Below are 144,179 nucleotides of genomic sequence, written 5' to 3'. Positions count from 1 at the left end.
TTGTTCTTCTCTTCCTTTCTTCTCCTCTCCTCTTTTTTCTTCTCTGCTCATCCCCCCTCTTCTCTCCACTCATCTTCTCGCCTCCCTTCCATCTCTCCCCTCCTCTCCTACATCTACACTCCTCCTCACGCCTCTCTTCGTTCTCTTCACTTCTCTTGTCCTCTCCTCTCCTCTCCTCTCCTCTCCCTCTCTTGTCTCCTCTCTTCCTTGCCAATCCTTTTAACTGCTGCAATGCTCCCTGAGGGTTCAAAACAGCTGCTGACTGCGGGCCAATCACAATGCTTCACACAGACTGGCTGTCCAATAAAAGGCACACACCAGCACATCACAGCCTTTCAGTGAACCAACCGCCTGTGGACAAAGCTGTCCTCTGCCACAACCAAATAAAACAAAATAACAAAGGTCAACGGCTGGCTGATGGGCCAGTCAGGTCAAATCACTTTTTGATCACTCCAAATTCTATTGGCTTGAATGTACTGAATGACCGTGAAACATTGATGAGTAACTTTTACTATAAAGTCCCAGCACATACACTCACACACATCACACCCTTTTTGCAGGTTTCACTTCCAGCCCAAGTTGGAAACATTAGCTGGATCAGGTGTGATGGATCAGGTGTTGGAGCTAAAGCCTGCAGGAGCAGGACTGGTGACCACTGACCTACGGTATTGACATCGACAGTTTTCATTAAAGTCCACTGAAAGTGATAGTTATGCATCAGATTTACTTAATTCACTTCCAAATTAATAATATACATTACATTAACACAATTATTGCCAAAGGTAAGTAAACTTAAAGACAATATTATGTTCTGTTAATATATTTTATTCATGTGGAAATTATGTACACATTTGAATATTAATAAATTCAATCTATTACTTAGGCATACACAATTGAAATCAGCCAAGAACAGAAGGGACACATTTTTGGTTCAAAAATACATGCAATTGGCAATCCAACAATATATTATTTTTATTTTAGCCAGTATGCGTTGCATTTTTATGGCCTAACTAATGTGAGCCAAGCAAGCACACTTGTGCTGTTTTTAAATGCTGCCGCTACACTTACACTGAAATGGCATTACTCATAATGTTGTAAATAATGTGCTAAATAATCAGGGGCCTCTCACTCTCGTTGTCTTACTTTATTTGATTCATGGTTTATTACTTTAAAATGGCAGTTTTCCTGACAGAGCAAATAATGTTTTTAATTTATGTTGTGACTTCGGCAAATAAAAAATACTGAAAATGTAGTAGTCTGTTTAATGTGTTCTTCAGGTCAAGATAAACAAGCTAATAAAATCGTCCAATTTGGCTGTCGAGAAATCAGGATCAGTCATAAAAATGCATGATGGGTGCATCCGCAGTATTCCTTTTTTTCAGACTGTAAGTGTTGATTCAACACAGAAAAGTTTGCTGCGTAATGTCCTGTGCGCTTTCTCAAAGTAGTTAGAACTACTGAACACTCCTGCGTTCCATTAACAACACTTATCCAGGTGAGCACTACAGCCATGCCTGAACACACGCAGAGGTGAGTATGTCCACAGTGTAGCGAGGACAGAGGGAGTGTGTGACTACTCCAAAACTGTTAATGGAAACCTTGTAATATTACCAGTGTTTTGACGATAGGCTGGTCACACTAAAAGCCCTCAGAAACACACATGAAAACGCACGCCCACGCACAAACACACGAAAACACTTTGTCTGCCCTCTGTCTCAGACTCGGCTTCTCTCTGGGTCCGAGACTCTAAGTGCTGCTGTGTATGTGTTTGAGTGTGTGTACTTACACAAGCGTATGTGTTGGTGTTTGCGCGTGTTTACACAAGTGTGAGAGAGCTTGGGTCTTTGTGTGTGTGCACGAATGTGTGTGTGTGTGTGTGTGTTTACACAAGTGCGTGTATTTCAGTGGGTGTGTTAGGGAAAAGCACTCACTCAGTTCAAATGAGAGTGCAGTTGTTGCTAAGATACAGGCAGCAGCCCTGACAGTGTGTGAGGGCGAGTGACGGTGTGGGGGGGTGTTCAAGGGAAAGAGAGAGAGAGAGAGAGAGAAAGTGAGTGTGAGATGAGGGGGAGAGAGGGGAGGAGGGGGAGGTAGACATACAGAAAGAGAGTGAGAGAGTGGTTACAATGTTGCAGAGTGGAGAGAGAGAGGTGGTAGAGAGAAAGGGAGGAGGGGGAGGAAGGGGAAGAAGGGGAAACAGAGGAAAAGGCAGTGTGGGGGGGAGAGAGAGGTAGAAGTGGGTCATAGGGTCCACAGAGACACTCAGTGACACTCTGCAGAAACACAGCTGTCATCATGCACACACACACACACACACACACACACACACACACACACACACACACACACAGACTTTGTCTGCCCTGTGTCTCCTCTCCAGTTTTCTCTTCTTCCACTCAGCATTCCCCCATCGTTCTCGAGCTCCACTTCTCCATTCCTCTGTCTCACTGCTTCTCTCCCTCTCTCTCTCTCACTTACACCCCCTGACTCTCGCTCTCACTTCCCACCTCTCCATGGCCCCCACTGCCCACTCTCTCTCTCTTTCTCTCTCTTTCAGTCTCTCCTTCTCTCGTCCCCAGCTGCAGGAAATTCCTAATAATCTTCATCATCAGAGTCTGTCTTCAACACCGGCTCCTGCCAAGACGCACACACACACACACACACACGCACGCACACACACACACACACACACACACACATCCGTCTTTTACCTCCCATACCCTCTCTCTGCCTGTCACGTTCTGTTCTCCCTTTTCTTACATCTCTCCCCTCCCTCTCTCTCTCTCTTTCTCTCTCTCACTCTCTATGTCTCTATGTCTCTCTCTCCTCACTGCAATGTTATTTCTGCGAGAGTGTACATGGAGCAGTTATTTTAAGACTTGCAGAGACCCTCCAACCCCCCCCCCACATCACCCCCCCACCTTCACCACCCCTATGGGTCATGTGACTATAGTACCAGCTGGGAACAAACATCCAACAGAAAGAGAGATCCTTGCTTTATCTCTCTCACTATACCTCCCTCTCTTAATCCAACCTTCATTCAGCCTACGTTCCTTTCTCCCTTTTCCCCATCCTCCCCTAATCTGTCCTCTCCTCCCTCTTCTCCTGTAAACATCTCATCAACTCACACTGCACCTTCGGTTCCAGTTGTTTTTACCCTTTGAACTCTGAAGCCTTCATGATTTTGTCTCTCCATCCTCTCATCTTTCACTTTAACCCCCAAAGGCCAGAGCACACAGACCCATCATTCTCCAACACACATTTACATTACAATGTTGACAGGTGTCTTTAGAATGTTTACAAAAAGAACTAAACCAGAATTGTGAAGTGTTAATGAGGGAGAACATTTTAGAACAGTGTAAATGAGGGACAACTTCCTAGAATAGTGTGAATGAGGGAGAACATTCTAGAACAGTTTAAATGAGTACATACACTCTAGAACAGTTTGAATGAGGGAGAACATTCTAGAACAGTTTGAATGGGTACATGCATTCTAGAACATTTTGAATAAGGGAGAACATTGCAGAACAGTATGATTGAGGGAGAACATTCTAGAACAATGTGAATAAGGGAGAACTTCCCAGAACAGTGTGAATGAGGGAGAACATTCTAGAACAGTATGAATGATAGAGGACATTCTAGAACAATATGAAAGAGGGAGAACGTTCTAGAACGGTGTGAATGAGGAATATATTTTAGATCTGAGTGAATGGAATAGTACATACTAGAATACTGTAAATGGGGAGAACATTATAAATCATCAATAGGGGAGTACATTCTAGAACAGAGGGACTTGGGGAAAACATTTTAGAACACTGTAAATGAGAAAGTACATTATACAACAATGTAAATGGCTAAAAATATGTATATATTGTTCAAATGAAAACGGTGTGTGCAGGCAAAACAATGTATTTTTGCCCAAATGATTTGTTCAGTGTGGTGTGCACTGTTTAATACTCAGAACTCCTAATCACTGCACTGTTTGTTCTGACACCTCCCCCTGACTGTGATTGGCGCTAAAGAAAGCAGCATTCGTTCTGACACCTCCCTTTAACCCCTTAAAATTCCAAGCTTATTAAATACTAATACGTATTATTCAGTAATTATGTGGGCTACAAAGCAAACTGGCTGAGCTATTCTTAAGTTATAGAAGTGTGTAATAAAAGCTTGGGCCTGCCAGTGGACCCTGGCCATTTAAGGGGTTAATTGTGATTGGTCCACCACACGAAGCAGGCTTCCAGTCTGACACCTGCACCAAGTTCTTTTTAAGTACATTTACCACAGCTTGTTCGGCAGTAGTTCGGTTTAGTTTGACATATATTGCTGACTTTACTGAATACGTCCTAGTATTTAAAGGATAATTCATAGTAGTCACTGAATAATTCATAGTAGTTATTGAATAATTCACAATAGTTACTGAATAATTCACAGTAGTTACTGAATAATTCATAGTAGTTACTGAATAATTCACATAAAGTGCAAAAAAATACATAGTAGTTAATAAGTATAACTGAATAATAAGCCTAGAATTTAAAGGGGTTACTGCTGTCTCTACCTGGCTTTGGGTCTTGTTTGAAGCTTCCTGTTGGCTCACTCCTCAACCACACATACACACACAAGAGCCGGAATACACACACAGTGTGCGGAACACACACACACACACCCTGACATGCACACACACATATTGAGTGAGACCTTGAGGCCAGTGTTTTGGAGTGGGGCCTCTCCACTGCGGCCCTGACTTCCTGACACCAGCACCACACACACACACCCCCACCCCAACCCTGAGCACCCCTGTTCCACTGTTGCCGTGGGAGACGCTGCTGCAGAGCCCGTTGCCAAGGAGAAGGGCTGCTGGCTGCCTGTTTAAACAACAATGGCCGCCTTGTGCACATTCCAGCTCCAGAGCGCAGAGCCGCTCTCACATACGCCAGCACTCTCACACGCGAACATATGGATGGACACACACTTGCACGACCATGAGCCATCTCACTCAGCCGGCGTCACACTCACTGTGTGTCTGTGTGTGTGTGTGTGTGTGTGGGGCTTCTTTTTCTTTTAAACAAAAACTCTGCATCTCTGTACTATGCTCATTATCTTTTCTCTATATATATATTGCACTCTCTCTCTCTTGCACTCCCTTCCTCTCTCTCTCTCTCTCTCTCTCTCTCTTGCACTCCCTCCCTCCTCTTCCTCAGTCTGAATCTCAGGACAGGAGTTTGTAGTGCACTCATCCATCTTTCCGCTGCACACTTTTCTATCATCACGACCAGACACTTCCACTGTCTCTCTCTCTTTCTTCTCTCTCTCATGCTGTCTCTCTCTCTTTTCATTCTCTCTCTCCATCTCCTTCTCTCTCTTCGCTCTCTCTCCCCCTTTCTCTTTGCTCTCTCCCTCACTCTGTCGTCTCTCTCTTTTTTTGCTCTCTCTCTCTCTGTCTCACTCTCTTTTCTCTCTCCCTCTCTCTCCCTTTCTCCCTCTCTCTCATTTTGGTGTCTTTCTCTCTCCCTCTCCCCTCTCTCTCTCTCTCTCTCTCTCTTTCTCTCTCTTATCTCCCCTCACCGCCCCTCCCCTTCTCCCCACTATCTCCTTCTGCAATGTCTCTCTCTTTTTCTCTCTCACACATACACACACAGACAAAAAACTCACACATACACACACACTCACTCACACATACACTCTCTCTCTATCTCTCTCTCTCTCCCTCTCTCAGCCCAGAGTAAGCTCTCTTTCCTTGTCTCTCTCTCACTCCATTTCTGGCAAAGGAAGTGTGTGTTCCCCAGGGGGAGCTGGGCTCATTAACTTCCAGCAGACAGAGAGAGCGCGCGGAAGAGAGAGAGAGAGGATAGAGAAACAGAGAAAGTGAGAGAGAGAGAGAGAGAGAGAGAGAGAGAGAGAGAGAGCAAGAGACCAAGGGAGAGAGAGAGAAAGATAGAGGAACTGGGGGAAGGTGGGGGGAGGGTGAGAGAGTCTGCAAGAGAGACTAAAGGTGGGGTAAAGACAGGAGATGGAGAGAGAGAGAGAGAGAGAGAGAGTGAGAGAGTGAGATGGATGGACAGAGAGAAAAACAACAGCAAAAAAAGGCACTAAGTGAGAGAGAAGAATGAAATTCAGAACATTCGCCTCATCCCTCGCCAGTCACTTACAGATTTCACTCAAATGACAATAATTTAGAGGATGAGCCCTAAGCTACACACACACACACACACACACACATAAAGTTACACTGAATAACAAGATGCTTTCAATAAGCTTGATTTGAATGTGTACATCATGCCCCTAAAAATGCCATATTTAAGTTCCTCAGAGAGGATGTGCAGCAAAACATGTAATTTGACCAGGAATGTTCAAAGTTTTGAATATGACAGTATCTAAAAAAATAGTGACTTTACAAGAGGTCAAAAAAGCTCTTAACTTTGAATGTAAATTAATTACATATATTTTATTAATAATAGAGTTTAAGCATTTCTATTGATACATTCATATAATGTAAAACACAGCTGTGTTCAAACCTAGAAAACATAGAAAAATAAAAATAGACAGTGAAATCTGTATGTATGTAATATAATAACATTGTATCATCAAAAGCTCATATCTAGTAAAGTGAGGAAGTAAAAATGGGTTAATGTATGTTAATGTAAAACCTCACCATTTGGTCCATTTATCATGAAATGTTCACACACCATGAAGAGCAACTAACACTTTTAAATGGTGACATTTAATATAACAACAAATTGAAAATTGAAAAAAAAAGCTGAAAGATTTTGATGTGACAATGATGGTATGTTATTCATATGGAAATGATGTGCACATTCTGGATTAAATTCACTTTTTTCAGAGTATGGTCACTGACATGGGTTTGCCTTATATTATTATTTCATTTTGATAATGCTATACTGCTAAAGTGCCAGGTAGCTAGAACCGTGTGAATAGAAGTGTAAAGAATCTGCTGGAACAGGTCTCTTTTCTACTTTGTGTGAGTGTATGTGTCTGTGGGGGGGTTATTAGACCAGCACAGTGAAGAGACACAGACTCATAAGGCTACTGACCAGAATTTAGCCACCTGATCAGACCACAACAACAACAAACCTCAGCAAAAATCCACTGCTAACCATTTCACCCATAGCCATTGCACAAATCAAAACCATGTCATCACAACACCAACGCTTCGGTTTAAGGGTTATAAACAGAGTTATAAATACTGCATGCCATATTTATAAATCCTTTATGACTCATTAATAACGTATGAGTGATACTCAAACCATGTACAACAACTGTGAAACATATGTGACCAAGTGTGACCGATAAATTATCCATTGTCTCCAACATGCAAACAAAACAATCCCTATGTATACAAACAAGAGTGTATCATAAAATCTTTATGAGAGTGATGATTCACTTTCGCTCGATCCCTTGATCTATGTTCATGGGACAACAGCCAGGCACGCTCGTCCAGGAGCTGACGACACACTTGGCTTCATGTGACTCTCTTCTAGTGTCTATGTTGTGCCCAAAAATCTAACTCTCTGTGCCTGATGATGTTTCAGCTCTGAGTGAATGTGACTTAATGGACAACCAGAGAGGATAAGCAGCACGGAGAAGAGAGAGAGAGAAAAAAAAGCCAGAGCTCTTAGTCTGAAACCACTAACCAAGCAATGAACCCATCCATTCACCCGGTCATGGATTAGATCAAATGTAAGCAGCGTCCTCCTACTGGAGATGTCGCCGTCTCTTCTAACAGCACCTTCCTTTCACTTCATCATACATTCTCTCCTCGCCTCTCCTCTCTCCTCTCTGCAACTGCTTTAAAGACAAACCTTTACATCGCTGTCATACAGAAACGTTTTAACTTACACAGCGTAATACAAAAACCTTGTAATTTGTTTTTACATTTTTACTTTATTTGAAAACACCAGCTGTCCTTTATATTGCCTGAACATTTTGAGAAAAATGTCACAACAGAAATTGTCCAAAGTTACTTATGCTGTTATATTAACATACAATACAATTAAGACTGTTTTTTGGAAATTTCTCACTGACCTCGTAGAATTAAGATGCACTTATTAAATTAGCATGTGCTAAAATGATAATAAGAAAATATATAATATATAATCATCTATAAACAGATCTGGTACTGTGCAAATGTCAGAGACCACTCTTTACGTATTTAATTCCTAGTCAAAATGGCTAGTCAAAAGTTATTCATATTTCATAAGAGTGCTTGATATAGCTGAGAAGATTAGGATAATCCACTTGCATATGGAAGAAGGATGTCAAAAGGAAAATAAATGAAAAAACAGGACTTTCCAAAACTGGAGTACATAAAATTATAAAAAGATGTAGAGAAAATGGGACCCCTAACAACCATGCAAGGCCTGGTAGACCACCAAAACTGCCACCATCAGATAAACAGTACTTAAAGCTTTCATCTTTTAGAGCCCACGTGTCAAACATGAGGGCTCAAGTCAGGCCTGTGACACAATCCTATTCGGCCCGCAAATTTGTTTTAAATCTCTATTATTAGTAGTACATTTCATCATGAGCTGCACTACAGTTCTCAGCATGCACTGCAATGTAATGTGTGCTCCCACCCCCTCCCCAGAAACAATCTATGGGACTGCACCACAAAAAAAAAACAACAAAAAAAGATGCCAGGGGTTTAGTTCAAGCGAATGGCCAGTTTTAAAAAACCTATTGTACACTGGGGATATTTAAAGAGGTTCAACAGTTATCTGCAGCTAAGGTAGCCTATTGTGTTACATAAACAATTTGTTTTTATTTAAAATTGAATGATTCAAAAATAAGTATTCAGTACCTGTTTTTTTGTTGTAGTTTTGGCATATTTTGAACAAACCATGGCCAGTTGGGGTCATGGCAAAATGTTAAGTAATGTTTGTTGAGATTTTTAATATAGCACTTTTATGGTTGAGTTTGACACCCCCCTCTGTTTTTTAGAGAGAGGAGAAAATGAAGCTCTACTCTTGCTTCAGATCTGAAAAAATCCACACGTGTTTCTGTCCATCCTTCCACTGTGAGAAGACAACTCAGTGCTATGAGTCTGAAAGGATGTGTAGCTCTCAAGAAGCCTTTACTAAGAAAAGGAAACAGATAGCAGAACATTACCAAAACCAAACAAAGAAACTGCTGGTGTTCTCAGAACCATGGACTGACCACCCCAGAGTCCAGACCTCAACATCACTGAATGTGTTTGGGATTACTTGGATTTCAAATTACTTGGATTACTGAAAAATACAAATTATATTTTGCTGTTGAGGCTTCTGTGTAACTTTCTGTTAAATATATATTTTCTGCTTTTTTGTGATGCTGAAAAATAAATACATTTTACTTGATGGCTGTTTTAAGGCTAATAAAATAAATGAAGGGTGGTCTCTGACTTTTGCACAGTATTGAAAACACAGCCTTTGTTGGCGATACCACGATCACTCATTCAGTTCAGCTCAATGAATCTCATTGTACTTGTACCGTGACAAAAAATCTATTCTATTCCATGGTGATACAAATCCAGACAGCAGTCAATAAATATCTGAATGAACGTCGAATGAATAAATGAATGAATGAACGGATGAATGAGTCAGAAGGAATGAGTCACCCTGAAGTAAAGGGAGAATTTTATTAGCAAATCTTGCTGAATAAAGTTAGACGGCCTGTTAGCCTGGTTGAGCCGTTGTGTTGCAGAGGAGCGTGAGGAAGGTGTGTGTGTGGGGGAGGAGGATCTGTGGGCTGAAGGCTGCGTTTCGTCTAATTCAGAGCACAGAGCTAATATTTGAAAATGAAGCACACAGGTATCTGCACAGACTGCTTAGCGTGCCATGCACTGACATATTTCATTACATCCGGAGGGGGGAGTATATTTCTCACAAAATACACACACACTTCCCACTCAAAATGTGTGCTAACATATGCACCATAACAAAAAAAAAAACTTACCTTTCTCTAGATTCTCTCAACTATTTCTCACAAACTGCACGTTTCCATGGCAATCTAGTCTGCCAGTATGTTACCTGAGAGAGAGAAAGAATGAGAGAGAGAGAGAGAGAGAGAGAGAGAGAGAGAGAGAGAGAGAGAGAGAGACTAAGCAGTCAAGGTTGACATCAACAGCACAAAAACCTATAGCACAATGCTGTAGAACTCCTCAATATCTGCTGATTTTTGCACTTCAGTCTTTATTCTGTGCATTATTCTCTTAACAGACTAACACAAGTGCTTCCTTCATTGAAATCTTTTCTGTAAGGCTCTGTTCAGTGGTCAGAAACGTACCTCAAGAAACCTCTGGACGAAAAACACTGCTGCCTGAGTCAAACGTTGGTGTTTTCACTATCCCAAATCTCAAGTCTACAGAGAGCACATTACTGCTACACAAATCAGAGACTTATATGTTTAATACAAGAAAAAATTGATATTGTCGCTGCCAAAACAAAACCTCATCTCTGAAAGCGTAACTTTACCAGAGAAAAAGAAAAAGGTTCTCAACTTTTAAAGGAATGGTTCACCAAAAAATCTAATTTGCACAGTTTTCCATTATCCCAAATGTAGTTAATCTGCCAAGTCTCGTTTTGGTGTGTGAGCTTTGCTTCGTCTGTTTCGCACTTGAGCTAATGTACTATAATTTATTAACAATTTTAATAAAGATTATTAAAGAATTAAAGATTTTGGTTGACAGACCTTTATTACTTGCTACGCAAGCCTCTGTAGCTTCAGTGCAAATCTGATGAAGGAAACTTTAGATACCAGATCTTGCTGACTGACACACTCAGATGTTCGGGGTAAGAGGAAAACTGTAAATTTGATTTTTCAGTGAACCACACCTTCATTGCAGGTTAAGATAACAATTTTCCCCAAGTCATTCCCAAGTAATTGTGGACTATTGCTATTGTCATGATTTTTTTACACAGTGCAAAGGGTGGCTGGCACTATTGAATGATTAAAAATAATAATAATTTGACAGTGATCATATGCTACATAGGACAAAAAGCAGCACAATAAAAGTTTTGCTTTTACAAATGTTCAGTTTGTCTCTCCAATGTTAAAATGCAGTCCAATGTTCTTGATGTGCCAATATCACCAATAACACTTGATATACCAATAGCTGCACATGACTCATCTCAACCTGTCACCATATACCTCAGATGATAAACACAGAAAGACTGCAGTGCACACTGAAAAAATGATGCATTGCATTTATCTGATAAATATGTAGTCTGACAAAAACCTAATATCTCCAAAATGCTAAAAATATTCTTAACCTTTAATGTAGATTAAAGCAAAAAGATTTTATTCCAAGCATTTTTGGACCATTCATTATGAAATTTCCACACACTGTAAAGAGCAGCTGGCATTTTTAAGTTCTGTCAATAATGAAGATACAAGGCTTTCTTCAGACAGCAACGATTTGTCTCATTTTACTTGCTTTTGTCAATAATGGTGTTGAAATGAAATGTATTTCTTTCATGTAGAAATGATGTACACATTTGAATCAAGTAAATTGAGATGTCTGTCTTTTTATCTATTGATGTCCCCCCACAGGACCACCAGGTAAGATCACTGCAGAGCACACTGAGCTTTGACGTTTACAAGCATCTAATCTCTGATGCAGGGCATATGAAGTGATATGTACATAGCACATGCCTGAATGAGGTAATCTGTTGCAGTTGTAATGTGTATACACTCCTGTCTCCTTCCCCACCTCTGTGTCTTCCAACTCCCAAGCTCTTTTTCACCCTCTCTCTCTCAGCCTCTCTCTCTCTCTTTAATAATTGAGTTGGTTCAGTCTCTCGTTAGAGTCGGCTCGTTAGTGAAAGACACCAAAAGCGGCCAGGTATACAGAACCTCTCCACACACGCACACACACACACACACACACACACACACACACACACACAGTCTCTCTCTCTCTTCCCTTCTTCCCTCCCTCAAACGCTGACACACACACACCAATGTAGATTAAGTCAGCTTTGCTGCATGCCCCCAGTCCCTCTACCCCCCCCCCAACACACACACACACACACACACACACACACACATACTCTCTCTCCCAGAGCCAGGGTCAAAGGTGAAAGCCTCTCCTAAAACCAGCTACAGCCAGTCAGAGAGAGAGAGAGAGAGAGAGAGAGAGAGAGAGAGAGAGAGATGTGCGAGAGACAGAGAAAGACTGGTGAGAGTCATAAAGAGAGAGAGAGTGATGAGGGAGAGAGGGGAGAGAGAGAGATACAGTGAGACAGGGAGAGAGCGAGGGGGGAGACATGCAGAGAAAGAGAGAGAGAGCAATGCAGAGAGGGAGAGAGAGAGAACAGGGAGAGCAGACATACAGAGATCAGAGTGTACACCTTCAGAAAAGATGATTCTTCAAGGGTTCTTTAGCAAAGACAGTGATTCTATTTAGAACCATGAGTTCTATATAGTACCATTCTATGCTTAAATGGTTCTTTGCATAGTGAAATTGTTCTTCAGAGTGATGGAGAATGTGTTGAATATGGTTCTATGTAGAACCTTTTTGAAAAATTTTCTGTATAGAGCTAAAAATGGTTCTTCTATTGTTACGATGTCAAGCTTGTAACAATAGCAGAACCCTTTTGGTGCTATACAGAACCATATACAACATATTCTCCATCAATCTGAAGAAACTTTTCACCATGCAAAGGAGCCATTTAAGCATGGAATGATATAGAACGTATGGTAGAACCAAAGCCATTACTAAAGAACCCCTGAAAAGCCATCTTTTTAAAGAGTGTAGTCTTGTAGAATTATGGGTTACGTATGCAGAGACACTGAGCCTTTAGGTGTGCTGTATTATATCAGGCTCTGGTGAATGGAATGGTACACCTTGCTGGCATTAGAGCGTCGGCCAAGGTCAGTGTCAGGGAATGCTGCCTTTCTCCTCTCTGCCAATCACAAGTCTCCAGCTGTAGTGGCCTGCCAAGCTTCTTCTAATAAAGGTCGCCATGGAGACCGGAGCTGCCTGACGGACACGCGCGCGCGCGCGCACCATCAACTTGATGTAATGCACACAATACAATTCCACTTAGACACAACGTACAGACTGAAAGAGACTCGGTCACTCAATGTCTGCAATTAGCTGCAATGGAGCCACTTGAGGCGACACAGGAAGAAACGCAGCAAGAAAGAAATGAATTGCTATAAACATGCAAACCAAAAAACATTCCCTTTGACAGGTGTGCGCACAGCTTTAATCTAATGCCTGTAACAGTTATTACCTGACCATTGTTCTGGATAATTAAAGACCCTTTTGGAGAGCGCGCGATCAGGCATATTCACCTGGAGCGCGTGAGCATCAACACAGCTCTTATCTCACTGATAGAGGTGAGAACAGAAATGTGAAGGTGGACACTGAGTGCATGACAACTGATAATAAGCAGTAATTTGCGTTATATCTGTGCAAGAAAACATACTCATTTCCGCTGTTTTTTTTTCTTTCTTTTCCCTGTTTGGTTTGCAACACTTTGCATATGAGCGCCATGTGCGCCAAGCAGGAGGAAAACGGGCGCGCGCGCTTTTGACGCTCGTGCCGTGTGCCATGCGTGCATAAACGCGCCTGTCAAAACACTAAACAAGCTCCCACTGCAAAGAGCAGCCATGCCCCCTGCTCTCAGCCCGCTGTGGCGAATCACAAAGAGGGAACGAGGCAGTCCCTAACTTTAATGGGCATGTGTTGATGCACTGCATAGCAGAGGGGGGGGGGCAGTGGGGGGGGGCGTAATTAGCCAGACTAATCAGGAGAGGAGTCATAGGCGGGTTTAAGCCCGGGAGGGAGCGCGAGCGTGAGGCTACTAACGTCGATCCGTAATCAGACTGGAAAGCAGCTGCCTAGCCTGCTGTCATCCGTCAGCACCTTATGTAGATGTAACAATAGTAAAGAATTACTGCTCACTGATCATCCCTGTCACTGTGGGCTCTGCACTCCGTGTCCTCCACATCTCTGCCTCCGTCGGCCAGATAAGAGCCGTGTTGATGCTCACGCGCTCCGAGTGAACGTGCCTGGTCGCGTGCTCTCTGAAACGGTTCATAATCATCACCGAGTTACAGACATTAAGCGACATGCATGTACGGTGGTGTGAATGAGATGCGGGGCGGAGTGTCTGAGTGAAGCAGTGCTATGTGTTTGTGTGAGCGCGCGCGCGCGCGTGTGACCTAGCCGAAGCTCTATGAATGGCAGCGATGAGGTTAATAAAAAATGCCTCCAACAGAAAAACACACAAACCCTCGTGAAATGCGGCGCGCCTCTGATATGCAAATCTTGGCCCCGTGCAGCCAGACGCCGCCGCCGCCGCCGCCGCGCGCTCACCGGGAGGCGCCGCGCTCGCGCTGCAGCAACGGTGGGCGCGAGCTCCTCACGCGCGCATCAGCGCTGCCTCGGCTGGATCAAATGTGGGAGCAAACGGCGGAGACGCCACAGTCCCCCGGTCTAGGAGCGCAGGGGTCCGCGGGCAGAGCGCACTCCACAGCCTCGTCCGGCGCGCGCATGCTGGTCCACTGCTGGCTCGCGACGCCAAACCGAGCTGCTCACTGTCAGCATCTGGTAAAGAAAAAAGAAAAAACTCCAAACCGAGAAAAAAGCTTACAAAAAGCACATGCACGGGGAACAGGAGGGGAAAACTCGCGCGCTGTCGTTCACTTTCTCGGATAAAATAAAACGTCGATTTTGGAAACTGTGTGCCGCCGGTTGCACGCCGAGGCGCCCCGGGGACTGAGAGCGCGCGCGAGAGAGACGGAGGAGTGAGCGCGTTTCTGCGCCGTTTCTCGCCCCACTGCAAACCCACTACGAGCTGTGTAGAAAACGCGAACTGCAGACGTAACGGAGCCGTCTGAGAGTCCGTAGATTCTTGGAGCTGGATTTTTTTTCTTCTTCCGAGGATTCTGGGTAATGAAGTTTTTACTCTCTGTTTGTGCGTCGCACTTACGCAACTGTGTGCGTATATGTATTTGGCTGTATTTGGAGACACTGGAGGATGGAAAACATGGGAAAATAATTATTTTACAGAACAAAAATGTAGATTTCATCCGAAAAAAGTAAAAGTGTCAAAAGTTTTAGAGTTGGCTTTGGTGGCGGCTCGGCGGCATTTAGCCTCGTCACAGTAATAGCCTACAGAAGTGAATGGAAATCTCCCGCAAAGACGGCACTGAAAAGATAAAAACTCGTGAGTGAATGTGTTAGAGTGTTGGCATGTTTGAGTAATGGGTCACTGCAACTAGCAAGGTTGGCTAAATGAGAAATACAGTGGAAAATATAATATAATACAAGCGATATATAGAGTTACAGTGCTGAACTAGAAGAATGACTGATGCTGTGCGGAGGTTTGGCTACATGAGAAAGCATGAACTGTAGATGGATGGAAAATGGCAGTGTAAGCGGCTCAGATCACTGTGGTCAGCTTGATACAGGAATCTGAAACATACCCAGACACGCATGGGACGCCTGGTTCTCACAGCTGAAATGACCATACCTTTACACAAAAACAGATGACTGAACGCCAGACACAGAACCACAGACACGCAGCACTTCAGCTCTGACTCTACTGCCATCTCGTGGATTGTTGTAGTTAAACACGCGAAAATCTAAAATGAGTGAATTGCGCATAATCATGCTTGGTGACTGAACTATTCATGACTTCATGGCAACTTACATTAAATGTACAGTACTGTGCAAAATCAAAGACGATCATTTATTTAATTTCCTGTCAAAACAACAATTAAGTATTATTTTTATGCGTTTTTAGCATCAGGGGATTTTTTTTTTCAGATCTGGAACAAGAGTGGAGCTTGATTATCTCTCGAAGATGAAACAGTGACAGTTGTTAGGAGTCCCACTTTCTCTTATAATAATTGTTTTTAATTTTTTTAAGAAGCTCCTGTTTTTTCACTCATTTCTCTTTGACTTTACCTTCCTTATGCAAGTGGATTATATTATATTAAACATCCTCTATCCTAAAAAAAGTCTCTACTGTGGCTTTTGCACAGTACTATATAAATACCTGTTGTGCATGAAAGGCATTCTTCTTCTAATGCCAGTAAGTGAAAAGGAAGTTATTTTTTGTCAACTGACCACAGAACCCAACACAGAAACAAAGTATTAGTGCTGTTTTGTGGACACCAAACTTTCAGACTAGTTTGTTGGCTGAGAAATGGCAGTTCAGCAAAGTTTTGGAGTGGCATGACCAGCATCTGTAGTTTTTGTTTTTCTTCAGAATAAAATGAAATCAAAAATTGCTAATTTGCTCAGTGTTTGTGTGTGTGTGTAAGAGTAATGGAGATTTTGGAGACATGAGACTCATACAGTCATACAGACTCATACATTGAGTAGGCTGCTATAATGAAAAAAAAAGCATACAAAATACACAACATACTTGAATAATTATCTAAGATTTAGGGCTTCAGTCAGCCCCAAACACAAATCACTAACGCTAAATGAAGGCACTAGTTTGAAAGGCACTCATTAAATTATGAAAAAAATCACAAATATAGTGGTGAGTTGAAAAATACAGTGTAAAAGGGTAAATGTAATAAATCCCATCTCAGGCAGATAGATCATCTGTCTCTGATGAATCTCTAAACTTTAACAACATGTCAATTCGGGTTCATCAGGCTTTCAAGGCACAAAGTTCCATCATTGTACAGCAGTGCTGGTTCAGGGTCATCCTTACTTTTAAAGCTTTTAAAGCCAGACAGATTCAGATAAAAAGATACAGATAAAGCAATACAATGACTGGCAAAAGTGACACAGTATACAGAAAATGAATACAGAACACAGTGTGCTCACAGTGGATTGGCTATTTGGACTGACCTGACAGAAGCTTTGTGGACACAGAGTATACCTAAAAGTGTACATAGTCCTATACAAAGTCCTGTATGAAATATTTTGGTAATATCATGGCTTCACTATATTACAATAACACTGTGCACTGCCAGGTACACAGCATTCGCAGGCATTACATTGTGCCATGTTCAATGTGAGAAAAGCCACAATGTTAATAAAAAATAACATAATACTTGAGGGGAGACTGCTCCTACCCGCCCTAGTAAGTGACTTTGATATGAGGCACTTCTTTGAAGGTGATGAATATAAGTTGCACATCATCTCATACATTCATTAGGAGACTTAATTTGAGGGCCTCACATTGAAATCACTCTTAAAACCCGTTTAACCCACTGGAGGAGCAATCATTTTACATGCGCCTTCTCATTCACAGGTCCTCCCCTGGCTGGTACTGTGGTTCAGTGGCAGTGAAGTAATCCTCCAGAAAGCCCTGCAGGTACTCAAAGGTGTGCCTCTCATCTGGATCCTTCCTCCAGCACTGCAGCATCAGCTCATGCAGAGAGGCTGGACAGCCCTGTGGACATGGCATACGATAGCCACGCTCCACTTGCTCCAAAACCTCCCTGTTATTCATTCCTACAAAGCACACACACACACACACACACACACACATACAAACCCTGTCACGATACCAAGATTTAAAACTATAATTTTATTAAGATTATAACCTCAAGGTTTTGGGCTATATCAGGGGTCGGCAACATGTAGCTCCAGAGATGGAGATAATGTAGCCTATAACTGCTGATTCATTGACCTGACCTTTAACTTCAAGGTTGGTGTGCATACTGCTGGTCACATAGCAACGCAGAAAACAATCTCACCTAGCTAGTAGCTAACAAAAAAAACAAAGATTTCAGATAAATGCATAATTTGGAGACGATTCGATTTATTTACATTTATAAGCACTCCCGCTGGTTTCCTGATACATTTAATCTTCAACGAGAAACTGTCAAACACTAAAAAGACGCAAAGCAGAAGTTTCTCATTCGCTAGCTTCTTGTTCCCGTTCCACCTTGAATGGCACAGCAGTTACATTCTGGCACCATTTAAGGTGGAACTAGAAAAATCGAACAAGAAGCTGGTGAATAAGAAACTGACTCGTAAAAAGTCAAATATTAAAAGAGATATGAGAAAAGCGGCTGTATCTCAGCTAAAACTTAAAGCAGAGCAAAGTAAGTCTGCGCTTTCATTTATATTATATTTTTTAGCCTGTACTAGCACAATAGCACATACTGAGACATATTTAAAGCCAAGATGGTAAAATGCACATAAAATGTTGTGGATCCCAAGGTGGTTTGATTTTTGTTAAAGGGACAAAATGGCTCTTCTTTTTTGTTGCTGAACCCTGGGCTACATCTTCTATGCTCCTTTATGAATTTTTTCAGTTATAAGTATTTTTTAGGGATGCACCAATATGGGAATTCTGGGCCACAGTCCATGTACATATCTGACAATGGAGAAACGTTAAGTAAACTACATATACCTAGATTATCATTTAAGAGAAATATAAACAACTGCCTAATGCCGATACCGATATAATTCCAATATCGTTGTGCACACCTATAACTTTTAAGTAAATTATACAATGTTGACTGTAGCATAACATACTAACTAAGTTGAGTCGGAGTTAAGTAAATTATACAGTGTATTTGAAGAGACAGTAGCGTTAAATATGAACCTCACTTCACTCTGATTGATTTTATACCTTAATTGCTCTTAAAGAATTCCAAACTCTAATTGTTCTTACTGCTCATTAATAGCTTTAACAGCTCTGAAGATTTTGACATATTTAAGAAGAAGGTTAAGACCCACTTGTTTAAATTAGCTTTTAATTAACATTTTATATATTTTACCGGGTGTATCCTGCCTTCCACCCAATGTCAGCTGGGATAGGCTCCAGCACCCCACCGCGACCCAGAAGGAGAAGCGGTTTAGATGATGTGTGTGTGTGTGTGTGCTTTTACTGTTTGTATTTACATTTGTAATGTTTTATTTTCTTATTTGTTTTTGTCTTTTGATTGCTTATATTTGCAATTTTAACTTATTTCTGTCTTTTGTAAAGCATTTTGTGAAACTTTGAAAAAGTGCTATATAAATAAAGCTTATTATTATTATTATTATTATTATTATTATTAGTTGTGCTCTCTGGATCAGGCCCTAAACCTTTGGTGTCAATTCCAGTGTGGGTCAGTTACTGTACAACTGATAGAACAACAACATTTGAAAAACTTGTTTTTATCAGCTTGTAAGGCTTTGTGTGAAACAGTTATAATTAGGTCCCAAAGACTTAAGTTCCAGGAATATTATTTTTGGTGAATAGGCATATATATTTTAAACCGCAGTTGTTGTAGGTGTCAGTGTAAAACATGAAGAGTAACGTTTATTGTAAATGACACCTGAAAATAACATGAACATCACCATACATAAACACAAAAACCAACAAGGTGAATGTACCTGGGTAGGGCACTCTGCCTTTTGTGATGAGTTCAGTCAAGAGGATACCGAATGACCACACATCTGATTTGATGGTAAATTTGCCATAGAGAGCTGCCTCAGGAGCGGTCCACTTTATAGGAAACTTTGCGCCTGTAATGCAGCATTCAGTTAGTCACTATTGAAAAAGCAAGAGTAAATAAATAAATACAAGCAGCATTAAAGGATGTAAATCTCATCTGAATTAGAAAACAAGGAGAGTGGAATTTGAGTGGAACAGAATAGAGGAAAAAACAAGAGAAAGAAAACAATGCACTGAAAACAGTAGCGTGTTGGGTCGGTAATGACCTTGTCTGGCAGTGTATTCATTGTCCTCAATGAGTCTGGCCAGTCCAAAGTCAGCAATCTTGCAGACCAAGTTATCTCCCACCAGGATGTTAGCTGCTCTCAAGTCTCTGTGGATGTAGTTCATCCGCTCGATGTACGCCATGCCACCTGCGATCTGTTGGAAAGGCAACCATCATGTGTCCCTGCTATGAATTATCTTAAAATAAATCTAACCTAATAATGTAAGATGCTCAGTGATTTTACTAATATTTCAGTGACAGAATTTAAAATTGTATATCCTTTATGTTGTGCAGTCTTTTCAATCAACATTTTTTTTTAATTCAACTGAATTAAATTAAGAAATGAAAAATGGTTCTTCTATGCAATCCCTCCAGAGAACCCTTTTTGGCACTTTGATTTCTAAAACTGTAGTCCAACACATGCTAAAACAGACTGCTGGAGAACACTTGCTGCTCAGTGTGCAAAGCAGCACAGGTGGAACTTAAGTCTAAATCTAATACACCATATACAACATAAAACAACCGCAATTCTTTGCACATCCTGCATTGTGAGTGTGATACAATGTGTTATTGTTACATGCTTTGTGACCAATCTCTAGTGAATAACAGTATCAGTTTAACCTGTGCAGCCATGTCCACTAGTTGAGGCAGTTTCAGACTTCTGCCTTCTCCATCTTTGAGGAAGTCCAACAAGCTTCCTGAAACATAAACAGTATATATGAATATGATCAGCCTCGGTTTTCATCTAATAGTAACGTTTTGAAACTGTGTGTCTTCGTTTGTGTACCTTGACTCATGAACTCTGTGATGATGTAGATGGGCTCCTCCGACACCACTGCGTAAAGCTGCACAAGTTTATCGTGGCGGAGTCTCTTCATGATCTGGGCCTCATCCAGGAAGGCCTCTGGAGACATTGTGCCTGGTTTCAGGGTCTTCACTGCTACTTTAGTGGTGCCGTTCCACATTCCTACACGCAGACAGAGCAAAGATGACGCAGTCTGACAAATACAAGGAATGTTCATTAGTAGATGCAAATTAATTAAAAAGCAAGTCCAATGTTTTTCCTCAAAAAACAATTCAGTAACACTTTGTAATAACAGGCCCCAATAAACAGCAACTTAATAGTCATTTATAGTTTGTTAATGACTATTAATAATTATGTAATAGTTAAATATGTAAGTAATCATTTAACCTGAAATATTAAGCAGTTATTTAGTTTCACTTTTACTAAAACATTTCACATATGTATGAATTATTTGTCTAGATTCTGTTTTAAATGATTAAGTAATTATTTATTATCTTGCTACTTTGTGATGCATAAACATTTCCTTAAATGATTAGTTAATCATTATTAAGTGGTTAATATATACTTTTGTTTAAACATTTATAAGGTTGTGACTAATAAATGTTTAATGCATTTATAAAGATATGTTGTATTACTTATTACCCTTAAATATACTATAGTTATGAAAAACACTTGCAATGCTTAAATTATTTATATGTCACTAATAATTCAAATGGTAGCATTTATGAAATTGCCTTAATAAGTATTAATTATCATTGATAAGCTAATACATAATGATTTAGTTAATATAAAGGCCTGTTAATATAAAGTGTTTCACATTGCAAAAATATAACTACTTTAGGCTTTCATGGGGAATAGAATGAGACATCAGTGTTGCTTTAAGAGACTCTAACATACCAATAATGAAGCAATGCAACATTTTCCAATAGTTATGCTATTTTTCCATCTCAAAGTAAGCAAATTGTAATGTTATAAAGTGTTGGGACCATGTTAACTTGTTGTGTGTGGTAATATGTTTCTGCTGTTCACTCATTATTTGCTGGACATGCATTGCACATATAATTCATTGAATGATGGACATGCATAGAACACCTTTAACTCTGATCATCATGATTAACATCAACCTCTTTCCTCTCAAGCATAGGAAAACTAAATTAAAGTTAACTAAATTAGGACAGTTTTTATGCTTGCAGTATCTAAACCAGATGTGGTTCTATACTCCCATGGAAGCCTGCGGGAAGTCATTTTTGTGCCGTATCTTACTTCACAAGCATGCATTTGAAATATATTTCCTTGAAAGTGTAGCTTTTTGAGAAAAACATTTGGATTTTACATGAACAATGAACAAGTGGTGAGAAGAAGAGGATGACTAGAGCAGTATGAGGGAAAGAGAATGTGATTTAGCAGCATCACACTGAGGCAAAAGGATTTTTTTGCTAAGACAAAATATACAGAATAGACAGCCTTGAAACTGACAAGAGCTAGGGGTCTTCACACAAGCACTAAGAACAGCTTTTTTTTTATCAGTCAGTTAAAAGGTGGCTCTCTGACCAGTGCTTGTTGAACAGCAGTAAAACACAAACAGCTCTGGACACAACAAAAGCATGTGTAGCAAAGCTAATCTCAGGTTAAATGACTCCTTTTCATTGTCATATTATGCTTTTAAAACATTCAATTCTGAAAGTTTCAACTGTGTTTCACTAAGTAAGCTGTGTAAACGTGCAATGAAGACTTTTTTTTCTTTTTTTTAAAGCAGAAAGCTCATTTAGTACTATAAGGTCCACCATTATCTGATCTGTGTTCAAAACAGATGTGAAACATAGAAAGAGACGATTCAAGCGTACTAAGACCAGGCAAGTGGCTCAGACAGAGCCTCCTCCACAAACAGGCAATAGCACTGACGGTAGCGTGGACAGACACTGGCTCCAGACATTGAGGCTACTGGATAACTGCGGGTAACCGCCTCACCCATCCAGACGTCCCCAAAGCAACCCTGACCCAACTTCCTCTTGAGTTGCAGTGTTTCCCGAGAGATCTCCCAGGCATCCCGCCCCAAACCGAGCGTCTGGGGTGTGGAATTGGGACACGGCTTGGTTAAGAAGTAACATAAACCATCATGACTACCTGAAGGAGGCAAAAAGAGAGAAAGAGGGGGAGAGGGAGAGGGAGAGAGGGAAGAGGGTGGAGATGGAAGAAGAATGAAATGGAGTGGCATGCAATGATATGGGCATTGGAGGTAGAGAACAGTAGCTGCACAGCTTATTGCTGACCGTCTAAATCTTGTGTCATCCTCAGGTCCTGCCGGCCACAGCACTGAAGAGTCTGACACACCTGCTTAAAACCTAGCAATGTGTCTACACTCCTAAAAATAAAGATGCCAAAAAGGATTTTTATTTGCTATAGTAGGATCACTTTCAGTTCCCCTAAGCTTTGTTTCTTAATCCTGCTCCTAGCGACCCACAGCACTGCAGAGTTTCAGTTGTTCTCCAGGACAACGGAGCTGAACCAGCTTGACAATCAGTTGATGAGCTGGATCAGATCTGTTGAGTCAAGGAATACTTGCAACCATGCTGTGCTATGGGTTGCCAGGAGCAGGATTACAGAGGAATTCCATCATTTTTCTAAAGTTCCGCATAATCAGTAAGATGTAAACAAAGTCATTCAGAGTGGTTTGATGTGAAATACTCTGTCCTAGAGAAACTTACTGAGTCGGAATTGTTCACAAGTGGTGGTGATAGGAACCAGACATCTAAAGAGTTTAACAACTCTAAAAGTAACCTCAAAGAAAGTTATTACATGAAATGAGACACTGTTTTAAGGCAGTTTTTAAGACAGTTTTAAAACAGTTTAAGATAAGCCTCCTTAAACATATTTTTCGAGGGACCCATATTATGGAAAACCGAAAGTTTGAAAACACTAACTAGTCCATAGAGTCCATATGCAGAAACTAATCTTCAAAAACAGCTCATTTTGAATTCAACATTTTTATGATGTCATGAAAACCAATACATCTATCGGCCTATTCAGCTTATAGCACTTTAGCTCCACCCACTCACGCTATGCTGAAATGATAAAAAACCTTTCTGGGTGAGGCAGCCAATCAGAACAAAGCTAATTTACATATATCAGTCACGTAAAATGGTCATGTAATAATTAATTATGACAATTGAACCCCAAGAAAAAAAATACAATGCGAGAATAATGTAGGATATGGACCCTTTAAAATCCATTCATGAGAGATATGTGCAGGGTTTGTAAAGCAAAACAGTATGCAAAAAAACTCAAATTTACCACTATTTCACAACTACCAACACTGCAATTAAAACTCATGAAGGTTCACTGGACATCTTGGACAGTATATAAAATGGTTTTATTTGCGTTGTAGACATCTTGAACCCTGGTTCCTATCACCACCACTGAAATGATTTTGGGTAAGTGTGTTTACATCTCAACTATTGAAACTGAAATTTTGAAACGCCGGTGGAATTCCCCTTTAAGAAACACTGCCCTAATGAACGTTTCAGTGAAGGTTCTTCAGAAGAGTAAGTGTAAAGCATCATTTTATCCTCCACATAATGTAAAGGTTCTATATCCATTGACAGTCATACTTAGAACTGTATATCCAAGACAAGACCCAATTAGAAACCTTCATTTTTAAGAGTGTATACTGAGCCGAAGAATGAGAACACATCTCATTTCTTTCTGAGTCTCGCGTTGGATGCTAAAGCTGTGCATTGTCTATTCTCTTCCTCCTCATCATGCCCCAGTTCAGTGTGGCTCCTACCCATCCACACTTCACCAAACTGCCCGTTGCCCAGTTTCTTAATGAGCTGCAGTGACTCCCTCGGTATCTCCCAAACATCCTTAGTCTTCACTGATAGGTCAGCTAACTTAGGCATACCGCGCCTGCAGCTGCCAATCAAACGGCAGCATAGCCCTGCTGCACGATCTGAGTCAGATAAAGAGAAACAGGAGGAGAAACAGATACGCACACACAGACAAACACAGAGTAAGAGAGTGGCAGAACAACACAAAACTAAGAGGGATACAAGATTCAAGCATATTACAAACAGCAGACATTTTCTAAAACAAAAATATAGAGTCACATTAAAATGCACATAAGAAGCAAATACACACAAGCAGACTGAAAGACTGGCTCTGTAGCCTCAGCAGGGGGCGACAGACTTTTACTGGAACTGTGGCTTCACACTTGTGTCGAAATGGCCGCCTGTCACAGGGGTGTGGGTGGTGTGAATGTCTATGTGCGTTTGTATGTGTGTAAATAAGATGAGGTATAACGATGAAGTCTTGACTAACATTAAAAAGAACAACAATCAAATTAGACAGAGACAGAAAGGCAAACATTGAAAAGTGGACATATAAAATTGCACACAGGATGAGCTCCGCTCATGAAGAACGAGAAATGAGGAAGGAAGAAAGAAGATCGGAAAACAGGCAAACTTAACCAAATAACTTGGGGTCAAAACTGTTACCAAAAAGAGCACTTCAGGACAATAAGTGATCATCTACCATAAGGGAAAGAGAAGTTCACTCACAAATCTCTAATAAGCCCGTTTAAACATAACTCCTTAAATCACAGAAATTACCCCTCAAACTCTAAGCTCATTCACCTGTTAATTTTAAAGGGTCTACATCAAGGCAAAAAACACTTTTCCTTGCTTTTTGTTCAAATAAAAGACTTTGTACCAGTTTGTTTCAGCAACTAATGTTCAGGAATTATTTGGGAATAACTCAGAAATATCAGGGATGATTATCAGCTCCCCTTCTCTGGCATTTGGAAAATGTGGTTAAAACAATAATGAGTTTAAGAACATGAACAACATGATGTCTGCAGGCACTCCTGACTGCTTTACGTAGTCATGTAAAAGTTCTATCATTTTGAATAACAGAATGCGGAGTGTGCTTAACTGTGTGTCTTTGTAAGCAGCCTTGTGTTGGTTTACCTGAGTAATGCTCCACCAGTTGTGGAATGGTTTCAAACTGACTCCGTGTGGTGATGTAATATCCACCATTATCAAGCTTCCTGATCTTATAATGCTTGACATGGTCACCCTTTGCATCGTCCCAGTCTCTGATGGACAGAGAGTATGCACCTGAGGGAGAGGCAGCAAGAGAGAGAGAGAGAGAGAGAGAACATGATGGAGGACATGGTGTAAAGATATGCTTTAGCAATAGTTATCAGTTTGGCATGACCTTTGACACAACGAAGTAGATGATGCAAGAGAGGAATTTACCTTGAGTTGTCTCACTCTCTCTTATTAAGAAAGTTCCTCTGGGGTTGCTTGGGCCCAGGAGCTGCCTCTCTGCATCCTTACGACCCATCTTACCAAAATACCACCTGCAGGAAAACAGAAAAGATTGTATAGCAGGTTTTCGCCTTATATACACAGTATTTACATAGTATTCAACTACGTCATTAAGAACGCCCTGCTGCCAATTTGGTAGGCAAGTTGTAACTCTTATAGAGCTTCGACAGAGCTCAATTCATCACTGTTTCTGCAGCTACATCCCTGCAGGTGGATGAAGTCCAAGCAGAATGACCGCAAAACTGACAAAACTATATGTAGACATTTTGAATGCAGCCTCCAGAAAACACTACAGGGAGAAGATTAACTGGATTGGTGGACTGGATCCGTATAACCTGCACACCTCTCAAGTTCAGAACATTCCAATGTGTGAGATTTTACACAAACTAATAAAAGTAGCTACCAAAAGTGCCGAAGCTCTTAAATAATGAACACACATAGTGAGAGCTCACACTTTGTGAGCTCTTATTTGAATTTTCCGTTCCACCGTAAATAGTGCTGCAGTTTCACTGAGGTGCCTTAAACGCAAAACGCAAATTTCAAAAAAGAAGTTGGTACATAACATAAACCTTTGCTTGGAGATGAATGAGCAGCTTTCAAGCAGCACAGCAGAGTTATAGTCAGCCACTGGAGCTGCTGGACTGTTGAACGCGTCTCACTTGCTGATCTAATGCTTCTCTTTACCTACTGCATTAATTAATGCACTGCTAATGGTACTGCGCTATTTTTTGCATGCTATTTAGAGTGCTACTATGTGATTTGGGTAGCAGCAGAAGTAACGTAAGCTGGAAACTTTAGTCATTTAGATTTGAACTTTGTCATCATTACAAAAACAATTTCAACTGTTTTTGCGTGCTGGGTGCCTCACGTTTATGCGCACTGTTTATCTGTATTTTGTGTGGTCCAGACACCCTGAACGGAAAAAGTGCAACTGGTCAAGCGGCCTACTTTTTTTCCTGTGGTTACCAATCAGGGTAAAGGTAATCAGGTCAAATAACAGCTGTTGAGGATGAGTAATTGAGGAGGCATTTAGAGTTGCACTTGATGAGGACTGTGTACAGATCAAAATGATCCTGACATAAGTAAAGCGCAGTTTTTTTTGTGCTAACAGAACTATGCTTGCTAATTCATAGTAGATCACATTTCAGAAGGGCAAGTGCCAGAGATTTCTACCTACACATATTGAAACAATCGCTATTGTTATTTCAGAAACATATGTGCTCCTGATTCTTCAGCAGCCATTTGTGGATAGGATTGGACATGCCTGCAGTAGATGTAGTACCTATTTTTATAAATGTTCAGGTATCTGCATCGGCAGATATGTACATCAAAGACATCGGATATCGGTATCAGCCCACATCTCTCATATTGGTGTGTGGCATGCGCCCACCCCCGGGCCACGAGATGACGGCCACGAGAGCCGGCAGAAAGGCAGGGCCCGAACTCAGAGCGAGGACGAAGCCCCACAAGGACAGTGGGGGGGAGAAGACGTCGCCGAGGCCCCGCCTGCTGGCGAAGACGTTGCCCTGCCTTCGGCCAGCACAGCCGCCCTTTTGCAGCCGCTGCTGCTCGTCCCTCTCGAAGCAAAAGACTAAGGGAAGAGCTGAAAAGCTAAACTGAGAAAAGGACTGAAAAGTCTGGTTTAAGCCACTGAAAAGTGGCCAGCATAGCTTTGGTTGTTTGGTTTTGTTTTTGTTTATTTGGTGTGTAGATAAAACCTAATGGCTGCTGCAACCCTGAATCCTGCCTCCAGCATCCTCCTTGAGCCTGGGGTAGCGCATGACATGCTACATGGTGCATCCCTAGTATTAATGTGTCCGTACTATATATGTGTGTGTGTGTGTGTGTGTGTGTGTGTGTGAGAGAGAGAGAGAGAGACTCACTCCTCTGCCTGTATGGAATCCACAGGGGCCACATAATTACTGGGAATGTACCCAGACTTTCCTGTGTCCAGAGAGCGCACGTCCCACCAGTCACCCTCACTGTGAAAACAGAAGAGCAGGTGCCATGTCAGTAGTCTACACTGCAGCTTTATAAACTCAACCAAGTAAACTCATAATGCTGCACTGCCTAGAATAACATGTGAATCTCTGTACTTTGTGAATCTATGTTCTCTTTGGTTAACTCACGTGTTATTGATAATGTGGAATTTTTCTCCCTTCTGAAAGCTCAGATCATCCTCCGTCCGGGCTTCATACTCATACAGTGCTATAAAGAGTGTAACACCTCCTCCTGTGCTCGCACACACAAACACAGACACACATACAGGCATACGTATTGGATTACCTGCAGCAGCACAGGAAATTAGAGTTTGTCAATTTGTACTTTTACATTTCTTGCTATATAAGGGTGGCTTAACTCTGGTCCTGGAGAACTTTCGTCCTGCATAGTTCCAGCCCTGGGAAGTAAGCTGTGGAATTCCCTACTCGAAAAACTGATAGTGATAAAATTTCTTAGCACTTTTTTAAAAAAGGATGAAACACATTTATTTAATCCTGTTTTTAAACAGAATTATGTTTTATTTTCTTCTATTTTATAGTCATTTTTACTGTCTTGTTCTTTTTAAAAATCTGTCTTGTCTTTCAGTCTTTTTAATCTTTCTGTAAAGCACCTAATAAGGTGCTGTATAAACAAAATGTATTATTATTATATAGACCCTGTTAATAATGGCCTTCCAGAGCATCTGAGTATTAGAGTCAGGTGTCAGTTAAAATCAGGTGAAATAAAATCTCCATGCTCGCAGATCTCCAGAACCAAGAGGTTTGCCTCCCTGTGCTACTCCTCATTACACATACATACCCGTGATGGCTGTAGAGCGGGACTGACTGGTGTTGGAGGGGAAGCTGGATGAAGAAAAACCACTGGGGCCAGAGATTGTGTTAGGGAAATCATTGTAATTGGGGATAAGCCCCACCCCTGAGCTGGGGGTGGGGTTCGCAATGTAACGTTCCACCTGAGCTCCACCCTCTGTGCCACATGAGTCAGCATTTGACACTGGGGACGATTTGGAGGCCTTCCTCAGCTTACAGCAAACACAGCCCATAATAATGCTGATTCTCAAAAAGCAGAGCTCATCACCCTGGAAACAAGAGCTTCTGCCCGTAAAAAAAGAAGGAGACAGAAGTGAGTTAGAAATGAACATGAATGCAACACAAATTACAGCATAAAAGCTTTTAGCAACATGGTGGAGGCTGTGTCGACTGAAGTACTTTCCTATGTTGAGTTATTGGTAGTGTTGCAATTTATGAGTTAACAGAGTGGAGAGAGAAGCGTGTTTTTAAAGTGGCAGCAGAGATGCAACTCAGAAAAAAACTGCACAGTGTTGACTGTGATAATTATCAACACACTGATGTTTCTATATGGTCAACACACTGATGATTCTATATGACAAGAGTGCCTGGGAGTGGCTTACTCAAGTATAACGTGCCTTTTCACATCTCTAATATAATCACTCGAGTTTGTTAAAAATATTGCAAAACAATACATTTCTCAAATGTTGTTCTGACTGGATAAAACTTTATGAATATATTAACACACTGGAATTTGCTCTGTACACATCTTGTACCATTATCTTTGACTGGATGCAGGGGATTTTGACATGTGCCAGATGCTGCCTGATCATCTTCTGTAAGTGTAATAAATGAGTGAATAACAAAAACTAGAAGAACCTCCGTATTTCTTACAGTCATAAACACAATATTGCATCGTTTGGATCTTTTGAACATTCATGGTGAAATTTTCATTCATGCAACGAAACACATTATTTTATGTGTGTTCTTGTCCACTCTGTTCTAATGGGATTAACACATGTTACAACATGTGATCTTTGATAACGGTGACATCAAAACCACCATAGCATTTGTAAGTCTACTTCCTAATTTGCATCATATTGTAGATGTGGTCAAGTTTAACATATCAACCCTGTTATAGTAAAATACGGAGTTACTTAATACAATTTCAGAACATTAAAATATGTTTGATACAGTATGAGGTCATATTTAACAATTCAACATTTTGCTAAGTGAAAATCAATGTGTTCACAAGATGCCGAATTTAGGTAAAAATGTACACCTTGTCATCTCCACAAATACTGTATTTTTTCAGTAAATATTCACAATAATATACTGTTTTCTTAAATGTTGGTGTTACTGCATTTTGCTATGAATTATGGTACACAAATTCCATTTTTAACAGCTTATTGCATAATTTGCAGTAAGTTCCAGCAAAAAACTAATTATAAAAAAAGAAATGTTACTTTAGGACAGTAATCATTTTCACATTTGTAGTAAATGCAGTAATCATTTTCACATTTGTTTTCAAATTTGATTTTAATTTAACTGAATAAAAAGTTCTCATTAAATGCCATTTCAATCAAGAATTTTTTTTCTTAAAAAAATGCTGTCTTTTAGTCCCTGTCCACCTTGTCATCTTCACATTTTAGCAAAATAAACTAATTATTCCAATACTTAGCTTATTAATTAGTTATTAAATAATCCAAATATTTAAAGTGAATTATTACAGACACCAAGGAAGCAAATTGTATTATTAGAATTTTTTGATCAAATATTTTTGCTCACAGATTTTGTTTAGAAAAGAAAGTGTAGCTTAAAAAAAGGTAAAAGGTGTAGGTAAAAAAAACTTTAAAACTTTCAAAAACATTTTACAGCAGATTTCATAACCAAAAAAACAAACTAAAAATACTAAAGGGTCACAACATCTGTTTTGCACTGGTCCATGACAGGGTGGACATGTGTTGTGGTCGATTCACAAATGCTTTGCCTGCAGTTATAAAATGAAACATATCTTAGATTGGTATAAATGTTAATATAATGAACATTCAAACAATTGGAAAATCTAATTAGGCCCCAATGGCACCCTGTACTAAAAATGACCCTTGACTTTTTGATCCATAGGCCTTTTATACAGTTATTAATCTTAAGACTTATGAATGTTCGTTAGTTAAGAAAGTGTGTAACTGAAGAGAAGACATACATACAAGCCCTTAAGACCACAGAACATCAACTCAACAAACACGACAAACCAAATTGTGTGTGACTGCTGAGACTCTAGAATGTTCATGACTCTAGAAGAACAAAAAGGGACTAAACCATTACAAACAACCTATGGTTTTAGTTCTAGTTCATTTTCCACCTGCTTGAGATACAACTGGAACTGTCAATAAACAAACAAACAAATGTGATTATTTGTTCATTTTATGCCACTGTAGTCCAAGTTCAAAGCATCTAAACTGGCTATTTAGGTACCTGCTTGCTAGTTTAACTTTGTTACACTACGATGAAACAACTGAACATTCTGAGCACAAACAATCACAAAAATCAAGAAAATCATACTGTAAAAAGTCTGTGAAAAGTGAATCAACACATTATCTATCTTGCATCCTAGATATCGTAGCTTAACACTAGTTGTGCTAATATTAAATATTATAATGCATCTTTCTACATTCACTCACTCACTCACTCACTCACTCACTCAAATGTTTACAATTACACAAATCATGTGCAGAATTAAAAAGGTGTGTACTTTTCTCTGGAGTGTGAACATATGACCGAAAAAATGCTTGTTCTGTAGAAGCTAACAAAAATGCTATTAACATTAAAGTTAACCATCTACAACACATTCTCCATCAAAGGGTTCTTTGCATGTTCGTAGTTCTATATAGAACTATTTCTTTACTAATGAACCCTTGAGTGTAGGTTACCTTCTGGTGCACTTACTGGTCATGAGTAAGTAATATAAATTCACTAAATTATTGTTGACTTTAGCTGCTAATGTCACCGAAGACAGTGGAGAACACCCTCAAGTACCATTAGGTCCTGTTGATAACAATCTAGAGCAGGTACCAAAAACCATAAAACTACCATCAGTACTGGACCAGTGGCCAGTGGAAACTTTCCTGTTGAAAATTTCCAATTCCTGTTTTCAAAGGTTCTGGCACTTTGTGCAGAGGAAAAACTCCCCTGGTTTTTCAGTATTTCTACTTTTAAACATTCTAAAACAACTGCAGCATTAGAACCATAGTGTTTGTTGGGTTGGTGTGCTCTGGCCTTTAAGGTTTAATGAGTTATGGTTTAAGGGTGATATATGATGATATCTAATGAGACTCTTACCAAATACTCAAATCATCTATTCATCCACACCATCTCCCTGTAGAGAGAGAAAGAGAGAGAGAGAGAGAGAGAGAGAGAGAGAAAGAGAAAGAGAGAGAGAGAGAGAGAGAGAGAGAGAAAGAGAGAGAAAGTGAAAGAGATGTATGGAGTTAGTGACTTTACACTTTGTGACTTTGTGGCTTCCTCTTTTGCTCTCCCCTCAGAGAAAAGGGAAGTTCTTTCTGTCTAGCATGACATTCCCCTTTCGCATGTACGTAGATCTCTCTCTCTCTTGAGCTCAGTCCAGCCTCTCTATCTGACTGACCATCAGTGGAGCAACAGGATGTCAGTGCTGCCCATGTTTCCTGTCCGACCCTCTAAAACCTGCCCCGTTTCCTGCAGAGAGAGGACATAGTTCGGCTGCAAAAAGATCCCACACCTCCCGTACTGTACAGACATACATGTACATACACACACAAACACGCAGACAAACACACGACTGGATGTTTTAGAAACGCGCAGACAAGAATTGAAAGAGAAGTGGCTGCTTCTGATGTTTAAATATATCAACCCAAGACAAGACGCACCAACACCACACTATCTGACCACAAAGTGTGAGAGACACAGATGAACAGCTGTGAGAGCTCTTGCAGTATAAAACATTTACTGTAATGCAAGTCTTCTCTGTATGTCTCATTTTTCAGATTCATGTGAAGAAATGCATGGGTTTTTATTTTTGCGTTTATAATACACCACTGTAATGATGAAAAACCAAAAACTGTAGAAAATTGTGACATACAACATTACACAGAAATACAGTTGATAACACTGCAAGATAACACCTTTTGGGGAGGTTCTTTGGCAGCTATGGCTACGGCTACAGAGTTGGTGAGAAAAAAATATTAATTTATCGAACAATGTTTGATCGCCCTCGATCTCTCTCTCTCTCTCTCTCTCTCTCTCTCTCTCTCTCTCTGTCTGGCGTAAACATGACACAGCTGCTTACGCTTTGTGTTCTGTTTATAATTTTGTGTCTCTTGTGGCCCTCTTTGCCGATTTTGAGTGTAAATAAAAGCCCCAGATTGGGTCTAAGCCTCCTCGCTCCAGTCTGTGCCAGCTGCCATCTAAACCTCTCCTCCACACTTAAATAAGTCTGCCATTTTACACCTTTAATAAAGTCATACCACCAGCAATAACAAAAGCATGTCTTAGTTTCATATGAATTATTTTTTCATTCATGGTTCTGCAAAAATTCTGTCCAAAATACAAATTCTAAAATTTTTAAACAAAACCACATTTACATTTAAATTTGAAGAAACATGGTCATTAAAAAATGTATATCGATGTGAATGTAATTCATTGCAAAACTAAACAATAATTTATGTAATTACATTTAAATAATTATGTAATGTACATCAAATGTGTAGTAATAAACATGATAAAACGTGGTCAAGAATATAAAAACAACAAAGTAACAATGATAATTTATTTCAAAATCTTATAAAAAGCTGATGAAGATATGTTTCCATACTTTTTTGCCTGGAGTTTGATTTTGAATATTTTTGCATTCCTTGTGCTATGCATTGTGTTCATGCTCTAAAGAACAAGTAAACTGCAAGGTTTTCAATAAACATCCAGTAATAGCGTGGGAAATCTTTGAGTAAGGAGCAGTTTTTATTTATTTATATTTTAATTTAAAGCAGTTCTATATAATATTTTTTGTTAAAACTGAAAGAAGCAGCATTTCTGAGTATGGAGGAAAAAAACACAGTAAAATATAGTGAACGTGTGCCGCGGCGAGTCGCCTTGTGAAGCCTGAAATAATCATTTAAAAGTAAGAGGTACCGGGACGGATTTGGCAAGAGTTTTTCAGACCACATCATATGTCTTCATGTATTAATGTCACATGCACCGACTCAAAAAGAAGGTCTGACTCGATGTTTAGGTCTCAAATGCAAAATCAACATTACACTGATGAAGATATGATGTGCATAGCAGATAATAGTAGACAATTCACTCACATCCAGAATTCTCTCTGAATACTCTTTCAACGCACTTGCAAAAGTCAGATTTATCCACTTGTGTGGGTCAGAAGCATGTTCCAAAATATTCTTCCACACGTTGTGTGCAATTACATATTTCCACTAGAGAGCTTTCCAAATCCCCAAATCCTACATAGTGCTGCTTTAAGCTGGCAATTAAGAACATCTGTACTTGCAATGGCAGGCTTGCAAGCGGGCAGAAGCTACTTGACAGAGAGGGACGCATAAATCATAAAATAACATTTGAAAATGTTATTGAAACAAAAAACCTCCATGATATTCAATTACAACAAAGAAATAAATAAACAAACAACAGGTATATGTATCAATAAAAACGGCCTTTGTGTTTCAATCATTGGCTGCAGCAGACTGAATAATGAGGAGCCAAAAGAGATTTTCATTTGAATATGAAGGGAGGATCTGGTGTTACACTTAGCAGACAATGGTTATACATATGATGGTTTGTAAGTAGGGTAGTGATTGGCCCAGGAAAGTCTTATAAACTAGTATATTGTATATTGTATAATTAGTATGTTGTGTATTGCAACTATTGTATATTGTATATCGCAACTAGTGTGTAAAGTGGGCCTATTAATCAGAGAGTAAAGAGTTTCACTGAGAAACTGCACCAAAACTGAGATAAGCAAAACCACACTGGGTGTTTTAGCGTAAGGACCAAAAACTGATCAACAGCAGGAAAACCAGCTGTTATTTTTATTTTCATTTATAAAGTTAAACTTATTTTTAAAAAGAGGAACTTACAGGATATGAATAGAAACAGTCATCAGAATTTAAAGAAGAACGTGCTGACAATTCAGCGGTGACCAGGAAGTATTATCTTATTTGCATAATGCTAACAGACCTTTATAAACTATAATTCATTTTTTTTCTTCTTCTTCTTCTTCTTATTATTATTATTATCCATTAAGCTTACGTGCTGGCTACTCAATGATACCACAATATGGACTTAAATGCACTTGATGTGTGTGGTGAGCTGTGGGATGAATAAAAAAATGATGAAATATTGAGCGTCTCCTAAAGAGGTTACTATGTAAAATGTTCAAGTTTCCGTTTTCATCTTCATGACAGCCAACCTTTAGTGGGTCTCTCAGAGGAAGTTACAGTTGGGGGTAAGCCACAAATAACTACAGTATAATTAGCAGTATTAGAGTAGAATGCCTGCACTCATTAGTAGAGCATTATGAGCACTCTGCTTTACACTGTGGAAGCTGGCAGATTAAAGCTGTGTCAAGTTCTGCTTTATGACGATCTCCAATGATCCAATGATCTCCAAAGCTCACAAAAAATTGTGCTTTAACATGAAAACACAATTTTCAGGTTGTTCAAATCTCCTGATACACATGTTGCATATAGTCTAAAGTCTTTCTGCATAATTATAAGCAAGTTTCTTCACAAAGCACAGTTAACCTTACATTGTCATGCAATAAAGCACAGCCATTCAATACTCAACACTCAAGGTAATGAAGTGAAACACAAATGACACAAGGTTGTTGTGGTGTAAGCCCTAAAAAGCTTAATTGTTTAAGCATAGTTTTAAAGGTGCAATCAAAAAAGGGAAAACTGAAATACAGTTCATGAACATAAAAAGTGATTTTTTTATATTTAGTAAAATGAAAGCCAAAAATCAAGAGACAAAGAGTGCAGATGAGAGCAGGTGGTCATGGAAGAGGAAGAAGACGAAATGGAAGAAGAAGAAGAAGAAGAAGAAGAAGAAGAAGAGAATGTATTATAGATGAGATATGTGCAACAGCCCTTGACTATTTTGGTATGCCAATGAGAAAAACTAGACAAAGGGTTCAGCCCAATCTGATCCACTTTGATAATCAGGGTGTTCAGAGATGAAAATAAGTAATTTACAATACTGTACTCATGTTTTTTTTGCTTTCGAGCATTTCAGAATGTCTTTGTATTGACGCAGTAGGGAATATTCTGTTTTTCTAGAACTGAAAGACAGCTGATCAGGAATTGTTAACAGTTGTGTGTGTTTCATGTGCTCACTTAGCCCAGACAGTTTATGCTTCAAGTTAAAAAAAGGACAAATAGAAAAATCTTCCTTAAATCAGCCATCATGCAATTAATCCCTAATTTATATTGCCTCTTTTTGTCTTTTACCCTTTGTGAAGTACTTTGACCTGCATTATTTGTAAGAATGATGCTACATGAGAAAAGCTTATTCATTTATTCATTCACTCATTTATTTATTTATTTATTTGCTATTTTTAAAAAGGTTCATTCACTGGTGCTCGCTCCTCAAGGGCCGCAGTCAGGCACAGTTTGGTGATCACGCCCTCCAGCATGAAATGAAGGATGAAATGTATGTATAAAGTGAAAGTATTCTTCAGACTGATCGGCCAATCAGAAGCTTTACAGCTTTATTGTCTGTTCTGAAGTGAATGAACTTAAAACACTATGCATGTGTCTGAAAATCTTAATTGTCTTTGTTGCAGTGAGTGAATGGTACAACTGTCCTGTTATAAAACACATTATTATGCAGTTATTTGTTTGTGCTACAACTATCCTGTTGTAAAACAATTTTTATGCAATTATATGAATGCCTTTATTCATCCTAACACAGAATACTCATTAGGAACATTCTGAGATCAATGAGGATACTCACAGCACACAATATACAATTTTGTAAAACTTCTACAAACTGAAACACATACTGTAAGAACAAACACTGCAGTAACAATATATCCTGCATTAAGTTAATTGGTACATTATGTGTCAGTAAAAGTCAAATAAATATTACAACATCCATAAGTTTCCTCTCAAAAATCTATTTTTGGTCATTTATAAAAAATAGTCATCATTTATGGATTTAGCCAAAACTCGAAAAAGTAGAAAAAAAAATTAAAAAGTAGAAAAAAATTAATATTTCACAAAAACAAGTAAACACAAAATAAAGTTTTTAAATGATCTTTTCATTTATTGAAGGAAAGCAGTTATCTAACACCAACTGAAACAAGTAATTGCCCATTTTTATACTCAATCATCCAATTAACCAAACTGAGTTGCTAATTGGGATCAATTAAACTAGACACATTTTATTACTGGCTTGCTGACTGCAATCTCTGCTGAATTTAAACATCCCTTAAACAGAACGCTTCCAGCAATGTGAGGTAGACTAAAAGGTCTCAACAAGCAGCACGCTACCGCGATCAAGCAAAATTCAAGAAGATGTGAGAAGACAGTTACTGAAATATAACAGTCTAGAAAGAGTTGTAAAAGCTGGGATTCCAGCACAGTGGAGAAGGAAGTCTTCCCAGAATTGCCCGGAGTACAAAAATGTCTCCAAGAGCACAGCAACAACTCATCCAGGAAGTCACAAAAAACCGAGATCAACATTTAAGGAACTCCAGGCCTAGCTCGTCTCAGATAAGGTCAGCGTTTATGGTTCCACTATTAGACAGAGACTGGGCAAATTTGGAATCCATGGGAGAACTGCACTGCAAAAACCACTGCTGACCAAGAGGAACAAAAAGGCTCATCTCAAATTTACCAAAAAACACCTTGATGAACCCCAAGCCTTTAGGAATAATGTTCTGTGGACTGATGAGTTGAAAGTGGAACTTTTTGGAAGACAGGGCTCCTGTTTCTTATGGGATAAAGCTTAAGCTTAAGACCATCATATCAACAGTCAAACATGGTAGGGGTAGTGTGATAGTGTGGGGATGCTTTGCTGCTACTGGGCCTGGTCGACTTGCCGCGATTGACAGAACCATGAATTCCACCCTCCAACAGAAAATCATGCAGGACAATGTGTGGTCATCAGTCTGTGATCAGTAGCTCAAGAACAATTGGGTCATGCAGCAAGACATCTATCCGAAGCACAAAGTGAGTCCACTTATGAATAGCTCAAAGGAAACAAAATTAAGGTTCTAGAATGGCCTAGTCAAAGTCCTGCCGTGAACCCATGAGACGTTGTAACAGAATCTTACAAGGCCATTTCATCCACAAAAACCCTCAAAGTGGCTGAATTAAAGCAATTCTGCAAAGAAGAGTCGGCTAAAATTTCCTTCATAGTGATGTAAAAGACTGATCTCCAGTTACAGGCAAGTTGGTTGCAGGTGATAAAGGTGGCACAAACAGATATGAAATTGTACTTTTCTACACAGGGGATACTTTTTTTTCTTCAACAAAGGAAAAAATATCTGCAACACCTATTACACGTGTTTAAAAAAAGTAAAAATTAAATAACTGGATAACTGGCCAAAAGAACGACTGCATAAAAATTGTTCCTCATGTTCTTCTTGTCTTATAGCATATTTTGTATGAGGATCTGAAACCATTTAGTGTGATAAATGTGCAAAAATAGAGGGAATCAGGAGAGGGCAACACACACATACAGAGCAACAAAATTCTCACAGTCACACCCCTTCCCCTTCAAACTTCAGTAGATAAGAAATCTCCCTGGTGGAACCAAGAAACACACACTTATGCAAACACACACACCTCTGTGCAATGTATGACCCGTTATAAGAGCAGATGTTTACATCTTAGCCCACATTCTTGCATGTTTGGAACAATCTCTTTAGCGTCCAGCATCCTCACACCAGTCCTCACTCTCTTGCTATTTTCTTCCTCTTGTCCCTTCCTGTGACAAAACACCGGACATACATATGCGCAAACACTGCAGTAATACAGCAGCCTATCAGTGAAGGGCAGCAGTATCTTTTTTAATTGAATTCTTTCTTTTTTAATTGAATTCTTTCTTTTTTTTTTGCAAGCAACACGATAACGAAAACTCTCTCTTCTTTACCTGCTTATCTACAAACTCTTTCAGTCTTTCTGCTTCTTTTCTCACACTTTGCCTGCCTGCTCTGGACCTCTTGCCTCTCCCCTTCCATTCTCTCTCGCTCCCTTTGAGACAGGAAGTTCCCTCCTCCTAACAGGAAGTCTTGTGTGAGTGGAGCTGGAATGATAGGATACTGGGAAGTGAGCAGTCGTTCTGCAATGTGCACACATAAACATGCACGCACGCACACACTACAGCAGCACAATTAATCATGTACCAATCAGTATTGCGATTTCCGTTAGTGTCGGTGTAAAAGTCTGTGCATCTTTAAAATCGTTCACAGGAGAATTTGATGTGTAAAGTGCTAAAGTACTGCACAAACAAGAAACCATAACAACTTCATACAGCACTGTGGAGAAATATGCCAATACGTATTCAGGCCGGAGGGCACAAGAGAGAGAGAGAAAGAACTACATTTGGAGAGAGATACAGAGTGAGAGAAAGCCTAAAGATATAGAGAGACTGAAAGAGACAGAGGGAGACAAAGAGAGAGAGAGAGAGAGAGAGAGAGAGAGAGAGAGAGAGAGAGAGAGAGAGAGAAACAAACAGAAAGAACTCTAGAGGCAGAAGAGAGAGAGTCAGACAGAAAGAGAGGGTATGAGAAAGCTAAAGTTAGAGATGAAGGGGGAGAAAGCTTGAGACAGAGAAAGCCAGAGAGAGAGAGAGAGAGAGAGAGAGAGAACAAGAGAGAGGGGTAAAGGAATAAAGAGAGAGTTAGAAGTAGAGAGTGAGAGAGAGACAGAAAGAGAGAGAAAGAAAGAAACACACAGAAAGAACATTAGAGATAGAAGAGAGAAAATCAAAAAGACAAAAAGAGAGGGTAAGAGAATACTAAAGTTAGAAATGGAGAGGGAGAAAGCTCAAGACAGAGAAAGCTAGAGTGGGGGCAAAGGAATAGAGAGAGTTAGAAGTAGAGAGTGAAAAAGAGAAAGAAAAAGAGAGAAAGAAAGAAACAAACAGAAAGAACATTAGAGATAGAAGAGAGAAAATCAAAAAGACAAAAAGAGAGGGTAAGAGAATACTAAAGTTAGAAATGGAGAGGGAGAAAGCTCGAGACAGAGAAAGCTAGAGAGAGAGAGAGAGAGAGAGAGAGAGAGAGAGAGAGAGAGAAGACAATGGAAAAGTCTGTCTTAGGAATAGGAAGTCAGGTGTCACAAACACAGCCACTTCCTTTTTCCAAATGATGTCAGTTTCCTCCAGGGAGAGATTTCACACTGAAATCTACACAGACTGAGATTTCATTAGCAGACCTGTATTCAGAAAAACACCTAAAACATTAATTTGTGCTCATTTTATGCTGCTCAAATCCACTTTTACTGTTCTTACTGTTACCAAGCTAAATGTCTCCACTCCATGCTCTATGCTAACCCCAAATCCTGTCTCAGCTCAGAGGGCTCCTACTCAGCCTAGAAGGAGCGCGATGCAGATTAACACATAAAAGGTAGAGTCAAGTTTAATGGGATAACATCATCCTGAAGTTCTAACTAATCAAAATTTAAAAAAAAATGTCTGTTAATTCCATCTTTTACAGAGACAACCCTCCCAAAACAACCTGGCCCTCAAACGCAGTGTCGCCGTCACGATCGGGCACAATCTGGTTCACTTGCATGTTGTGCTGCTGGTCAACCCAGCCATGTTCGGTTTCGGACAATTTCTCGGTAACAGGGAATAGACACAGGGCCGCGCCCACTTCCTCCCTCAGCGCCATGGGGGCTTTAGGCAGGAAGTGACCTCGTAAAAGAACAGGAAGTGATGAACCCCATGGCCTAATCTGGTCCCGGTGACATTCCATTCTGTTTTTCACCAAAGGGTGTCAACCTGCTCCACCGTTGGACTATTATTACACCATCTAGAGTCTCAACGTAAGTTAGTCAACAGCTTATGAGGCAAGTGTCACCACATGTGGTAAGTGTCAGACAACCCATGAACAGTGCAGGTCGGTTCCTCAATGTTAGATTTGTTTCAAAGTCCTGACAGAAACGTAGTCAGTGATAAATGTCACTGACCAGAATGATCAGTGACTAGAAACACTGTAGGACACTGCATGATTAGAGGTGGGCAGAGTATCCTAACACCATACTCGTGCATAAGTATTGTTATTTTAGGTCAATAATAATTCGAATATATGTAAAATTAGTTACAACCTTAGTACAAAGGTGTCACTGTGGTGGTACCTTCAGGCGTATGTTTAGTTAGGGAACATAACTGTACCTGTACTATAGCTATTCCAATGCAGTCATACTTTTAAAGTAGCACTGACTCCTGTCTTGACTCTGTCTAGAAGATTTTTTATTTCCTACCCTCAAAAAGTTATGAAAAGGTACAAAAACACCACTTTTGACTGGAAAAGTGAATGAAGTGTACATTTACAGCTCTTTTTAGGTACACAACTGGCCCTTAAAGACCATGTCGTACTTAAATCTACCTGGACAATACCCTATTTCTGAACTGTAGTGGAACTTTTAGTACATCCACATCTGTCAGCATAAGAACTGAAGTTTGTTAGGCTCTCTTCTTATTTTTTGGGATTCTTTTGGCTTAAAATAAAAATTATAACTCTGAAAAGTAAGAGGTGTGAGCCGTCCAGGTGCTGAACCAACAGAACAGAAAGAAAGTCCACCCAAATGGCAAAGATTCAAATGGAATTAAGGCCCCTTTTTCACAACCATACATAAAAACTGACATGGGAAAACAGTGAGAAAAGTGCAAATCCATCAAAAAGTTAGTTGAGAACGTGGAGCTGAGGAAATGTAACTAGTTCCTGTCCACCACTGTGTGTGATAGTGCTACACCAAGTGATAAGGACTACAATGGATTCAGGTCAGCCATTTCTAACAAGAGCAGACCAGAAAAAAACATATACATCGATGTACAAGTGCCACCAAACCAGCTTTACGTTTCAGAAACTGAAAGCTTTCCTGTCAGAGGTCATCCAAAATCAGCCCACAGAGGTTTCAAAAGTCTCTCTCACGCACCCACGCGCACAACCTGACAGACTCTCATGCTACAGCTAAAGCAAAAGCTAGTTGCTGTCAAATGAGGCGGTGGTTATATCTGAATGTGTGGCTTTAATTTTCAGATGCTGAAGAACATCCTAGCAGTAAATACTGTATTCAGGCCAAGCAGAGTAACACTTTCACACGCCTTTATTTTGACGAAACCAGAATAAGCTTCTCACTCGATTTCCCGTTCCACCTTAAACGGTGCAGCAGCTACGTTCTGCAATGCAACTGCTGCAGAACGCTACCGCTGCACCATTTAAGGTGGAACGGGAAATGGACTAAGAAGCTGGCAAATAGGAAGCCAACTCGCTTCATCGTGCATCATCTCAGATCAGACTACAGCCCAACAGGGAAGTTACACCGCGAAAAAAACAGGCCAAGCCACAGCACATAGCGGCTTAATGAGAGCAGCGCAGGATAAGAAGACACTTCATCTCTCTCAGGACACCAGCGTCTCGCGCCGTCACGGTTTTGTCTCACTATCTGACATTAAGACACTCAGACGAATCACACGCTGTCATCATTATCGCTCACCTGAGTGAATCCTCGCGGCTGCGGGAATCGCAGAGATTTGCCCGAGTGTGCGAACAGACGACGCGCACTTGCCGCTTCGCTCGTCAACGCGGAGAGTGAAAGGCGGCGCTCAGAGCCGCGCAGCTGACCGCGGATGCGCTCGCGCCCTGTCCGGAAGGGTTGAATTGTGCGCGCGCTCTACTTGTCCAGCGCGTGTGCGAGGGCGGTCTCAGCTTCCCTCATCGCACACGACGCCAACACTGCCAACATCACCAACACCACACCCCCGGCACACTGCACTGTTTTGTCCAAAAGTCACAAAACTCGTAACGCTTGGCCACTTCAGTCAGTTTATTAGTGACTGATAAACTACAGCAGAGACGAGGAGGACGACAATCACTGTGAAACAGCAGAGGTTCACTCAGTGTTGTTACTGACAGGCAGCTTTTACTGAAATAAGAGTTTATCAGTGTTTTTTTCTGCATCATTGTAAATGTTTTGAGGCAGTTGGTCTATTTCTGCGTCTCATGTTACGCTGTCGCCTGCCAGTGGCCAGACACCGCAACTGCGACATTTCTTTCTTATTTTTCTTTTCTTGCTATTTGCATGTATTTTTATCATTATTACATTACAATAAATATGTTTTTCAGGGCGGCACTGTGGCGCAGTGGGTAGCGCTGTCGCCTCACAGCAAGAAGGGCCTGGGTTCGATTCCGGGCCGGGTGACCGGGGTCATTTCTGAGTGGAGTTTGCATGTTGTCTCCGTGTCTGCGTGGGTTTCCTCCCACAGTCCAAAGACATACAGTCAGGCCAATTGCCCCTAGGTGTGAATGTGTGTGTGATATGTCTGTCTGCCCTGCGATGGACTGGCGACCTGTCTAGGGTGTTCCTGCCTTCTGCCCAATGACAGCTGGGATAGGCTCCAGCGACCCGGAAGGATAAGTGGTTTAGATGATGTATGTATGTATAATTTTTCATACTTGGGTAGTTATGTAAATATATTTACTATATATATTTATATAGTATATATATATTTATATTTATATAAGTATTTTTATTTATATTCAGTTCAGTAGAACCATCTAATTTGTATGTCCACTTGCTGGCCACGTTATAAGGTTCATCTGTCTATCCAAGTGTACAAAACTGTGGCTCATCTGTTGTCATTCACAATTCATCAGCCACTCTCTGCCCCATCCTCCACTGGTCAGTTTCTGCCCACAAGACCACCATTGATCAGATAGTATTTTGGTGGTCAAGTATTCTTAGCACAGTGACATTAATATAGCATTGTGTGAGATATTGGTATGAGTTAATTAAACACAGCAGTTTTGGGGTCAAAAGTCTGCCACCAGCATTTCTGTGGTCAGAAAATAATGACGGACTTGTGAACGACTAACACAAACTGTACTTTAACTGTACCAGTAAGCGTTTTCTGAAAGGTAGGTGTTTCTAATGAACTGAATGCACTTTCATTCAGGAAGTAATGATAAATGTATTTTGTCCTTTGCTAAACTGTTTGCCCTCTCTACAGTTTCAAAACTACATGCATAATTAAAACATCACACAATGTAAAAAATATACTTTATTTGACATAAAAATACAATTAAGACGTTCCACCAAAACACAAACAAAATGTGCTTTCTTTCCCCCCACAAGCTGGCCAGCTGGAGAACAGCAAGTACCACAAGCCAGTGTTTACCCAATCCAGTCCTCAGAGACAAACATGTGCCACGATTTTACTCCCAACATCCAGTGTACCTCAACCAAGGAGACATAACACTGGATTCATGGTACAGGTGTGCTGGGAGCTGAGCCAGAGCGGAAATCTGGACGACCCAGGGTTCCCAGAGGACTGGATTTGAAACCACTGCCATAGAAGTCAGAGGCAGCGTGAAGACAGAGTGCTAAAGACCTCTCTCAGCTATACATTCATCAGCTCACGTGCACACGCACAGAGATAGTGCGGAGAATACTGCACAAAAGAAGATACACATTCACAGTATGATAAGCAAAAGGTCACTGGGAGAAGATTAGGTTTTACACAGAAAATCAGCTTTGCCTCCCAATCTCAACCATGACCAAGCAGCAGCTGAACAACCAGCACACCAAAAAAAAAAAAAATAATTAAAGAAACTAAAGATCACAACTCGCACATGTGTATATGAGACTAGAATGGGGTTGTGGTAGTGTTTTATAATCACTTCACCCACCATTCTAATGCTTACAGGAGTAGTATGTGCTTTTATTACAGGAGTGTTAATGTGTGGGTGAAGTGACTAAACTGGGGGTTCTAGTAGTGTCTGTAATGTCATAGTGTCTTTAATCTTTACCCACCATTTTATTGCTTACAGAGCAGGGTGTTTTGTGTGTGTGTGTGTGTGTGTACATGTATGTGTTAGGTCATGTAGCGGGTGATGGCTCTGAGTGCATAAAGCAAAGCTGCTTGCAGTCTTGCCTCCATCAGTAGCAGGTTCACATGGACCTATATACATATATATTTATAGAGGGAAAGAGAGAGAGAGAGAGAGAGAGAGAGAGAAAGAGAGAGAGAGAGAGAGAGAGGGAGAGAGGGAGAGAGAGACAGAGAGATCCCACCTTTAAACACAAGTGCACACAAAAGCAAGCATACAAACCTCTATGCAAAGTTAAACAATTTTATTCCATATTTGCATTCGTCTTTTGCACTGGATATACCAAAAACACATAAAACTACATCGATAGAAATCTGGTTACTGAGACAAAAACAACATTAATTAAAACCTTGCATACACTTTCCCCATTACATACCTTTTCTGAATGGCGGAACTGCCTCCAGAAACAGGAGTACATTCTAAGAGTGGTCTTCTCCGGATGGCAGGCAGCAGTCTTTACAAACACCTTCAGGCTACGTTCTAATAACTGGTTGACCTCACCATAGTCATAGTCATCATACCTACACAAAAAACATAAGTGTTTTCATTTTCAGCTTATGAAAAAAAAAAAAAGTTTTATCAGATTTAACTTCTAATCCTAAAAGGCAATCTTCTGTTGAGCAGATGTGCACAGAGAACAGGGAATAGTTAAGAGGGAACAAATATAAAAATAAACAATATTTTTCACAGAATGCAATTGAAAACAAAATCACTTTCAACTTCCAAAATGTGGTTAGCTTATTGATTAATAATCAGTTATATTTTTGCTCTGATTAACCTTTTATTACATGCATTTTTTAGTGATTGATTTGTGTTGTTTTATTAATGTAGGCCTAACATTTTCAGTGTCATGTTACTAACAATTTTTTAATTTTGTTGTGATCAGTTATCAACTGGGGTGGAATGCTGCAGCAGTAACAGAAAAATGTTATTTCTGTTTGTAACAAAAACTGTTTAATTTCTAATGAAATGATTTCTATGAAAACAAAATAAACTAAATGAAATGGATGAAATTAAAATGTTTTAACCAGTTAACCACATTTTAAAATAGCTAAAGTTTTTTGATTTTGTTCCTGTTACATTCCCTGTATTGTCTCTAATTAGAAAAGTTCTCATAGGTTTAAGATCATATAACCGTTGCAATAGCATTAATATCTGACTGACCTGATTCCATAGATGCAGTGTATGTAATTCCAGAGTGCTTTGCGGAGTGTAGAGGTGTCCACATGTGTGTGCATGGCCATGGTGTGATATGTCAGAGCACACACCACCTGAAACTTCTCATCCAGTAACTGAGCCATTTCCCCATACAGCCTGTTCATCAGAGAGAAACCATGGTCCTCCCATGAGTAGTCCTACACACAAATAAATTTACACACATCACTGCAACGTCTGGGGTGGAACATTCAGCAGACATACAGTATCCTTCGCGTGTGCTTGTGTGTTACGATGTGACTGATATACTGTTCAACCAATTATCCTGTATTTATCGGTAGCAGTAGCGACGGCTGAGGTAACCAAGACAATCTTGAGCACTCCAATTATTTTGAACTTTAAACTTGAGGCAGAGCTGTCGAAACTGGCTCAAAACACACATACTCGGACTTGCACTTCTGCTGCCTCTGGATAAAATAACACTGATTACACGTGTGTTGTTCAGGTGTAAACATATTAAGAATATCTAAAACAGCATGCTCTCCCACAGTATATATATATATATATATATATATATATATATATATATATATATTACTTGTAATAAATAAATTAAGAAATGTCTAAGAGCCAAATAGAATGCATTGCCCTTTCAAACAAGCTGACAGCTAGAACCACATATATAAACATTTCCCATATGATTAGCCAGTGTGACACGAGGAACTTCAAATCAGATCAGAGTATTTTGCTCAAACGGTAAGAACAATTCTGTAGGACCATCACTAGGAATCAGCAAATATCCCACTGATGAAGCACCAAGAGTCATTTTATATTGTAAAGAATAAACATCTCTGTTACAAGGGAAAATCCTTCCATATAAAGCTGAATTAGTGAATTTGAACACAAAACAGCTTCATGCTAAAAATATACAATGCATCCATACCTAATTTTAATTACTGAGATAAAATGATTTCTAGGAAGAAAACTGGTGCCAAGAAAAATACCAAGACTTCTGGCAGCCCGTAGTGCTCCAATATTTATATTACTGAGGAATTCATGCTGTTTAAGAAATTGACAGTTGACAACTGACAACTTTGTGTGTACTGCACCTGAGCTCTCAAAGTTGGTGGGGACTGCTCTCCTCTTGGACTGAAGTCCTGATAAATGAAATCTGGATCCCGAACAAACCGAGAGACAGAATCAGGGAGGGCTGAGCGCACCACTGCGGGGTAGAAAGAGAAAGGTTTGAGTACATGATGTGTGTTTAGAGGTGTCTATGTGTACGTATGTGTGTAGTACACAAACAACCTATTAATAGTAGTACCTTCTGCTGGTTCCAGTAAACTTTCTGTCCTTTCTCGCTCAAAACGAGTAACCAGCTCCTCTGGAGTGAACTCTTCTTCTTGCTGCTGAACTATCATCATCTTCTCCATCAAGAGCTGTACTTCATTGACAGCCTCAGTCCACTGTGAGAGACAGACACACAAACATAAATAATTCATATAAAAATCTGAATATGGTGTAGGGATGTCAAGCTTGTGATTATCAAACAATCTAATTCAATTACGATTCTTAAGGAAACGACTAAGTATTTTAAAATCTCAAAACCACAGTTTGTGTTGATTATTTTGAATACATTTCAGAATTCTTTCTAAAAATTCACTGAATGTTAACAAAGGTGGACAGAGAAGCTACTTACACATATTTCTAAATTTCTGATCTGATGTGAAGATAATCACATATTTTCCCACTCAAACTGCTAGAGCAGACCGAGCAGACCCATGCCAGTGATAGACTGGAGTTCAGGATTTAGGAAATCTTTTTTCAAATAATTTTTTTTTCAAATCAATTTTTTTTACATTTGAAAACAGCCTGCATATTTTATTACCAAAAAACTGCACACTTCATTGAATATTATTATAATCGGTTATAACAACAATTAATACAACTGAATCCACCTTCAGACAGATGCATCATCATACGTTTTTACACTTTTAAATAATAACTCTATCTATCACAGTCTAAATACTGTACCTCCTGCTGATTGGTAGTATCGTCCCGTTGAGGGGGAGGTGACTGGGAGAGGGGTCCTGCAGGGGAAGCTGGAGGGAGGTGCTCCTCCGCTGAGCAATCAGGCTCTGGGTGAATGCCACAGCCCCAGATGAATGATGTTAGAGAGTGGGCATGGCTCATGAGGACTACAGCTTGAATCAACTCCGCTAATGACCAACGGGGCTCTGCACCTGGACTCACTAGCTCCTGAGTGTACAAAGGGCGAAGACAAGGGGTGAAAACCTGGTGTTCACCAAAACACGGCAAAGTAGATTACACGATCTGTAATTACTGACAAGATGTGTCAGGACTTTCACTTTTTTTTAGGTGATACTTTTAGATCAGCACAATTCTGTGAGCTGCTTTACACTACAATGCATCTTATTTGTACTTTTATACATGAACAAATAAATAACTTATCAGAAAATAAGAAGATATTGACATTACAATAACCATAATATTTCATTTCAGTAAATGAGTGGTATTAAATACACTAGTATGCCCCTATGCTTGGCAGTTTTTATCAAGTGTTTATGTGCGAGTTGCTGCACAGTTGTTCAATATAAACAAATAAATCTAGATACAAAGTCAGACATTAGAAGATCACATGTTGTTCATATTCTGTATACTGAGAGGAATCAATATGGAAATACATTACCTGTATGTGTTCCTGGGTGATAAGCCATGGTCTGTGAGCTAGCAGTTTGTTGAGTGTCTGTAGGCGTTGGATTTTAGGTGGGGCACAGTGAAGACCTCTCAGCCATGAGACATCACCACCAGCCAAGAGAAACGCAGAGCTGTGCAGCTGCACCAGGTAAGAACACTGATGCCGTGCAGATGCCTGCGTAGACATACAGAAGGCAATGTTGCTATTAAGCAGAAACTCACTCACAGATATGCAGTCAATCAGGAGAATGTCAAGCGTGGCATCTTCTCTCACCATGATGATAATGTAGTGTCTCCATGACAGCGGCAAGGGGCCATCTGGCTGCAGCAAAGCATTCTGGGTGCGCAAGAAACAGCTCAGGTAGTCAGGATGCAGCCGCATTACCGCGACAAGATGATCAGCATGACTGACTGACAACAGGGAGTCTGTCATCACCTCTTGTTTGACTCCTTCATCCAAAATCTGACAGAGGTATAAAGAGACACTGATTTCAAGTTTAAAAAACCTAAGCCCAGAAAGCTATAATCGTTATGTTTACAACTTTTCAGCAACAACAAACACAACAACAATAATAAATAACGATATGAATAATGTACTTCACAAAGTGAAGTGAAATACACTTTTAAACAAACGTGCACTTCTCATAGATACATTTGCTACCCAAAATTCAGTTTGTTTTAAATAAACCATTCAAGCAAACATCTGCAGTTTAACTGCTCTGCATGTTGTCCAACATATCCAGCAATATAGGGACAAAAAAGGCAAGATACTGAAAACCACGCTGGCAGGTGCACTCCACAACCACTCTAAGAAATGTAATGGAGAGTCACCATTAAGGGATTAACAGGACTGTCTTTACTGTTGATACACACCACTTCAACTGGTATGAAGGCACTGGGCCCTGAGGACAAAGGCTGAGGGATCTCAACAGCACTCTCCTCCTGGGAGAAAGGGAGGGAGAGAGTGGGAGAAAGGGAGGGAGAGATCAGTGCTGGTTATTTCCATACAGTCGAACGGCTTTTAGTGCCAACCTAAGCTAGGTTAGCTTTTTTCAGAAACTGTACGAGCAAATTCATTCAAATTCAACTTCAGCACAGCGTTTGGTCTCTAAGCACCCTTTAACTTCGCTGACAGTTATGCCGTAAACATTACACTTTACTGTAATCAAAGTTACTGTAAATAAAGGCAGGTGTTGCAAAACACAACAATATCTCCACCGACAGCTCCAACTGCGCACAGACTCAGCTGCTGCTGCCTCCCTTCGCCTCAGCGCTGAGCTACCGTTACTGTTAAACCGTCCTAAAACGCCGAGACAGTAAACCCGGACGAGCAGAGACAGTGAACCTCACCTTCATCAGACGAGACCGTGTGCTGTAAGAACACGATAAACGGTGAGGAAGCGCTCTGAGGTGGTCCCGGTGTGTCCAGCAGTTCGCTCTCTTCGTTAACTCGGCTTGGATCGGCTCTGGACTGTCGCCGCTGAAAACAGGAAGTGCGCGCGGAGTGGGCGGGGCTCCTTGATTTCACAGCGCGCGGCTGTTGCATCACTTCAGCCTGCAGCGTGACGCAACCGAGCAGCAAGAACCAGCGGAGAGCCGCGATACCACTGACCTCAGCGATAACCGACAATACCAAGGCTAGAATCCCGATACCGGTATTTTTGTGCGCAGGTATTCTTGCAACCGTAAAAAGGTGAATTACTTTTGCTTTCTGGAATGAAATAAATCATATTTTAAAGTGTACTGGTATTAAATGAACGGCCACAACATGAGCTGGCACTCAATATGACTTTGTATTCAGTGAGAGGAGTGCTCTTGCTACCTTGCTAAGCTAGCTGATGTTTATCAGAGATGTTAGCAAAGTTAGCTATCAAAGTTAACCCACTGAACCTCACAAACATTGTGTGAGTTTATGTGCACTTATTTATCCAATAACTGTGTAAAATCTAATTTTGTCAGTAATCCGTTCAACGCCTTTGCATGAACTTGATCAAATGGGAAAAATCGTATTTCCGCTTTACAATGCGCCAATAAACACACAGAATAAGATGTGACGTGAATATAAATCTCCATGCTTGTTTGTTTTAAAACACTGAGTCATAAAGTATGCATATAGCAGAAAGTATGAATATACATCATCTAGACAACTAAGCATATTTAAATTCTTCATTTCGTCAAGCATGTAGCTGGTTTCAGCTTCGCCCCAAAAGTAAAGTTGCTATCTCATGGGTGCCGTGTTAAATGCTACTTGCTGTTCCTGGTACTGTGGTCCCTTTTCACATATGTGCGAACTGAGAAAAATGAAAGAAATCTGAGTAAGAATATACATGCACTGAAAAACCTGATTACTCAGCTAAAATCCAGCTCTCTATCAGATTTCTTAATTGGATTTCAGGGCCTCAATTTGATCTAAGAAATTGAAGTATACCATACATGATCACCGGAATAATCAGATAACTGCAGAAATCCGATAATGATCGGATTATTGCCTTGTGTTCAAACGAATGATGAACAGACCAACAGAAACGGTTCAGAAATACACACACACACACTATCCGAACGACTTATCCTCCTGGGTCGCGGGGGTGCAGGAGCATATCCCAGCAGTCACTGGGCAGAAAGCAGGAAACACCCTGGACAGGTCGCCAGTCCATCGCAGGGCAGACACACAGACATGTGCATTCACACACACACTCACACCTAGGCGCAATTTAGCATCTCCAATTTGCCTGACTGCATGTCTTTGTACTGTGAGAGGAAACCTACGCAAACACAGAGAGAACATGCAGACTCCACACAGAAAGGACCCCAGTCACCCAGCCAGGGAATTGAACCCAGGCCCTTCCTGCTGTGAGGCAAGGTAAAGATGTTTTTTCCTTCTCCTATAAAGTCACCATTTTGGAGATAAAAGGTTTTCTGATAGCAATAAAGTTTTGTTGGTCAGTGAGTACCATAGACAGTGGCCCACACTTCAAATCACAAGGTTCTTATTATAGAAAATATAACTGGATTATTCAGTATCTATCCACCCATTCCTAGAGTCTGAGATCAAGTTGTCTGTAACCAATATACAGTGGCCTGGACTGACAGAGGAAAAAGATGCAAAGGAGAAATGTTTGTTTGACTGAATGAAGAGTTGTGGTCAAATGGGAAAATAGTGTAGCATCGGATATTTAGCTTAATCTGGGAGATTAAATTAGTCATCCTTTAAAAACATATGGATAGCTAAACTACTTTAGCTAATGCTTCTTGATGTCTGGATAAAAATAAATAATAATAATCTCAGTGCCTCCATTAAAAATGAATTGAGCAGAACTCTGAATGGACTACAGCAATAATCACCACATTTTAGTGAAGTGGTCAGAATGCCAAAAAAACTATTTGTTAAATAAATATAGGGACTGGTATGGTCCAGTATGGCCCTGTAAAAAAAGTCTAATTATTATTGGATTATTATTAGATGTATTTTTAAAAGTGTCCTTTTTATGGGCCTAAATCCATAACCTGACCTAGTACAGGTTTACAGTAAGGAGCCAGTGGCAGTCGTCTAGGCCCCTATGTCACCTTGTTCAGTGCTCGTTTCGTGGACAAGACTTTGCTTGTAACTTGATTGCACAAGTGCCCCCAAACCAACACCCCAACCAAGTTATGTAACACACAACCACAAACACAGAGCATGCTGTAAACTACATTCAACCTTCTACACCTGGGGGTCCTAATCATATTCTTCTGCCTGTGCAGTTAGTTATCGGTGTGCCCACATCTTTCTATGCAAGCGAAAAGCTCAATGTGTTTTATTTTTTAGCATGGTCTGTGAGTATTCTGACTGTTTTTAGGAACATTTGTTCTGATGGGTTTCAGCACATAGCAGATTAATGTTTCCAGTTTAATGCCTTGTCGATCATTATAAATGTGAGGAAAACACTTTGAGTATTCTGACAGACCAGCTGTTCAGACTGGCTGACAAATGTGGCATTTCTGTGCAGTCTGGTATAATAATCTACCAATCACTGAATCATGGAAATGAATCACTATAAGTCAATATAACTCTACCACACGATGAAGTCATAAACAGGCCATTTTAACATTCTATCGTTTAGTCTATTAAACAAGCTTAAATTCACTTGACAAATACAAACACATGAAGAAAAATACAGACACAAGACAGATTTTTATTGAATTATAACAAGCAGGTTGGTCTTTAAATGCTTGTTTAGTGTTTGTGTGTGTGGGTCCATGTCTATGTCTGTGTGAATGTGAGTGTGAGTGTGTGTGTGTTTATGTGTACATGCATGTGTGAATGTGTATATGTGTGTGTGTTTAATACCTCCTGGAATATTTTATTTCAGAAAATAAACCACACAAGTGTTTCAAGTCCAATCTTGTATTAAATTAACCTTATATATATATTCCTCATATAAAATAAAAGATAGATTTTGTTTGGGCACAAGTTAAGGTGAAGGAAGTTTACAGACAGATGGAATAAGAGAAGATGGGGCAAAAAGGGAAATCTCCACTGGCTGCCATTTCCCAACTCACTACAGAAGGTACAAACTGGTAGAGCGCACCCTTAACATATATGCACTTTCATTGAGAACTTTTAAAGACTTACAGTATGCTTCCTGCAAGGACTCCTAATTGTTCTTATGTTTCTTTTAATGCACATAGGGTCTCAAAGGAAAGGCTATTCAATGCTCACACATATCTTCCCTTTCCTGTAATGGTGAAATCAGGTATGTCAGAGTCATGATCAGATCAGTGCTTCATCCCTGTGGAATTTAGTGATGAAAGCAAAAGGGAAAAGAAAGCAAAGAGGTCAGAAGTCACAGGAGGTGACTGAGGGGTATTTTACAAAAGGTGCGAGGGGTGGGGTTGTAAGAAAAGGTGATGCTCCCTCAAACAATCTTGTTCTCCAGAGCAGTGATCCTCTTTGTTACGCCCTCCAGTGATACAGTCGTCAAGGAAACGCTGTGAAACTTTTCAGTACTGTACAGTCCATTTCAAAACATGTCTAATATCTAATGTATTTAAATCTACTATTTGGTTGCATTATTCACTCCAGGGGTCCTCAGCTCAGGTCTTTGAAGGCTGCAGTCCAGCACAGTTTAGTAATTTCCCTGCTCTGCCACACCTGATCATTTACTGATGAGTTGCGTCCAGAGTCAGGCAGAATAAGTAGTGAAAAAGTATTGATGGCTGAATACTGAATACAGTATCCTATATGTATTCATTAACATATTTCATTACAATACACAAAACAGTAACATACTCAGAATACATTTAGAATACACTGGAATAAGACATATGGGAAAAACTCTGTTGTTGTCAGTTTAACTTAATTCAAACTGTTCCTTATAGGTTTTCTTAATTTCATTTATATGCTAATATGAACTAATTTGTATTTATTTGTGCACTGATTTTAAAGTAAACATTTAGAATGTTTCTTTTAATGACTGTGTATTTTGTTTGGTCTACTTTCTTTGGATGACCCCCAATAGATTATCTATAGATGTTCAATTTATTAACAAACTGTTTGTTGAAAGTCAGTTAATGGTTAATAGGGTTAGGTTTAGTACCAGATTTAGAATTATGACCAAGGTGTGGGTTAGGTTTAGGTTTTGGATTGTGGTTAAGGTTTGGGATCAAGGTGTAGGGTTTGGGAAAATTAAGGTAAATTTAATAATTAGTTAAATGCAGGTAAATGCAAGATGAGCATGAATTGTTCTAAAAATGTAAAAAGCAACTGTATTCTAACAACTGCCTGTTCAAAAACATGGACTGGATACAGATACTTCCGTATTATGTATATGTAATCAAATTCTGTAATGTCCCAACTCTGATTTCATCAGTCTGAGCAGGGAAATCTCCAAATCATGCTGGACTCGGGCTCTCCAGGACAGACAGATCCTTGATTTATCCACATTCACATACTTACCTCCTTAAAGCCTAAAACTATATAACATACATGTGAGAAAAGGATATATTTCTTTGTTAATGCCTGTAGTGCCTCCTCCACTTTCTTCTGGAACTTAGTAATAGAATCACATTCACAGGGGTCCTCCACTGCAAGCACGAGATCAATGAGAGCAATGAGTGTATGTCAAGAATGTCAAGGCATTTGTGTTTTCTGGATTTTGCTGTTGTAGCCATTATACCTGGACAAGTATTGATTTGCAGCTTCTTGGCGATCTGGTTCATGGTTTTGAAGTCGGCAGTATAGAAGTAATGATCACCAACTGGTTCAGATGCAATCTCTTTCAACTCGTCCTCAACAGCATTTCCTACTCCCACAGCATACATATTGAAGCCTAAAATACAAACCAAAACATGTAAGGTTTTCTTACAAACTCTCACTAAGCTCTTGTGTCCCATACTAATCTGAGCGTGCAGCCCATTTACCATTTTCCTTGGCCTTTCTTGCTGCATCTCCAATGTAGTCCTGTGATCGACCATCGGTGAAGACAATGCCCACCTTAGCCACTCCTGGCCTGGCGCCCTGACCGGGTGTGAAGCTGTTGTCCAGCAGGAATCGGAGAGCCTGGCCAGTCATGGTCCCACGCTCCATGTAGTCCATCTTCTTTACCGCTTCCTTCAGGTCTTTCTTGGTGGTGTAGCGTCCGAGAGGGAACTCCTGCTTTACAGCACTAGAGTACTGCACCAGGCCCACGTGTGTTCCCCTGTCTGACACGTCCAGCTTGTCTATAATCTGATTGATAAACTTCTTCACCAGCTCAAAGTTCTCAGGCCTCACGCTCTTCGAGCCATCTATCAGGAAGACTACATCTGTGGTAGCATCACTGCAGGCTGAGACAGGGAGAAGAGCAAGTTTGTGATTGGCTATCTTCAGCTGTCACCTAATAATTTTGCAGCGATCAAAATTTTCTTGATCTGATATCCCCATCGTAGATAATACAGCTGCACAGTGCACACTTCCACTATTAGTCTAACTTAGTCTAGCAAAACCAGTCCAATTTAGGTAAGATGTCATCGAAATCCAAAAAAAAGAAAAACAATTTGATTTTTCAAAGATTTCTTTCTACATCATTTCAGCACAACAGCTGTTTTTTACACTGTGTGAAAAATTCATGATAAACAGACCAAAATAATTTGCTTAGACAAAATATCTTTACATTGACTTACAGTAAAAGTAAAGAATGTTCTTCCTTTCTACTGTAAAGTTACCTTTTTGGAGATACTTTTTTATATGCTATAACATTATGACCACCTCCTTGTTACTACGCTCATTGTCCATTTTTTCAGCTCCACTTACTATATAGGTGCACTTTGTAGTTCTACAATTACAGAGTGTAGTCCATCTGCTTCTCTGCATACTTTGTTAGCCCCCTTTTACCCTGTTCTTCAGTGGTCAGGACCCTCATGGACCCTCACAGAGCAGGTACTATTTGGGTGGTGGATCATTCTCAGCACTGCAGTAACACTGATGTGGTTGTGGTGTGTTAGTGTGTGTTGTGCTGGTACAAGTGGATTAAACACTCCTACCTTGTCAGTCCACCTTGTAGATGTAAAGTCAGAGACGATAGCTGCTGCACAGTTTGTATTGGTCATCCTCTAGTCCTTCATTAGTGGTCACAGGACGCTGCCCACAAGACACTGTTGGCTGGATATTTTTGGTTGGTGGACTATTCTCTCTCCAGCAGTGACACTGAGGTGTTTAAAAACTCCAGCAGCACTGCTGTGTCTGATCCACTCAGACCAGCGCAACACAAACTAACACACCACCACCACATCAGTGTTACTGCATTTCTGAGAATGACCCACCACCCAAATAGTACCTGCTCTGTGAGGGTCCATGGGAGTCCTGACCACTGAAGAACAGGGTAAAAGGGGGCTAACAAAGTATGCAGAGAAACAGATGGACTACAGTCTGTAATTGTAGAACTACAAAGTGCACCTATATAGTAAGTGGTAGGTAGATGTATTACATCACAAAAACAATGAAAAATGGGCTGTTTTTGCAGCTTAATTTCCATGTATGGACTGTATGGACTGAGGAATGAAGGGTACATTTAAAACTTCAGCAACGTTTACCTACACAATCAAACTCAAACTGTATATTTGTTTTTCCATGATATGGAGCCATTAACTACGTTATGTAATGACCATTTTATGAAGTCTTGGAGACTTTCATATGTCTAATACACACAAAGTAACCTATTCCTTTCTCTCTGCTTTCAATGCACTGTTACTGCTAAGTGTATAATAGAAGTGCACTCAGATTTTGCATGTAGCTAATTTGACTTTGTTTTGATGAAAGACGGCTAGCTTAACCACATTCTTAAGCACATTCAAAGCACTGTCAGTGCAGATATTACATGTGTCTGTTAGATCATTTTCATTTCCAATTTTTAAATAGTTCCTCACTGCAGACACTTAAAGTATGCTTTGATCCATTCTCAGATGTTTTTTGTTTTTATTTCTTTATTTTACTATAAATTTAAGTAAACTGAAGAGTGCAAGTGGGAATGATGTGCAGGTTTGTGACCATGCTTGAAGGATGCACACTTATTCAAGTATTTCATACAGACATTTACCCAAAGCACCCACATACTCACCACTGCAGGTACGACCATCTGCCTTGAGTGTGTGGCCCTCCCTGCAGGCACACTTGAACGATCCAGGCACGCTGATGCAAATTTGCTCACAGTCATGATCACCTGTCGCGCACAGGTCGGACACTGTGCCGCCGTGGGTATCATGCAAACACATACACAGGATGGTAGATGGGGTGAGTTAGAAGGGAAAGAATAAAACTATGTGAGGAGAGAATGGAAGAGTAAATATGTGTGTCACATTTTAATGATTTGCTGCGCCCTCACAAAATGCTACACGTGAAAACAGCAAATCTTTAAAACAGACTGGAATATATCAGAGGACCAGGCACTTGAGGGTTTGCAGATTATTTTGGTGGGTTATAATGTGGTTTCAGGTGCCTGTTGCTCCAATGCAAGTTTGCTACAGCAGTGGTTCTCAAATTTGTGAATATTTCATGATTGCTGGTCCAATGAGAATTTTGAAAAGCAAGGCTTTCAGATACACTAGCATGCATGAAGCTAAAAATGTTTTACCTTCTCCTGTAAAGTTAACATCTTGCAACAGTAATGATTTGTATCTTTCAGTAACTTTGAGTTAATCCCATTTCAAATGTTGAGAACCACTGTCCTACAGTATCTGCATTCACATCACTGCTTTACTCCCCCGCCCCACAAGAGATGCACAGTGCTGCCTCCTGGGGGTGGGGCAGAAAAGAACACTAAAAGACTGCATGCCCCCAGAAACCCCCATGCCCACTACAGACTCTCTAGGCTACACATTAACTTTCGACACTGATGACAAAGAAATTTGATGATGGCAGTCTTTCCTGAGGTGTCCGTTCCTTTAACCCTCCTTTCATTACCCCTACTTTCTCCTCCTACTTCTACTCACCACAGAATGCCTCCTGGAACTTCTTGGTGAGCTTCTCGATGAGACTGTAGCTCTCCACGTAGTCCGTGTGCTCCTCCAGAGGCTCGCTGGCCATCTGCTTCAGCGTGTTCATGTCCACCCGGCCCACACCAATAGCAAAAATCTCAATGCCTGACTCCCGTGCTCTTGCTGCAATGTCACGCACGTTATCCTGTGGCCGGCCATCCGTAACAATGATAGCCACCTGTGAAGAGTCAAGAAGAACTTTGTGTCAACCCATCCATTTGCAAACATATGGTGGAACAAGCAGATGGTCTTATAGGGCTTTGGTGTGACATGTCATTCAGGGCCAGGATTTACAGGACCACACAACACAAGACATGGACTAAATGTAGCACACTATGCTACACAACAGTAAAAAACTAGACTCAAAGCCCAGCAACAAATACAATCCAATAAATGCACACTATAATACAGACAGTGAAATGTTTAGTACAAAACAGAACTGAGTAGATTAACTAGTAAGTACATTAATCTAGCAAATCATAGTAAGAGATACATGAATATCAGGTGATATAGAAATGTAGTACTATTTATATAGTCTGATTAAGAGCTCTGTGATGGGTACCAAATAAGTGATGTAATATATATATACTATAGGAGAGCTTTAGAGCTGATTATGATGAATTATACTGATGGGGCACAAGTATAGGTCTGCACTAGTAAGTACCTTTGAGACCACAAATAATGGTGTTAATACACTGTAATTCCTTCCTTATCCTCTAGATGGTATATCTGACCTTGCTGATATCTGGGGATTTGGTGCGTGCCCCCTCTCCCTCGCTGAAGGCCACGTTCATAGCAAACTGAATGGCCAGGCCGGTCATGGTGCCAGAAGACAGCGGCTCAATCTTTGACACGGCCTTGATCAGGCCAGCCTTTGTCTTGTGGGACTTCAGAGACACCTCGTTCTTCACCCGGCTGGCGTAGTTCACCACACCCACGCGTGTAGCATCAGGCCCCACATTCAAACCTTCTATGACTTTGGTGAGGAAGACCTTGACCTGCTCGAACTCAGAGGGCCGCACACTCCGAGAGCTGTCGATGATGAACACCAGGTCAATGGGCTTGGTATTGCACAGCCCTGCAGCTAAAGACAGAGGGAGTGAAACAGAGATGGAAAGAGTCAGAAGAAATGAGCTTAGTCTTGCAGAATGTATAACTTAACCCCTTGAACGCTAGGCTTATTACTCATTTTAATATTTATCTACAATGAAACTAATATGTAAATTATGTGGTTGTGGTAGTATGTTGAATTAAAGGGGCAAACACATTAAGATGGCATGAAAAGAAAATGAAAAACTACACACTACCTAGTAGGAGACCTCGCTATGAGTATTTAATTCAGTTCAATTAATTTGGAATAATTTGGAACTATACTGGATACCCAACTGAGATTGGAGGAAATAGACCAAGTACTATTTACAAAGTAGTAGGTATGGATAGGTCTGAAAAAAAACACAGCACATATTTTACTGAATATTATTATAATAAATTATAATTGATTATAACGTTCCATAAGTTACTCTTCGGATGCAAGAAAAATGTCCTATGTTTGGTGCGGATTCACTCTAGCCAGTGACCAGCTGGCTTTCTTAACCAAATGAAAGATAAGTGTATCTTACATCCTATGGCATATTCTGAATTTTCCCAGACTTGAAGCTCAAGAGACCTAAATTTACATCTTGTAAATTGGAAGGTTTTGTTTCAAATAAAACATGGAGTTGATTAAGCAAAGTACAAGAAAATAACACTGCTCTAATTCACTCACGGTGTTCCTTTTCAGTTTTGACTGAAGGTTTATTCACTTAAGATAGCTGTGACTAGCTGTGTGAGTTCAGGGTAAAACGATAGTGCTGATACTGGGTGGGGGCTGGAGGGTTTGGTGGGGTGAGACTGAGTGTAAAGTCTGCAGGTAGCTCAATAAACGTACAGTGTTGGCACGGCTCATAATAACACCCATTGATTAGACATTCACCCACAGATATTTGCACGTAGACACACATACACACATGCATATACATACCTACACACACACACACTCACAGAGTGAAGGACTTCTTTGTATGTAACTGTAGCAATGAAGTGAACAAATTTCTTCAAGCCTTCTTCCACTGAAAGAACGCTGCAGCTGCTCCTCTGGCTGTGTCAGAGTCAATTTAGATTCTGCTTGCTTTCACATATGATTCGATTCATATAATTAACATATTCAGCTCACATCTATTCAGCTCATGTATGTGTGTATATATATATATATATATATATATATATATATATATATATGTATATATATACGCTAACAGTTAACAGCATTAAACAGTATTAAATCTCTTAGAATAACCACAGAGAAACACTGCGGCAAGGTCAAAAATCACAATCAAATTCACAGTGGTGAAGCAGAAAGATAGTATGAGTCAATTTATCAGTTGCACTCATTCCATTGCACTCACTCAGCTTTAAATTAGAACATAAGTGCCAAAAAAGGGAAAATACCTCAGCACACAATCAGTATAACACACAGAATTAAAATATCCCTTTCTAGAGTGATTAATCAGTAAATCGGTCCTGGTGATGATGTTGAGTGAATCAGATGTAGGTCCGCACTCAGTGTTCATCCCCTCATTGCTGAACCAAAGCCTATTAGTCTGATGCTACAGATCAGAGGTCACCAGTCCTATCCACTAAGGGCTGGTGTGGCTGCAGGTTTTCATTCCAATCTAGCAGAAGCACATCTGTTTCCACCGTTTTAATCAGTTGGTTTAAGTGTTGATAAGTTATCTGAGTTGTGCTCCTGCTTGGTTGGAAAAAAATCTGCAGCCACACTGGTCTTTTGTGGCTAAGACTAGTGACACTTTCTGTAGATCAGTCACAGAAGAGGTATGAGAGGTGCTATTTCTTTGCTCACCCATAGCAGCAGCATTTCTGAAGTCTACAGTGGCTTGTGTTCCCACGATGCAGAGCAGCATCACAAACGCCAGCAACGCCATCCTGAATGCAGCGGGAGTCCTAACGACAGGCTCGGCTACCAGACACAGACTGATTCACACACAGAGAGACCCTCAGGTTATCAATACACTCACACACACACACACACACAGTAGGTTCAGAGACGTCCCCTCTCGGACCTGTCTCCATAAGGTGTGTGTGTGTATAGTTTGTCAGGGAGGAGGGGGAAATACCTGCTCCAAAAAAAATTTTGGATAGAAGTTTGGATAGGAAAGACAAACACACCTTGATCTGTGCAGTGTGTGTAAGTATATGTGTGCGTGTGCATAAGGTGGACCAGGTTCGTTTGGGGCCTGGGAGGGGCCTTCAAGTTGGGGCTGGACTCGAATAAACATTTAGATGAATCTCTCTTTTCTAGCTGGTTTTCCTCTCAAATTAATCTCACACACACACGGGAATTTATGTGCAGGAAGTGTGCGGGAAGCATGAGTGCTCTGCTAACACAGCTAGCCCTGTTCCAGCTTGTAAGTGGGTATGTGCACACTGCATATGCCACATAGTGCCCTCTGCATCTCACTGCAAGTGTATGTATGTATATGGCTGTGTGCTCACATGCACGTCAGCGCAAAGGAGCCTGGAGAACTTCTAGGAAATAGTGGAGATCTCGTTAAGGATTCACTATGCGTATGTATGTAACAGTACTTTGACTTGATGTATATGATTTGTATAGACAGACTAAAGGTGTGTTTGTAGTGAGTCAATGGGTTCTTTTAGAAGTGCTCGCTGCTGATACACAGGTAGCCTGTGTACACTCAGTCAAATGGCCAAAAACTGAATGAAAGCTTAAATGTATATAGGCCTACAGTGAGAAAAACAGCCTGCGGTCTTGCAAAGAACAGCCCAATGGCCTCACATACGAAACTGTCCTTCCTGTTTTATCATGAGAACATGTAGTTCTCACAAATGTAAAATGTAAACACACAACGTACACACAAACACATTATTTGAAATACTATGGCTAATGCCAGGCCTACACTTAAACCGGAAGACAATCATTTGGCTCTTGTATTTTTTATTTTTCAAAAAAAAAAATATTTTGATGACTGTCCAATTGTCCTCATGTACTAAATGACCATGTTTTCCTATCATAATGAGGACATCTGGTCCTCACAAAGGGCTAAATGCAAACAAATGTATGTGCACACACACACACACACACACACAAAAACAATCACAGGAACATAAGCATTTCAGGCTGTCTTAGGTCAGGTTCTTCTTCTGCTAGTTACAACACACACACACACACAGACAGAAAATAGAGTCACATCATTTTTCACACATTTATTTTTGCTTTATCTGCCAATATGCACAAAACAAACACCTAAAAATGCCCAGAAAAACAAACCATCAAACTAAATTTGAAGAATTTCCCGGAGGTTTTCTGTTTGCCTATGTAAATGTGTTTGTGTGTGTTTGCTTATATATTACATAACTCATACTTTCAATTTTTCAAAGCCTGATTTCTGTTTTCTTTAACCCCCCTCCTTCCATCCACTACTGAATGCTGGAAAATTCCCTTACATTTGGTATGTAGCATCATGACAGCAAAGGTTTTACATTCAACTGGTTAAGATATGTTTTAAAGCTTACATAAATAGCTTTTGAGAAACAACACTGCTTCTACATTAATTTTTTCACATGAAATTTCAATAAAAGCTGAAAATAAATCTTATTTAGCTTAAAGTGAACTGAATATGGAATTCAAATCCTTAAATCACACTACTTGTGTACTACATTGTACACAATTTTCTATTCAATTGTACTGCCAGATACTCATCATGTGCATTTGTCTCAAAGAACAGTGTTGTAAACAGCCATTACAGTGGTTTAAATCATATAAAAAAAAACAGTGCATCAATATTGAGCACATGCACAATACGTTTTATGTGACTTTTTCCCCTCTCTGTACACCTGTGTATAGATATATGAATATGTGCAGAACCGTGTGCTATGTATAGTGCTAAGCAAATAAGTGTGGACGTGCATGGAAGCCACCAGTGTGCGGTCCTTTTGTGCTTTAAGGCTCTTGATAGGCAGGAGGCAGGGAATCAGCTTTCATCTTCAGAGCCTCATCATAGGAGGGCAGTTTAACCTGTCAGTCAAAAACACAGCATCCGGTAATACAAGACACATAGCATAAAACTAAAACAGTATAAATTAATTGTTTACTTATATAAAAACAACTGATCTATATTTACTTATGATGCTATGAGAGGCAGAAGTAATTGTAGATTACAAGGATGTACAGACAGGATATCAAATGTATTTAGTATTACTTCAGTCAGTTTCTCATCAGGTAGTTAGTGTGAGGCTGGGACTCAAAGTTGAATATATAAAGAAAAAACGCACCCTCACACTGTTCTCTGCAGGGGGCTGCGATGGCGTCCAGTTTTCCCTCAGTGCATAGAAAGAACGCATTGACACCTGAAGCATGTACACCTACGCATCATACAAAAACACAAATCAACATACAGCCCGGTAAAACAGCCAGCATGCAGAAACACAACATACCCTTAACTCACAGGTGGCATAAAGGTGGACAGACACAGACACACACAGGCTCTATAGAAGGCAGGCAAATTTCTCATCCTCTTTAATTATATTTATAGAGAGAAGAAGAAAGTTCCTTTTTTTATGAATAACTCTATATTTGGTCTCAACCTCACCCCCTTCTTTCACCACATTCTTCTGTTTTCACACAGCTAAAAAGACCCTGACACCCACCAACAGGACAGACACACAGAGAGAGAGAGAGAGAGAGAGAGAGAGAGAGAGAGAGAGAGAGAGAGAGAGAGAGAGAGAGAGAGATTCTTCCGGACCATTTTTGGTAACTAACAAACAGCTTCTCAGAGAATCCGAGAACATTTTTAGCGTGAAAATGAAAGGAAGGGTCTGTGGGGGATGTGGTATTATTTATGGTAAACCGTCTATTAACTCTGAAATGGTTACAGGTACATAAACAGGCAAATAGGGGAAAAAAGCATGTGTACACACAACCTACACACAAACCTACACACAAACCTAGACACAAACACACACACATATAAACATACACACACACAGACCTTCAGCATTATGTACAACACAAAGAGTACTCCAAATATCATGGTGACTTGGCTTAACTCCTCCACCTCCAGCTTGGCACCTCCTTTAAGGTTCAACTGTAAAGACGAAAACATATTGGACTGGGGTTTAACATTAACCTGGGAGTTAGTGTCAGCATGCTGATGAGTCAGATTCACTAAAGTGAAAGTCTAATGCTGACTGTCGACAGTTAGGAAGAATGGCATGTGCACTACTTACAGTTTGCTATAAAAATATTAAAACATAGCTTGAACTTAATTTAATGATGCCACACATTTCTGTTGTTAAATAGAGCAGAATGAGCAAATATTGACTTTGTAACCTTAAAGGGCCCAAATCATGGAAAACTAAACATTCCTCATTTTTTTTTTTTAAATAAGAGTCGGTAGTATGTAAAAATGGTAAAAAGCTCCAAAATGTACCACACAGTCTGTATGTGGAAACATAGTTGCACAAAACAGCCTGTTTTGAATTCCGTTTTTGTTATGTCAAAAAACCCACTACCTAATTTACATAAATCTGCCTATTCAGCCTACATTAATTTGGTTCCACCCACTGACTCCCAAAGTTATAAGGACTGTCTCAGCCTGGATTGTTTTTCGAATGAGGCACAATCCAAGGCAGCCAATCATTACAGAGATCATTTACATATGACAGTTATAAAGGCAAAGTAACAAAAACATCCCGTTTAAAACTAAGGAATAAAGGGAGGTTGGAAAATGGTATAAAAAATATATATGGGCCCTTTAATATCACCATATTTTTTTGAGTACACACATGCCAAATAGTAATTACTTATGTTAATTATTTACGTTACATTACATACTGTGTGAAATACAAGATAGTTCTAATTGAAAAACTGATGAAAACTATGGCTTCTCTCAGTTAAAGTCCACAGTTTAGTTGTATATATTCAAGAGAGTAAATGTGGTATTGTGCGTGTGTGTTTCTCACGGCCAGTCGAAGGGCATCTCGGTATGTGGGGGTTCCAGGCAGACCCCATGGAGCAGCAAACAGTGAGAGGAGACTCAGAGCCACATCCAGAAACATGAACAACACAAACGGCACAACACACACCGGCCCCTATCACACAAACGCACAGAGACACACAAAGTTACTCACATTCTCACATTCATGTACACAAGGGAGGATCGTCTGCATATGAAAATGGGTTTTTGATTACACTGTTCATGTACAGTCTCATGGGTCTAAAAGGTAGTAAAGCTGGCATGTGTGTGTATGTGGTTTGGAAAGACTGTTAGGATTCCGTGTTGCACCAACATTCATAAATATTGAAACAAGCGCTCTTTCTGGAGACTCAGGATTCTGGGTAAATATTGGTGTCGGCTGTGGAGCCCAAACTCATTGGAGGTGAACAGAGATTGAAACAAAATGCCTCCGTGTACATACACACACACACACACACACCCACACCCACAGTCTGAGTGATTAAATCCAAAGCTTATCACTCGCTGCTGTTTCATAACATATTGTATATTTAAGCTCAATTTAAACAGAATAAACGTACCACACATTAGTCTCATTAAGTTAAGACAGGCAGAAACCAAGATTTTGGTCCCAGTAATCATTTTTTTAGATTTTAGGATCATTTATATCTATAACATGTCTTTTCTTAAACTCTAATCACAAAAATGTCAAAACTGAACAGAAGTATATTTATTATTTCAGCATCCTTGAACTATTTGCATGCACTAATGTCTTTTAGCTCCACCACACTTGGCAAAACCTTGTCATGTATCACTGAAAGAATCTAAGATGAATATCTAATACATCCATTTCCATTATACTAATAACATCAAAAAATGGTATGTTTTCTGAGCTCTCACTGGGTAATGCAGATCTAAAGCCCATTTTGAAAATAGTTTCTCAAAATCTACTTACAAAATCAAAAGCCTGCATTTCTATAATCCCTGCGTTCATGAAATTTTACATGTTCATTTCTAATCTTATTCTGAAGGATGTTACAGAAGGATTTCATAACAAACTGCCAATAGCTAATTTGAGTACCACAAAATGACCTGCAAAATGCAAAAATGCACAACAGTGCAAGTGTTTCCTTGATCAAACAACAATACATTTCAATAATCTGTTCTGCAATCCTTTCTGTGAAGTGTCTGCATAATGAAATAAACAATTAAACTCTAACATCATCCAAAGGCTAGAAACGTGATTTAAAAAATGTAAATGTATGGATATTTGACTACATGGCATTTCATTTGCATATCCTTTTATTTAAATGCAAAAAAAAAATACTCTATTCACCTGTAGAGTCTCATTGTGAGTATTTTGTAAACATTTGTTAATGAAATTTCTACCCAAAAAGTAATAATGACATTATAGATTAAACAAGCAAATATAACTGTAAGTGAGTTATATAATACAGCTAAATATTACTGTTATTTGTCTCAGATATAAATGTGAAAAGAAATGCTAGTGTACACATAACTGCAACACAAACACTCAAAGACACAAACACATTACCTTCCTGTGAGATAACAGAACCAGCACACTGGAGAAGGACATCAAAACCAACATCATAAAGTTGGTGCTAATATCAACTACAGAGAAATGGAAAACATGACACAAACTTAAAAAAACAAGTAAATGCTGCCACACATATTAAGAATACTTTAAACAATAACTTTTTAACAATAAGAAAATGTTCTGCCAATTTTAGATATTGCCCAGGCCTAGTTCATCGTCTCATGGTGCTACTGGATGTTGTACCAAAATTGAGACCACTTTGTTTTACTTATTTGTCTCATCTTTACTGAATATGTGACTGCAGTTTCATAAGAACATGAAATATTGAAACCACTTTGCTTCGAGAATTTAAAACACTACAAAAGAAAAACAATTTCTGACAACATATATCTGTACTATTAATTCCCTTGTTTTTAATCAGGAACTAACTACATTTAAAATAAAACAAGGTAAAGAAATATATTGTCTTCATAATTATCACAAATTTCTACAGTTGTTCCAAACTCTCCCCTCTTCAGGAAGATTGAGAAAAGCTGCTGCCAAATGGCCATTTTAGCCTGCAACAATATGTGGGACATTGAAGAGGAAAAAACAAAATAATTGCTGCACTACTGTATGTAGTAGATGTTCAGTTTAATTTAACCCTATTAAGTAGTATAGACAGACAGTACAGCAGTAAAGACTGTAGTATAAGTACCAGACGCTTTCAGGAGTGATGGGAGAAGTGACAGGTAAGCACATATAATAGTGATAAAGTTTTGATATAGCTGACATCTGTTTGATAATGATGTATTATAACATAACACTCACAGGCACGATAGCCATTGGCGAGTTTCATGTCAGTGTAAGAGATGGTGAGCGGGTCAGTCTTCCGGATTATGCCAACAGTCAGATCCGTGGCCACCAGCAGATTATACACCTAGATAACACCCAGACACACAACACATAGAGCAAGCATGAAACAGAGACTGAGTGAAGAAATTTATAAGAGTAAAGGTCTGTGTCTCTGAGTGTGTGTACTCTGGCAGCAGGTGTGTTTTGATTCCTCGCTGTAGGCCAATACCAACAGAACTAGGTATACAGCGGTAGAACAGCGATTCATTCAGAAATGCCTGTAAAAGTGTAAATTACATAACTCACATACACTCACGCACACATACACACACACACACACAGTGCCTTCCCTTGGGTAGTTTTCTGAAGGTATTTTAAGTGAGATTGTGTTTCCTGTGAGGCTGTTGACCCAGACATGTATTAGTGTGGGAGAGAAACTTTCTTATTATCTTGAAAATAATGTTCCGATTTAATATATTTCAATATATATCCAGTAAAGAAATTAACAAATTGCTTTTTTGTGTACTTTAGTTGATAGCTTCAATGTTATCAATGAATCTTTATTAACAAGTTGACCTCCGAAGGAAAAGAAATAAAAATCAAACTCCCCTTACGTCTCTAACATACATTACTATTTCACTGTCCTTCAAATAGAATAATCTCTAGAACAGAAGAAAATACCACACAATAAACCTCCCTAGCACTGCACAGTGGAGCAGTGGAATGATGTTCTCCTGAGTGATGGATCTAATACATTTGTGATCCAGAACTAATCATTCAACATCTGTATCTGACCTTACTAATGTTCTTACAGCTGAATGCAATGAAATCTTCAAAGCAACGTTCCAACTTCTAGTGTGAAGCCTTCCCAGAAGACTATAGGCTGTTACTGCAGTAGAGAGGGAAAAACTGCTATTTATTACCCTATCAGAATATCAGAAGAAACACTGGCATTTTATTTTTCCAATAAAAAATGGTGTTAATCAAATATAGCATTTATATTTCTTATATGTGTAAAGATCACTGCTAACAACTTATATCTGGGGAAAAAAATCATGCACGTGGTCTTTCATGTGTTTTAGAACAAAATCCTTCATGTCCATATATGGGACATGATATTTATGCAATAAAGATTCTTGTCAGACCAAGGCTTCAAAAAATGTCAATGCAATGGCTAATTTCCTAGAAATTCTCCATCCCTTTTCTCTCTATTTATTTCTTCATATCCTGAAAATGCACACATCGGAATTTTGTTGTTTCTGTTCCTGAAAATAATGCGAATCAAAGCAGACAGTTGTCACTCAGCGCATGAGTACGTGTCTCTCATTCTACAGGAGTCTGGCTTCCTGTCACTCGACCCAGCTCTCTACTGCAGTTATCACTCAGTCAGCGCACTGGTCAAGCTGACTCCAGCGTCTCTGCAGCCTTAGTTCTGTCTACCAGCCTCAACACTAACAACTCACTCTGGCTTCCTCTTTAATGCTGCACAAACTAAGCTGAACTGATCCTGGTACAGCAGAAACGATCAGTGTATAAAATCAGGAAGGGCCAATATGTTCTTGTTCAGTAACATGCAGACCAGTAAAGTCACACACTCTTAAACACTAGCGTAAATTTACTTGTAATTTGTCACTGTAACTTATAAAGGCCCATATGCATACTAATACATGTGCTTGATCCTGATACCAAATATTTTATCATTTATATATATATATATATATATATATATATACATATGACTGTGTGTACATATGAAGTCAAACATTACCAGGTAGAAGATGGCAGAGACCCGCGTGGCCGTGTGGACATGGCAGCAGAGCGACTGTGTTCCAGACATTTCTTTGTCTTCTTCGCTTACAAACGGCATCTGAAATTCACACACTGAGACACAGCCTTACTAACCACACTAACACTTCCTGATGCCGACACTTGCATGCGCAGTGATCAGATAATCACACAGGTTCACACATACATCATGTGTGGTGCACTGAGCTTCCTGTGACCAATTTTGCAAATGCATCACAGTATCATGGACAGCTCAATCATCTGAGAACCCGAGGACACACTTATAGTCTTATCGCATTTTCTGTGTTGTAGTGCAGAGAAAAAAAACTTAAGTTTGCTACAATTAAGACAAGACTTTGAGTCCCAGTCTTGTTAACAACTCAACTTTAACATTTTTTCATTTTCAGTTTCATTTCCACACCTATATTAATTACCTCAAAATACTTACTGAGCAAACTTAATTCACAAAAAAGCTTTGAAGTCAAATAGGAAATTCATGAGAACAATACAGTAAATAAATTAATTTAAATCAACTGTACTACTTGGGTTACAATAAATCTTTCAACATGAATTAGTTAATTCAGCTAATTCATAAGTACACACACAAGAACTTTGTTCCAACAGTATTTTTTTTGCTGAAAATGAAATAACAATGGCAATACAGAACATGGTAGGTTTATGGGTCTGCAACCCAGATTTCTGGGAACATGAGAGGTATTTAAAAGGGAAATTCCACTGAAGTTGTTGTATTATTAAACCATTAAGAAGTAAACCAAGTCATTCAGAGAGGTTCAATCCGAAGCGACCAGTTCTAGAGAAATTTGCCAATTCAGAATTGTTCACAGCAGTAGTGATAGGGGCGAGGTATTCAAAGCATTTTTCTTAAAGCTCCCACAGAAAGCCGTTACATTTAATGGTTGCTGATATGTTACCTGTTATAATATGTTACAGAAGTTTTCAAATACATATATGGGGTAAAATACATTTTTAAAGTTCATTTATGCCAGAGATTCACATGCAAAGTGTTCCCAGACATAACATTTTTATCACTCTGTTACCACCATCAATATTGCATATAAAACCTTGGAAGACGCATGTAGGTCCACTGGTCGTTTTGGATAGTAAACAAAGTGGCTTTATTTGCGGTATGGACATTGTGAGCCCTGGTTCCTATCACCACCACTGTAAACCATTTCACATCAATGCACTTTGAATGCATTTGCTTACTAAACAACTAAATTACACAGAAATTTAGAAAAATCGGTGGAACTCCCCTTCAATGTGAAATAAGACCAAGAAAGATCACTCGCACATTTTTTTTATTGAAAGAAACAACCTGGTGAAACAGAGCCCTCTAGTGGCAAGATGATACTCAAGGCACTTATTTTAAACAGCATTTTAAATATTACCTGAACCCATTATAAAGTCTGTAAAGGTTTTGTGTGAAAAATGTGTAGTTTGAGCCTTATGTACATCCTCAGCTGGCCCATCAGTGGCTATGGACACACACAACATGCGTATACATAAAAAACAAACAAACCAAAAAAAACACACACACACACACACACAAAACAGATGCCAAACTGAAAGGCAAAAGGCACTTTAATAAAGCCTGCAGTCAACAATCAAAAAACAGCAAAGAAGCACACACAAAACACACAAAAAAACAAACTGCAGACTCTAGAGCTTCATTCTCAGTGCTGATGGCCCTGAAACACAGAACAGGAAGTTATTTGACACAGGAACACATTTATCTCACACCCTCCCACATGCAACCGCAACTTTATTTCTTAAATAAGCTGAACTCCCTCTCTCTCTCTCTCTCTCTCTAAGCCTCAAACTTGTAAGATTCAGTTGATCAGTTAAATTCTGCGGACGAGCAGCTAATTCACAATGCAGTCTAAAGTAAAGAGATGCCCGTTTATCTACACAACCAAATATTTACAGTTAGTGTTGTAATGCTGCCTTATGTCTAACAGTGCACCTTTCTGAAAAATATCCCCATCTTGAGGGTCATCTGAGCCAAATCAAATCCATTCTTTGGGTTAAAACATTGTAAGAAATGCTAACATATGGAAACAATTTCAGAGTGTTTGTGTTCAGAAATGGAGTTTTTCCTGGACACACGACCAAAATACAGCACAATCTTAAAAAAAACAAAACAACAACAACAACAAATCTTGACATGTGGCAACTCTGGCTCTCTGAAAGCAGCTATGTACTAAAAATAATATTTTAAAACAGTTGTATGAAGAACTGCGTAGACTACAAAAAAAGCCTTTCAGAGAGCAGTTATAAACTGTATTAATTGTTCTGACAGGTAGACCAGCCACACACACACACACACACACACACACACACACACAGGATACCTGTTCATGTCAGAAATGAATAGGTGAAAAGTCACAGTGGAAGACAGTCTCTGCCTCGCTGACTGTGGCTGGCTGGCCCTGTCCAGCATCTTCTAACTCTGTTTTGACACTGGGCATGAGGGGGTCGGGGGTAGCAGGTTTGGACAGGCTGGGGCATGATGCTCTTTGCGGGGTGATGTAATGATGGGGTGGGAGCAGTGGAGGATAGTGGCTTTCACAACTTTGAGATGCAAACTGGGGCCTCAGGACTGCATGTGGAACATGACCTGTGTGACCATACACATCACTGGCCCACGGGTAGGCCTGCAATGCTATACACACGCACACAAATAATACAGTTCAGAAAAATACCTTCCACAAGTGCGTCTACACACATGCAGTACTGTGTATCTTTATTTTATTTCTAGTAAAAGCCTTTAAGTTAATCATTCTTCAAGAGCGGTTATGTGAGATTAGATATAAAGATAATCCACATGCAAAAGGAAGGAGAAAGTCAAAGAAAATAACAAAAACAAAAGTTGCCAAAACTGGACTTAATAAAATTACTAAAAGATCTAGAGAAAATGGGACTCCTACCAACCACACACACACACACACACACACACGCTCCACTCTTGCTAAAAATTGCAAATGAAGAAAATTTCCCTGCAGATTTCTTTGAAGAAAACTGCAAGCAAGAAGCTAAAAAGAATGGAAGCTGTAATAAAGACAAAGGGTGAACATGGTAAATATTTTATATTGGATTGAAAAATAAATAACTAAATGGCTGTTTTGAAGGGTGGGCTCCGACTTTTACACATTACATAAGTTCTGCTCACACCTTCAACTCTACATATTGTAAAAAACAAACTTTACAACTGTTCACAACTTCTTTGTAAATTATTTTGCGTATTTTATATACTGGAATTTTTGCTGACACCTCCATCTCCCACACAGACACACACAGACACACACAGACCTTACCCTGCACCCCAGGCTGTAGTAGTATCTGGTTGCCATTTTGGCACTTAAAGTAGGCATGTCCTCCATTAGCGCATGTCAGCAGGCTGCTGGTGGTGCCTGGGTTCAGGGGCAGGCAGGATGAGGTGGTGCCCTCACTGGGGTTGGGGGTCAGGTAAGGAGAGGGGGTGAGGTAAGACAGATGGGAGTACTGTGGCAGGAGTGTGCTGGGCTGAGTGTGTGGGATATTATTGCCCTGTTGAGCCAGAAGACTGTTAGGTTGCTGGGGAAATAAAGCACTGGGCTGCTGGGGATACGTGCTGATCTGGTAAGCCTGTGCACGGTTACCAGGACCAGAGATCACAGACTCAAGTTTAGCTGAACAGCCAATTCCATCGTAGTCAAACCTGCAACACATCAGAGTTTTCGGGAAGTAGCATTCAGAGAAAAATATTGCAACACATCAGAGAATTGGAGAAGTAACATTTAGAGGAAATTACAGCTATGGCTGAAGTAAGATCATCCTATAATCTCAATCAAGCCACTTTTGATTACAGCATCATTCAAACTTTGGAATAAATTCAATAATGACTAGTGCAATAATGACTAATGTCTAGATTGAAATGCACTAGACAATGGAAAGTATGTTATTTTCAAGTTTTTGAAGACTTGAAAAAAGTTTAAAAAAATAAGTTTTTTTTTTTTAAATAAATGATCATTATCATTATCTATTTATAGTAATTTCTGGGCAAATTATCTGTTTGATTACCACTTTTCAAACACAAAGCAATGTGCAGTTTTTCCAATTTCTCACGAAACAAAACTAAAAACAGTGCTTCCAAACTTTCATACAAAAGCATCTGGGTAGCACAAGCTTAAAAGCTCCACCACTGGTGATTTCATCTCACAATAATGTCCACAAACCAATAAAGGATATATGGCACCCACTAGTGGTGTGGGAGGGTAGTGCAAGTGTTGATGCTGATGCTTACCCAGTTTCGGTGTGCAGACTGAGGGGCTGAGGCTCGTTGTGCTCTGGTGTGTCCAGCAGCACAGACAACGTGTGCGTGGGTGGGTTATATGCAGCAAAGAAGGGCAAAGAGGCACGGCGCAGAGGTGGGGGGCTCTGCATGAGGGGGAGTTTGTAGTTAACAGGGCCACCCTGAGAGATGCACACATTACCTCCGTCCACACAGCTTGGATCTTCATTCACACCCACACAGGCAATGAAAATATGAATAAACAATAAAGCCAGAGAAAAATCAGTAAAAAAGCACAAACATATCAGATCAATCAATCAATCAATCAATCAAAAATCAAATCAATATCAAACCAAAATTGGGTCCATAAAGAACGTGTGGTGAGCTAATTAAGACAAATTAGAGATCAAATGAAGTTTCAGGGACAGAGAGATAAAGGGACAGAGACCTGGTGGGCTTGTACAGCTGGTGAAGAGGGCACTGTAAGAAGGGAGTGCATTTCCAGTTTGTGAAGGTATGGGTGCAATTGTACGAGCTGTGAAAACAGGAGCCCTACACACAAGCAGGAGTAAACACATACATATACACACACAGCAAGTACTCAAAATGTGTTATCCAGCATCAGTGTTTTAAATGAGGAACCTGTGGACAGGGGCAGGTGCTCGGGCCAGAGCAGGTGCTGGAGCCCGGCTCACTGGAGGCTTCTTCACCGTAGTTTTGGAAGTTTTACGCCACTTAGCGCGACGATTCTGAAACCACACCTGAGAAAGAAAAGAGGAAGAGTGACCCATCCAGCTAAATTTCCAGCAGGAGTCATAAAGTTTTTAAAAAAAAAAGCAGGAGAAGAAAAAAAAAAAGATTTCTTTTTAGAATCTGACCATGACTCTTTGGGGTGTAACACCAACTGACATTGCGATCTCTTTTCGCTTCTCTGCATCTGGATAATGATCATCTCGAAAGACCCTCTCCAGCTCCTCCAACTGATCTACACATACAAGCACACAGTTCATACTGCGTGAATAACAAGTAATCCAAATAAATATACATGGAGTTGCTACTTAATTAAATAAACCTAATTTGTACATACACTGATTTGACATTTTGTCAAGTCATCTGACATATGTACATTTTCTAGGTTTATACTTACAGGCTGTAGTGAACCTGATTAAATTACCAGTGACTGTAGGTATGAGGTCAGTGTACATAAACTGGCCACTCAGTGTATATTACATAAGAACTCACTCACCAGAACTGTAGGAGGTGCGCGTTTTCTTCTTCGGTGCGGGTGGAAGTAGAGAGGTGCTGGTGATGTAAGGTAAAGGCTGTGAGCTGGTGTCAGGGCAGACCGATGGTAAGGGCAGCAGTGGCGTTGGCCTGCTGGTGAAGCGGGTGTAGCGGCGTGTGGTGTACACCTGCCTGAGCGTCACCTCCAGCTGCCCTGGAGGAACAAGGGTTTTGGGCTCCGCAGACGGGCTATTATTACGGTTCCCCAGACAAGGAGCTTCTGGTCCTGGCATTTGGGCTGGGGCTTGGGTCTGTTGTGTCTGAGCCGTTGGCTGGGTTTGATGGGGGAGCAGAGGGTGGTTGGAGGAGGGTACAATGAGAGGCAGGGGGTTAACTGAGGAAGGTGGGGAGAGCGAGGGAAGCTGGGGGAGTGTTAGGGACTTGGAAGGGCACAGCATGAGCTCCTCACTTACACATCTCTCAACAGACTCCTCACACACCATCACCAGGTTTACGGGACAGCCAGAGTCCAGCGGCAGTGCACTCCTGCCATCCAAGGGTGGGCTCGCTTCGGTGTCTTTTCCACTGTCACTCTTGTCCTCTTTCACCTTCAATTTTTCTGCTATACTCTCTTCATCGGTCTTCTCCTCCTCACCAAGTTCATATTCATCATCTGTCTTACCACCTACTTTCAATTCTTGCTTTTCTTCCACTACCTCCTCCTTTTCTTTTCCCTTTTCACCTATAGATTTATCTCCTTTAATCTTCTCTCTTTTTAACTCTGCTTCTTCTCTTTCTTTGTCCACTTTTCTCTGTCTTTCACTGACTCTGAGCCCCAGGTAAGGCCTCTCGCCTTCCTCCTCACACAAAGGGCACGGGCCGTCTGTAAATGAGTGACAGTCACTGCTAAGCTAAGTTGTGATACGGCCCACATATTAAGCTTTAAAACAGCCGATACCGAAGACTGAATTTAGAAGCCACGGAAATAATTTAAGACACTGGTTAAATGCTTGGTCTTTTCGTCATTCTTGCTACAGTTAATTTCCCACAAAACATTGTATCAAGGTGCGGCCTACTCCAGCTGCTGGGTGTAATTATAAGGTTGGACTTTTTTAAAAACCTATGACCTTATTATTAGAAGTAGCGGTATTATTTTTTATAACTAAAAGTTAAAAAAATCTGTTTTAGACATTTCATTAAAGGTTTAAACTCAATGTGACTATGTGATAAAACATTCAGTTCCCACCGGAAGCCTTAACGAAACTACCTAAACGTCTACTGCCCAAACTAACTACATAGCAACTACTCTCAATTTACCTCTAATGAAACAATTATTTGTTAAAAATAATTTAGTCAGGTAATTTAGGTTCATTTACGCACCGTAATCACTAGCAAACAGTGAGTCCTCAGTCATCTCGTCGCTCAAAAAGGCCTCTAACTCTAACTAGCAATCTCAATTACCTCAGAGCTAAGAGCGCGAGCTAAACGCCACCGTTGCTCCTAAATCAGATGATTGGTGATCATTTTTAATTGACCGCCAACAGCCGGAGAAGCTCTGTCACGTGACGAGAGAATGACCTGCGCGCGCGTTACCGGTGTGTTCATCACGAAGCAGCTCGTGCTGAGTGAGCTGAGGTAGTCAGTCGCTCCCCTCACTTCTCGGGGAGGAAAATACCTGCGTTATCGTACTTCGTTATTTTACTGAAGTATTATTTTTGGGAGATTTGTACTATATTTAAGTATTATATTAAATACCTGTACTCTTATTTGTTTACATTAGCAAGAGGATAAAACATACTTCATTTCGTTTAGACATTCAAAATACTCGTATGAAATCTCAAAGGCTAGAGTTTTTTCCTCCTACCAATCAGTTTACTTCCAGGGAATTTAGGTATTAAGTGTTAATTATTAAAACTTTTAAACAAATTCAACACAATGTAAGATGAAACTGCCCAAACCTGTGCTAAGATGTCTTTGTGTGAGGACTAGTACTGCCCAGTACCACACCATGCCACACAGGAAGGAAACGTAAGTACAGTCTTGGCCCCATACATCCATTTTTAATTAAGTAAGATTTTGAAAAATACTCATACTTTCACTTAAAGGGCCCATGTCATACATTTTTCTAGTATTTTCTTTATTTTTTTCCCCAAGGTTCTTGTATGGCATTTGTGTTTTATGGTGTTTTATGGTCTTATGTGCCAAAACCAGCTATAATTCATTTTTCTATGACAATTTTCCAACCACTCTTTATCCCTCAGAATTAAACTGGCTGTTTTTTAACTCTACCTTTAAGACTGATATATATAAATTGTCTTTATTCTGATTGACTGCACTGTATTGTACTTCATACAAAAGGCAGCCCAGTACAAGGCCCTGCAGGTGACAACCTGTGTAGATAAAAATAATGCCTGGCCACAACGTATTAGCATGTAGGAACGAGATCCTAATGCGTGGTTAGGTGTAGGAACGAGATCATGCCTTATTAAGCTGTGGTCAGGGCTTAATTATCTCCTTCCCTTGCCTTACTTACCACGCATTAATATCTCATTCCCATGCCTTAGTAAGGCGTGGCCATAACTTAATTATCTTGTTTCACGCCTTACTAAGTAGTGGCCATGCATTAACTATATTTATACAGGATGTCACTAGCAGGGCTCTGTAGCCCAGCCTAAAACACTTGTCATAACGTCAGTGTTAATGGGCAGAGCTAAACAGCTGTATGCTGAATGTATGTAAATATGTTGTTTTTTGTGACATCATGAGTGTATGGACTGGAGAGTGAACTGTATGTCTTATAACTTTAACAGTGTTTACATACATCAAACTGTTTATATAAAAAATAAAATGAAGGAAAATACGGTTCACCATGATATGTGCCCTTTAACCTCTGCATGTTCTATGTTTCTGTTTACAGTTTAGCAGTAAGTAACGGATTGAACTCAACTGTCTACAACAGTGGTCTCCAACCCTCGTTTTAAGTAAGGGGTGTGGCAGCTTATTGGATACAGATTAGAACTAAACTCTGCAGGAAGGTAGCTCTCTAGGACCAGGGTTGGAGACCTCCAGATTACATCATGCTGTAACAACTAGAAACTACCAATCCAAGTGGAAAGTATTGGCAGCGACTAATAATTGATCTTATGCTTTTTATACATGACTTACTGACTTAACATTCAAGTTGTTGCTTATTTTAGAAAACATGGTAACATGGAACCTACACATACTTAAAGAGTAATTTCTGTACACTGCTTTATGTAACAAACATGATCAGGCTTTGGACTCCTGATGAAGTGAATACTGATTACTTTATAATTAGATATTGCTGTAGGCCTTACGTTGTGCTGTGCGCCTACTATTTTCAAAATTCAGGGATAGCTGTGTGCATTCAGTGATTCCACAGGGAAATCCCTAGGACACATTGCTTTTAGTATAAACACACTTCACACAGCCCATTTCAGGCCTCAATAAATAGAGCGCAGATATTTACATCTACATGGGTATATTTCACATTAATTACATAAATGAGTAGTATATGTGGCCTACTGAACTGACTTTTATAAAACCATGAGGCAGTAAGAACACGAGAGATAATCAAGTACCCAATAAGGTCTTTTATTTAGAACAGAGTGGCATATTAGTGACAGAACTTCGCCTCCTTATACACAAACCAACCAATGAGAAAAAGAAAAATCAGCTCTTAAAAAATGGACATGTATAAAACACAATGGGCAACCATCACATCAAGACCATGCTGGTCTGGGTGCAGGAAGGCCCGCCTCTTCATTTGGCCATGGGCAGAAAGAGTGACAGGTTACAGGTAGATGAGTAGAAAAAACAGCAATCGAACAAGTTCCACTGAGACAAATCTATTCACTTTAACACACAGTGACCGCCAGACATTCCCAAGTGAACAGGTGTGTTGGAGAGCATGTGGGTGTGTACTTGTGATGGTAGCAGTTCTACGTAGGTCAGCCAGGTGGAGTACTTTTTATTTTTGTGGATGGTATTCCAAAAAAATTCCAAACATCATTATACCAACAGTTGTAAGTTGTAATTGCTGTAGTAAATGTACTGATTCTAAAAGGTATTTTAGAGTTATGATGACTGTCATAGACTGTGTGTAGCTGTACGTGACAATACATTAGTGTAGTGAATCACAGGCATAAGATGTTATCAGTCTGGTCCCAAGCCCCAGTTGCAAGGCGCATGTTGTGACCAGTGTTGTTTACAATGAGGACTGTGTGTATGTGGGAATCTGCACATTTTACACTAACAAGGGTGAAAGTGTTTATGTTTGGGGGGGTGATCTGGGCATTATTTCATGAAGTGAGATATCACAGTTAGTTAAAATATTTAAGCCAAACGTTAAAGGGGCATTATGGCCTAAAACTGTAAAATATTAGTTGTATCCTTTGAGAATTATGAGATTTTAAGGTATTTAAACCTTAAACTCTTACTCTCAAGATTATTGTGGCACTGATGAAGGAGGTGAGTAGACATGCTTTGGGTACATTTTTCATTTTGACCAAAGTTACCCTTTAAGCAGAGAAGTGAGGGACATTTATCTTGGCCAGTCTTGTTATCTGGCTTAAGTTATCCAGCTAACTGAAGAAATCCTGCTCCATAAATAAGCTCACTCATGATGGAAGAAACGCTGGAAAGGGAAAAAAACATCTGTCAGATACATTCCAGCCAGCGTATGGGCACACATGCACACACAGGCATGACAAGATCATACAGGTTAGAGCATAATATTCAAGCTACAGGTGCAGATGCACTGGACTGATATTACAATCTTAGATAGTTGTACAACCTACAACCCCATGGCAAGATTTCCCCACATCTTTTGAATGCAGCCTCCAATGTGGGACCTGCACACATTGTCTATCGGCAAGTATTGCAGCGCCTTCATAATAAACAAATGGGCTGTATTATGAAATGTGGTTCAATGCAGTCTGTTAGCATTATAGCCCCTTGAACCCTCCAATCATAGTGATATGTTTTCAATTAATGACTTTATCAGTGGTCTGCTACGATGGGCAGTGAGGGACCTACAATAGGCCACGTCGCAGTGCTCTAATGTTTGTGCTGTGGCACACAGACCCACTCCAAACCCTTCCCTCTGCTATGACACATGAAATGATATGTGATCATATTGGTAACGCCAATCAGCCTCTCACTACAGAGTTTGTCAAGGTTACAAAGGCCAGGCAGTGGCATTGCATCTCATCTGCATGAGAGCACGTGGTACATTCTCCCTCACCAGCACTTGAGGGTGACAGCATATGAGTGTATTGATGTTAAATAGCTGCATTATTGCTACATCATGCACTCTTAGCTAACTCTAACTGTGCAGCCATTTATATTTTAGTGACCTTGGTGTACAGCACTTGAACACAATGGAACATAATCGAAAGCAGCCCTCTTCTGACCCTCTCTGGAATTTCACAATTATAATAATAAGTCCTACATTATAGAATGCCTTAAGCAGATGTGTCCCATTATGAAAACACAATATTCCTCATGAACCATCAGTCTTTTGCCTTTTACTTTAATCTTGACCCAAAATCCAATTCCTACCTACTGATTTTCTACCATATCTCCTAACCCTTCTCTGAATTCAGCCTATTCAGCGTAGAGTGTGTTATGTGTATAAATGTGGTTGTGTGAGAGTGCCAATATGCAAGTGAGACACAGTCTTGTGAGCTTGTGCTTTTTTTTTTTTTTACACAAAGGCCAGAAACCTGATCAAAGATCAATAAAATACTGAAAACATGGAAAATATTTTTCTTTCCTTTTTTTGGCTGAAGTGATGGAAAAGAAGGTGTTAAATTAAAAAAATCCTCTTTAGATTCCTGTAACATTGCGTTTTTGATATTTTTTTAAGTGATATGTGTGTGTGCAAAGACGTTTATTAAGTAAAAGACATCATTAAAAGCATGATAAATCGAAATTAAAAAAGGAGTTGATATTTACACCAATAAAACTTTTACTGCACAGCTAAATAGATAATATCCTTCACTACTAATATTATTATCTTCTTTTACCTTCCATTCAGAGCTGCTGATATATTATTGATTATTATTACTATTGATAACTAATTGTCTTTGTACAGAACAGAGGAGGGGCTAATCCTCTGATTCTTTTGCATGCACTCCCTCACAGCAAATGTTTCCTCACCGTTTTATGTGCTGTGTTAAACGTACAGATTTTTTTCCAGGCTCCCTGCTCCAAACAAATAGTACTACAGTCATTGAGGCTGGCCTTGCTGACAGACACTCTCGCCAGCAGAGGGAGTCAGACTGTGCGCATACGTGTGTGTGTATGGGGCTGTGCGGCTGGGCTAAGGTCACAGATGGCAGCGCTGTCAGGCCGCACAGTCCCATACACAAAACAAGCACACAAACCCACCGTTCTCTGCTCAAGCTCAGCTTCTAGCACCAGGGAAATGGAAGGCACCGCACAACATTTGACCTTTAGCCTTTGTGACAGAAGTGCGATCTGTTCGGAGTAGCGTGGTCTCGGCATTCCTCCTCCACTCCTCTATCCTTTTGCTCCCTCCCTCTCGGCCCTCTCTGTCCCTCCATGACCCTCTCTGTCTTTTTACTTTCCTTCCTTGCTCCCTCTTTCCTGCTTCTCGACTCCCATGTTCAGCTGGAGAGGAATATTGTGCAGTTGAAGAGCATGTGTGTCTTTACAAAAAAGTTTCATGTTATAATTTTATAGAACAACAATCCTAATCATATCAATAGTTTAAAAAAGTTGTCTTTTTTTCCTTTTCTTCATATGTGTGAAACCCCTACCCTTCCCTAGCCCAATCCCCAAAATCCTCACCGCAGCCACTTCCTTTTTTTCTTTATCTTTTTAATCCATTCAAAAGAAAGTCCCAAGTCCGTAGAGTGAGAGGCACTCTCATGGAGAAAAAGAGGGAGTCAGGAGAGAAAGAGAGTGAGATGAAGGGAGGGAGGAAAGGAGGGCAAGAGGAAGAGGAGACTAGAAGGATCGAGGGATGCAAGAAGGAGAGTGTGTGGTTTCTAGGCGTAGAATTCCTCCTGCTTGTCTGGTTTCTGATAGGTGACTGTGGCTTGTTTGGGCTCCTCCAGAGTGTAGCTGCCTTCATCCTTCTTCTTCATCCGGTAAACAAGTAACATGACCAGGAATGCGGCGAAGAGCGCACCAACGACACCTCCAACAATCACCGCTAGGTAGACAGAGAGAGGTACTTGTTATTAGAGCACAGACACAGGTTTAGAGATGGGTAGAGTACACTGTAAAAAATGGTAAAATGTACAACAGCAGAGGTTAAACCTGTTAATTAACAGTAAAAGTATGTCTTCTCAGTGATGGTAAAAATCTGTAAAATTACAGTCATTTAATTTGTTAGAAATACTGCCTTTTACTGTAATTCAATAGTTCAACTAGTAATTCTGACATACAGGATTTTAGCATAATAATAACAGTAACAACTATTAAACGCAAATGTCTAATAAAGGTGAGCATTTGTTTTGGTGAATTAATGTTTTATTTCTGTAAATTAACAGCAGCATTGTTAAAATAAGTATGTATATGTATGTATTTTTTTTTTTTTTTACAGTGTAGCCTAAACCCTAGCTCAGGTGAGAGTATTGTTTGTTAAAATAATGGCACAAGTAGAAGTAAAAGTAACCTGGGAAAAAAGTGCCAGGTCCAAAAAACTCAAGTTATAAGTAGGCTTGTCACATTTATTACATAATCACCTTAGTAGTTATTTAAGCTGACATAATCACTTTAGCACAGTTATTGAAGCTTTTGAACAGTTGTTAGCTTTCACAATCATGTCACAGCCAACAGAATATGTGCGCTTTTATCCATTGAGTTGAGGCAAATAGCAGAAAGCGTGTTTATTGAGACGTTGTGGGTCTTACGAAAACAACAAAAATTCAAACTTTTGACTAGGCGCAATAACACCTTTAGAGGGCAGCAATGAGTGGCGATGTTTACTTAAGCATTAGCTGCATTTGTCACATCTTGGAAGCTAGGAATCAAGACAATTTGTCACATGTAAATGTTCTAGATCATCCAACTAATTTTAATATATGATAAAGACAATATGAGTAAACACAGAATGCAGCTTTTAAATGATCATTCAATTTATTGAAGATAAATATTTATTTAAAAACCTATTTAAGGCATTTGAAAAAGTTGCCCCCAAACCTAATCTGATTTCAGTTGTTACTACGAGCATGAACTGCCCATTTAAGGTCGTCCAGGTCCTGCAGAGACAAAGCATCCACAGACCATCACACTACCACCACCATGTTTGACTGTTGTTATGATACTCTTAAGGCGGAATGTGGTGTTAGTTTTACACCAGATGGAACGGGACCCATGTCTTACAAAAAGTTCCACCTTCGACTCATCAGTCCACAGAATATTATCCCAAAATTATTGGGGGTCATCTAGATGGTTTTTGGCAAATGCGAGACAAGCTTTTGTGTTCTTTTTGGTCAGCAGTGGTTTACGCCTTGCGATTCTCCCATGGATGCCACTTTTGCCCAGTGTCTTTCTATATTGACCTTAACTGAGGTGAATCAGGCCTGCAGTTGTTTAGATGTTCGCCTGGGTTCTTTTGGGACCTCCTAGATGAGTCGTCAAAGTGCTCTTGGTGAAATTCTGGTAGACCAGCCACTTCTGGGAAGATCCACCACTGTTCCAAGTTTTATCCTTTTGTGTATAATGGCTCCCACTGTGGTTCGCTGGAGTCCCTGAGCCTTAACAAGGCTTTGTAACCCTTTACAAACTGGTAGATTTCTTTGTTTCACAGGTCTGGCTGTTACTTTGTTTTGCATTTGTATTTGAATCTCTTTAGAGCGTGGCAAAATGTGCTGCTTTTTGAGATCGTCTAGCCTGCTTCACATTGCCAGACATGTTCTATTTAAGTGATGTTTAGAGTGAACAGGTCTGGCAGTAATCATGTCTGGGTGTGTGGCTCATGAAATTAAACCCAATAGTCAATTGAATTTGCTTAACTGGCTGATTTAGTTGCTATGGGGGCAATTACTTTTTCACATAGGACAAGGTAGGGCTGAATAGCATTTTTCCTTCAATAAATGGTCATCATTTAAAATGGCATTTTGTATTTACTCAGGTTATCAGTGTCTAATATTAAAAGTAGTCTGATGATCTGAAACATTTAAGTGTGACAAACATGCAAAAATATAAGAAAGTGGGAAGGGGCAAATACTTTTTCTCAGCACTGTAGCTAATCAGACAATTTGGCACCTTAGGCTTACACTTTAATAGCTGCATAGAATGAACAAAACTTAACGAACTGTTAATTGCAGTTATTTATATGGCACTTAATCGTTAGCTAAAATGTCATGATGGTGACAGGCCTAGTACTGATTTGTTTATAGAACTACAATGGAATTTCTTAGTACATCCAGCATCTATCAGCACAGGAAGAGAAGTTTGCTAAGTGCTACTCTTCTCTTTTTGGGTTCCTTTTTTTTCAAGAATGCTAAAACTGGAAGATGAGAGGTGTGAGCATCAGCAAAGCAGTGCAGATTCAGAAACAACAGCCCAGAAGGAAATTAAACCCAAAAAAGGAACTAAATGTGAATGGCTTGTATAAATATACATGAGTATATGTATTATCATCTGAAAATACAAATGTGCAAATGCATCAGAATTTCACTTAAATGCATGTAAATAAATGTAACTAGTGCACTACCCACCTCTTCACAGGTTACACTGTCATTCTGCACACCTAATATAACACACGCTCTTTCTCTCTCTTTTTCCTCACCGTAAATGAATGTACAAGCGTTTCTTCTGTATAGATCTACTGATTTAGGTAATTAACACATAATATTAAGTATTATTTCATTTAAATTAGAATATATATTACAAAACATACACAAATAAAGGAATGAGAGAAAGAAAAAGGTGAACAAGCACAAATTCACACATACACTTAAACAAAAGCAGACAGGAGAGGTTTAGAGGTTTAGGCCTTAATCTACATGTAGCCTTTTGAGCAGTAAATCTACACTCTTAAAAAGATGGTTCTTCAAGGGTTCTTTAGTAAAGAAAATTCTTGAGATTGATGAAGAATGTGCTGTATATGGTTCTATACAGAACCTTTTTGAAAATGGTTCAAGCTTATTTGTAACCAAATTATGTCTAGCGTATGCTATAACCAGACCATTTTCAAAAAGGTCGTACATAGAACCATGTACAACACACTCTCCATCAAGAACCATTTCACCATGCAAAGAACAATTTAAGCATGAAATGCTTCCATACAGAACTCACGGTTCTAAATAAAACCATTCCCTTTACCAAAGAACCCTTAAAGAACCTTGAGTGTAGAGTGGGGCTTTAGGATGATGCACAAAGTACGCACTAAGATCACTCTACCCTAAAGCTCAGCTTTACCTATCACCAGGAAGTCTGCAAATACAAAGGCAAACAGTCCCCCAATCAGAATAGCTGAGGAGAGAGAGACAATGTGTGAGAGAGTGGGAGAGAGGAGCAAATGATGAAATGAAAAACAGACAGGAGGAGAGGGCTGTATTTACCACAGGGAGATTAAAATAGGTTCAGTGGAGACATCTCCTTAGGTTTGTGGGACCAGAATGACTATATATCAGGAAATAGTTTTGGAAACTAAATGATGGCTGCAGAGCCAAGGACGTCCTCCCTTAATATATCTTTAAGATGAGAATGCATGAGATCTTGATGTAGAACTGGTATGACAGTTTAACCAAGTTTGATAGTGAGACGTTCACCAACACCAACACAAGTTAGGAGATGATGAAGCATAAAGCCATGATAGAAGATTTACTGATCCCACTAAAGCTGTGAGCCACACAGCTTTTAATATTTTAAATGCATATGTTAATGAAATCATAAAAATTCAAGAAGCTAGTGCCTACATGGCCCCAGTGTGATCGCTGATGATACCTTGACCTAGAATCTGTGATTGAGACAAACAGACAAATACATACTGATTCAAACTAAGCCTAGAAATAGAAAATAAGGAGGGAAGGACAAACAGAAAGACAAAGAAACAAACAGAAGTGAGGACGTTTTGAGCACAATGATACACAGTAATATTACCACAATTCAAGTAGATTCATACCATTAGAAATTTGAATTTGAATGCAAAATCTGAATTTGAAGGTTATTATTTTGAATCTGTATCATACCATCTGAATTTAATTCTGAACTGAAACAGAATTTAAGGTTTGTAAGGTTTGTCTGGCAGGCAAAAGCAGTCAAACACAGCATCAGGCAATAACAAAGTGTTCCTGTATGGTAGGTGCTTTTTGGTAAAATGACTAGTGAATGTAGCTACAAGGGAAAGGGGGCAGCGAAGAAGAGATTGGGTTTAGCCTGCAAGACACTCGGATGTTGTTTTGGAAGTGAAAGAAAAACTGGATGCTTTTTAGAAACTGAACTTCAGAAGTTCAGTTGTATATTATCAAATTTAAGTTTCAGGATTTATATTGCTCTCCTACAGACTTCAAAATTCAGTTTCAGTTCAGAATTTAGTTTCAAATGATATGATACAGATTCAGAATAAAGACATTTAAATTCAGATTTCTAATGTCATGAATCCAACTCTATATAAAGTAGCTCAACAACAGTGGCAGTTTTACTGTGTAACACCAGCTTATTCTCTGTATATTACATTCATGAAAGTCAGTGTCCTTCAGAACTTTATTTGAGATCTACAGGTTTTCTTTTCTTACCTATCAAAACTTCTTTCCTTTCTAGGATGTTCTTCTGAGGAAGCTGAGCAGCTGAACTTCCTGTATCTATTGTGTTGCCAGTCAAATCAGGCTCCGCCCCTGTGTCGGTCACACCTTTGCCTCGTCCCACTTCATTGCCTTCCCGACCTTCATCCTCTCGGATCTCTGAATCCCCACTGGGACCTGCAGCTGCAACTTCATTATTTACTGTTGACTCTGGAGACCTCACCTGAAGGTAAAAGAGAGAAAAAGAAATGTTTAAAGCTACAGTGCAGAATTTTGGTCAAATTTGAAAAGTTTGCTGTATATTTTGTACTCCCATTGATACTGCACTTTTTACAGTGCCTTGCTAAAGTATTCAAACTCCCTGAAAGTCATCAGATTCATCTGGATTACAAATGACATTTGCACAGACTGTTTCAAGCAGTTTTTTCAATGAAAACCAATAAACATGAACTTTGAAATTTTTTCAGAGTCAGAATTAATTTTTTATAAGCAAATGAAAAACTGATTATGCTGTTTGCATAAATATTCAACCCCTTTATACAAGTACTTGGTAAAACCACCTTTGCTGCAAGAACAGCAGTGTGAAGTCTGTTAGGGTGAGTTTCTATCAGCTTTCTTCCTGGCAAATTTTCTCCAGGTTGTTCAGGTTGATTGGATTATGCTTGTTGACGACAGTTTTTTCAAATAGTGACATAGATTCTCGTTTGGATTCATCTTTTTGTTCTTCAGTGACCCCTGTGTTGCTTTGGCCTTGTGCTTGGGATCATTCGAAGGTGAAGTTTAGGTCTTTAGCAGATTGAAGCAGTTTGTCTTGCAGTATCTCACTGTATTTTGCACCGTCTATCCGTTCTTCAGTTTTAACAGGATGTCCAGTCACCGCTGAGGAAAAGCATCCCCACAACATGATGTTGCCACCAACAACTCTGAACTCTGCAGCTCCTTCAAAGTGATTACTGACCTCTCTGTAGCTTCCCTCACAAGTCACCTTCTTTCTCTGATGCCATGGTTTGAGGGATGGCCTTGTCTAGGCAGTGCATTGATGGTATAATGCAGTTTCCATTTCCTCACAAGTGATCCAACAGCACTTTCTAGGATATCTAAACACTTGGATATTATTTTGTATCCTTTTCCTTTTTCTTGTGCATGTTTTTGTCTCTAATTTACTTAAAATGTTCTTTGGTCTTCATTTTTTACAGCTTTCCTTCAGATTCACAGTCTGCTCATGGTATTTGAATTAACAGGGTATTTTACCTAGAGAAGATTAACTTGTTTAATGATTCACAGGTAGAGGCCAATTGTAGGCCAACTGTATCTTCGTTAGGGCAATATCTTTCATTTGTGTAAACCTGGAGCTTCCATAGCACACAAGCTGAAAACTTATGCAAACAGCATTTTCCAGTTAGTAATTTTTAGCACGGAGTATTTCCTTTACAAAACCAGTATCACTTTAAGTTTATTAATTTTAAGAGTCGTTCTGTTGAAATAATATATGACAGCACAAAATATCAAAGTGTCATTTGTAATCCAGAAAAATCAGATGACTTCTAAGGGGGTTGAACGCTTTTGCAAGGCAACTGTAAGAGTAAATACTGTTGGCTTTTCATATACTGTTTACCAAAGTACAAAGTTAAACTTACAATTTCAAGCTTTTAGACTCTTTACAGCAAACCTGCGGTTAATATAGTAGTTCAATGTTTTTTTTATTAATATGTGTTTTTCCATGGAACAGCGTAACAGTGGTTTCTCTGAACTTTGTTGGGCCAAGTATGCAGCCTTGCAGAACCCCACATGGAACTAACTCAGTCCTTGGTGTTGGGTGTTACCTGTACTGTAGAGGTAAGCACTGGTCGTGCGCTGCTTTCAGTGGGTCTGGCTCTGCTGGGTGTGGTCTGCGGTTTCTGTGGCCGCACAGGGGCAGTGCTGGGCGTGGTTGGACTCGTGGTGGGCTGAGCTGTGGTGGAGGCAACAGTGGTGGGAAGAACCTCTGTGGTAGTGATGTCATCTGTCAAGGTTTCCTCAGTGCTGAATGGATCATATGGAGGTGATGTTTCCGTGGTGATGAAGAGATCCTCCTCTTCTTCTGCAGTGCTCAGGTCCTCCGTGTCACCCAGTGTTACAGGAGAGTCTGTAATCACCACGGGAACTGTAGGGTACCGGGGCTCAATCGTAGTCCTTGTCCTTACTCTCTCTCTTTCTCTCTCTCTTTCACGTTCTCTCTCCCTTTCTCTTTCTCGTTCTCTCTCCCTCTCTCGCTCTCTTTCACGCTCTCTCTCCCTCTCTCTTTCCCTTTCTCGCTCTCTTTCCCTCTCCTTCTCTCGTTCTCTTTCTCTCTCTCTCTCTCGCTCTCTCTCTCTTTCCTTCTCTCGCTCTCTTTCTTGCTCTTTTTCCCGCTCCCTCTCCATTTCCTCCTGCTCTCTCTTTCTCTCCATCTCCAGTTCCCTTTCCCTCTCAATTTCTCTCTCCCACTCCACACCACTCTCTCTCTCAGTTTCTGGTGGAGGGGTGCTGCTGGGTTCTGCAGCCGGTGGGGCAGAGGGGGCGGGTCCAGTGGCCTGTGTTGTTGAAAGTGGGAGGGGCTCTTCTGTGGTGAAGGACACACCCTTTTCAGTGGGACTTACTTCTACTTCTGGGTCTAGATGAAGAGATAGATGGAGAGACAGAAATGGAAGATCAATATTTTTCAACACTTTAATGTCTGGTATGATATTTTGATCAAATTAACAGCAAGGCCCAGTGTAATTATTGTAAAGTACTGCCAAGCAACTTAGTCAACATGCTACAACACACGCTGACTCTGCCGATACACTGTCACGTCTGCTGCTGTCAAGTCAGTACATCAAAACTCAGTTTTTATTCTTTCAAACACCAGCTGCCCTTTACATTGTGAGAACACTTAATGATGAATGGACCAACAGAAATGGTCCAAAATTTGTTGAAATTAAATTTTATTTACATGAACTTGCTTGATTAACATTTCATTTATTTAATGTCCAGTCAAAAAGGCCATCAAATACAAGTTATTCCTTTTTCACCATCAGAAAACTCATATTTAACAGGAAATCACACAGAAACCTCAACAACTAAAAATAATGTAAATATAATGTCAAACTTTTGATACTTTTCCACGCCTCCAAAATTCATTCTTAGAAGTTGGTTGCATTTTCTGCTTCTCACGATCCAAATAATCCCAAACACATTCAGTGATGTTGAGGACTGGACTCTGGGGGCGGTCAGTTGACTGTTCTGAAAAGATTAGTACATTGTTCGTTTGATTTGCAAGTTTTCCTTTTTGGTCTAGTTACTTTTTTCAGTAACAGCTTCTTGATAGCTGCACATCCTTTCAGACTCATAGTGTTGAGTTGTCTTCTCACAGTGGAAGGACAGAGAGATACATCCGTGGGTTTTTTTAGACCTGAAGCAAGAGTGGAGCTTGATTTTCTCCTCTCTCTCAAAGATAAATGCTTTACGACCTGTTTATTTGATGGTTTGCATAGCTTGCATAGTTGTTAATAACTACAGTTTTGGAAACTCCTGTTTTTCACTTATTTTCCTTTGATTTTCCCCTTCAACTAATATTTAACCTCCTCAGGAATACCTACTGAAAAATGCAAGACCTGTACTGAATGACCATTTGACTGGAATTTGAATTAATAAAGGATGGCCTCCTGCTTTTGTACAGAACTGAGTCATACATACAAGTGACTGGAATGCATTAATAAAATCCTCAGTGGTTTCAGAAAAACTGCAACCACTATGGCACACATACACAAACACACATACACAAACACACACACACACACACACACACAGAAAAAAAAAGCTGTCCACACCCAGATTCCAGCAGATTAAGTGATCTTATTTACAGTAATCTGATTACTGTCTGCAAATCAGGTGTTCACGCAGAAAAACACACACACACAAAGAGCGGCGTTCTTTACTTAACAGAGTGGAGGAGAGATCTGTGACAGATGATGTGGGACATTTTACTGAGTGTCAGGTTCACAGTACGGGGGCTGAAATCCTCATAAGAACTCGTGGAAAGTGTGGCGTGAGTGAGTGTGTGTGGGGGAGAGAGAGACGGAAAGGTGTTGAGAAAATCATACCAGCTGGTCTGGGGATTGGACGTGTGTGCAGGACTTTTAAATAACGCAGCTGCCACCCCAACAAGCAATTCACACTCATCCAGATTTGCTGTCACATTGTCACAAAGTCTCTCTCTCTCTCTCTCTCTCTCTCTCTCTCTTTCTCTTGCACACACATAGAGCATATACTTACTACCTTTTGCTGTCCTTGTCAGCATCTTCAGTGTGTAATGTAATAACATTTGTGTGTATATACAACTCACTAATTCTACGACTAATCTTAACTCTAACTCTAATCATTAAAGACCCTGAAACTGGCCATAGTCTATCCTTCACTCTGTCCAGAACCATAAGCCCAGGGCTTAATTTGTAAATAATTTGTAAATAATGAGGTCCCAGATCACTGAGTAGTGATGGATCCATCAGTCCATTGTTCTGAGAACAACAGCATCTGCTTTGTTTGATTTTCTTATTTTTTATTTATTTCCTTTTCTCAGTGAGGGATTCTTGACAGCTGCACATCCTTTCAGACTCATAGTGTTGAGTTGTCTTCTCACAGTGGAAGGATGGACAGAAACACCTGTGGATTTTTTCAGATCTGAAGCAAGAGTGGAGCTTGACTTCCTCCTCTCTCAAAGATAAAAGCTTTAAGCACTGTTTATCTGACATTGACCATTTGGTGGTCTACCAGGTTTTGCATGATTGTTAGGACTCATGTTTTCTCTGTATCTCTTAATAATGTTTTGAAAAGTTTTGGAAATTCTTGTGGAAATGCTTATTTTCCTTTAACTTTCCCCTTCCTCATACAAACGGATTATCTTATATCTTATATCTCCTCAGAAATATCTCCTGAAAAATGAACAACACAATGGTTGTTTTGAATGGAAATCCATCTTAATTCCATCTCAGTTTTACCAAATTGTTATTATTCTACATAATTTAAGCATAACAGCTGAGCTTTACATTGTGTGAAAATTTCATGAAGATGGACCAAAAGAAATGCGCCAAAAAGAATTGGAATAAAATCTATTTATATTAAATTACATTAAAAGTAAAGAATGGTTTTGCCTTCCCTTGTAAAGTTACTGTTTCGGAGATACAGGTTTTGTGTTTTTGTTTGTTTGTTTTTTGCACTGTGATGATGGCCTTCAATAATTTTGGCCGTGCTTCAGTGTTTTTGGTCTCACACAAACACACACACACACACACACACAAACAAACAAACACATACACACAGACTCACAGCCAGAGCCTGAACCAGAGAAAAGGTCCTCATCATCGTAGAAGTCATCTCCAGAGCTCTCCTCATCCACTGGCCGTGATGAACTACGCTGTGTCTGAAAGAGCAAGAACAGGAATATAAAGACATTCATTAGAACATGTGATTGTGCCATGATGATTCAAATGCAAAACTGGCTTAGAGCTGAATGCTTCTCTTAAAGGGCCTGTATCATTAAAGTTTTCCTCTCCTTATTAATATTAAAAGATCTGATGCAGTATGTGATCATTGTTAAAGTTTCAAACGTACCAGTAACTCCCTATTGCATGTATGGAAAAAAGCTGCAAAAACAACCCATTTTGAAATCAGTGTGTTTGAGATGTCACAAAATCCAACTCATTTATCTATATCTGCCTATTCAGCCTGTAGCAATACCCCTCCTATTCATGCTAAAGTTATAAGGATTATTTCAACCTGTACTGCTTTTTGAATGAAGCACAATACAAGGCAGCCAATCAAAACAGAGGTCATTTGCATGTATCAGTGTACAATAACAAAAGCAGCCGGTTTAATTCTAAAGGATGATAACTGGTTTTGTTGCACAAACCCACAAAAAATGTGTGGAAAAAATTAAATACAAGAAAAATGTAGGATATGGACCTTTAGGAAGCATGTTATTTATGTTTCAAAGAAAATGATTAACAATGCATCTCAGACATGCAACTACATTAGAAGTATTCAGTGTGAGCATGTTTGGATGATTTTTACTGACATCAATAATAATAATAATAATGATAATAATAATAATAATAATAATAATAAAAATAAAGTCCTCCTGGATGACAGTGATTCAGCTCTGTAATGCGCCAAAGGCAGGCTATTTTTATATAGTTGTTTGTTATTCTATATAATTAAAAACATACTGAGTTTGCACAGCTTTAATGTATGATTAAGGTTAAATTAATTCACTGCTGTGTGTGTGAGGATGTGTGAACAGAAGGGTCTAGCGTGGGGAGCCATTTTACAGGGAGGCCCGTTGCTAGGGGCAACCCTTGCCTTTAACCCAGTTTCCCTTTTAAAGGGTTTCCAAATCCAGCAGGAGAAAAACCTTCCCTCACACCTAACGTGTCAGCTCACTCTCAAAGAGTCGCAAATAAAACAGCGAGGAATTACCTTCTTTCCAATAACGCAAACCCATCAGCAGCTACATTAGCAGCTACAGCCCCAAACCAAGCCTTTTGTTTTGCTTGCTTTGTGTATGCGTCTGAGGCTGTGTGCATACTTATGTATTCATACATGTATTTATTTTTAGCTTAGAGTGCACCACAAAAACGCTCAGATAAATTATTGTATGAAGTTGAATTAAATATCCAACACATTTCCATTCAATAAAATAAAGTACAGTTAGCACACAGGGACTTTTCTACCTTAAAAAAATAAAAATTTTGCATATTTGTAAAGCCAACAAGCCTCACAGTTCATTCAATAACAAACCAAGCTAGGAAGACGTATTTCTGCAGCAGTCCCTAACAAAGCAAAAGTTGTGTGGAGCTCAGCTATGGTCCAGCAGCAGGCTGCCCTCTTTCCCATCACGCCCCCCCACCACCACCCCCGCTGCCTTGGCCCTTCTTCCTTTAGAATTCCCCCTCTTTCACTCCTCTTTTCCTTCATCATTCTTTATCCCCTCTCTTCCCTTCCCCCCACGTTTGATATGATTGGCTGGCCAGTGTCCCAGCAAGACCCCAAAAACATTAAAAACACAGCAACTCCCTCCCACACACACATACCCCACCATCCCAATAGGGCCCAACACCCCCAAACATACCACCACATTCACCTTCAGCCTGTCTGTTCTTTTCTCTCTCTCTCACACACACACACACACACACACACAGCGGTCATCACATCAGCTGTCAAAACAGCACAAATGATGTTCTGCTGGTCTGTTTTGAAGGTGTCACAGGGCGGAGACAAGAATTCAGGCTTAACAAAGCACACAATGCACTTTGTTTTAATAGCTCTTCACCACAGAGCACTGCTCAAATAGCCACTCCATGTGCACCACACTATGTACAATTATGCAAACCATAGGCTGACTGTTCGGTAAACATCAACTCAAGAAACACTTTTTCAGTATCCTAAATGAATATCTCATCGTTGTCAGGACAAAACCTCATATTTCCATTTTTCCTTTTGAAAGTTATTTATAAACACCAGCTGATCTTTACTTTGTGTCAAAATTTCAAAAAATGTAATGTAAAAAGATTTTTACATTAACTTCCATTACAAGAAAAAATTTCACATGTTATCTCTATATCTATCTGTCTATATATATATATATATATAGAAACTTATACACACACACACACACACACATATATATATATATATGAAAATATACAGTCATGTGACTATCAAGTAAGTACATATGTGGATATATATGGACATATCAGTAACATATCAGTATTTGATCTTCAGTTAAACAGTGTGTATAGTTATGTATGTAACAGAACAAAAACAATGGAAATATGACTTTGCAATCATTTATTTACAAAAAAACAATGTTATTTTTGTCTGTTGAAAAAGTAAATACACCTCTGGCTTCAGTAATTGGTGCTGCCCTCTTTGGCAGAAACAACAGTATGGAGGTGTTTCCTATAACTGTCTACTGATTTCTCACATCTACTCGAAGAACTTTTTGCCCATTCCTCTCTGCAGACCTCTTTCAACTGCAATATTTGAGGGATTTCTTGTATGTACAGCCTGTTTCAGATCCCCCCACAGCATTTCAATGGAATTCAGATCTGGACTCTGAATAGGCCATTCTATAACCCTCCATTTCTTCCTTTAGAACTATTCCTTGGTGAATTTATTTGTATGTTTGGGATCATTATCCTGTTGGAAGGTCCACTTCTTCAGCAACTGTTTTACAGATGGTCTTGCATTCTCCTCAAGCACCCTCTGGTATGAAAAAGAAAACTTAGTTGATTCTATGAATGCAAGTAGGCCAGGCCCTGAGGCAGCAAAGCAGCACCAAACCATCACATTTCCACCACCATGCTTTATAGCTGGGATGAGGTTCTTCTGATCAAATGCTGTCTTTGGTTTTTACCAAACATAGATTCTGGGACTGTGGATAAACATCTCTATCTTTGACTCGTCTGTCCATAGCACATTGTTCCAGAAGTCCCAATTTTTGCCTAGATATTCTTTAGCAAACTTTTGTTTTGCCCCAAATGTTCTTCTTAGACAGCAAAAGCTTCCGCCTGGTGCTCCTCCCATGTAGGTCAAATTCTGTCTTTTTGTAACGGTAAATGCATACACTTTTACATCAACAGTGGCAAGAGCTACCTGCGGGTCCTGTGATGACATTTTGGGGTTCTTGGAGACTTCTTTTAGCATTTTATGGTCTGCTCCTGGGCTCCTGGGGCAGCCTGGCATAGACAAGTTGGCACTGGTTTTAAACCTTCTTCACTTCTACACTTGTAGATGATCTTTTGGACAGTGTCATAGGCATCTACAACTTTCATTCTGAAGGCCTCAGAGAGCTTTTTTGATCCAGGCATGATGATACTATACACTCCAATAACAAAGAGCAAATCAGACCAGATATCTGAGGTTTAAATAAGACAGATTCCTTCAAGAAATTCTCTAACGATGTTCTAATCATTAGAACCTGACCAGGTGCAGCTGATTTCAATTTGGCATATTTGAATCAGTGATATCTGTAGGGCTGTACTTACTTTTTCCACATAAAAAATTGCATTACTGTTTATTTCAATTGCATAAAAGTTAAAAAAATATTAATTTTAAGTGTTACTTCTTAAATTGTCACCTCCATCTATCAACACTGTTTAAATGAAGACTCGATAGCCATATCTCCAAACATACATACAAATATAAATATCTTTTTTTGCATCTTTATAGAGCTTTTAAAAAAGGTTTGCTGTACAAAGTTTTATTGGCCTTGAAACGTAACCGCAATTTTAAAAGCAGCTGGTATTTTCAAATGTTGTAAAAAAAAAAAAGACAACTGAAATTAAAAGTTGTCACAGAACAAAATATCTCAACCACTTAGAGCCATATAAGACAGATCAGCAAAGACCTTGGTGAAACAACACATAGAAATTCACGAGTAAGAGAGTTCCCAATAAGCAAAAACAAGACCAAAAAAGCAATAAAAATATGCCATATAAAAACTCAATTTGTTTTCTTCATAACTTCATTTCAAAATGCTGGCTGCCCTTGACATTACATGAACATTTCATGCTGAAAGGACCAACAGGAATTATTCCAAACTTACTTGGAATAAAACTTAATGTTTTTCCTTCACCTATAAATTTATACTGAGATATTCTGAAGTTAAGAGTGTTTTTTTTTCTCCTGTAAAACCTCCATTTCAGATATAAGAGGTTTTGCCTCGACTATGACAGTATGATATGGGTTCTAGCTTTCTGAACCTACTGACCAGAGTGCCTGCACATTCTGCATGTGACTGTATGCCTGCGTATCCTCCTCTGTAATGACAGGGTTTCTTTGTGGTGTAATTTGGTAAAACACGTGATTAAGGGGTAGATTTGGCCCTGACTGTGGGGGTGAGTTCACTCATGGACAGAGCATGTGAGATGTGTACATATGGATGTGTGTGCATGGGTGTGAATGAGAGAGCAATAATGAAAGAAGATGCTGAAAATGACAGCCATTTGGCAAATTATATATCATCAAATAATAGTGCTGTTTAGTGTGTGTTGTCCCTGATAAATAAATAAAGCACTGTATATAATACAGCATAAAACACAGGCTTTCATGGAAATCCATTTCTCATCTCTCTCTCTCTCTTTCTCTCTCTCTCTCGTACTGTCGCTCATCTTCCACTCGTCCTTCTCTGCTATGATGAATTGGTTTGACTTGCTTGTGTTTTACATTGGCTTCTGGCCAACAGCCTGGCCAGAACAGCTGAGAATGAGAGAGAGAGAGAAAGGGAGGGGAAATAGAGAGCAAGAGAAATACAGAGAGGAAGAAAGAGAGAGGGAGAAAGAAATGAGAAGAAAGAAAAAGAGATAGAAGAGAAAGAGGTAGATAGAGACAAAAGGAGAGGAGAAAGAGATAAAGAGTCAGGGAGAGGAGAAAGGGAGAGAGAGAGACAGGAAGAGGTGAAAGAAGTGGAGAGAATAAGAGACAGAGGGAAAGGAGAATGAGAGAGAAAGAGACAGGGAGAGGAGAAAAAGGGAGAAAGAGAGGAGAGCAGAAAGTGGGAGAGTGATAGAGAGAGAGATGAGGCAGAGGGAGAGAGAAATAGAGAGACAGAGGGAGAGGAGAAAGGGAGAGAAAAAAGAGAGACAGGGAGAGGAGAAAAGGGAGAAATAGAGAGAGAAGAGGAGAAAAGGGGGAGAGTGAGAGCGAGAGAGAGGGAGAGGAAAAAGAGGGAGGGAGACAGAGAGAGAGAGACAGGAAAATGAGAAAGAGGGAAAGAGACAGACAGAGGGAGAGAAGAAAGGGTGAGAGATAGAGAGAGAGACAGATGGAGAGGAGAATGAGAGAGAGAGACAGATGGAGAGAGATAGAGAGAGAAATAGAGGGAGAGGAGACAGAGGGAGAAAGAAAGAGAGAGAGGGAGATGAGAAGGAGGAAGAGAGATAAAGAGATGGAGACGGGAGAGGAGAAAGAAGGAGGGAGAGAGAGAGAAGGATGGAGAGATAGAGAGAGCGAGGAGAAAGAGGGAGGGAGAGAGTCAGGGAGTTAGCAGGAGGCAGAGATCACTAATGTTTAGTGAAGGTAAGAGGTAAGCTGGTCACTAGGTAAAGACCTCATTACAGGGTCACATCCGCACCATACACACACGCACGCAAGTGTGCACACACATATAGATACCACACACACACACACACCCACACACACACAGACATCATTGCAAAAAATTTTAAACAAAGATCCACTTTATCTACAACTATTCTATGTCAAATTTTGTAGTGAAGTGTGTGTTTGCGTGTGTGTGTGTCTATGTGAGTGTGTGTAGAGTGGACAGCTGTTGCTGTGGACAATCCTTAATCCCACCAGCAAGCGATCCCCTAATCCCATGGGATTAGAACCATGTCAGATGCACATATGGGAAGATACACAATGTGTCTACATAAGAGTTCCTTTATTACACACATTTGTGGAGCATTTGTAACAATGGCCCAAATCTGCCCTCTCAAAATCGAACGGCCCCCAGCACCCCTGCTGTCAGCGTACTGTCCCACAGATATCTTCTTTAATCATAACTATATCAAATACATTCTCTCTTTAACACAGCTTTAACGATATTTGATGGTGTATTTACTGTGCTCCACCGGAGTACAATAAATAAACCATCAAATATTGTTAATGCAAGGTGATGCTAATATGTCTGCATTTTACTGAAATTGTAACCCTCTACAAATAAGTGGTACAACTCTCTGTAACGCTAATCCAGTGTGGATCTCATCATAGTGTTTATATTTTATAAATGTTTAACATGTCAGCGTCAGCAGATGTGTACACGAAAATACTGGATATTGGCATCGGCCCACAATTCCCATCCCTAGTCATCATAATTATGACATCATAATACTCATTTTTTGCTTTCATTTAATTACACAGACCGGTGGAGAAAGGTTCCACAAAGTCTGTTGTTAAAATGTTGCCATGGAAACGCTTTTTAAGATGAATTATCTTAGAGATGACCCCTCTCCCTCTCTTTCTCTCTCTCTCTCTCTCTCTCTCACACACACACACACACACACATTGATATGTTTATAATACCCACTGAGAGGCCTGTGTGGGACAACCCTGCACCCACAGGTTGAGAGGGGGTCAAGTTGAGTTAGAGAGTTAGAGTGAAGCGTAGCTGTTCCTTCATATAAGAGGGGTCCTATGTGTGTGTGGAGGGGTGGATTTGGGTTTCTGCTTTTATTGAGGTTATATAAGCAGTAGGAGTAAGTTTGCTTGTGCAATGTAAGGAGTACTGCTGTCTGTGTACACACACACATGTGTGTGTGTGTGTGTGTGTGGAGTGTGTATGCTTGAATGCTCTCTTTATTTCAGGCAGCTGGGTAGGGGTTTCCTGTGGATCATAACTTCTGTCGTGTTCCTAAGAAACTTTCCTAAGGGGCTAAAAAATGCAGCCAGGGGCTCGGGAATGGTCAGCTTTGTGTGTGTGTGTGTGTGTGTGTGTGCGTGTGTGCATGCGTGTGGCCCATCTTTGTGCTTGTGAACAACCCTCCCCCTTTCCCATAAGCCCCTGCTGTTCAGTGTGTAAATCTGAGAAACAGCGAAAGAGAGAGAGAGAGAGAGAGAGAGAGAGAGAGAAAGAAAGAGAGAGAGAGAGATGGACAGACAGATAGATGGATAGAGACACAGAGAGAGAGAGAGAGAGAGAGAGAGAGAGAGAGAGAGAGAGAGAGAGACACTGCACAGTTCTCATATCTTTGGGGCAATCTTACTTTTGCCTCAAACAAAAAGAGATACTGAGTTCAGAGTTGGTTTATGGCTTTGAATTGAGAAGCACTGAAAACATATTTGCAGCAGACTTTGCTAAAAAGAATTTTCTGTAATTATAAATGTAATTATAGGGAAGTTTAAACATTGTCAACAGGGATTTTCTATCCAGTAATTCAGTATAGTAAATGCTAAACACAAGTGCAAACCCCTTAACTCTTTCTTAGCTGTTTCTTAACTTAATAGCATTCCATTAGCACCAACATACCCAAGAAACTCACTGATTGTTAAGCTGACATTGGATGACTTTAAAACTTACGATGAAACTTTGAGAACTTTGGAGATGAAGATAAGTGTTGTGATATTAAAAGAGACAACCATGAACCCACACTTTGTATGTCAGAAGTTAAAATGGCAGTGGTCAGGCTTTCAGGCTGTGGGTGGGAAGTTTTTCACAACTTAAAGAGCAACTCTTGTATTGACCTTGCAGAAAAGTGTGCAGAAAACAAACTTGCAGAAAACATGATTAGATTTAAAGCAGCATTATGCAAGAATTGAAGTTTTACAGGTATACTCTTGCTCGGTCTCTCTTCCTCACTTCAACCAACAACGTCTTCAGTCTCTTCTCTTCACTTCTGCCATGATATCCATGCTGGGAATAATGAGCTACTTCTTATAGCTGAAGATCCATAGCAGTTCTTGTGAGAGGTCTCATGCTTGCTCCTCCAAAGTTATTGCCCGGAGTGGCAATGACAGAAACACAATCCTCCCTATTGTAAGTGAGTGTTGGTTAGATGCCCGTTTTGTTCTTCTAGCTAATGTTTGTAGCTAAATTCTACCTACCTAGTTATTATGTCTACTATGTTATTAGTAATTTAGCTTATGTCAATGAAAGCATAGCTAACATTATGGTTACACACACATACAGGTTCTATAGTTTCTAGCATTGTGGCCAGGCAGGCAGACCCGCTATCCTAAACTCCTGCTAAGCTGCCTTCCCATGACCCAATATGACACCTGCAGTCATTCCTCCTGAGTCAGGAGCTATGCAGGCCATCTCCATATGTATGTGTTCAGTAGTTACATTTCCAGTATGGCTGTCCCCACAACACACTGATTGTTAAATGAATGGTTCCTACTTCCAAGCAATTGCAAAATTAGAGGCTGCCAGACCACCTCCAGCAGCCTGTGCTTTGTCTCTTCTCTTGCTATTATTATTTTCTGCTGTGGCTAACAACAAACTCCATTATCTCCTCATGTCCACGTGTGCTGTTAGGTACCAATATCTCTCCATTAATCATTATTGCAATAGAGGTCTGTTCAATAAGGATACTGTGGAAGGGTGAAATATGCATTGAGCCCACTACCCAATCACTAAATTGTTTACTGTAAGCATACTGACCAATAACAGGCATTCTTTAAGGAGTTTCTGTTGGTGTATTGACTGAGCAAGGCATTGATGTGGTCAACAAATGTAAATAATTTGGTTCATGTCTTTAACCAAATCACAGACAACCTCATGTACTGAATGCCCAGTCAAAATGGTCATTAAGTTATTCATTTTCATTTTATTATGAAGAAAAAGCAAAAACATATATTTAACAGAAAACACCTCAACAACTGAAAATAATATCAGCTCTTTCAGTATTTGTCTTTATGACAGCTTCTGTTCAGATTTTTAGAGAAATCTACAGGGATATTTTCCACACCTCTAAAGTTTAGTCTTAGAAGTTGGATGCATTTTCTGCTTCTCATTATCCAAGTAATCCTAAACATATTCAGTAATGTTAAGGTTTGGACTCTCGCATTCTTATTTGTTTGACTTGCAACTTTTGTTCTTCATTGCCTATTTTCTTTTCTTAGTAACAGCTTGTGCTTGCACATCCTTTCAGACCCATAGTGTTGAGTTGTCTTCTCACAGTGGAAGGATGGACAGAAAGTCTGAAGCAAAAGTGGAGCTTTATTTTCTCCTCTCTTTCAAAGATGAAAGCTTTAAGTACCGTTTATCTGATGGGGACAGTTTGGGTAGTTTACCAGGTTTTACACAGTTGTTAGGAGTCCCAATTTCTCTCCATCTTTTAATCATTTTTTGAATGCCAGTTTTAGAAACTCCTGCTTTTTGACATCATTTTCCTTTGACCTTCCCCTTCCTTATGCAAATGTCAAATATATTTATATCTAATCTCCTCAGAAATATCTTCTGAAAAATGATAACTTGTATTTAATGGCTGTTTTGACTGGAAATGAACCAAATGAAGTGTGGCCGTTTGCACAGTTCTGCACAGCCCTGGTTCCAAAGTTACCATGCCACCATGTACTGCATTCACTCTGGAAGGCACACACTCTATTGGCTGAAGAGTCATCCAGACCAACTCTGCTTCTGTCAAGTCATGTGATACCATGTATGTGTGTAATGAAAGTCACATTTGTTTCTAAATGAGTCTCATATGAGCAGAATTCAGCTCTCCTTTATACAGACAGCAACACACTCTGTATTAAGCATTCTGTGCAACAGCATCAAACAGGCTAACCTTTTTACATCACAAATTTAAGGAAAAAAGAGAGCGAAATGGAATGAGCGCAAAGCTCTGTACAGTCAGTGAACTTGTAAGAAACTCGCAAACGCAGTGATCCGTCCTCCTTTCAACACTCCTCTTCTCCTTGTGTGTGTGTGTACATGTAATCCATGGCCTAGGTTATGTTGAGTGTCCTGCTCGATCCAAAATCCTCGCTCAGCTACTCTAAGCTCTTTAGTAACTGTGTTTAAACATCTCTCTCTCTCTCTGTCTGCCACTTCGCCCTGCCTACAGCAGGTGATTCTGTTTTAATCTTTCATCCCCACATTTCTGGATTAGTCACGGAGCAATCTCCATTACCGGCAGGGCTGCCTGGGAGGATGTGCGCGTGCGTCTCAGTTTTCACAGATCGATCAATATCACTTTCCATACACGATACGTTAAGTGAGCACATTCAGATTTAGCAAGAGCAGACGAGAGGAAAGAAGACTGACGGAGATTGATTACTGTTATGTGTCTTTCTTCTTTCTTCCAGTCTCACTCTTTCCTGCTTACCTACACACATAGATATACACAATGTATTCACATTTATAAACGCTGGATCTGCACAAATTCACAATAACATAATATTTTCGCACAGTAATCTACCATTGCAATACTTTCTTAAATGATTTCTCATGTTTACTGAGATTCCATCACAGAGGAAAATGGCACACAAGTGCAATTTAAGCAGCTGGTGTTATTACACAGCTTGTAAAAAACACAAGACAAAAACATGCTATAAGGCCCTACTTGAGCTGGATGAGCTTTACCTGGGGTGCTACTGCAATTTCAGGCTACGTTCACATTATTATGTTGAAGAGGCCCAAATTAGACTTTGCCTTAATGTGAGACAAAGCTGATGTTTTCAGAGCTGTGTGGCGCATCTGATCTTTTCAGATCTGAGCCACTTTTATATTGGTCCAAGGTCTGATGTATATTTGATTCATGGCCACTCAACCTTAATGAGAAAGGCCAAATTGGAATTCATGTGGTTTTTATACTGTGCATGCGCATATTACCATCATCACCTCATTTTCACAGTGTGGCAGCAGAGGCTAACTTGAAGTTCCTGCCAGTAAACGCTGCAGAAGCATTAAAGCATCAAGCCTTTATTCACCTTTCCCCCTAATCAGGAACAGCTGAGAACTGTTTAGAGCAATACATTTGTTCATTTGTTGTTCATTACCCACATTCATTCACTTGATGCTACTGATTAGGATGTGTTCATGTGGGTCATTTCAGGGTGCAGGCTCTTCTCACCAAAGACAGATATGGGTCACTTACACAAACATGAACACTCAAGACAGAAATATCAGATCTGTGAAGAAACTGGAATTGAGAAAAAAGGCTTGTAATGTGAAGACTGCCTAATTGATTTTACTGACAAGGCCAGTGATTTATATATATATATATATATATATGTATGAATCTGCAATAGCCATAGTTTTTTAGCTCTGACAATAATAATTCCAGAGTGAATGGTCTTCTGTAATTCATTGAGTAGTATATAGTATAGTATATGTTTATAGTATATAGTCCTTTTTGAATTGCTCCATGTTGTTATTGTTATTGAGTGTGGCTCATGTTACACTCAATCTGATTCATGTTTCGGTAGTAATCTAGTGAAATGACACAGGGACTTTATCCAGTACAAAATCAACAGCCACATCCCTTACAAATTATATCACATAGCCCTCTCTGATAAAATGAATCCACCTCCAGTAGTGCTTAAGACTAAACGTCAGGAAAAACATCAGGAAAACGCTCACATTACAGCATTTCACTACTGTGTTTGAGTTACTATAGGGCTATGGGGTCTCACTTTAGTTGTCTACGATCCAACTCTTGAGTGACAGCTCAAGCTCTTGTTCCATTACTGTAACGTCTTTTCAAGTCCCATCACTGATTACACCCGAGGCTCCCTGACAAAGGCTTGTGATATGGCAGAAGATAATCGGCATGTCTTCAGCTCAGCAGGGGATTTTACCATCCTCCAAGCGTCTTTCACCCACTCACACCATCATGGACATGAGAAAGCCTCTGCATCTCGTCACAATTATGAAAGCTTGACTAAAACAGCGTACACAAGTTTAGGGAGGGAGGGGGCACATAGCCGACCCCATTCATACCTCAGCAAATTAAAGTCTGAGGCAAGACTTTGTGCAGCTGAGAAATCCATTTTGTTGTTAATCATTTTCAGCCTTCAAAAGCAGAGTTTATCTCAGCTCTGTAATGGCTGTTGTGCAGATCGATGAAGAGTTCCTGAAGTAATGCCTTCAAATCAGAGCCGTTGAAAGCACGTCTCTTATAGAAGATTGCAGACAGCTCCAGTGTCTATGAGATTCTGATACTCGGAGGATTACGAAGTTGATGAACAGCTAATCTTTCAGAATTTTAACCGTGTCTGCATATGCTGTCTCTCTCAGTCTTGCAATTAGGACCCATACTTGGCAGAGCAGCACACTTCACAGAAGCACATCTGCTCATTCATATTCCATTTCCCACGACTGTCTGAACATAGCGCAATTGCGTCTGCCTTCGTTTGGACAACATTTGGATGTCTTTGTATTCACTTTTTTTGTGTAAATACTATTTTGATTAACCTGTAGCCATTACCATGCTTAATCTAGCCAAAATTAGAGCATTCAAAACGGACTCAAAACACCACACCGCTTGTGTTGTACCATCAAATGACTGCAGAATTCAGTGTCACAACCTCCATTACATTGCATAAAAATATCTCGACTCCAGTTCAACATTTGGTGCTCTTCGAGCATAAAACAGCCAAAAGCCACAACAGTGATAACTATGTCATTTCATTTTTACTCCAAGCATTCAGATAACCTACATCTGTTATTCAACCAAGTGTGCAGTAATGCTCTCCAGGGCATGCTTTAGCTCATCTCCTCTTTCTTCATTTATATAAATATGATCTGCTCTGTATAAATCTGCCCAACATCATAACCAGAGCCTGGCAAAAGAGCAATTTCCCAAACTTTACAGAACAGCAAAAAAGAAATTGAATTATCCCCCCCTAAGGGAGCACTAAGGCAAAGCAGAGCAGATTTGTGAACTGCACCTGGACTTCAGCTTCAAGTCTCAGATGTGCCACACACTGTCCATGGCAGACTGTACATCTATTGAAGGGTTTCGTTGGAATGAAATGATGGAAGGGTCCTTATTAAACGGATGCTACTGATACGCAATAGAAAATAATACCTAATACAAACTCACAAAGCAGTAAGGTTGTATTGATTAGTTAGAAAATTAACAAAAGCTATGTATACAAAAATGAACACTGGGATAGGCTCCAGCAAACATCCCCCACCCCAAACCAAGGCCCAAGCCCAGGAGGATAAGCAGGTTAGATAATGAATGTGCATAAAAATAATTGTTACATGTCGCACACTGAACTCACCCATTTTAAAGACCAGCCATCATAACAATCTAATAAACAAGTAATGCACACAGGATGTGATGTCTCATAAAATTTCTGGTGTGTTTTGCAAGCTGGAAATAGATGCTTATGGGGGGTGGGGGGAGGGGGTGTCTGTCACACAGCTCATACCACCATACCACCAACAATACAATCACACTTTGCTGCTCAACAGTTCTAATATTAGACTTCCTTTTCTTCATTACAGGTTACACACACAGATCTCTGGACGTTCTAACAGATCAGATGGCTGAGAGAGACACATGCAAAGACAGGGCTAGAACTGCACTTCATACACTTCAACTAATCAAACTACATTTGGAGTGAGACTCTTTAACGACTGGTCAGCAGTACTAACCGGGTACAGGAAAACCACAAAGTGCACAAGTGCACCACAAAAAATATGGATTTAAGATCCTTGTTTAAAAATAATATGACTTAAAATACACATTTTTTTGGTCAAATTTAACAAAAAGCAATCATAACACTGTAAAAAGCAAAGTTCAGATGTATTGAGAGCAAATTATTGGGGAGGACAATTCATCGCCCTCCACACATTAAAAAAGACACATCCCCCCTGCACTTGTAAATCTGTGGCTGTGGTGCAATACAAGGGAAATATTAAAAAAAAGAAAGCAAGAAAGAAAGAAAGAAAAACATGGCCTTATCTGACAATACAAAACATTTATTAAGTTCAATTAAACATGTTAAAATTGCTGCAATAGATGTTTTGTTCTTGTATTACAATCAGTGAATGGGCAACATGTCATAGTTGTCAACATGACTGTCATAGCAATGGTAGCCCTGTTATCTGCCATTTGTCACTTCTAAAGAGTGTATTGTCAGATCTCTTTTCTGTGAAGAGAAAAATCAAGTGTGGAAAACTCATTTCGCATTTGTCATAGAACGCCACATTTGTTGCAGTGTGAAAGAGGCCTGTCATGGTGCTCATTCTGACTCTATATTATTATTCCTACTTTTTCTTTTATCCCACCATTCCCACTGATTAAAACTGCTCCTTTTCCTCTTATTTTAAAACTAAATCAGTCACACCTGGTATATAGGTCAGAGCACTGTCATAATTTATGCTGGAGACATGTCCTCACCACTTTTTAAAATGATCAGTTTTGTTCCTACCACTTTATAAAAGTTTAGTTGGTTTAAAATATCTTATATAGCAGCTCGGGACAGAAATCTAAACATGTTTTAAAAACAGTAAGACCATGCAGAAAAGTGTCTTTGGCCAATAAGTAATGGCAACACTGACAATAAATAAGAACAGTCCTGCTGTTGTGAGTGAAAGATAATGGAGCTCAACGCTAGTGACTAAAACATTTTTTTTTCTGATCAGAGGTGCCCATACGAAATCTGTTATATGGCCATACAAGCACATACATCATAAAGGGTCAGACATATATTTCAAAATATATATACATGTACGTGTTGTGCACATAAATGTAAATGATAAATATTGGACATCTATGCAAAATATAAATAAATATGTATTGAACCATGTATCAGACAGATATATATGTCTGATACATGGTTCAATACATTCCAGTACATGTTATCTGTTTGTTTCTATATATTAAATTATTTGAGCATGTCAGGAAACAATATTTTGATTTATTTCATGTTTTAATCAATTTATTGCATATTGTGTTTAGTTATGTAGCTGTTGTACTAATTTTAATTTCATTAGGGAGTATGTTGGAGAAATAGGGACACATAAAAACCTTATCTTATAAGAAGCCAGCATGTATGAGGAATGAATGCCATCTATATAGAAATAATGTTTTTTATAATAAATTATTAAATACATGTGTTACACACACACACACGTTTGTATATGTTGTTATATGTGGCTAAAATATACAAAAGTAGACAAAAGTATTAGGACACCTACACATTACACCTACAGGAGCTTTTATGACATCCCATTCTATATCCATAGGCATTAATATGGAGTTGGTCCCTCCTTTGCAGCTGTAACAGCTTCTATTCTTCTGGGAAGCTTTCTACAAGATTTTGGAGTGTGTCTGTGGGAATCTTTGTCCATTCAAGGTCAGGGCTCTGTGAGGGCCAGTCAAGTTCTTCCACACCAAACTCACCCAGTCATACCTTTATGGACCTTGCTTTGTGCACTGGCACAGTCATGCTGGAACAGAAAATGACATTCCCCAAACTGGAATTGTCCAAAATATCTTGGTATGCTAAAGCATTAAGATTTACCTTCACTGGAACTAAGGGTCCTAGGCCAACCCCTGAAAAACAACCACATAGCATTATCCCTCCTCCACAAACTTTACAGTAGGCACAATGCAATTAGGCAGGTAACATTCTCCTGGCATTCGCCAAATCCAGATTTGTCTATCAGACTAGAGAAGCGTGATTTGTCACTCCTTGTTTCCATTGCTCCAGAGTCCAGTGGTGGTGTGCTTTACACCACTCTCCGCCCTCAACCCCTCGTTTCTCATTGTGCGTGTTGATCTTAGGCTTGTGTGTAGCTCCTCAGCCAAGGAAACCCATTTCGCGAGGCAAGTTCCTTTGCTGATGTTTCTTCCAGAGCCAATGTGGAACTCTTTAGTAAGTGATTCAGCAGAGGATAGGCACTGTGCGCTTCAGCACTTGGCGGCCCCGCTCTGTGAATTTGTGTGGTCTGCCGCTTCATGGCTAAGCTGTTGTTGCTCCTAGGTGCTTCCATTTCACAATAATAGCCCTTACAGTTGACCGGGGTAGATATAACAGGACAGAAATTTCACAAACTGACTTGTGGCAGAGGTGGCATCCTATGACATTGCCTATGCCAGACTGCAAGGCTATGTGCTTAATTTTATCCATCTCTTAGCAACGGGTGTGGCTGTAACACCTGAACTCAATAATCCGGAAGGGTGACCCAGTACTTTTATCTATATAGTGTATGTCCCATATTTGAAAATGGCCAGTCTCAAATAAGTTGGCATATGTGAAACATATATGTCTAAATGAAGATACATAGAAGTTAGCTATAAAGAAATGCATGTATGACAATATATGTCATATTTTTTAAATTAATTTATGCCCATATATCAGATTTCCATATGGGTGAGTAGGATGAAAGCTATCTGATAACAGGATATTAAGAGAAACGTGACTATTCAGCAAGATGTGGGACAGACTCTATATATGTGATGTATATTTATAAAGCCATACTTTACCTATTAACATTATCAGAGCAGTTAGCTGGCTAGCTACATCTGAAGCCCCCAGCATTTTTCAAAACATAGATATGCCAACATATAATATAATATAAGAGTGCTACTGAGTGCAGGTAACACTTCTTTTTGTGCCTGCATCACCTCCTGTTCTTTTATCTTTTCATCCCTTGGAAAATGCTGAACAGTTCCAGCATTCATAGCATTCCAGGCAGAACAAACAAACCAGCTATTTCAGGTCAGCTCCGTTTTGGACGATGCATGTTTTATGTCCATAAACCACTCCTGTCCTTCTTCCTCAAGTCTGCAATTCCAACATCTCCATTTAAAGTTGAAATGCAACTTCACGATGCAACTTCTTTCTGACAATCATTGAATTAGTTTTTACTCATTCAACAACCACTATTTATACAATATACACAGCATTCGTGCACAACACAATACAGAACAATACAATACAACACACTACAATACACTACGCATCTTATCAAAGTGGCTAGTCCATAATCCATTGTTCAGTGTTCAAAGGCTGGAAGTGCGTTTAAGATCCTTTCACGTCTAATGTTTTATGCTGCGTCCTGATTCACAAGCGGTGCTTTGCCGGAAAAGGAATATCAAGCAAATGCTTTTATGTGAGTAAAGTCATTTGGACCTAAGCTGTCTTCTTGTTTGTCGAACCCTTTGCACTGTAATACAAAAATGTCTCCACTGTTCATTCTTCTTTAGCCAGTATTTCAGTACATTGGACTTCAAGTTTATGCTGGTTTTGTGCACAAAAATAACACAAAACACCAGTGGCAGTGCAGTAAGAAGGTGCTTTATACAACCTGATTACAATTCCTCATGGAGTACAGGAGTAATTCTCTACAGAACAACAGCTGAAGCTACTTGCCTAAGTTTACAGGACAAATAAAATAAGGTAGAAAAGGTGTAAACAGATCATACACATCAACAAATCAGTGCTTACAGAATCAGCCTTTTTGTGATGTAAACAGATTAAAATGTTAATCCTAGGAAGCAGCACTGTGCAAGAAAAAACCACCATTCAGTTAATTGAATTTCCAATCATAAAGGCCATTCAGTATGAGTTATTTATTATTCAGCATTAAGAAAAAAAAAAAAACAGAAAATTACACAGAAGCCTTAATAACTAAATATTAGATCAGTTTATTCAGTATTTTTCAGTGTGTTCACTCTCTGCCTTGATAAGAGCTACCATTCTTTTCTGGAGACTTATTTTCAGTTTTTCAAGGAAACCCGCAGGGATATTATCTCCAAAGTTTAGTCTTAGAACTGGTAGAAGTTGGTTGGTTGGTTTTCTGTTTCTGCTTCTTACGAGGCAAGTAATCCTAGCTAAAAATTAGGCTCATAAAGACACAAAGTCTTACTCCACATCTCAGATGTTGAGTTTGAATGGTATTCCAGTGCCAATTTTCTTCTTCTTGTTTTTTCAAGGAAGGATGGACAGAAACATCTGTATATTTTTCTGTAGTTCGGATGAAATATAAAGATGAAAGCTTTATGTAGTGTTAATCTGATAGTACCGGTTTTGATGGTCTACCAGGTCTTTCATGGTTGTTAGGACTCTGACTTTCTCTACCTCTTTTAATATTTTTTGAACTCCAGTTTTGGAAACTCTTGTTGTTTTTACATTTATTTCCTTTTGATTTTCCTTTCCTTTTGCAAGTAGATTATCTTCTAACCAATCTGCTCAGAAACATATGAAAAATTAAAAATGCATAATTAATGGATGTTTTGGCTGGACATTAAAGAAATAAAGAGTGGTCTCTGACTTTTGCACAGTGCTGTATCTGTCAATAAAACTGATATGAGTTCACATAGTTTGACCATTTTAAAGGAGTTTTCCTATGTGTCTCATGTAGCGTAGTGCAAGGGCTGACATGGCGTATGTTTTTAAAAGAAACAAGTTTACATTGAGGGAGCACTGATTTGATCGCCTAGCTTATCAGGCAGTGTGGCAGGGCGTATTGGGCAGGGCTACCACTGAGTTGTAAAGATGCCATATCAATTTGCACTTCAATATGCATAAACCTCTCACATCTCTCATTCTCACAGGAATTAGTGCTTTGAATAATTACCAAAAAACACCCTCTGAGATCCCATGGGGTGATAAAGTAGCAACTGAGACTATACTGACGGTTCAGCCCTTGTGTTTATATGTTTGGGGCAGTGAGAGAGAGAAGAAAAGTGCAGACGTGGACGTTCTGGTGTGAAATCCTGCAGTCTGACGAAGCAGACAGCAGCCCATTGAAAAAACAATTCAAAGTGCTTTGTGCGTGTGAGGTTTGTGAGTGCGCATTTGCATTTTGAGAGTAAAGCACATTTTGTTTCATCTCTTGTTTGTGGGTCCCTTGACCGAGTAAAAATAAAACCTCAAAACAAGCTGTGGACCACCGTTTACTCCAAATAAGCAACAAATGTGGGTCCCTTACAGAAGAGGCAAGCCAAACACACAAATCCAGTGATTTCTCCCCCTTAATCTGGTGCATGTATTGTTGACCTAACAGAATGATTTCAGTTTAAACTGAGAACAATCAAATTAACTGAGGACACTGCTACAACACTGAAATAAAGATGTGATGGTATATATGTATACACCAGTTCTATGTTGAATTAAATGGTTCTTTGCATAGTAATGGTTCTTTAGAGCGATGGAGAATGTGTTGTATATGGTTCTGTACAGAACCTTTTTGAAAATGACTCTATATTGCACCAATATAGCATCTTCTATTGTTATGATATCAAGATTATAACAATAGAAGAACCCTTTTTTCTTGCTATACAGGACCATTTTCAAAAAGGTTCTATACAATACCATATACAACACATTCTCCATCGCTCTAAAGAACCATTTCACTATGCAAAGAACCATTTAAGCATGAAATAGCTCTGTATGAAACTCATGGTTCTATATAGAACTATTATTTTACTAAAGAACCCTTGAAGAACCATCTTTTTAAGAGTGTATATATCACTATTACTGCCATGTAGGAGATATTATTAATTCTACTGTTTTTTTTTTTTTCATTTCTGCCTAATTCAGAGATTGAGATGTAAACAAAGTCTTGCTGAATGGTCTGATGTGAAATGGTTCACTGCAGAGAAACTTTCTAAGATTTCTTTACAGTGAACCAGGAGTCACAATGCAAATGCAGCCATTTTTCATGTGTCTTCTGAGTTTTTGTATGTGATATTGATAAATCTAAAATAATAGTAAATCTGACTTTTTTTTTTTACTTTTGCCTCACAACACCCTGCATGTGCCTCTCCACCATGAATAGATTTTAAAAAGCATGTCTTAGGCCAAAAGCCAATCAAAACTATCGTAAAACAATGTCTCAGACATCAGGCAGCATATTCATGCAATAATTATAATTATTCATGTATTTATGCAATAATTCACACAACTGTTCCATATAATAGCTTTCTGTGAGGAAGCTGTTTTTAAACCATTCAGACATCTGGTTCCTGTCACCACCAGTGTCAACAATTCTGCACAATCGGAAAACAGGCCTCTTTAAACAGGCCTTGCTAATTTGAATGAATGCATTTCTCCAGCAAATGTCTTAATTTCACTCACTATCAATATATACTGAGCAAAAAGACTGTGTGTGTGTGTGTGTGTGTGTGTGTGTGTGTGTGTTCTACAGTATGGTCTCCATTTTGTTCTAGCCTCCATGGGGATTGAATGTTAAATAATTTAAGATACTCTCCCCAGGACGTCTTCTCAGACCTTCAGAGAGAGAGAGCACACACATCGCACATACAAACTTCGATCACTCTCTTCTTTCTTCTCTCATGCTCTCTCCCTCACATACATATAACACTGTAGGTTTCAAAGAGTCACTGGTATTCTAACACCTATTTATTAAGGAGAAATTCCACAAACTTTTCAATATTTCTGTATATTTACATTGTTAAAATGTAAAAAAAAGACATTCTGAGTGTTTTAATGTGAAATGGTCCATCTTAGAGAAACTTAGAGTCTTTTTTTTTTCATTTAATGTCTCTGAAAGCTCCCTCACAGAAAGATATTACACGAAATGGAACACGCTGTCTGATGTCTGAGACATGACATTTTATGACAGCTCTGAGATAAGGCTAAAACTCCCTTTTTTAAAATGAAAGGTACACACAGAGTGTTGTAAGGCAAAATAGTCTCCAAAGAAACCTTAGGTTTTTTTTCAGATTTACCTCTACTATACCACTATCAACAACAACAAAAAAAAAACAACGCATTTGTAGATAAACTAGATAGTAATTATAATGACTATATTTAAGTAGACAACACGACCCCTGGTTCCTATCACTACCAATGCAAAGGAATCTGATTCAGTTTCTCTACATATCACACCACTCTGAATGACTTTTGTTCCCATCTCAATGGATAAATTATGCAGGAATTCTGAAAAATAGGTGGAATTCCTCTTTAATCCAACAGTATTATGATACCTGTATATCACACATACTGTCTAAGCTCAGTTCAACAAGCTTGCAGAGTAGGCTACTCATGAGTATGCGTGGTCATTTGTTATTTCCTACGCAATCAGCAGACCAGTTTCCAAAGCGTGCACACCATCTGAAGCGTTCAGCCGGGATTATCTGATGTTTGTCCAGAATTTTTACGCTCTCCCTCTGGGATTGCGTTGTTGTCTTAAGCATTTCCCAAATGCTCACTCTGCCCCACCCTACCACCGAAAAGTTAACGACATTCCACATGTCCCAAGAGCCCAAGGCCACGCCCCCAACCTCTCGTTAACCCAATTATCCGAGCGGGTCCTCAGTCTCCACGGAAACGCATCACTGGCCCCACCCACTCTTAGCCAGAGGCCCTGAGAATATCCGCAGAACAAACAAACAGTGAGAGAGGAGAGAGAGAGAGCACGAGGGAGAGACTACACACACACAGTCTCCCCCTCCCTCTCTGTGTCCTACTGGCTACAGTAGATGTATTCATATTTATAGAGCGGCTGTATGGAACATTTTAAATTCACTGTGGTTTTGCAGCCCGTCCCACTGATGCTCTCTAATTTAGAGTCTTATTATAGCTCAGCACAGACACAAATGCGCAGAAATTTGGGGCACACAATCGGTGTCCATCAATCTGGGAGAGGAAAAAAAACCCTCTCCATCACACTGCAGTTTTTTCCAGGGATACAGTGTCGCAAACTACCATTTGCAGAACTGAACATAAGTACATCTAAAACAAAGCTGAGGGTGATCTTTGGAGCCTTACACAGACATTTACACACACACACACACACACACACACACCAGAGACACAAACTATCATTTACATCACCCTCTCCTCCACCTCTCCTCCCTCCCCTCGTCTGTCTCTCAGGTAGAGGTTTTCCCCTCCCCCACCAGACTGGAGCAGCATCTTAATTAGTGAGCAAGAGAGGAAAAGGGGAGTGGAGAGGCAGAGAGAGAGAGAGAGAGAGAGGGGGAGGGATGGAGAGAGACAGAGGGGGGATGAGAGAGAAAGGGAGAGAGAGAGAGAGAGGGTGGGAGAGAGAGGGAAAGAGAGGCAGAGAAATGGAGAGAGAGGAGAGAGATAGAGAGACAGAGAGGGGAAAGAGAGATAGAGAGAAAGAGAGAAAGGGAGAGAGAGAGGGGGAAGAGAGAGAGGGAGGGAGAGAGAGAGGGAGACAGATGGGAAAGAGAAAGAGAGAGAGAGAAAGGGAGAGAGAGGGGGAAAGACAGAGGGAAGGAGAGAGAGAGAGACAGAGAGTGAGAGGGAGAGAGATAGGGAGACAAAGGAGAGAGAGATGGGGGACAATGAGACAATGAAAGAGAAAGAAAGAGGGGAAGAGACAGAGACAGAGGGAGAGAGAGAGCAAGAGCGGGAAGAGAGAGCAAGAAAGGTAAGAGGGAAAGAGAGCGCATGTGAGGGGAGAGAGACAGCATGTGAGGGGAGAGAATGAGAGAGAAAAAGAAAGAAATTGAAAGAGGGAGAGAGAAAGAGAAAAGAAAGAGAGAAGGGAAATAGAGAGAAGAAAGAGAGAGAGAGAAACAGAGATGAGAGAAAAAACAGAATAAGAGGGGAGAGAGAGAAAGGAGAGAAAGAGAGAGAAGAGAAATAGAAGGGGGGAAAGGCTGCGATAAAGCTGTGACTGTACTGTGCTCTGTGGTTGTCATGGCGACTCTGTCGAGCAGGTAGAAAGCAGTCTCCTGGGAAAGAGCAAGCGGCCCTGCACTTCTCTATCCAATCCCTCTCTCTCTTCTTCCCTTTATCTTTCTAAACCCCCCCTCTCTTTTTTCCCTTCTTTCCATTTTCTATGTAAATACTGCTCTCAGCGTATTGGACATGGAGTATTTACTGCGCCCCAGTAAACAAGCTGATATCTCGACAGCTACAAACATTTACATTTCCGCTCAATCACAATTAGGCGTTCAATCGACAAGCACTTTCGTTGGCGCAGACGCTAAATCAAAAGTTGCATTTGCACAAAGGTGAGGAAGCGTGGGGTAATAAACGCTTATCCATACTGGTGTCACGACCCAGATTTCACCTGCTAGCATCCATCACCTGTGGGGCAGCCTCTGGGGAGGAGTGTGGTGGATAGGTGGAGGTCAGCGGGAGGTGACTGTGAGGCAGCTTATTTAGTTTACCCAGATAGACAGCCCAGTTGTGAAGTGCACTTGCCCTGACACTTAAATGAACCGCTCTTTCCCAGTTAACCTCTTGAACCCTAGTCTTATTATTCAGTTTTTAATCATAAGCCTTGTTACTCAGTATGAATTATCTGTTAACTTCTATGAAACAAGAGCATGAGCAATGGTAGTGTGGCCCCAGATACAGAACTTTAGGGTTTTACATCTTAAATTGCCTGGCCTATTACATCCTAAGGCTTGATATTCAGTTATTACATGGGAAAACAACACAAACTGAATCATTTCCAAACTATACAAATGAGCATTTATAGGGCTGAGGAGTAAAAGGTATCATTCGGTGATTTATCTAGTAGGATTCGACTAAAACGTTTTTGAGCTTCAGAAGAAAGAACATTCCCTTTAAGAAAGTGAGGAAACACAAGCAACTATTAGGCCTACTAAATCTCTGAGAGAGATTAGCTCAAAGTGCACTGCCAAATACTGCAATAACTCCATCTATCTGTGTTTTAAAACTACATTGTTTTAAAAAATATTAACTTTGTAAACTGCCTAGGTGGAATAAACATCCAAGCACTTTGTTGTATTCGCATTCCTGAACTAATCTGATTTATATCATATATGCAGTAGATGTCTGGTACCTGCTCCAGGCCCAAAGGGGCCCAACAAACAATATCAGGCTTTGTGCCGGGTTCAGATTAGTTTTCAAATGTATGTTCTTATATGTAGGAGGTTTTGCACACTCTGATAAATGTTATGTGTGCTTGTGTGCTGTCTTTTGCTCACCCTCTCTCAGCGTTAGCTGTGTTCGTAATAGCTCTGGCCCTGAATGAAATCATGGGTGATGAGAGGAATGTGATTGGTTGGAGAAAAAGTCACAGCAGATCTTTCCCATTGCTTGTTAAGCTCACCCGAAGCGTGTTCAGCAAGTAACAGCAGCGGCGAGAGGAACTGTAGCACAGTGGGGCTAACAGTTGGTCAGAGGAGGGTGGATGCTGTTCTCTGCCAGGTACGGCAGCAATTCCACCAAAAATATTTTGATAATAAATAATTCTGAATGTGTAAAATACAAGTTTTTTCCCTGTGTGACATTTTCTGTTGACTGATGTGCTTAGTAACAAAGTAAAGCTCAGTAAATCTTGTCTCTAATAATCTAATGCTGTTAGTATGAGCAGGTTTGGGGTTCAAATTTAGCGGGCCTGGTCGAGTCAAGTCTGGCATTTAATTTCATGCCTGTGCAGACCTCTAATATGCATTAGTTACAAAGTAACTATCAAGATATTGATACAGACTGTTTTGGTTGCACTTGTATGTGTGTGTGTGAAATTTCCTGTGTCCAGCTGCTTCACACATTCCTCTCTCCCATTTTCTCTTTCTACTCCTCCTCTCTCTGTATGGTTGTCTTTGTCGTCTGCAGCACAAAACACTGATTCAGTACTGACCAACATGATCCTCAGCACTCACACACACACATACTCACCCATACACACACATTCTCACACAGCAGAGAGGAAGGAAGATGTGTGCGCTTAGTTACATTTCCAGATCTAAATTAAACTCCATCTTTGGCAGACAGGACCAGATAGGATGTGACGTAAGTGAACCGATTTACATTTGACTTCCTTTTAAGAGAAGCATCAATATCTGACTGGTGCAAATATTCATTCTGGGCAGTGTAAAATGCAATAGTGACCCATTCAAGCCCACTGAAATGGCAAGAGTGGGTGTAAATTAATACGTGTGCAGAGAGCGAGAGACAGAGAGGTATGCTCATTTGAGCGTTCAGTTCTAACTCAGGTGGGCATTATGACAATATTTTATAATTATTGGGATGAATTATGGAACAATATGCCATGATATGCTTTTCAGAGAATACCGTGGATACTTGAAGAACACTGACCAAGTGCATGTTTTAATGCAAAAGTCCTGTTTAAGTGGATTTAATGCCGTGCAGTATGTAAAACTGATTAAAAATAACTGTACTCAGTTTTTGGTAACATTTTAAAAAGCTTGCATTACCGGTGCATTCTGTTCCAGCATATTAAATCTCAGAAGAACAAAACAGTGTGATACATATGGCATATTGTGAAAGTATTGTGACATTGCATTTTTCCATTTCACCCTCTAGTTCTAACATTTGGAAAGCAGCACAGGACAAAGAGTCCTCCTTTCCAAGTATTTGAGGACAGTGTTTTTAAGGATATTTCAAAAGTATACTCCAGCATTTTTTAGCCTAATTTCTATCTGTCCCATCTGTAGCATATGGTCAATCACCACAGACAATAATTTCTCTACACTTAGAAAAGAACCCATTGACTTGAATCACACTTATAACAGAAGCCAGTTGGAACGGTGTTTTAGCACATGCCTAATTGGCTTCTATTATAAGTGTATGCTAAGTAAACACTATTTTCTGTTATTTTACTAAGTGTAGGCAAACAGGAGAAAGTTATTGTCTGGGGTAAAGCACTGTATGCTACAGATGGGGCAAAAAGAGATCAGGCTGAAAAATGCTTAAGTACTCCTTTCAGGCTTTGAGCAACCTAAATCCACACGACACCGTTTATCCTCCGATATGCCACTCTTTTCCTTCCTTAAACAGCTGTAAGATCAGTAATAGGCTGCTAGAAGGAGCTTCCTCTGCTCTGCCCCGACTGCCTCTAATCAGCTCTCTCAAGGCCTGAGACTCCAAATGACGTCATCGCTGTGGCGCTCCCCTGCAGGCGCTCCTTACCCACCCTAACCCCCCCACACTACCCGAGCTGCCCCAACCCCACCCCAGTCTCCTCCTAAAGCACCCCGATCTGCCCTTTACCCCCGCCGCCCCCCCGCCTCGCACTCCCCTTACCCCACCCCGCGTGCCCAAACCCCGCTGTAATTAAGCACAAAAAACCGAAGCAGCCCACAAAAGCGCGTAATCAGTTAAGACGCGTCAATTATAGCCCACCAAATATACACACACCCCTACAATCACACACACTCACACACGCAGACACAGCGAGAGGCCACCACACACCAGCGCGGACACAGGCCACTGTAGGAGGGGGCGCAGGCCGAATGTGCGTCCCTGACCTACAATGCCCACGCACGCACCCACCCACCGACCCCCACACACAGATCAATACGGCACACGGGGCAGCCCGCGCCACCCAAACCGCTCCCAGACTCGTGAGGAGCTCGAGCGCGCGAGCCGCCTGCGACACGCTGCCTGACACGCGCCGTCTGCGGCCCGCAGACAAATGTGGGTCGGCTCGAGATTTACCGCCGAGCACCGCGAGCATCAGCCACGCACGGCTACACACACACACACACACACCTAAAGCACGATGCCATCACCCGCGCGCACTCGTTCTGTCCTGATGCCCGTGCACTCACACACACAAACACAGAGACAAGACAGCAAAGACTCTCACATACACGCACGCACGAGGTGCTGAAATCGCAGCAACAATAGAGCGCGCGAGCGTCCCGCTTACCGCCACGGAGTGCGCGAGCAGCAGCGCGAGAGCCATCCAGCACGGGAGCTTCATGGCGCTGCGGACGCCTGCAGCAGCAACGCGCCCCCGCTTCTCCTCCACGAGTAAAAACAAATAAAAAACACCCAAACCCTTTCCTCAGTGTTCAGGACCCAAACTGAGAGAGGGCGACCGTCCGTACATCCGTCTGCCTGCGAGCACGGAGGAATTTAATCCCGCTGAACACGACACGGAGCGCCAGGGAGCAGCGCGCGGCCTCTGCTTCTCTTCTCTCCTCACACTTTTTTGTGCTCGGGTCCTCTTGGATTCACAATTAGCGAGCTCCTCCGGTCTCTCTCTCTCTCTCTCTGCGCGTGCAGGAGGAGGATGTGCTTCGGGCGGATTGTCCTCCTATGTGTGAGGGCGCCTCCTGCAGGCCGCGCGCGAGCGGCTCTGCGCGTGACCATCACCGCAGTGTGTCTATGCGTGCGGCGACCAAACGGTACAAAAATTTTGAACAATTCTGAAGCCCCCACGAAGGAGAACAGCGATATTTCACACACAGATCTCAGCTTAGGTTTGAAAATTATTTGAAAATTATTTAATTTGGTTTCGAGGTTACAAAAATGGCTTATACAGTGAAAAAACAAATGGTCCTTAAATAAAATAGTCTAAACAGCAGCATGTGGACAGTTTAACCTTCTAAACGTACCTCTTACTCCGTACCTCTCACTTCGCTGTCCACGCAGTCCATATTATGGAAGTTGCAAAAACACCACGTTCAAATTCATTGTTTCTGTGACACTGCAGTTTAGCCCCGCCCACTCACACTCAGCGACTGTTTCAGTGAGACATAATACAGAGCAAAACAACCTGTTTAATTCGAAAGGATGAAGACAAGTTTAAAAAGGTCAGGTTGGCTGCTTTTGGTACACAAACTTCGTAAGTGAACTATAATGAGGTAGATTTTATGGTGCTGTACCTCTATAATCATCTACAATATTTTACCTTCTGTAATATTCCTGTAGCTCTGTCTGATGGTAATGTAAAATGTAGGCTTTTTTTTTACCTTAAAGTTAACAGTAATTGTCTGATTCTTACAGAAATAATAATTCTTGTGTTATTATAAATCATTTTATAAGATTAAGGTTTGAGTTGGTTCAATTTTAGACAGCAGCCTGAGCTTCACAGCAGCATTTGGCCCCGCTAAGACGGGAATACAGACCTGTGCTTGTGTGGTGTGTGCAGGCCAGTCTTCAGTGCGTCGAAATGACGGAGCTGACAGATGAGGTTTGCAGACGTGGTGGTGAGTGTGTGACTGACAGGATTCAGATCTGATCCATCATGATAAGCTGAGGTAATCCGGGCTCGACCAAAGTGGAATTGTATAACACAGGGTGTTCAGTCCTGGTCCTGGTGATTCACCACCCCGCAGAGTTCAGCTCCAACCCACATCTAACACCAGGAAACGAAGGCCTCCTGAGGCATCTGAATATTAGAGCGAGGACCAAGACTGGGCACCTTGGTTATAACTAAACCGTTTTAATATGAGTGTTGTGAAGGTATGGGGGGGGGGGCTCAAACCAGACACAACCCCATCTCTTCTGAACCCCCCACCCCCCACGTTAAACACACCCCTGCTTCATCACACAAAAAGTAAATGTCAATGTCATTTGAATGAGAAGCACTCTCTGAATTAATTTAATGAGGTGAGGTGTACTGGAATTAATGTAACATCATATTCATGTTAATGTTTAATGACTTACTGCCTCAGAACACCCCAGCAACACTTTCTATTCTCTGGATTGCTTTAAAAATTGTGTGGCTTTCACATTAATATAATTGTTTTTGTTTTATAGTGGCTTTGGCTCACTGAGGAATAACACAACATTAATCTATTTTCTATAAACACTTGCTTTGTCCATTGTGTGCATGAGAGAGACCACTATTTTTACTGTACTGGCTTTGGTTCATGACAGCCCACTGAGGTGATTTCCTGCAGTGATTAAGCCGCAATGTTTACAAAATCCTGATGTGTTGCAAGAGCTGACCTGATTTATGTCCAATAAACCCAACCAGTAGCCTCAGAATGATTCATTTAAAGTTAGCTGTGTGAATTTTCCTAAGTTGACACCAAATGATAAACACAATCATTTTTTTTGCCTTTGTCTGCAGCAGAAGCAGGATTTGTTAAGTATGTGTTGCAGATTCCCAGTAGTTTTCACTGCCCTATTTACACAGTAGCAGCTTACTTGAAGGTCCAATATCTTACATTTTCTTATTTCATTAAAACGTTTCCCCATGAGCTCCACTTATTTTTGTGGTTATAGAATCCATGTTTACAGGACCAGTTTCCAGCCTCTTTGTCCCTTAGAATTACACAGGCTATTTGTTTTGCTGTGCCGTTAAGACTGATCTATAAATGACCTCTGTTCTGTTTGGCGGTCTTGTATTGTGTCTCATTCACTCAGTGTGGGCTGCAACACTACTACTAGAGCAGGAATGGGCAGAGCTAAACTGCTGTAAGCTGAATAGGCAGCTGAGTAAATGAGTTGGGTTTTATGACAGCACAAAAAACAATGATTTTAAAACAGGTCGTATTTGCAGCTGTTTCCACATATAAACTGAATGGGCTGGTGGAGTGAACAACAGGTTTTAAAATTTCAACAACATTGACATAAAACATCAAACTCTTCTAATTAAAGGGGGGAAATGTGGTTTTCCATGATATGAACCCTTTAAGTGATCACATGCAGCAGTAATAAACTCCCAAGTACTCTCAGAAACTGAATAAGAGTAAACATTTGCTTAGCAAAACTATTTTGACGGTATTATAAACATCAAAACAACCATTTAGCGGAAAGAAAAGTCTGGAAGCTTTTTTAAATTTTGAGCTTTTTATCCATGTTTTGTTTCAAAATAAAGATCACACATCGTTTAGAGACAATCTACAACTGGAGTTACAAAAAATAGTTGCCCAGGCAGAAAGCACACACAGCATCTGTTAACTATACACATTATGGTTACAAGTGTGCTCGCATAAAGAGATCATAGGAAATATACACAAGGCTGTTTAAATATACACCGCAGAGTGTTCCAAATCAAATGTTACAATCACTTACAAGTAGACAAAAGAATGGCAAATCTGTACACACCTTGCAACCAGGGCAGTCTATGCATCACGCACATACACAAACGCTTGTTGCTATCTGCCCTGGAGTAAGGGAGGGACTATAAAAGATCTTTTTCTTAAAAAAAAAAGGAAAGAAAAAAAAATTAAGGGATGAGCTGATGTGGGAAAAAATGGCTGGTGAATGGCTAAAAGCAGAGTGCCCATATTTGTGTTCTTTGTACATCTATGCCATTTTAATCCGAAGGGCTTCAAAACCAACAAAAAAATTTGATATTACAATTTACAATATACAACAACTCATAACTCAAACAACAACCAAAGAGGTGAGAATTTACACTGAAATGCACAAGATTCTTTTTTTTTTCCCCCATTTTGTTTTTTTTTTTCTTCTTCTCATACCAAAAAGGGCTGTAGAAGCAAGTCCACATTTACATTAGCGAAGGTTTACAAATGTACAATTATACAATCAGAAGTATGTATTCACTACTGGGTAGATTATAGGTACAGATTGGACATCAAAAACCAGAAAAAACTACAAAGTTTTATATATATATTTATATATATATGCAAAGTTCTACACCAAGTATGCACTAAATATTTATAGAAGCAAGACCAAAAACGTCTCCCATGCTAAATGTCTGCATCATGTTAGCAAGAGTGTGTTAGCGTGTAATGTGTCTGTGTTATGAAAGTGTGTTAGAAACGTGTATTAGCAATAAAGTGTTTATATGCGGAAGCCTCCATGATTCAAACTGGGATCAAATCAAATATTCTTTCATCTCATACATACAAAAACAGAAGAGGAGGACCAAGGTTTAAGTAGTAGTGGGAGAGGGGCTGGGTGTAAATATGCTAAAAAGAGAAAACAAGAACAAGCTCACAAGGACCTGGAGAGAGGGGACTCAGCAATACAAGGGGAGGGTTTACAGTGATCTCAGACCAACAGCTCTTAACTCCACGCATACACACACGCACGCACATCAGGGGATGAACGGGAAGAGTTTACATGATGCCGTTTGGGGGAGCACAGAGCGGGCCCAGGTCGACTCCATTCTTCATATAGTACTTCTCCAGCTTGGCCAGGATGTGCTTCCCATATGTATACTTCCTCAGGGTCGCAATATGAGGCCGTATCTAAGTACAAAGAACATCAAACATCAAACAACCACGCTACAATGCACTGTAGGAAAACATCTCACGTCTGCATGTAAGCTTCAAAGACGGGGCACATGAGATAGAGACAAAGACGGGAAGCACAGAAAGGCAAATACACAGATAAAAGACGAAGAAATAAAAAGCAAAGAAAGGAAGGCAGTTATGTAGGCTAACATATGCACCTTGTGCATTACGATCTTGCGCTGTGTTGGCTCAGCAACATCGATCATTTTCTGCACAACGTAGTTGGCGTACTGGTCCTTCATCATGGTGTATAAGGCACTGTGGGGCCCGTCCGCCATACTGCACACTTCATCAATCAGCATGGCCCGCTCCGCACGCAGCGAGTGTGTCACACACTTCTCCACCACATTACTGCAGACAGAGAAACGTACAGAGTTACAAATGATGGTACTAACAATGTGATGTTCCGGTGTGCAACTACTTATGCATTATTAGTAAAATTACTACTTTATTATGTTTACCTGGCAAACTTGTGCTGGCTGAGCCCCAAGACATTTCCTCTGATCTCCGCGACAATCTTGCTCTTGTCCTCTGCACGGCCGTGCTCCAGGACATGCTGAATTACATAGTTTCCATATTGATCCTACATACACACACAAACAATAATAAACATTAATAATATTGCAATAGGGAACAAAGTCAATGTTTTTATGTAAGGATGCACAATTAGAATCCACAGATTTCTTCTTCAAACACACAACTGGCTAATTTTTTATTTTATTCTGGAAGACTGGATATTTATTTATTTTTTTTATTCTGGAAGATGCTGCTGTTAAACGTGGGTCGGGTAGGTGCACTTGTACTGTATTTAAATGCTGCTGCTACACCTATACCAAAACGTTTTATCACCATTATGCTTAACTCATTATACTGCATAGTTAGTTGCCTCTTATGTCAAAGAGACACTTTGATTCATGTTATTTAAATAGGCCACTGATTTTTTTCCTTTAACACTAAGGCCAACACTCCATCAGTAACGTGACCGCTGAATGATGTTGCCCTTATTTTACATGTAACGAATGCAATTTAAGAAAGCCTAAAATTTGATTTTTAAATTCAGTTCATGCCAAACTATAATTTTGAACAAGAAAACAGATGAATAGAAATACAAACCACATATCAATCATGTTTTTGTTTTTCCAAAATAAGTGCTTACCGATCCAAAGTCTGTTCTGATGGAGCTTACAATGCTCACTCGGAAAAAATATTATACATTCAGCAAGAAAGGAAGCCATGTGCATATTTTATATAGTAATACAAAACACGGTAGTATGCACAAATCTCCGGTTCTATGTGCCAAAATTGATAGTGATTTTTACAACTGTCAACAGTGTTGTATGTGACAAGTTCTGTGACGGCAGATTTTGAATGGCTTTGGATTCATGTGGCTAAGGATTTAAAATGTCACTTTGGTGCAATAAGGAGTGTATTTTTATATATATATATATATATATATATATATATATATATATATATATATATATATGAGTATTAATATTGGTAAATGTTATTTATATAGTGACTGTGGCTAACAAAGTACTGGAATTTGTTTAATCTCAATAAAGTTTCTGGATGAAAGAAAAAAAGGCTAGAATCAGTCATTAAACAAATCAGTGCATCCCCACTTATGTGTCTATGCATAGCCAAAAGAACTGCAAGAACGTCAACACCAAATCAGAAAAAGTTAAAAAAAAGGTATGGAAAATGCAAATAAAAAAATGAAAGCAGTGATTTTCTAAAATTTACTTTGACTTGTATTTCATTGCAGACAGTATGAACAAAATATTTCATGTTTGGCTGGTCAACTTAATTTCATTTGTAAATATACATCCACTCCTGCCATTCGTGCCTGCAACACACTCCAAAAGTTGGGACGAGGACAATTTAGAGCTAGCGATGAGGCAAATAATTAATGATGTGATTTGAAACAAGTGATGGCAACAGCTAATTGTAATCATGATCTGGTTTAAAAAAAAAAAAACACAACATCCAGGAAACATCTAGACCTTTAGGAACAAAGATGGGCCGAAGATCACCGGTTTGCCAGCAAATGAGTGAAAAATTATTGAAATATTGAAAAATGTTCCTCAAAGAAACACGGCAAGGGATTTAAACATTTCACTCTCTTTGGTGCAACATCATTAAAAATAGAAGGAATCTGGAGGAATTTTAGTGAGTAAAGGGCAAAGGTGCAACCCTTAGCCGAATAACTCTGAACCCTCAGACAACACTGCATCAATAACCATCATCATTTATCTATGTGATAATAACCACATGGGCTCAAGATTATTTTGGCAAACCTTTGTCAAGCACTACAATACATAGTTACATCCACAAATGAATCAGTATTTTAAGTATTTTTGGAAGAAATGGATGCTGTGTGCTCCGGACAAAAGACGAAAAGGACCATACAGAAATGTTACCAGCACCAAGACCAAAAGCCAGAGTCTGTCACAGTATGGGGTCGGCGCTCTTAGCAAAGGTAACCTGCGCTCCTGTGACGGCACCATTAATGCCAAAAAATACAGATTTTGGAGCAACACATGTTGCCTTCAAGATGACATCTTTTCCAGGGACGCCAGCACAACTTACAACAAGACAATGCATCACCATATTCTGCACACATTACAAAGGCACAGCTGCAGAAGAAGGTCTGGGTGCTGGACTGGCCTGCCTGCAGTCCCAACCTGTCCCCAACAGAGAATGTGAACGCAAAATGCAACAATAAAGACCCTGGACTGTTGCACACTTTAAAACTTGAAAAATTAGACAAAATTAAGTGTTGTGAAACAGAATGACATTACAAAAGTGGTAAAAGTTCTTCACTGTCCCAACTGGGACAAAACAAAAATTCATGAGTAAAACATGAAATAATATGCTGCTGTACTGTATTCAATGTAATGCCTATCAAAAATAATTTACAAATCACTTTTCAGTTTTAATTTTAACACAGCATCCCAACCTTTTTCTGATTTGGGGTTGTAAGTGAAACAGCATTACAAATACATCACAGTGACAAGATGTTCATAAGACATTAGTGATAAAGACTGCGTGTTTCTTACTTGGACCAGCTGCTCAGTGTGTTGGTGTAACTCCTCCAGTATTGGCAAAGTCTGCTCTGGAAGACAGTGTTCCAAAATACGCTGGATCACCCGGCAGCCATAGGGGTGTGTGGACAGAGCAAACACCTGTACAACACGCGCACAGTAAACACACAAAAGAATGTCCAGAAAAAAACACACAGAGCCTTTCATCTACAAGAGCCACTTCAATCACTGCAAAAACACATCAAAGGAAAACCCCTACACACACACACACATACATACATACACACACACACACACACGGGTTTATGTAAAAGCTGACATTTAATCCTAAAGGGGTTAGAGGCCAGTTGCTATGGTGACCCACCTGTCCTTTGAAGGCATCAATGATGAACTGGAGAGCATGAGGCTGCACACACTCAATGCACTTCTGGACAACATGGTTCCCATTCTGATCCTTCACACACTTCAGCACGTGGCCATCCAGCTCCCGCACCATCTCACTCTGCACCAAGCACAAACATAACGATCAGTCCATCTACTAAACATTTCTTCCCCTCAACAATATTAAGTGGAAAGATGTGTGAGGTGTTGTGATACGAGTGTGTACTCACAATAACTTGTTGGTCAGAGGGGATAAACTCCAGGGCTTTTTGGATCACCCTGCAGCCATACATCTGCAGAGCCAGAGACAGCACATGCCCACGGATCCGCTCAGCAAGCGCCAACTTCTGATCCAGACTGCCAAACTAGACACAAGGATACAGCATTATTTCTGTCAAAAAGAAAAATCTGCTCTATAAAAATTAGTACCATTGGACTCAATGTTAATATTTTATGACAAAAGATGATGTAATTGATTTTTTTTCCTCCTCTAATGGGCAGTTGCAAGGTTTGGTAATGGCTTGAAGCAGAACCTGAGGTTCAACATTCATTTTAAAAAATCGAATTAATTGGTAATTGAATAAACACTTACTTTGGACCATGCAAAAAAATACACAGTTTTCTGTGTTTTTTTATTTCTGGAGGTTTGAGCTCTTTGTTATGTATCTTAAGTCCTCCTTCACTTAAGTTTCACTACAGATCAGAAAAGAACCCTTCCAAATAAACACTTACAGGTCTACATCTACAGAGATGAATAACAAAATGAGATTGGCTAAAACATCCAACAGTTGGCTACAACAGCAGGATCCATTAGGACATGCAAAATAGGCCAACATGCAGTGACTAAGTTTCCTAAATACAGCATTAACTGTCTGGCTATGTTAATCAGAAATGTCCACAGGACTGCACAAAGAAGGAAATTAAGAATTTGAGTTAACATAAATTTCAGACAACCTAAGTACATTTTAGGCTGTAACTACAGAACAATAAATTAAAGAAATAAGAGCTTAAGGCCTGGCAGATAGCCTGGTTTATTAGTGAAACCTCACCTCAAAGAACTTCTGGATGACATAATTGCCAAACACATCAACCATGAGCTGGTAGGCAGCCTGCAGAATCTCACTGAAGACCAGCTGACGCTCCGCAGAGCTTGCTCTCTCCAACTTCAGCTGGATAAACCTAAACACATATATACACAACATTTAATCCACCATCTAATCCGACAGGTCTCACAGTGAGGCATGCACATTCACACTTGGGGAAAAAAAGAACGTAAAACAATGCAAGAGCAGAGAATTGATGCTGTATTTCAAAGGGGCCATAATGTAAATTTTCCATTACATTATTACATTATTTTATTTCTTCTCCTGACTATCACTTTGTGTAATATTTATGTTTGTGTGGGTTTTAATTAATTAAAAACAAGCTGTTTTTACAGCTTGTTTTCCATCTATGGACCTTATGGACAGAGGAAAAAATGGGTACATTCTATAATGTTTACATCCTACAGCAAACTCGAGATGCGCAGAAATATCTGCCAACAAAAACTGTTGGCCACACACAAAAGTCAAAACGTATCACTTTTGGGTTTTGGCTGTATGGAACTATTTTATGGTTTCTATGACAGCCATTAGATAATCATTTTCTAGTCATTGCTCATGTCAAGTATTAAAAGGGGGTAAAACAACCAAAAAGAAAACCCCACAAATGACAGCACCAAAGCCAAAGTTTAATTTAAAAATAACAACACACCATTTTAAACTCTTACTCCCAAAAAGTGAAGAAACTTTGTTTTTCCATATTTTTTTTTTTTAAGAGCAAAGAATAGTTATCTTAAACTCAATGTCAAATGATACTGATTCAAGACAATCGGCTACCACAAAGTCGTAAATGACTGCACACCTGGAGCCATGCTGGTCCTGAGAGAACTCCATGACATGGCCGGCTATCTCACGCAGCTGGAGGTTGGGATAGCGGTTGTTGCGGAAATCCTCAAGCAGACGGCTGCGTCCAGACGGCATCACGTCTGACATGCCATAGCGTAGCCGTGATGACGGGAAGAGCTGGCTGCTGGGACTGAAGAGGGAGGAGCCAGTAGTTGCACTGCGATACTTTGCCTCAGCCCCAGGAGCCGCAGAGATAAAACGACCACTGCCATTGGTCAGACCACCTGTGAGGAAGAGGTCACAAATGAATCATTGGAAACAGTTGTCTACCTACAAGATTTTGGGTCATTCTATTCTCAGTCAAGGTAGTTCTGAGTAATGCACACTTTCCAAATCAACCAAGACACAGTGACACCAAAAACAAAGTTTTATAACCAAACAGTCCTGGTAATAGAGAACAGCAAGTATATGCCCGAACGTACCAAGGTTGAGACTGCTGGAGGATCCGTGGGTTGAAAGAGAAGGTGGAGGAGTTAGAGAGTGGGAGGGACCTTGGTTGGGAAGTGGCATGCCAACAGGGCCAGGGGAGGAGCTGAAACCAAGTCCATTGTAAAAGCCTCCATGGCCAATAGGAGTGAGACTGCTGGGTGTGCGCTTGTATAAGTCAGAACTGCCTGTCAAAGAGTCCCGGCGGGAGCCACTGGAGCTAGAGTTAGGCACTGCAGAGACAAACACAGAAGACATCAACTACATGTTGACAAACTTACATGACACAAAAATAAAATTAGTATAATAAAGGTAACACTTAGACAAGCCCTGTGCAACCAATTAACTACTAACAAGTGTATAACACATAAGAATAAAAGTTATCAATAACAATTGCTGTTTAGTTTATGGCTTCACTCACACACACCTGCTGTTCCAAAACCTCCAAGTGTTGCTCCAAGTGTAGCACCAAGGGACGAAGATGGGTTAGCATTGAATCCGAGAGAGGAGCTTCCTGGTTGGGCAGAGCCTTGAGAGAACAAGGACGAGCTCTGCGAGGAGGAGCTTGGAGAACCACTCCCATAAAAGGAGCTTCCTCCCAGGGCCCCGCCTCCTTGCTGACCTGGAGCTTGTTGGGAATTCAATGCACGAAATGCCCCACTGGCTCCGCCCCCCAGGCCTGCATTAGCCCCACTTGCAGAAGCAGCTGCAGCTGCCACTGTATGGAGGAGCAAAGTAAAAGAGCAGAAAAGATTTTACTAATACAAACAAAATTTGAGGATCTTCTTACATTCCAAATGATAGTACACCGCTCAGACATAACATTATGACCACCTCCTTGTTTCTATGCTCACTGTCCATTTTATCAGCTTCACTTACTATATAGGTGCACTTTGTAATTCTACAATTATAGACTGTAGTCCATCTGTTTCTCTGCATACTTTGTTAGCCCCCTTTTACCCTGTTCTTCAGTGGTCAGGACCCCCATGGACCCTCACAGAGCAGGTACTATTTGGGTGGTGGATCATTCTCAGCACTGCGGTAACACTGACATGGTGGTGGTGTATTAGTGTGTGTTGTGCTGGTACAAGTGGATCAGAGACAGCAGTCCTGCTGGAGTTTTTAAACACTGACCACTCACTGTCCACTCTATTAGGCACTCCTACCTTGTCAGTCCACCTTGTAGATGTAAAGTCAGAGACAATAGCTCATCTGCTGCTGCACAGTTTGTGTCGGTCATCCTCTAGTCCTTCATCAGTGGTCACAGGACACTGTCCACAGGATGCTGTTGGCTGGATATTTTTAGTTCGAGAACTTCTCAGTCCAGCAGTGACACTGAGGTGTTTAAAAACTCCAGCAGCACTGCTGTGTCTGATCCACTCAGACCAGCGCAACACACACTAACACACCACCACCACATCAGTGTTACTGCAGTGCTGAAAATGATCCACCACCCAAATAGTACCTGCTCTGTGGTGGTCCAGTGGGGGTCCTGACCACTGAAGAACAGGGTAAAAGGGGGCTAACAAAGTATGCAGAGAAACAGATGGACTACTGTCTGTAATTGTAGAACTACAAAGTGCACCTATATAGTAAGTGAAGCTGATAAAATGGACAATGAGCATAGAAACAAGGAGGTGGTCATAATGTTATGCGTGACCGGTGTATAATTAATGATAATGTAACAGATAAAAGGACAGATGGCTGAAGGAGCAAAAAGGTGAAATGAATACCGGCTGCAGTTGGGCTGATGATGACAGAGGCAGGGGCCATGAGTCGGACAGGGCCGCTGCGAGCTCCCGTATTCACCACTAGAGCTCCAGTCTGGTCATAGTATGCAGCTGGAGCAAGCACAGGGTACCCTGAGACACATTCATGAAAGCTACATTAAGCTTTGATGCCCATCGAATAATAAAAAGAATACTATATTTTGAAAATGAAGCTGGAGCAAGTCTCACCAGGAACGCCAGCAGCCAGACCTTGCCCAAACGCCAAGGCCGAGTTCACTGCTGCCGCCGCTACAAGCTGGTCCGTTTGCTGGCCCTGCTGACCTTGGCTGGGAGTCAAGGGTCGTTGGTTACCTCCAGCACGCATCACCTGAAGGTGTACAACATATCAGAAAGAAAGTGATTATCCAACAGAAGAACAGCATAGGAGGGTAGGTGTACAGAATTGGTGACTAATCTTTTAATGGAACGTTAAAAAAAAAAAAATAAAAGGACCGTTTTACATTTTACAGAAGGGCTGGTGACCCCGGCTAGTGCTGCGTTAACGATCTTCTACCCCAGAAAGAGCCCATTTCTTACCTGCTGTTGGTTCTGCTGAGTCTGTGCTGTTGGCTGCTGATTGGCTGAGTTAGAGGGGGCAGGGGCCTGCTGCTGGAACAGGTTGGCTGGGTAGACACCCCAGGGAGTCACGCCATAATACTGAGGGGGCATCACTGCTGGACCTAAAAACAAATAGGCACAGAAATTAACCTCTTAATTGATCAATACATGATAAATTACACTGCGCCATGCCTATGGTGAACTTCTACCCTTATATACAATATATTCTTTGTTAATTGTCACTGTGCCATTGGCCTTGCAATATGCAAATAAGCTTTCTAACCAATCACTGTGTTTACTTGTGTGGTATAAGCAGCTCCAGATAAAAGTGTTTCAAAAGATTAAGGTATTAATGCGATCCTATGACAGTAAATCATTTTTGTCAAAATAAAGTAAGTTAACCTTTAATCATGACACACTGATTCACCAATGTGTTTTTAATAAAATGTAATTGCAATACTAGTATTCTGTCTAAAACAAGCAGTTCTGCTATGGTGTTGTGCTTCCATGGTGACAACATACCAAGTGTAGCAGCAGCAGCAAGGCCAGCAGCATAGGGGTCTGTGCCAGGTGGGGCTGCACTGATGATGTAAGGGTTCGGCATGAATGCTGCAGGAGCCAATCCTGAAACACACAAAACATCACATGAATATAATCAGAGCCAGCATAAATGAATGTTGAAGCATTTCTGAAACAACAAATTTTCTTGTACACTTCCATGGTACAAATACTACTACTAACTACTCTTCACCTACAGACACACTCACCAATGTGCGGTTGCTGGGCTGCAGCAAGGGCATACTGCTGCTGTTGAGCGGCTGTGAGCTGTTGCATTGCCAGAGCGCTGGGCCTTTGAAACAGCTGAAATATTTCAAAAGATGTCATTTAACATTTTAAAATCCCATACTACTCTCTGTGTGCACAGTGCCTCACTAAGTGACCTATAAATGTTTAATGATCAAGATGCAAGAACCTAAAATCTAAATGGATAACTGGTGAGTAAATGGGAGCCTCACTACAAATGTAAGTGAAATGATATTCAAAGAAGGTGTATAAGTGTGAATAAACTGCCATGGTGACAATATAGCCATTAATTAACTCCTGTTTATTCCACTGAACAGGATATTATGTAAATGGGTACAGATCATGGATTAGAAACAGAACAGGGAATGAAAATGAACAGTAAATCTGCACAGAAGCTAAATTATATAAACAAAAAATGTCTTTCTGTGTGAAGAATTTTAAAATGTGGTTAACCAGTTAACAAAATTACTTTGCCTTGCTTATTTTTTGTAGAATTATAAAAGACAACTATTTTCCTGGCATGATTTACACTTCATTGTGTATAATCTCACACCTGCAAAGCTTTGTTGTGAGCTGTGCCACTTAACACTCACTAAGATATCTTGCCTATCAAACGGTAACTAGTTATAATTATCTGTCAAGCTGGCCAATTACTTTTTAAAAACTGAGTATATGGGTGTATTTCACAATATAAGCTAAATTCCATGTGAGGTCCAAAATTATCATTAATAACATTACAACACACTGTGTAAATATAATTGCAATTAAGGAAATATATGTATTTTTTTTATAAATATCCTACAAACTTGTTAATCAGAAGCAAGGTCGGCCTGCGCGAATAACTTACATAACTTACATGACATACATTATTTTTAAAATGATGTATTTTCTTATAGTAAAACATATTAACTAAATAGAAATAGCAGTGACTGATACGGCATCTCTTATGCTACGTCACAAGAATCTCATTAACTGTTCTTTTACTCCAGGTCCTAGGAACACCCTATACGTCAAATGTTTTACTTATCTTCTGGTGTAAACTACTAAGAGTGTGCACATAAAATGAAAAATGTTCAACAGTAAATGTGGTATTTTAACTGTTATGTTTTATTTTCAACACAAATATTACATGGCATTTCACTATGCTAAAAAAAACCTAGCTAAATGCAACATGCATTTACCTGTTGAGGGGAGTTGTAATCAAAGAGACCAACAGTAGCTGCTGTGGAGTCAAGAGGCAGCTGGCTGCCAGAATAATCAAACTGCAGAGTCTCCATGGAAACAGATTCCATAGGGTCAAGGGTCACGTTCTGGGGCTCAACATTTGGGAACTCCTCAGCTGGTTTTGGTCCTGACCCTCCAGCCATCTCAGCTCCACCCAACTCCACCTCAGGACCAGCAGGAGGGCAGTTACCAGGAGTACGACTGCAACACAGAGGGGATGTGAAAGTTCCATGGGAAACACTGTTCTCTTTAGATATGCAGATGGTGAGTATGAGCAGAATAGCATTAGCACTGTACCTAAAGTCCTTTACATCCACATCCAGCCCGTTTTGACTGGGCAGTCCATTGGGGTTGTCCATAGGATCAGGTTCTGATTCTTTCAGCTCTTTTCTCTCAGGGTCAAAAGTGGTTTTGGGTTTTGGCTCTGCTCTCTTCTCCGGGTCATCAGCCTCAGCATCCCGAGGACCCTACAAGAAAAGCAGAGGTGTACAAACATGAACACAATGAGCCATACCTTAACAAGTTATGAAAGCTGAAAGATGGTGTCCATTAAAGAGACAGACAGGGAAACACTCACAAAGGCCCCTTTACGCAGACAGGAGTCAAGTTTCTCAGCAGGGGAAGAGCTCAGAACATATTCCACCATGGACACGCCCAGCCCACCACTCTCAGAACGAGGTGAAAGCACAGATCCCGCCTCTCCTACGCCATGGAAACCCTGACCTGGCCGACGCTGCACCATGATTGGCTGGGACACTGAATGATCTAGGGATTCAGCAGACATACACTATGAGCAATAAATGTGTTGGGAACAAATTTAAGCATGCATAGGCACACGACCATATATTCATCTACACCCAACCCCCACACACACACACACACACACACACAATTTACCAGAGGCTCCCCAGGCACTGTCTCTCCATTGGTCCAGAAAGATCCCTTTTGGTCCATCTTTCCCTGAATCATCAGATTCCCAAAACTTCTTGCCTGTGAGGAGCTGCTGTAGGGGCAACAGAAAGTAAATAAAGACTCTTCATTAAGGGAGTGAAAAGAAATTGGGTAATGAGGTGAACATAATGATGGCATGAACTCTAACCTCTCCCATGGCTCTTCCCTCTAGAGCTAGTGCCTGAAAGTCATGGTTGAGCTCGTCCATCGACCGCACCTGAGTGACACACGGGGCAACCAATATCATAGACCATTAAATGCAAGCATACAAATATACTCAATTTCTGTAAAGAGCTGGATACTTCAAGATCCTATATGACAGCATTTGGAAATTAAAACTGATTATTTTATGTGTCTATACAATGCAGTAGCTCTAACCTGGTTGTCAGCGTGAATGTTATCTCCAGTGGGCCAGCGGTGTTTGCCATTGTTGTATCCAGGCTGCTCGCCATGCTGCCGCTGGAAGAAGTAATCCACCATTGCATCATCTTGAGAACGCCCCGCCCCCTGTGCAGGGGGAGGGGCCTGCGGAGCAGGACCAGGTTGAGAGGCGTGGCCCGCGGCACTCAGCACCACAGGCATGCTGGGTAATGGCCTGTCAGGGGGAGGCAGTCTGAGGTGGGGGCTGAATGAATCCTGCCAGAGCACAGCTTTCCTCTTCAACACACACGCTACGCTCATTCCACCAGAGCCTGCAGGGCAGCAACACAAACACACAATGTTCCAACATTGATCCAGCAATGAGTTTTTCAAATTTATAAACAATCAATAGCTAAATTCTGAATGCTATTACAAATAATTCGAGAGATGTGGTTTGCAGGGTGCAAGATTCCTATTTACTCCAGAATTATCATTATTCTCATGATTCAATACATGTATTTGTAAAGAACACAACCTACATTACAACTGAAATAAAATTATAAACAAAACAATTATTGCAAAAATGAAGTCTGTAAAAAGACAAAATAGCTTTAAACCACAGTCACAGCTAATATTTACTAGCTTGACAGTGATGCCATTTCTGCTGCAAAACATTCACAGATATGAAGCCCCTCATGGGTATAACTCGTAACTCGGCATGCTCAGAAAGCTAATGATCTGCAACAAGGAGGTGCTATCACCACTCAAACAGCTCACGTGCACCACTGAAAGGGAGAAAACTGACATGAACCAAACCCATTAAGGCACACACATCATAGTGCTCATGAGGGCACATGGAACATTGTGGCCAGGGTTAAAATTCAACTGAAAAGCACATCAAGATCATAATTTTATGATTGTGTAACCCTGGCAGTTTTGGCCACATTTTGTGAAATCAGTCACTGTGATGTAGGGCTGGGCGATAAAACGATAACAATAAATATTATGATATAACACTCCTCGATAGAAATATAAGAATTGTTTCATAAAGGTTCAATAAAATAGAGTATTCTCACACTTCTGCGTTCTAGCGACAGCCCTGGTGGCTTTTTCTACTGCAAGGAAATAGACATGACTCTGCTGTCACCACAAGAGGGCACCTTTCCAAGTTTTTTGACATGATTAGAGAGGGAGGGGGTGATGAGTAAAGTGAGTCGCCAAACATACTTTGGCAATGTCTGAAACGTGGAGTTATATATTCCCTGTTTGAGTGGAGCATTCGGCGATCTGTTTTCCTGTAACCAGGTTTTATGTGTGGCACTGGAAAGTGGGAGAACCTGGCTTCCCATGCTAGCTGTTTTTAGCTGCTGCCTAACTTGAAGTAGCGCTCTGTCACTCGCACAGCCCGGTGAATTGACGTTACTGTAGATCAAACAAGACAAGAAAACCCCCTGATTTCAGTTTAAACGTACCTAAAAGGAGGACTCTGTTAGTCTAGTGTGAGAGAATCACACTGCAATTAATGCTTTTACACAGCAAGTGTCAGATGTATTGCGGTCCACCCCTCAAACTATTACGATAGAATAGAAGAATCCAGATGTCTGCTAGCTGAGGTTTGAACACTGTGATACTCTCTGACATGGATGTGGTAGGAGTGATGGCAGTAAGGCGGTGTGATCCATCATTGATGTACCGAGCCAGCTAATGTTTGCTGTTCATATTAAGCTGACGTTGTTGAGAAACTAAACAGTTTAAAACTTGTAACCAGATAGCTGAGCACTCGTCACCAGACAGCTAAAAATAATTTCTTCTTTCTTAAAATGATGAATATTACAAAAGCTGCAGCTGTGCTCGTAAAAACAGCTGACCCGAACTTTCTCCCATAACAGATTTGTGAAATGTTCCAGTATATGGCAAGTGTTTGTCATGTTCCAACCATAAAGGATAATTTAACCACTCAGAAGAAAGAAGAAAAAAGAAAAAAAGTATTTGACATTTATGTATCGATATTGGAATATAAAAAAATTTTGTGATAAAATTTGTCCATATTGCCCCGCTCTACTGCGATGCAAAGCAATGTAACGATGTAATTTCATAAAAAAAAAAAAAGACAGACATTTTGCTATCAGATAATTCTCAACTTCAAACTCTAAACACTAAGAATTGCAATGACAATACAAAAAGGTCAGTGAGCAGTCTAAAGACACTAAAGAGATAAAAGATCTTCATTGTGAAAAAAATTTAGAAGCCTATGTTTTTCACCAGTTAACTAACGGCAGCCTAAATTTCTCTTAATTCCCTTTTTTGAGGAAGTAGCCATGGTAAACTGAAAGTTTCTTCAGTGCACCTGTCATGTTACCTAGACCTGAAAAGGAAAGCTGACCCTAATTCACTAGGATTCAAATTTGATTTTAAAGTTTCAAATCCAGTAAAAACGAAGGAACAAAACTATATAAACATTCTGCAACACTGGCAGCAATTGATACTTCAATCTATACACAACTCCAACAAACGCCAACACTTATGAATAACAAAAACTGTGTTAAGAGATACTCTCTCCTTACTCATAACTGTGTCCGGGCATGCAGAAGATCAAATAGTCAATACAACATTAACATGTCCACATAAATGAAAAAGTTCTTCAAAGTTCACAATATTTTGCTTTGAAATCTGAAATGTGCATTGTCTCTTGCAGTAAGCCATCTTTCTTTTGTGCAGATTAACACTATACTACACCATTTTTTTTTAACAGAGCAGGAATTTATACAAGAAAGTTCTAATAAATCATGGTGTGTAGTCTATCTTGCTACACTGCAATCAGTATAATCAATCAATAATATGCAAGGATGCATCATAAGCCATTGCTGTAAACCACACTGCGCACACACGCCAAATATAACTCCTATGAAGTTTTCTTGATTTTCATTTTTCTGTTCAGACGTCTCTTTTGTTAATCAAATATTAAACAGGATTTTTGAACAAAGCGCAGTATCAGCCTGGTTTAAGGCACTGGGTGAACTTGTGGAGCTCTATGGTACAGTGCACATGCGCAGAGACCTTATTGCTACGCAGAGTGTGCAGTGCTGTGTGAAGTGCTGTGCGCAAACCAGTTTAATTTACAACTGAAACTGGAACAGTCCAGGGTGGGGTCTGTGCTGACTTAGTTATGTGGAATCTACCTTTGTGATATCAGTTAAGCCTAACTGAGGAAGTTTCGCTTTGTTCAAGATCCTCCGACTATATTGAGCTTGCTACGCTATATCATGCTCTTCAAACCAGGACCAGCTGGTTGTAAACAACACAAAAATTCTGTTGCACCTACTTAAAATAAACAACCTGCCAAGTTAGAATTAAAGTCTTTCTACATATGGGAACCAACAAATAGCTGAAACAACAAAGTCACATTTCATAGTAAGTACATAAAGATGTAAATAATCACAATCGCCAGAAATGGCAACTAATTCAGTTCAAATTCAGGATGCTGGCTAGCCACCATGAGAAATACCAGGATTCTATGCAAGACGGGTTTCCATGTGAAAATGTGCATAATCTATTGACTGGAACCACAGAAAAGGAACTTTTATTTGGGGACAGCATAAAGAAGCAGCGGAAGGTAATAATTAACTAATGAAGCTGTGCAGGACTTGTTAGCAGGATTATTTAAGTTCAATTAAAACACTGTTAGAGCGCACAACTTGTCACCTAAAGTTTTTCCGACAATGTACGAATGTCAAGTAAACGTTGCACTTATGAGGCTGCACAAGAACATTTATTTCCTCTAAACTGACCAAATCAATTAAAATTCACAGTGAGTTAGTTAAACACCTCTGTGTTAGCTCAATTTACAAATGTTAAACTTCAAAAATAGTTATACCTGTTAAACCTTCACATTAGCATGACTTTCTTCATTCTGGTTATCATTTACTTAGTTCAACATAATTTTAATTATATAACCTGACAAAAACCAGCACTACATCTGATTTTCTCTGGTGTAATATTATGTGTTCCCAAAAACCCACACCAGTGATGCTCTAGTTAAAAGACAATATCAAATTAACCCATAACAATGACAACACACACATACCTGATCTACAGTAGCTTCTCAAACAGAAACATGACCTCGCCAGACAGCATTTCTACTTGTTAGCCATGAAAGCAGATATTACAATAAACTCTGCTGAAGACTACAGATAACTCCAAACTAACATATTCACACAATTTAAAAAGCCAAACTTCTTCTTAGTTTGAAGTAACAGAAACATGTATTAATCAAAGACAAATAAAAAATGGCTATGGACAGTCATAAACTTTTGATTTTTGTAGAACGGACCTTTTAAAAAACCATTCCACAAGAAATGATATGTTCTGACACATAACTTCTATAACAACATAGCAATGCAGACACTCACGATTCCATTTTTACACAGGCTACAATAAACTTTCTTGATGGACCCTCTGGACACTTTGTATAGGCCTAGTTGTTTATGACCCATGCAGTACATTGCTGTTGTCTAAAGAGAACCTTGTATCTCAAAAAAGTTGACTTTACAGGAGAAGGAAAAAACACACTTTACTTTTAATGTAAGTCAATGGAACCAGATAACATACATGTTAAAAAAAAATAGGATTAACACATTTTTATATACACATCTCTACAATATCACGCTTTCTACATGAAAACCGAGTGACTGCAAAGTGAGTCAAGATGCAAACTGGCTGTGTTAAAGCAAAAAAATCTCTGACTGCCATGATTGAGCAGCAGCATTTTGGCTAACTTCTCTGCCTTCTATGTATAAAGGCATTATGTGGCAACGGCAAAGCACTCATATCGAGTATTCTCTTGTCAAAGTCTCATTAAACTAAATTATAACCAAAATAGAGAGCTGTTGACTACTTTATGATCTGGGCAGCGCTTTGTAAATCTCTTTTTCTGAGTTTCCTCAGGCACTCACACACTAAGCCTGGGGAGAATATCAGATGTATTTGCTTATTAAAGTATTAAAGTTTTGTTAAATCATGATTTGTTTGATTTGTAGCATTTAACGGTAGCAATTCTGACTGATGCATATGATTCACCATTATTTTTTTCGCTTTTATGATCAATGCAGTTACATCAGGTGGAATTATAAAGGCGGCATCAAGAAAATAAAATAAACCGTTACACCACTAGTGGGTAGGGTGTCAGCTTGGGTCTAATATATTAGCTTAAGGCCAGAGCATTAGATAGGAGCAGTCTAAAGCACAGCTTTTGCCTCACACATACTGTAATTTAGTGATGCTGAATGGCCTAACAAACTGAAAATGGAAACATGAACACTATAGCACCTCACTCTTTATTTGTGCTATATCAAATCAATTCACTGAATTATAAAATTTGTGAACTGTCACACCCTTAATGGGCTGTAACAAAAAAAAAGGGGGGGTCATATACATGTAGTATATGGTTGACTGTAGGTTTCACAGTCACTCTTTGGTAGCTAGAAGCTAGTCAAAATAAATCTTTGCTGCCTTCTCATACAAATAAGTCTATGGCTAGATTATGAGTGGGAGGTATATCCACATAAAAGTATGTCACTATGTGATGGATAAAAACATGGATTTTACCATGGTAATTTGACTTCAGGACAAATCTGTAAACAACAAAAAGCATAACATGCCATGTAAGTGTCCTAATAAGGACTTTTCATTAGTATGGTAATACTTGAATGTGTACTAAAAGGTTATGAAATTTAGTTGCGGTTATTTGATTTGATTAATACTTTATAACATAAAGGGTTATAAAATTTGTTAATGATTTAAAAATGCTGAATACCAATATAAAATTTATTATTTATTGTCTTAATAACAGTAGGTTTACTATCAATCCTCCTGTCAGTTCTCATAAGCCATTACCCTTTACAGTCTTTTGTGATCGATTAAAAAAAGTAGATGTTTTCTTTATTGTGCTCTTAAAATGAATAATGTTAGCTGATTTGAGGGGCAGAGTACAGGCTTAGCAGGACTTTGTGCTGTCAGTCAATGGGAGCCATAACAGCCAATAAAATGTGTTCAATATATCCACTATACTTAATTTACACAGTACAATTTTCCAGTAACTTGTGTAATGCAAGGCATCTGGTACTCAAATTACCAATTGCTAGTGGAATTTTGGCTATGAATTTCAACTTACAGGCAAGACTACAGACAAACATCTGAGGAAAAATAAACTCCAAACTAATCCCAAAATCTCATCTCATCTCAAATATGCCCTATAATATTTAAACAACTGTAATATAATTTAAATCAAATGGAGCTTTCTTGAATTTTTACACCACACGCATTATCTTAGACAGAAAGTCTAAAAATACATAAAGTTTAATACTCTCAATGAAAACGGTTCTTGCCAACAGGGCTCTCAAGTGGTGCAATCAGTGTCCTATCACTATAACTCAAGCCTGATTTCCAGTGATGCTACAGCCACTCAAGGCTGACAGTCCACAAGAGCACAACTTGGTGATACTGATAGATTGGGCACTCTGTCTCAGAGGATTCAGAGTGATGCTAGCCAATCGTCAGAGCCTATCTGGTCATGTACACAGAACTGGGCAGTTAGCACTCTCCTAGAAGTGGCAACTTAAAAAGATGCAGTGACTGACTAACCCTAACTTAGAAGTACTGAAAGGATAGGGGAGATTTAGACATGGGAGCTGCCCATAACTAATGCTGGAGAACAAAAAGTCAGGTATATCAAATTCAGACAGAGGATAGGAATTGATGTTGAATGGCACTGGAGAGAAAAACAATAAAAACAAAACAAAGGAAAAGGCTCTTACCAAAGATGGCAAATAATACCAAATCTGATGTGGGCCAGCACCAAAATCTCAATCTTGCAATCCAGTAGTATTTAGAAAATTGAGGGACAAAAACATGATTCAGATCAGCCAATTTCTCTTTAAATATTGCTAAACGTCATTCCAAATGTCAGGATATTTTGATATGTCAGCTCTTCCCTTGTTCCAACCACTTATTTAGTAAATGGAAAGGTACATTAATTACTCAATTTCTAGGGTTTGTTTGCTGCAGGAAATTTCAGGGTTTACAATTTTCTTTGCACAACTCACTTTAAGTACATTTTTCAAATGTAGAGTCATTTTTGTGTCTTTCACACAACCTATAGTCTAAAAATATTTCCAGAACTGATTGGTTCATGTGACACTTCTATTAGTAAGAGGAGTTTGCACCGCGTTGGGGCTATGTACTGGCTATTACATATCATAAAAATATCTGTACAGAATATGAAACCAGAGACTTAAAAAGCATAAGCATTAACGAAATGTGTTCAGGCAAGCTCAGAATAGAAATAAATTGATAGAATTAATAGATATGCAAATTAATGGGTTAATCAAGAGACCCACAACTTGTGACATCACTGACATGCAGACAATTTCTAAGAATATGGTCTTAGTTATTAAGCAGTGAGGGAGAAAGATGAGTGTGTTGGAGGGGGAAAGCACACATGCGCAACAGAGCTTCACTGCATTTGACTAACAACTTACCACAGAAGCGCCTTCCTTTATTGAAAAGGTACACATATTCCATACCGTCATAACCCAAAAGAGGTGGTAAAGGTGAAGTCTGATGAGTCACTTACTTCAGAAAACAGTGCAACTGCATGTATTTATAGTAGCATTTGCACCTTGTAAAGATGATTTTGGGTTAAGCAGTAATGAGGCTTAATGAGGGTGTACATTTTAAAACCATCAAAAAATGTATCAAAATATAAAATCACTGGTACGCAGCTTGGTCTTTCATCTTTGGGGCTTGAATCAAAGAGCTGAGAAAGTTCTACTTGAGAAAGTTCTGTCTTCTTTATTTAAGCCAAACCAGCTTGTGTAGTCTATAACTTCAACTGTGCAGAATCAAGACAAACACATAAAACACAAAACCGAGTCTGATCTTCACATCAGCATGAAAACGGGCATCGAACCTGTAGATCTGTATATCGTTCATAATCCTACCTGTTAGACAATGCTGAAAAGCAGAAAACTGCTCAAGTTCTTTAAGCCTGTGAGAGGCATGGCCTACCAGTGCCCCAACACCTCATGTCTGCACTTACGGGAAACACACGAGCAGGCCTGAAGTGTAAAAGGTAGAAAGGCTTAATAACATCGCCAGCACAACACCTCACAACACACACACACACACACTATAGCCACGAGAGAAGCTGTGAGGAGCATTCAAACGTCCACATTCGCGGTGTTTCCAACGGCAGTCAGAGGGAAAACACCGGCCATTTCACACACGCCTCCCGGAAGTGGATACCGAAACCATAACGGGGTTAATCATCACTTTAGCACGCACTCAAACTTCCAAAAAATGACACTGTCTCTTTTATCGTTCAAATGAGCGTCTCCGTTCAACCAACACACCGTCCTGAGCTAACATCAAACGTTTAGCTGCCCGGGCTGAAGCACAGCATGCTAACAGAGCAAATGAGAGAGCCGCGTTACTGTAACGTGCAGAAACACAAAGGCACATTTTGGAGACGTTACAGCCTCGCGAGCAGAAAGCATTGTGACGAAACAACGTTTAGAATGTGCGAACATTCGAAGGGCCGAACTGTCTCAACATGAGTCCGAACCGTTTCGGCGAACCCGCCTCATACTGTAACCACACAGCCCGGCCCTCAGCAAACACAGCACTCACAAATAAACCACACGCCGCCGGAGCCGGGAAAACGGGACCCGGGTGATAAACATTCACCGAAACGGTACCTGTGCGACCCTGGGCCGGCTAAGGGCTATCCTACAGGTCCTCCTCCCGCTAACAAAAGGCCCGAGCCGTCTGGACAGGAAGAGCAGCACAACAGTAGGAAGAGCCGGAGGGAGGAGGAGAAGAAGGAGGAGGGAGGGAGGGAGACACTGCCTCTAAACACAGCCCTCAAAACTAACTCGCTAACGGCTCTGCTCGCGCAGATACACGCGCGGAGAGACGCCTCGGGTCTCGAGGAGCACCGGGCTTCACGACAAACGGGCTACTCACAGGTGGAGGATGCGGATGGTGACGGATTTCAGCCCCGGTTTCGCTGCGGCTCCCTGGCTTTCACACCGACAACATGGCGGCTCGGTCCAAGCAGGCGCTCGCGGGGCATCATGGGAAGAACCAAGAGAGAACGTGCAACGGGAGGGAGGAGAGGGGAGGGTCGCGCGCGCCTTTGTTGTGTGCAGTAGTCAACGGTAGCGCGCGCAGACGGTGTGTGGATGAGGGGTGAGAATGGATCATTGTGCTAGACGGGCAGTGTCTGCTCAATTTAGGCAGCACACTGCTCCGCATTTTGTATGGCCGTTCTCTCATACTGTAAACCTTAAACTGCTTAGGAATATTCCACTGCCGTAAAATGTGCTGGATTCCCCTCAGTAGCCTCACCTCTGCTGTGTTTAGAGTTCTTTGTTATGACGGTTTCTTCATATCCCTCTGTCTTGTGAGACAAACATGCTTGAACTGTAATCCCAAAGGAGGCAATTAGCCTACCACGCTCTGCAATGACTGGACAGTGATACATAAATATAAGCTAGGCTATACCAGGAGCTTACCTGGAGCAGCAAGGTGTTATTAAAGCTACTGTGATTTATGCCTTGGTCAGTGGAACACATGCTGCTTTATTCAGCTAGAAAGGAGGAAGTGCATGAGCCTCATCTTTACAGTAACACTCATTAAAGATGCAATATGAGGATTTATAGCAATTTTACTACAGTCCTCTGTTCACACAAGCCTGAACTCACCTACCTGAGCAAACAGCCTATGGAAGATTTTGATTCCTCAGTCATGATTAGTGAGGGAAGCTTTCAGATTTTAAAATGTACTGATTATCAGTGTTTGTATTCAGAGATTTGT

General features: G+C 40.1%; 7 protein-coding genes across 15 annotated transcripts in view; all 7 read right to left on the bottom strand.

The window, feature by feature from the left end:
• Window positions 1-14,260, bottom strand: part of ahdc1 (AT hook, DNA binding motif, containing 1) — a 23,027-nt gene extending 8,767 nt beyond the window's left edge. The window contains exons 1-2 of the mRNA XM_036566575.1: window positions 14,237-14,260; window positions 9,949-10,022 (exon numbers count right to left, since the gene is read on the bottom strand). The gene's annotated coding sequence lies outside the window, so the exon portion shown is untranslated. The remainder of the gene's footprint in view (window positions 1-9,948; window positions 10,023-14,236) is intronic.
• A 2,068-nt stretch (window positions 14,261-16,328) lies between these two features.
• yrk (Yes-related kinase) lies at window positions 16,329-42,407 on the bottom strand. 4 transcript variants are annotated; one of them, XM_036566573.1, is made up of 14 exons: window positions 42,266-42,407; window positions 31,890-31,926; window positions 28,561-28,856; window positions 27,891-27,993; window positions 27,645-27,743; window positions 25,690-25,793; window positions 25,399-25,548; window positions 24,219-24,383; window positions 22,403-22,558; window positions 20,417-20,596; window positions 20,251-20,327; window positions 19,631-19,784; window positions 19,304-19,435; window positions 16,329-17,425 (listed from the first exon to the last, which is right to left on the bottom strand). In XM_036566573.1, the coding sequence occupies exons 3-14, from the start codon at window positions 28,802-28,804 to the stop codon at window positions 17,217-17,219; spliced, it is 1,773 nt and encodes a 590-aa protein (XP_036422466.1). In that variant the 5' UTR covers window positions 28,805-28,856; window positions 31,890-31,926; window positions 42,266-42,407; the 3' UTR covers window positions 16,329-17,216. The 4 variants fall into 4 exon arrangements, with proteins under 4 accessions (XP_036422466.1, XP_036422463.1, XP_036422465.1 ...); XM_036566570.1 differs by lacking the exon at window positions 22,403-22,558; XM_036566572.1 differs by lacking the exon at window positions 24,219-24,383.
• A 1,409-nt stretch (window positions 42,408-43,816) lies between these two features.
• On the bottom strand, window positions 43,817-50,012 carry sesn2 (sestrin 2). 2 transcript variants are annotated; one of them, XM_036566568.1, is made up of 10 exons: window positions 49,882-50,012; window positions 49,405-49,473; window positions 48,806-48,994; window positions 48,524-48,706; window positions 47,848-48,072; window positions 47,138-47,279; window positions 46,923-47,035; window positions 45,823-46,013; window positions 45,035-45,179; window positions 43,817-44,729 (listed from the first exon to the last, which is right to left on the bottom strand). In XM_036566568.1, the coding sequence occupies exons 1-10, from the start codon at window positions 49,885-49,887 to the stop codon at window positions 44,643-44,645; spliced, it is 1,350 nt and encodes a 449-aa protein (XP_036422461.1). In that variant the 5' UTR covers window positions 49,888-50,012; the 3' UTR covers window positions 43,817-44,642. The 2 variants fall into 2 exon arrangements, with proteins under 2 accessions (XP_036422461.1, XP_036422462.1); XM_036566569.1 differs by lacking the exon at window positions 49,405-49,473 and having other exon boundaries at window positions 44,643-44,729.
• A 3,054-nt stretch (window positions 50,013-53,066) lies between these two features.
• Window positions 53,067-61,698, bottom strand: matn1 (matrilin 1). The gene is made up of 8 exons (XM_036566566.1): window positions 60,920-61,698; window positions 58,755-59,104; window positions 57,976-58,198; window positions 57,105-57,227; window positions 54,931-55,335; window positions 54,687-54,839; window positions 54,514-54,594; window positions 53,067-53,476 (listed from the first exon to the last, which is right to left on the bottom strand). Exons 1-8 carry the CDS (start codon window positions 60,999-61,001, stop codon window positions 53,427-53,429), a joined length of 1,467 nt encoding a protein of 488 aa, XP_036422459.1. The 5' UTR covers window positions 61,002-61,698; the 3' UTR covers window positions 53,067-53,426.
• Window positions 61,699-62,286: 588 nt separating this feature from the next.
• Window positions 62,287-69,383, bottom strand: LOC118805616 (lysosomal-associated transmembrane protein 4A). The gene is made up of 7 exons (XM_036566567.1): window positions 69,212-69,383; window positions 67,420-67,528; window positions 66,607-66,683; window positions 65,059-65,187; window positions 64,086-64,181; window positions 63,370-63,459; window positions 62,287-63,112 (listed from the first exon to the last, which is right to left on the bottom strand). Exons 1-7 carry the CDS (start codon window positions 69,308-69,310, stop codon window positions 63,038-63,040), a joined length of 675 nt encoding a protein of 224 aa, XP_036422460.1. The 5' UTR covers window positions 69,311-69,383; the 3' UTR covers window positions 62,287-63,037.
• Window positions 69,384-78,337: 8,954 nt separating this feature from the next.
• Window positions 78,338-118,894, bottom strand: sdc3 (syndecan 3). The gene is made up of 6 exons (XM_036566565.1): window positions 118,550-118,894; window positions 91,816-91,909; window positions 88,962-89,122; window positions 88,314-88,802; window positions 86,485-86,713; window positions 78,338-81,947 (listed from the first exon to the last, which is right to left on the bottom strand). The coding sequence occupies exons 1-6, from the start codon at window positions 118,601-118,603 to the stop codon at window positions 81,781-81,783; spliced, it is 1,194 nt and encodes a 397-aa protein (XP_036422458.1). The 5' UTR covers window positions 118,604-118,894; the 3' UTR covers window positions 78,338-81,780.
• A 2,512-nt stretch (window positions 118,895-121,406) lies between these two features.
• On the bottom strand, window positions 121,407-143,435 carry pum1 (pumilio RNA-binding family member 1). Of its 5 annotated transcripts, none has more exons than XM_036566560.1 (22): window positions 143,328-143,435; window positions 134,325-134,638; window positions 134,095-134,163; window positions 133,893-133,998; window positions 133,573-133,760; window positions 133,293-133,462; window positions 132,953-133,196; window positions 131,735-131,828; window positions 131,490-131,591; window positions 130,947-131,089; window positions 130,599-130,737; window positions 130,374-130,502; window positions 129,062-129,358; window positions 128,637-128,873; window positions 128,171-128,438; window positions 127,318-127,447; window positions 126,499-126,633; window positions 126,252-126,389; window positions 125,903-126,028; window positions 123,302-123,423; window positions 122,999-123,191; window positions 121,407-122,795 (listed from the first exon to the last, which is right to left on the bottom strand). In XM_036566560.1, the coding sequence occupies exons 2-22, from the start codon at window positions 134,625-134,627 to the stop codon at window positions 122,664-122,666; spliced, it is 3,465 nt and encodes a 1,154-aa protein (XP_036422453.1). In that variant the 5' UTR covers window positions 134,628-134,638; window positions 143,328-143,435; the 3' UTR covers window positions 121,407-122,663. The 5 variants fall into 5 exon arrangements, with proteins under 5 accessions (XP_036422453.1, XP_036422456.1, XP_036422455.1 ...); XM_036566563.1 differs by having other exon boundaries at window positions 122,344-122,795; window positions 129,068-129,358; XM_036566562.1 differs by having other exon boundaries at window positions 122,344-122,795; window positions 133,893-133,995.
• Between the last annotated feature and the right edge of the window lie 744 nt (window positions 143,436-144,179).

Source organism: Colossoma macropomum, unplaced genomic scaffold, assembly GCF_904425465.1.
Source record: "Colossoma macropomum unplaced genomic scaffold, Colossoma_macropomum, whole genome shotgun sequence".
NCBI classification, from domain to species: domain Eukaryota; kingdom Metazoa; phylum Chordata; class Actinopteri; order Characiformes; family Serrasalmidae; genus Colossoma; species Colossoma macropomum.
Note: the sequence above shows the minus strand (reverse complement) of the source record. Positions and strands in the feature narration are given on the sequence as shown.

Excerpts from the sequence above, each read along its gene's own strand:
- yrk (XM_036566573.1), bottom strand. The coding sequence starts at position 28,804 with ATGGGCTGTGTTTGCTGTAAGCTGAGGAAGGCCTCCAAATCGTCCCCA. Across the intron at positions 25,794-27,644 it reads GATTCCATACAGGCAGAGGA|GTGGTATTTTGGTAAGATGG; the intron begins GTGAGTCTCTCT and ends GTTTTCCTGCAG. Across the intron at positions 24,384-25,398 it reads ACTGGTGGAGCATTACTCAG|ATCGTGCAGCAGGGCTATGC; the intron begins GTAAACCAACAC and ends TATCTGACTCAG.
- sesn2 (XM_036566568.1), bottom strand. Across the intron at positions 47,036-47,137 it reads TTTACTGGAACCAGCAGAAG|TGGTGCGCTCAGCCCTCCCT; the intron begins GTACTACTATTA and ends TCTACCCCGCAG. Across the intron at positions 44,730-45,034 it reads AGTTCCGCCATTCAGAAAAG|GTCCATGTGAACCTGCTACT; the intron begins GTATGTAATGGG and ends ATATGTATATAG.
- matn1 (XM_036566566.1), bottom strand. The coding sequence starts at position 61,001 with ATGGCGTTGCTGGCGTTTGTGATGCTGCTCTGCATCGTGGGAACACAA. Across the intron at positions 59,105-60,919 it reads CAGAAATGCTGCTGCTATGG|CTGCAGGGCTGTGCAATACC; the intron begins GTGAGCAAAGAA and ends CTCTGTCTTTAG. Across the intron at positions 55,336-57,104 it reads AGATGGTCGTACCTGCAGTG|CCTGCAGTGATGCTACCACA; the intron begins GTGAGTATGTGG and ends TCCCTGTCTCAG.
- LOC118805616 (XM_036566567.1), bottom strand. The coding sequence starts at position 69,310 with ATGCCGTTTGTAAGCGAAGAAGACAAAGAAATGTCTGGAACACAGTCG. Across the intron at positions 67,529-69,211 it reads TCTCTGCCATCTTCTACCTG|GTGTATAATCTGCTGGTGGC; the intron begins GTAATGTTTGAC and ends GGTGTTATCTAG. Across the intron at positions 65,188-66,606 it reads TTCTGTTATCTCACAGGAAG|GGGCCGGTGTGTGTTGTGCC; the intron begins GTAATGTGTTTG and ends TTTGTGTGATAG.
- sdc3 (XM_036566565.1), bottom strand. The coding sequence starts at position 118,603 with ATGAAGCTCCCGTGCTGGATGGCTCTCGCGCTGCTGCTCGCGCACTCC. Across the intron at positions 91,910-118,549 it reads TGCTCGCGCACTCCGTGGCG|ACACAGCGTAGTTCATCACG; the intron begins GTAAGCGGGACG and ends TTGCTCTTTCAG. Across the intron at positions 81,948-86,484 it reads AAGGAAAGAAGTTTTGATAG|CGGTGATTGTTGGAGGTGTC; the intron begins GTAAGAAAAGAA and ends CTGTCTACCTAG.
- pum1 (XM_036566560.1), bottom strand. The coding sequence starts at position 134,627 with ATGAGCGTAGCGTGTGTGTTGAAGAGGAAAGCTGTGCTCTGGCAGGAT. Across the intron at positions 130,503-130,598 it reads TCTGGCTGCTGGCGTTCCTG|GGTACCCTGTGCTTGCTCCA; the intron begins GTGAGACTTGCT and ends AATGTGTCTCAG. Across the intron at positions 126,390-126,498 it reads CCTCTGACCAACAAGTTATT|AGTGAGATGGTGCGGGAGCT; the intron begins GTGAGTACACAC and ends TGCTTGGTGCAG.